The sequence below is a fragment of the Engraulis encrasicolus genome, chromosome 23 (assembly GCF_034702125.1).
Source record: "Engraulis encrasicolus isolate BLACKSEA-1 chromosome 23, IST_EnEncr_1.0, whole genome shotgun sequence".
In the NCBI taxonomy this organism is placed as follows: domain Eukaryota; kingdom Metazoa; phylum Chordata; class Actinopteri; order Clupeiformes; family Engraulidae; genus Engraulis; species Engraulis encrasicolus.
This window is the reverse complement of record NC_085879.1, coordinates 22,037,966-22,162,965: the sequence shown is the minus strand read 5'-3', so window position 1 is coordinate 22,162,965 and position 125,000 is coordinate 22,037,966. Positions and strand designations below refer to the sequence as shown.

Sequence of the window (125,000 nt, the reverse complement as noted above, 5' to 3'; positions counted from 1 at the left end):
TTTGCGCGTGCACATGCACGTGCGTGCACATGCACGTGCGTGCACATGCACATGCGTGCACATGCGCGTGCGTGCACATGTGTGTGCTGCATATGTGTGTGCGTGCACAAGTGTGTGCTGCATATGTGTGTGTGTATTTTTCTCTGTGTGTGTGTGTGTGTGTGTGTGTGTGTGTGTGTGTGTGTGTGTGTACGTGAGTGCGTTAGTCTGTCTGTGTATCTGGAAAGATGTACAGTAAATGCTGATGGTGAGGCCTGGAAGTGTGTGTGTGTGTGTGTGCGTGTGTGTGTGTGTGTGTGTGTGTGTGTGTGTGTGTGTGTGTGTGTGTGTGTGTGTGTGTGTGTGTGTGTGTGTGTGTGTGTGTGTGTGTGTGTGTGTGTGTGTGTGTGTGTGTGTGTGTGTGTGTGTGTGTGTGTGTGTGTGTGTGTGTGTGTATGCATGTTTGTGTGTCTGTGTTGGCGTGTATGCACCTGCGTGTGTTCTTCTGACGTTGCAACCATTAATCTTAAAGTACTCCTCTCCCCGACTCCCAAAGTCAAACAGACTGTATTTACAGTGTAGGTCGAGCCAGACTAGTGACCCCTGCACAAGATCGATGAGCGGTTCCATTGTTTGAAAGAGATGGAAACCTCATGGCTTAACGATTTCATTGTTTCTAACCGGACCGGTGTGCCTTTTGCGTTTTTTGTTTGTGCCCCAAATACTCCTTACGAAGCACTGAGTCCCCTCAAGTTATTTATGTATTTAATCATTTCATTCATTTATTTGTTTGTGTGCTTGGTTGCTTCTGTGCTGGTTTGTTTATGCGTGGCAGATTGGTGGCCGGGGCTCACCAGTCGATTCTTCATTGACCTGTGCCATCACGGCTCAGCGGCTGTCTAATTTAGGGGATAGGCGCTCGCTCGCCCCGATTGGCTTAGGCTAGTGCCACTGCACTGCACTGCAGCTGCCACTGCACTCTTTCACTCAGGCACTTTTGTGGACCGCTACTCCATTTTTTTTCTATTCCGTGTTCTTGTTTCATTATCCTCGTTTCCTCCAGTCGAACTCTCTTCTTCACCCCTTCACCCTACCTGCTTACTTTCAATTTCTATTCCGTCTCCCTTCTCTACTGTATGCGACTCTTTGAACCTGTATGTTTATTTATATGCATATTTTTTTTAGTGTAGAGCACTTTGAACATTCCAAGCACTTTGAACTGCCTTGGTATAAAATGTGCTATGCAAATACGGTTTGTAAATGTGCCTTCCCTTGCCTTACCTTGTGTTCTACTCTCAGTATGAAGAATTCCGTTTTGTTTAAAAATCTTGTTGCTGTTTAGCTGTACATCCTAGGCCATGGTTGTCGGTCCATGGTTGTATTGTGTTGTGTTGTTTCCTTCATTCACCACATACTTTGCCATATACATGTAGACTACAAGTTGAACATGTTTGTCCACAACCGAGGGCAGTGTTAAGTCGTCATTGATGATCCCACCACTGACTCTTCAAAAAGTACTATTAAGTACATACCGGTATATGTAATAAGAATTGGTACAACATTTTGAGTTATCATTAGATTTTTAATGCAAATCTTTAAGGGGGCTCTAATAATAATAATAATAATACATTTTATTTTTTGAGCGCCTTTCAAGATACCCAAGGACACTTTACAATCAAAACAAATACATAACAGTAGGGAAAGTAAAACAAAGCTTCAGTGAATTAACAATAGGAGAGTAATTAAAATGCAAAAATAAAATAGAAATAAAAGTACAATAAAGATAAATGTTTTCAAGTAAGAAAAAGAAGTAGAATGCATTTGAAAATAAAATAAAATGAGGGAAAAAAATAATAATAATATGTAAAATTAAAAATAAACTGATGATTAAAATAAAGTGGAAGTGCCTGTCACTGAAGTGGAAAAGCAGAAATGAAAAGGTGTGTCTTCAGCTTGGATTTAAAAGTAGATAGTGTGGAACACTGACGAAGAGACAGTGGGAGTGAATTCCAAAGTTTGGGGCCAACAACAAATGTTTGAGTAAAATTCTAGATGGCCTGCCAATAATCCTTACTATTCAAATGGCTAATTACCATTCTCTTCCTCCGAAGTTTGCAATGGACTATTCAAATCGTAGAGTCCCTATGTACAGCCAGTGTACAGATGCTGGTGATGTGCAGGCATAGTAATCAAAAAACAGTGTAAATCATTCTCTTTCAGCCCTGGCTGTGGCTCAAACCGTTGGGGCATTGACTGTAATGCCGGGGATCCAGGTTCGATTCTGGCCCGTGGTCATTTCCCGATCCTCCCCCATCTTTCTCTTCCACATGCTTCCTGTCACCATCTCACACTATCCTGTCAAATAAAAGCATAACAAATATATTTTTTGAAACATTCTCTTGCTCTTCCTTGTCCTCCTCTCCCTCCTCCTCCTCTTCCTGCCCAGGACAAAGACTTTGGGAAACAGACGCTGCACAAGGGTCATGCCAACCCGCTGGCAGAGGTCACGACCAGCCTGAAGACCTATCAGCACTTCACCCTGGAGAAGGCCTACCTGGGGGAGGACTTCTTCTGGGCCTTCACCCCAGTGGCCGGAGACTTCATACGGATACGCTTCTTCACACCCGTCCGCATCGAGAGGTGACACCTTGTTTAAATATGCATATACACACACACACACACACACACACACACACACACACACACACACGCACGCACATGCTCATTCTCTCTCTTACACACACTCACACATACACACTCAAGAGCATGCACACATGCACACACCAAACCCAGGGCCACCAAACATCCAAGGATTCTAAAATAAAATTGCTGCCCCATATTTCCAGGCAATTCACTGAGTCAGCTAATCCTAATAGCCTTTAGCCAGGTGATGCAGCTTGTGCATGGACCACAACCAAAAGATGTGGCGTTTCAACAGCTGTGATCAAAGTCAGTGATGTTTCAGCGGTAGCATACATCAGGCAGTGTCAGTATTGTAGGATTTTTTTTGTTTGTTTTAACAACAATCTCTCTAAGTAGCATTATGCATTGCAGGATATCAATCGCCAGTTATTGATTAATGGGATGCCGTTACGCCACCTGACACCTGAGTCATGTACTATGATAGGACTTTCATACTCAAGGCAGTTTTCTGCTTGAACATTCATATTTATGGATAGTAACACACATCCCTACATGACTACACACATCCATACATGACTACTACACATTGCCCTACAAAGCAAAAAGGCAGTAACTGCGCCGAGCTCAAAACTGAGTCAGTTGACTTTAAAATGATACTGCAATCCAGTATAAGTGTTTTTTGGGAGATTATTGTCATGTGACAGCTTTGTTACTTTATATTACCACCTATTTTGCAGATGAAACATTTTATTTAACTTTAGACTTTGATATATATGGCATTTAAGTCATAGTGGCTCATTTTAAACAGCAATGCAGTTACTGCCTTTTTGCTTTGTAGGGCACAGTACTCCCTCTTCACCTTCGCCAGATGTAGATGGAACCTCAGATTTGTTGAATCATCTCTGGTTTTTATTCATCTCTCTTTTCCTCCTCTGCCCTTCTTCTCTCCTCCTCCTCCTCTCCTCCCCTGTTCCCCTGTCTTCTATCCTGCTGTTCGCGTGGCAGATATTTCTTCCGCAGCGGGAACATCGAGCACCCGGGAGACAAGCTCTTTAACACCACCGTGGAGGTGCAGCCTTTTGACGTACGTACTGTATAGCACATCCCCTTTGCTCCTGTTTCACACACAGCTGCACACAGGTGAACATGCATACACACACACACACACACACAGATGGATAGTAATACACTCACTCTTATACTTGTGCAATCACTCTCTCTCTCACACACACACACACACACACACACACACACACACACACACACACACACACACACACACACACACACACACACACACACACACACACACACACACACACACACACACACACACACACACACACACACATTGATAGTTACACACTCACTCACTCATGCGTACAAGCACACGGAAATAGATGCGCACGCAGCACGCACATAATCTCTCTCTCTCTCTCTCTCTCTCTCTCTCTCTCTCTCACACACACACACACACACACACACACACACACACACACACACACACACACACACACACACACACACACACACACACACACACACACACACACACACACAGATGGATAGTAATACACTCGCTTTTATACTTGCGCAATCACTCACACGCACGCGCACACACACACACACACACACACACACACACACACACACACACACACACACACACACACACACACACACACACACACACACACACACACACACACACACACACACACACACACACACACACACACACACACACACACAGAACCAGAAACCCCGACAGCAGATGGATGCACCTGGCTGCTTTATCTTTATGCCTTCTCTAACAGTGCATCGGGGACTAAACCGCCTCTACACTTTATTCCACCTTTATGCTGATATACACATTTTACAACGGCTTACTTCTATTCCAGACACAGGCTTTCCAGACAGATAGAGGAACGCGGCTGAGACTAGAATTTTAAACAGAAACCAAAAAGTCCTTCAGGACAAGTGTGGAAGTGCATTGGATATCTATGCTTTTTTTGGGCAACGTTTTTTATGGATTAACAACACCTCAGCTGTAACTTGAATTCAATAAGGATTTTCTGTGTTTAGATGGAGTAGAAAAGACCACTCTCTTGCTTATTCCTTGCACACTCCACGCCAGTACCCGCTTTTCGAGCTGTGCCGTGTCGCACTTGCCTAATGAAAACGCAATAAACGGCGGCTGAGTCGTGCTGTGTCAAGTTGTACAAGGTAAAAAACTGGCAGTGGAAAAAGGCCCAATGACGACAGCTTTGTGAAACGTGTCTGTGTAATCTGGACATGACTGTTTAGTAAAGAGAATAAGCAAGACAGTGCAGTCTTTTCTCTTCTATCTGATGACTTTTATTGCACGTGCACCCAAAGACAGCGACAACTATCCCTGAGTTTGAGCTCGCCTACGATTGAAATGATGAAAGTTTTTAGTTTCATGCAAAGACTCTATATGCCTCTATATTTGCCTTTGGGAGCGTTGCTAATCACGCGATGAAGACTCTGTTAACCTTGTTCATGTCTCATGAGTACAAGATGTATGGAATGTGAAATAACCATGACAACTGCATTGAATTGTTTTTCTGGAAACGTCACAGGTTATTTTGAACTGCACACCCACACACGTTATGCCTCATGACATAGCAAGTTCTGCCCAGCACGCTGCAGCACCACCCTGCTGATTCAAAAGCCGTTAGAACAGCAAGGCAGATAATTGGCTTCTGGCAGTGGCAAATGGGGGAATTTGAGAGCCACCATCTTGGCAATACAGTGTGTCCTAATGCATTTCCCATGGATGCTTATTTAAGTGCTGTGTCTCCTTCAATTAAAGTAGCTCAGGTTTAACATGCTGCGTGCTTGCCAGCTCAAGCCATCATATCCTTTATGTTACCAGACTCTCCAGTGTTTAGTTTCTCTTGCTTACTCGTCTCTCTCTCTCTCTCTCTTTCTCTCTCTCTCTCTCTCTCTCTCTCTCTCTCTCTCTTTCTTTCTTTCTGTCTCTCTGTCTGTTTCTCTGTCTGTCTGCCTCTCTGTCTGTCTCTCTCTTTCTGTCTCTCTCTCTCTCTTTCTGTCTCTCTGTCTGTTTCTCTGTCTGTCTGTCTGTCTGTCTGTCTGTCTGTCTGTCTGTCTGTCTGTCTCTCTCTCTCTCTCTCTCTCTCTCTCTCTCTCTCTCTCTCTCTCTCTCATTGGCCTACTTCACTGTATTCATGTTGTAATGAGGGGGGTTATGGGGGTTATGTTTGGAATTGTGAAGGAGAGGGTTACTCCCTTCTTATGTTGAATGGAAAGATCAACATACTGTACATGTTAATGTAAAGTACACTTTTAATCGGCGGTGATGGTTCGCAATAAAGGACTGTTAAACCTCTCTCTCTCTCTCTCTCTCTCTCTCTCTCTCTCTCTCTCTCTCTCTCTCTCTCTCTCTCTCTCTCTCTCTCTCTCTCTCTCTCTCTCTCTCTCTCTCTCCCCTCTCTTTCTCTCTCTTTCTCTCTCCCTCTCCTCTCTCTCTCTCTCTTCTTGATGATAACCATCCCTAATTGAAAACACACAGCAGCCCCATAGACTTCCCATTGCTTCGCTCCCCGCTCCCCCCCTTAGCTCACTTCCAGTCATCAGCCACAGCCAACAGTAGCGTCGGCAGTGCCGTGCCCCCAGGCCAGAACAAACGCAGCCAGACTGACTGATTGACTGCCTGGGTAACTGATTGACAGGCTAACTGGCCTACTCAGCTCTGTGTGCCTCTCTCCTCCCTTCCTTCCTCCCTTCCTCACACTCCCTCCTCCTCTAACTCTAACCATCCTCTCTATCCACCCCGGGACACAACCACACCCAGGAAGAGGGGGATGAGGACGGAAACAGGATGGAACGTGTTAGAGAGAGAGATGGGGAGAGAAAGAGAGGTGGATGGATGGATGGATGGATGGATAGATAGATAGATAGATAGGAGATAGGAGAGAGAGGATGGAGAGAGAGATAAAGAGAATAAGGAGGATATTAGATGGAGAGAGAGAGAGAGAGAGAGAGAGAGAGGCCTAGAATGAGAGAGTGATGGAGAGAGGGATGTAATAAAAAAGGAGGTCTGAATATATGCTGCTGTCTCTGTGGTGCGGCGGTAATCAGATCAGACTGGCCATTGGCGCGAGTCCACAGCCTCACTCCCAGGAGATATTTCATCCCACGGGCATGGTGTGTGCGTGCGTGCGCGTGTGCGTGTGCGTGTGCGTGTGCGTGTGAGTGTGCGTGCATACGTGCATGTTACAGACAGACATAGAGAGAGAGTGAGGGAGAACCTGTGTGTGTGTGTGTGTGTGTGTGTGTGTGTGTGTGTGTGTGTGTGTGTGTGTGTGTGTGTGTGTGTGTGTGTGTGTGTGTGTGTGTGTGTGTGTGTGTGTGTGTGTGTGTGAGAGAGAGAGAGACAGAGAGAGAGAGAAAGAGACTGGACTGACTGAGTGTGTGTGTGTGTGTGTGTGTGTGTGTGTGTGTGTGTGTGTGTGTGTGTGTGTGTGTGTGTGTGTGTGTGTGTGTGTGTGAGTGTGAGAGAGAGAGAGAGAGAGAGAAAGAGACTGGACGGACTGTGTGTGTGTGTGTGTGTGTGTGTGTGTGTGTGTGCGTGTGTGTGTGTGCGTGTGCGTGTGTGTGAGCAGGAGAGAGGTGAGAGCTGCAGGAGGGAGGTGGTGTGTCGGCGGCACGCTGTGATTTAAGATTAGGGCAGGAAACGCGCGCTAGCCACAAGATTAATGGGCCACTCTTTCTGAGCCTGAGCACAGATTTCACCTCTCTATCGCCCTTGCTCCCCCTCTCTATCTCTCTCTTTTTTTATTCATCCTTCGTTCTCCATCTCTCTCTCTCTCTCTCTCTCTCTGATCCTCCATACTCTCATCTCTGTCTTTCTCCCATTTTTTTCTGTTTTCATTTTAATTCTCATTTACGTATCCCTCTTCCTTTCTCTCTCTCCTATACCTCTTTCTATTCCTCTTTCAGTCTCCATCTCTCTCTCTCTCTCTTTCTCTGGTCCTTCATTCATTCTCTCTTCTCTTCATTTTAAATCTGTACACCTTCCCCCCACACACACATCTCTACCTCAGTCTCTTTTCCTCTCTCTCTCTCTCTCTCTCTCTGTCTGTTCCTCCATCCATCCATCCCTCTCATTCTCTCTCTCTCTTTCTCTCTCTCATGTTTTCCCTTCTCTCATTAAATTCTCATATCATCTCATCATGTTTTCCCTTTCTCTCATGTTATCTCTCTCACTCCTTTTCTCACTTCATTCTTTTATTCCCATCTCTCATCCTCTCCATCTTGCTCACTCTCTCTTTCCTCCCCTTTTTATTCTGTCTCTCTCTCATATTGCCTCTCTACCATTCTAGCAGTTGTCCACTGTTTATTTCTCTCTTTTCACCTTCTCATTACATCTTTCTGATTTCCTTTCTTTTTGCCTCCTCTCTCATTCTTTTTTTCCACAGAGACACACTTTCTTCAGTTTCCCCTCCCCCTCTCTCTCCCTCTCTTCCTCATGCACCTCTCTGTGTATCTAAATATCTGTACCTCCTTTTCTGCAAATATTGTCTCGTTGTCTCGCCCCTGTTCCCTCATGCGACCCCTCTCTCACTCCTTCCCCATTCCCTTTGTTCCTGCGTTTCTCTCTGTGCTCTCTTTCTATTTCTGCTGCTCTGGTTATTGCTCTCCATTCTGTTAGGCTCTCCATCTTCTCTTTTCCTCTTTTTTACCCCCAATATCTCTATCAGCATCTCTTTTACTTTTTGTTTCTCTCTCCATCTTTCTTTCGATCTTTTCACCCATCCTGTCATCCCTCCTTCTCTTTTTGTTCGTTTCCCCTCGATTTTCTTCCTTTTCATTCTCGTTTACTCTCTCTCTTCCTTTCCTTCTCTCTCTTAGCATCTCTTTTACTTTTTGTTTCTCACTCGCTCACTCACTCACTCACTCACTCACTCACTCACTCACTCACTCACTCACTCACTCACTCACTCACTCACTCACTCACTCACTCACTCACTCTCTTTTTAAATCTTTTTTCTTTGTATCTTCATAGAAATAGTTCTCTTTCTCCCCCTCACTTACTTTCCCAGACGTCCTAATTCCCTCTCTTTCTCCTCCATCCCTCCTCTCCCTGTCCTTTGTGTGCCTATGTTTCTCTCTATCCTTTCTCTCTCTGTAGGCATACATCTCTCCCCTCATCACTCTCCTCCTCAGCCTCTCTAATGCTATTTCCTCTCCATCCCTCCTCTTCCTCATGTGCTTGTGTTTCTCTCTATCATTTCTTTCTTTACAGCTCTCTTCATCACTTTCTTCAGCAGAATCCCTAGTTGTTTCTTGTCCTCTCCCTTCCTCTCCTTCGCTCCTGTGAGCCTCTCCATCACTCTATCGCTCCCCTCTCTCTCTCCTTTCTCACTCTCCCTTGATTTCTTCCTCACACTCCCCAATTCCCTCTCGTACTCCTCTATCGCTGTTCTCCCTCGCTTCTGTGTCCCTGTCTTTCTTTCTATGCCTTCTCTCTCCATATCTCTCTCTCTCTTCATTACTTTCTTTTCCAGACTCCCATGATTCCCTCCTATGCCTCTCTGCTACTGTGTTCCTCTCTCTCACTCCATTCTCTATTTTTCTTTCTTTCCATCTTCTCTCCATCTCTCTTTCTCTTTCTTCCTCACACATGTGCAATTCTCTCTTCCTCCTCCCCCATCCCTCGTCTCCGTTGCTTCTGTGTGTCGATTCCCCCGCTCTCTCTCTCTTACACACACACTAATTCTCTCTCTCTCTCTTCCCCCGTCATTCCCTCCTTCTGTGTCTCTCTCTGTCCCCTCTCAATCTCTCCATCATCTTATTCCTCACGACTTCTAATTCTCTCTCTTCTTCCTCCCTCCCTCCCTCCGTCTCTTCCCTCCATCCCTCCTCTGTTCCCTGGTTTCTGTGTGCCGCTGTGTTTCTCTGTGCGCTCCCCATCTCGTGTCCCTGGGGAGCTATTGAGAGTGTGGAGTGTAAGTTGGGTTGCTGGAGATGGGGGTTACAGGAGTGCAGTACTGCTGCTGCCTGGCGCTCTTGTTTATATTGGTTATTTGTAGGTATTGTGTGTGTGTGTGTGTGTGTGTGTGTGTGTGTGTGTGTGTGTGGTGTGCGCGCACATGTGTTGAGTGTGCACTTTTATGTACATGTATGTATAGTTGTTTTGTGTGTGTGTGTACGTTTGTGTGTGTATGCGTGTGCATAGGCAGGTGTTTAATTATGTGTGCCTGTGTGTGTGCATGTGCAGCTTTGTACTGTAGTGGATGCAGTGTGTGTGTGTGTGTGTGTGTGTGTGTGTTTGTGTGTGTGTGTGTGTGTGTGTGTGTGTGTGTGTGTGTGTGTGTGTGTGTGTGTGTGTGTGTGTGTGTGTGTGTGTTTGTGTACATGTACGTGTATGTGTATATGTGTGTGTGTATTTATATGTGTATGTGTTTGTTTGTGTGTTGTTTGTCACCCGGGCAAGCCAGAGGAGGATTACATGTGGGAGTCATTGGGATTGTGGTTCCCCCCACTGCGCCACTCTGCCCCCTGGGGGGGAGAGACCCTGGGGCTGCCACCCTCTGTCACCCGCGGGACAGCCCCTCTTAGGGGCAGATTATGATTAAAGGGGGTCCCCTCTCCTGGAGCAGAGAAGGGCTTCCAGTGTCTCACATAATTGTCTGTTTGGATGTGTGGATGCGGTGTGTATTGGTTTTCACTGAGTGGTGTGTGTGTGTGTGTGTGTGTGTGTGTGTGTGTGTGTGTGTGTGTGTGTGTGTGTGTGTGTGTGTGTGTGTGTGTGTGTGTGTGTGTGTGTGTGTGTGTGTGTGTGTGTGTGTGTGTGTGTGTGTGTGTGTTGTTGTGTGTGTGTGTGTGTGTGTGTGTGTGTGTGTGTGCGCGTGTGTTGGGTGTGAGCGTACACGCGCGCGCGCGTGTGTGTGTGCCTGCGTGCATGTGTATATCTGTGTGTGTAGTTTGTATGTTGTATGTGTGCGTGTGCGTGCATGCGTTCGTATGTGTGTGTTCACGTGTCCATGGGCTGAGAACAGACAGAATACTATGGCATCCTCCAATTGCAGCAAAATCATCTTCTGTGTTGTAGAGTAATGGGGTAGCGTTTGAAAAGTAGAGAAGGGGGGTCACTAGGGGTCAGGGATTGATTTCCTGTTGTTATCCTGTGGCAGGTCAAACATTTTCTGTCCGTCTGAAAGGTCAGACTGGGATTTTTTCCCCCCTTTTTTTTCATGTTCACATTTTCTGCCTATAAGATGCAGAAGGCAGAGATTCTGCAATCCTGGGAAAGATGGCATGTTGGAAAGACGACGCGTGCTGGGTTTTGTAAAGTGTGTCAGAGTCAAAAGAGGATTTGCCTCATTATCCCTCATAATAATTTTGGATCTGAAAAACAAATGATGAATTGGAACCATGTGAAGTGTGTGTGCATGCGTGTGTACATATTGTGTGTGTGTGTATTGAGAGAGAGAGAGAGAGAGAGAGAGAGAGAGAGAGAGAGAGAGAGAGAGAGAGAGAGAGAGAGAGAGAGAGAGAGAGAGAGAGAGAGAGAACCAGTGTGCTTATTGAGGGAAAGACAAAATGTCTTTTTTTTCACTCCAAGTCTGTGCCTATTAATAATTGACTACATCTGTCTGTCTTCTTTTCTCCTCCATCCTCTCTTTATTTTTCTTTTCCTACTGATCTCTCTCTCTCCCCCTTTCACTCATAGAATATTCAGTCAGAGAAGGAGGCCTTGAAGGAAGGCAGGGAAAAGACACCCAAGTACCACCGCACAGAGGATGGCTTTATCCGGATAGGTGAGTCTGCAACATGCCTCCTTTTGTCTCCCCCTGAGCCAAATTTATTTCCAATCTCTCCTCCCTCCCTCTCACATCCTCCATCATATAGCCTATGTATTCAGCCCTTGGTTTCCCTGCGAGCCAAATTTATTATCCAGTCTCTCTGCGTCTGTGCTGCGTCGCATACCTGTATCCAGCCTGCTCCAGAGAATTCCTAATCCTATTATGTGTAGTGTTTGTGTTGTCACCGTTGTGCAAGATTAAAATTGGTTGGTTAACTAAATGTAGGCTAATGTTTGTGGTAAACTGAAGGCTCCATGTGACGAAAGATTTTTTTTTCATGCAAGATGTGTCAACTCTATTTCTTACATTTTATGGGTATACTATAAAATATACCATGTGTGGGTAATACTGTACATGCATTTATAACTGTGTACTAGGTACATGAATGTGTGTGTATATGTATGAATACACACTGCAATTATGTACAGTTTGTACACTATTGTAATAGACCTAGCCGTGGTATATTTATAGAAGCAGCATAGGCCTCCAGCCCCTCTGGACCGGCTCGGGCCTCACCTTTAATGGACCAGAACTAATGGACTGGTGTGCTCCGGCTGCCTTTCCACTCTGTCATGGCCTTCGGTGTTGTGGTCAGAGGGCATGTTGCGGTGTCCCGGCCAAAGATCTGGGATTGGAGCGGAGGCCTGGTGGGGTGACTGCCTACCTTCACCCTTTGATAAACTGTACTGAAGCCGCTGAAGAGTGTCAGCTTAAAAACATTCACTTGAAGTGATCGCTAAGAAATATACTAAACGGAAACAAGTGTGCAAACATACCACTTTGTTTTTTACATAATGTGTTTTCTGTTACCTGGCAAATATTTTTGGATGTGCGCAGCACACAGCCTCTTTACTGTACCGAGGCTTGATTATCTATGAGGTTTGACAGATGTTTTGAGGCGTATTAATTGGGAAAGCACTTTTGTCTCGTGACGATGTTTGCACAGTTTTACCGCCATGTCGCGAATTTCTATTGCGCTGAAAATTTCTGTTGCTAAATGCAAAAACGAAAAACTGCTCCCTGACCAAAACCATGCCTAACCTAAACCTAACAGTAAAGCAACGTTTCTGCTGCTTACTTTTGCCAAGAACAGCGAAACAGGGAAATGTTGAAATTGTGGTGAAATTGTGCCCTGACCAAAACCATGACTAAACTTAACCTGTCACAGGCATTGTGGAGCACGAGTTAACATGCCAAGGCATGATGCACAAACACGATAAACGGTTCAAATCAGCATGTCATCTTAATGCTCTGGCGTGATGACATCTTGCTTCACAAGATAGAATGTAGGCCTAAGTATTGGGGATTAGTTGAGCGGAAGAAAGGGACAACCAACCAACCTGTTTCAAAAAGAAGATAAAAAAACACCCTCCTGACACATATTTGTTCCAGCGATTTCCCAAAATTGTCTTATCCTATAATGAGCACTAGTCTTTGGGAAACAGATAAGACAATTAGATCACAGCCTGGAGGAAAGAGCCCGTGGCAGAACTGCTGTCTCAAGCCGGTTTGTCCACTAGTGATGACACAACAAAATACAGTTGTGTCATCAGAGTTGAATACTAAACACCGCTAACCTGATATTCATCTGGCTCGAAGGGATTCAAAACAGCTGCTGTTATTCATTCACCCACATCTCCTTGCATTGCTCTCTCTCTCTCTCTCTCTCTCTCTCTCTCTCTCTCTCTCTCTCTCTCTCTCTCTCTCTCTCTCTCTCTCTCTCTCTCTCTCTCTCTCTCTCTCTCTCTCTCACACACACACACACACACACACACACACACACACACACACACACACACACACACACACACACACACACACACTCTCTCTCTCTCTCTCTCTCTCTCTCTCTCTCTCTCTGTCTCTCTCCTTCTCTCTGTCTGTCAGTCTCACTGCAACCCCTCTCTGTCTCTTTCTCTCGCTTCTCTCTCTCTCTCTCTCTCTCTCTCTCTCTGTCTCTCTCTCTGTCTCTCTCTCTCTCTCTCTCTCTCTCTCTCTCTCTCTCTCTCTCTCTCTCTCTCTCTCTCTCTCCCTCCCTCCCTCCACGCACTCTCTGTTCAACACTTGAAAATACTGCCACGTCCAAGACAGGACAGCAAAGTAGGAAACATGGAAATTGGACAGGGCAGCTAGCTTGCTTGGAGAACCCCATGACTTATGCAAAACGAGGACTCATAAATCTACACACACACACACACACACACACACACACACACACACACACACACACACACACACACACACACACACACACACACACACACACACACACCAAAACAAAATGTCTCCAGCCCTTTGAGGGGTGTTTGTGGAGGGCTAGGGGGATAGCTGGTGGGAGTTGGGGTGTGGGTGGTGGAGGTGGGGTGTGGGGGGCAGTGCCCATTTCACCCAAAGTGTGATGTATGAGCCTGTTTATGCACGCCGACACGGATCAGGCCAACTGCAAGGGGAGGGAGTGGGGGTTTGTATCACCTGGACAGGATGCCTTTCTTCTCCTCCTCTCCTCTCCACTCCTCTTTCCCCTCTTTCTTTCTGGTTCACTCTATGGTTCTCTCTCTCTCTCTCTGTTTATTTCCTGTCTAGCCCTCTCGTCTGTTATGCTATGCATCTCTAAACCAAGAGAGGTGGGGATGCTGGGATTAGGACAAGGGGGTATATCACCAGGAGAACACCTCTCTGTTTCCCCACTCTCTCACCCCCCCCCTCTCTCAGCTCCCCATTCTCCCCTACCCAACCTCACACAGCACACAGCTCCACACACACCAAATGCTCTCTCTCTGTCTCTCTCTCTGCTATGCATCTTTAAGCAGAGTGTGCTGGGAATTATGAAGTTGAGTGGGGTAGAGGTAGAGTAGGGTTTGAATCCACCACTGCTTGGCTGCCCATAGGGGCCTGCTCATCTGTGAAGCTGCCTCACCGACAGACACAGACAGATGAGGCAAGGCAACGCAGAGGCAGCAAGCGCCCCAAGGATTAGAAGGCTCCCGCGCATCATAAATTACAATAAGCACTCTCCATCTCGTTCACGCTATTGTCCTAGAGGGAGCGATCGATAAAAAAAGCCTCGCTTGTGGTTTGCCTTTGGGAAGAGATTGAGAAAGACAGTCAGACACAAAAAAATCACCAATTAATATGACTGCTGTGCAGAACTTGAGAGATTTGGGGAGGGGAGGGGACGTGAGGGGAGGTGTCTGTGACCTCATTTAGACATAGGCCTACTCATTTAAATTCAGGGCGGATCGAATTTAGCAACTTATACTTACCACTAATCCCCTTATCGCTTTCTTATTCTTCTCCTCCTTCTCCTCCTCTTCAGGAAAGTTCCAGAATGGGATTGCGGAGGGGGAGGTGGATCCCTCGTTCGGCCCTCTGGAGGCCCTAAGGCTCTCCATACTCACAGACTCCCCAGTCTGGGTCATCCTCAGTGAGGTAGGTCTCCTCTCTAATCCCCTTCACCTTCTCAGAGAGAGGGTCTCCTTGGTTGGTAATGTCACGTGTTCTGACTTACCACCCACCTTCACTCCAATAGAGTAAGTAAGCTTTGATCAGGGTAGGCTACATGTGACATGTATGTCCCCATGATTCAGTCACAACTGTTTACGGCATAAAACAACACAAAGACATATTCCTGCTTTTCTTCTCTAGAAACCTGCTTGCTTTGATCTACAGGTTACTGGGTTGTTTTTTTTCCTACTTTGTGACCTTTGCATATCCAATGCCTGATTATTGTACTCTCACCATGACACATCTATGATCTAACTCTGAACTCTTTCATTGCAGATTTTCATAAAGAAAGCGGAATGAGCGGAACTCTCACAGCAATACCTCACAGATCCATTCAGCCTTTTCGGCAATGGGAGGAGTAGCCCGGTGATCATCCAGCTCCTCTTCCCAGGCTCTGGCGCTGTGGTGATTTCAACATGGTTCAATGCCTCCACCTGGTGGCGACAAGGTGGTACAGCAGGTTCAAGAGTCAGAGACACCACAGTCAGCCGCCATCCATCCCCCTGAGAAAGCAAGGGAGACTTATTTGCCTGGACAAATGACAGCAGCTGTGGCCACAGGAAGGACAGTTGATGCTGTATTTGATTAAAAACAAATGTATTTATGTGTATATATACGCTCATGTTTCAGTAATTGTAATTACACTGGTTATTGTCAATGGGGCTTGCTGGATTGTCTTGCTCCCTTTGACAAGGATTACGACATTTAAAAAAAGTGCTGCTTTCGGAATGGAAGACTTTGCTCTTTGATTTTTGTTTTCTTTCGTACCTAAGTAATCTTTCATTTGCTAAATTAAAACAAAAATGCCTTCTTCTAGATCATTTTTCTTATTAGTTTCCTTTTCCTCAAATTGTTTAAAAAATCTATCTTGCCGATCATCTGATATGTATTAGTTATAATACATTTCCAAGACTATACATATTTGAGAAGTACACACATGCATTTTATCTTTGTAAATGTATGTATGTAGGCTATGTATGTACAGAGATCTAGTGAGTGTCCCAAAGTAAAAAAAATCTGAGCGCAGTTGATGAGTGTGATGCAGAACAAAAAATGTCTTCAGCAAATCTACCGGTAGTTGCTATGTAATTCTTTCAAAAACAGAAGCTTCTCCCCTCTTGGCCCTATGCCCTTTTGTAAACCAACAAAAAAAGAAACTAGATCCTTTGAGAAATAGATCATGGATAGAAGATTACATTACCTTACATTTTACAAGGCCATCTGTGCAATCATGTTTTTTTCTTTCAACTTTACTTTCTTTCTTTCTCTTTCTTTCTCTCTCTCTCTCTCTCTCTCTCTCTCTCTCTCTCTCTCTCTCTCTCTCTCTCTCTGCTTGCAAATTGCCTTAATATGACTTGAAGCGAAGTGCAGTCTAAGGGTCGGCTGGCGTCGAGATGAAGTTACGGGCCAGCAGGAGCGAGGGAATGGAATTAGGAAGTGGGATGCTGGAGTGGATGGATGCAGTAGGCTATGAAATGGAAAAAAGGAGGAAAAAAACAGACAAGCTGGGTGGTTTTGCATAAAAATGAACAAATAATGAAATTGAAAATGTTGATGCAGCCCGTCTGTGTCTGAGTGTCTCCACTGAGACAATCAGAGTAGAGGGTCGAGGATGGATGGACATATCAGTGGGCAAGTATAGGTGCAATGTCCACATGTTAGTATTATACTATGACACAGTCAGTCATCAATCCCAGTCACCTCACTCATTTTTATGATGTAGTGTGAATAGTCTTTCAGATGCATAGGAACTGCAGTGTACAATTTAGGAGTCATCTGATTTTTTTAACAAGCATCAACTGCCCTTTTTCTCATGACTCTTTATTTTAAACTATCAAGACCCAGGGCCACTGAAAGGTTTTGCCGGGCCCGGGACAAAGTAATCTGAAAGGCCCCCCACTCAATAATTATAATGTAGTGGGGATCCAATTCTGCGGCCCCTTGCCCCTGCAGCCCGGGACAACTGACCCCTTTGTTGTTGTCGGTTTCCCTGTCCAAAAAACAAACAACCATTACACATAACACAGAGGTAAAGCCTGTGTCTCAATCTAAATGAGCCTAATGAGGCTAGTTCAATCTAAATGAGCCTAATGAGGCTAGTTTGGATGAGATCTGGTTTCAGCTGGTAAACCTGCCTTTCCTGCGTTACAATTCCTTCAAACAAGCTACACGACTGCCGAGGTGCTGAGGCGGTATATAGGGACTGGGCTATCCACGAGGTACAGGTTCAAATGAAGGAGCTAACACCTCAATGACTGCTGATGTATTTGTTACTTCATTTAGCCATTTCCCTCTAGCACACTGAACATTTCATGGAGAATTTGGATAACACGATCATGTAGCATTGTAAATCCAATAACTATAGGTCCTGCCTTTTTCTTTCTTTCTTCTCTCTGTACATGCCACGAGACATTGACAAGTTGGTGTACTTTGCATATAAAATGAGTCATGAATGGTTAACTGGTTGTCCCCACCTGCACAACATTGGGCTGGAGTGGAGAGCACACCCACAGAACAGATGTACTAAAGCAGGCCTTCTTTTTTTCAATACAGCATTTCCATTGTCATGTTTGGTTCATCTGCAGAGCACAGAGAGAAAATGGTATGAATGGTGGTTTAGGAATGCGTCTGGATTATGTCAGTTGTAGCATATGCCTGTACGCCGGTGAAGCCAAAAGAGATCTTGTGTTGTTTGTCTGATGGACCAACTACATAGATCATAAATGTTGCAGTTTGCATACAGAGGCCTAATGCCAAACTGTCCCAATGTAGCCTAGGCTGTTCTGTAGGCCTACTGTACTGTGTGGTATAGAAGGTCCCTCACTGCAAAGAAAAAAAGGATGTTGAGGCTGGCCAATTAATGTACTCTTAACATCTCTTTCCCTTCCTGGCAGAGACTCTTCTCTTCTCTTTTCTTTTCTTTTTCTTTTTTCCCCCTCCTTGTAAGATTGTAAAATGCACTGGAATGCATTGTGTTGTATTTTGTAACATTTAGATAAACTATATTTAATGATGTTATCTTCTATCCAATCTGTGAATTGTAATAAAGCCAAATTTAATCATTTGACATATAAACCATGCCTGTTGTGTGCATCATTGGTTGAGAGTTGTAGACGCTGGGTGAGTTTTACAGTCTGTGTTGTGTACATGTACGTGAGATAAGAGTAAAGTATAAACTTACTATGCAATGTTATCTTTGACAACAGACACAGTTAAGGCTGATACGTCTCTTGAGAAATGTTGGGTTAGGATTATTTTCACTTTCGCAAGACAAAACAGACAGATTTATCTCAAACCTGACTTCCTCTTCATTCTCCAAGCTGGGAATGAGTAAATGTATCTACCAATAGGGGCTTACTTCCTCTTGCCAACTGGCCAATTATGGCTGTCCACGAGGTGCAGGTTAGAGGCGTAACGCTTGTTCTTTTGACGGACGTGTATCTTAAACAATGGGAGTTTGACATTTATCAGTGGGCGTCAACATTTGTGGAGCAACAGCCTACCACATGAAGGATAGGTGGGACTAAGGTGGCAGGATTCACCCTCCAAAGTCACACGTGATCCCGCAGTAGTTCCAGGCGGTTAGCTACATCAGAGTGCAGGGGTGAGTAGTGAATTGTCACTAAAACTGTATTCATTTTTCTTCTAGCTGTTGTATGATGGGAGATTTTGTAAATATAGATTGTACATGTGAATTAATTAGTGTCAGGACAACATTACGTGTTTTATTTGAGCACGGAGGTATACAATTTGTTCATCTGCGTGGCCTTAGCATGACTAGCTAGCCATAAGGCCATTCTGTTCGCTAATTAGGCTAAGCTAGTTGGTACAGGTGGCATGTCAAAAGTGATCTACTATTGCTGCAACAAAATTACTGCTGCGAAGTTACTTTGTGTTGCCATATCCCTTTTCATAACAGAGGGAATTGTTCTGTCCTGTTTTGATTTTGGACCGTGAAACGTTGCTGAGATGAGTGTTACCTAATGTCGGGGGAGGGCAGCTTTCATTTGCTTCTTCGAAATGTTTTTTCTATAATCCCAACTCGACTCAATGTATGAGTTCATGGGTCTTTTTGAAATGCGTGTAGGCTGATGGCCTTACAGTCAAAACGGACGTTGTGTCCCAATACTGCGAAAGTCAAAATTCGTGGGGAAAATAATTTGTTATTGCGTGGTAAACAGGAGGTAATAGCCTATCTGTCAATGAGTTGTCGAATCGAAAGTGCAGTTGTTTCAAACGGCAAAGGTTTCGTCAACCTAATTCTCAATTGATTAAAATGTGCCACGGTTATGACTGTCATTTGGTTTTGCAGTACAATCTGACCGTTGTGGAAATGGCAATTAAATCACTGCAGAGCAGACCTAAAACGCACTAAACGCGTTGCATTTCAATGTTTCAGACGTGCTGTACCGATCCGAAAATGGGCACACATCCGAATTAAGACAGAACAGGTTCTTATCTTATCTAGTCTGCTTAAATGACAGACCCTTTTTGCCTCTATGTTCACTCCACTGCAGACTAAATACGGTGGAGATTGCTAATGCACGGTGCGTTTCACCAAAAGTATTAGCACAGACTATCCATATGTCACTAACATGAATGTGCATAGAATGTTCTGGAGTGAGTGTGGAGGCGTGCACTTTTCTACCAAGCGCTTGAGGTCTTTTGGAGCTAAAAGCGCGAGACAGTCATTTATGGTGTGCCATTTATTGTTTCGCCCGTAGTTTAAAGTTAACTCTAAGTTAAACAACCACTGGCAATAATTATCAACCCTAGACGTATGGTTAGATATTGAAATGGGGACTTGGAAACACCAGGAAGTGGTGAAGGGTTGGAGTGTGTGAGATATAGACCACTGCTTCCTCCATTTTTAACCAGCAAGTCCCCACAGGTCCTATGGTGATATGGCAGATATGCTCAACAGCTCTTTCTCAGGGGACGCCGAAGACTGATGAAGGGCTACTGTTCTTGATGAAGGCAGCATAAAAACAGTTGGCCATTCAAACTAGGGCAGTAGTTCAGGCAAATAGCATCTTATCTCAGTCCCACTGGCTTGGTGGTGGTGGTGCAATAAACAGTCAACCCTGATGACAGCCTGCCTCCTTGGCTATTGTCTCACTGGGGCTGGCCCTCAAGATGAAGTGCTCTCCAGGCTGTCGACCCGGTGTATCTCTGAGGGGTCGTATGGCGAGATGAGGGCTGCCTGCAGCTGAAGGAGGTATTGTAGGGGGCTGGAGACATGTCACAATCACCTGACTCGTGTGGGTGTCTGTCTCTCTCAAACCACCCATCCCCCGCTCCGTTTATTTATTTTCACTGGATGTGAAATGTCATGTAAACATGATGCAGCTGTTTGGGGAAAGAGCTGTTTGTATATTGTATTTCATTTATCTAAGCTGGGCAGATGACATTTTTGTTTTCATTTCCAGCTTTTTGCGCTAATGTGGGTCATTCACACCTCCAGCATCTAAAACGCTGTCGGGTAGCACAGCGTCCGTTCACTTTGTGACTTTGTGGGTTTTTGGCACAGTGCCAAACATTTTCCTAAGTGAATCAGGACCTATAAAAGACGGTGAGAGGCTAAACCCAAGCTATTGGGAACTGTGTGAAGTGTGGTGAATGCATTTGAGATTGAGCAAGCCAGAGGGAAAGGTGCCCGCCTGTCTGACTGGTTTTGGTCTACTGCTCTGCTACGGTTGATGTGGGCTAGATTAGCCTGATGATGGGTCACACAAGCCTCCCATGCATGCGCGCCCGTTTTTCGGGGTCAGGGGGGGTTGGGGATGGCTTGGCTTGGCTCTGACTGGAAAGACGAGAGCAGTGGGGTGGTATGTGAGGTAGTGTGGGGGGTTGACTGGAATGGTATCGAGAGGTTGTTGTCAGCCCACTTCTGTTTGCATTCATGCCTGGAGGGCCACTGGCGACACCCAGCCCTCCCCTCTCCACCACTGTACACATTCAATCTCTCATCATTGACTCGGTCATTATCTCTCCCCCCTCCCTGCAATGTATACATTGTGTTTTGTGCTCTAAGCCAGAGACTGCTCCCTTGGACAGTCCCCACTAAGCTTATTCTTTATAGCACCAGCTCTTCTCAGCAACGTTCCGAATTAACTTTTTTTTTCACCACCAGCCAAAATGGCTTGTAGATCTTAATCTTTCTAACCAAACACTCACTAATTACATTACACTTTTATCCAAAGCGACTTGCAGGAATTATCATTATTGAGCAATGTGGGGTTAGGTGCCTTGCTCAAGGGCACTTCAGCCTTGGTGGGAGGAAGGGATTGGTAAGGATGGGGATTGAACCTGCAACCCAGTGATCTAAAGCCCATCTCCTTAGCCACTAGCCCTTGGCTGTCCCATCTAATGGCTCAAAGTGGCCAGTGAGTTGTTTTTTCTACCAGCAAAACTGAAATTTCACCAGCATTTCTCCGTTTGGCTGGTTTTAATTCAGAGCCCTCATTCTCAGCCAAAAAACAGTCTTCATATGGTCTTGTCAAGCCCCTTCTCCTCTAGCTCACAGCTGGTTTCGCCAGCCCTGAAACTGCAAGGACCAGGCGACTTGCAATACGGGTACCCACCCACCTCCACCCCCTCCACCATCATCCTCACCCGTCTCCAGCTCGCCAGCTAACTGTCGTTGCTATATAAACAGCCTGTCATTGTGTACGGGCCGGGCTGGACCGGCTGAGGCAGCAGCTGGCGTGGTGTAGATGGACCAGACACGATCAGGCCAGACGACTTTCTCTTTTCTTTTTTTGCCCCCTACACTCTGTTTCTGTTGTCTTTTTTTTTTTCTTTAGCCCAGGGGATGGGCGGCACTGCCACTGCCATCATCACCCACGGGTCTGTGTCGTGCTGTGCCGGACAGCTGGGCTTAATCAAAGATGCCCCAGCTCTCTCTCTCTCTCTCGCGAACATACACCCTTGCCCCCAGCCCTCTTCTCTGATGCTAATGAGGCATGTCTACAAACATGGCTTTTTTCAGTGTCCATTTGTAGCGCGACCTAATTATCTGCTGCCTTGTTTTGATGAAGCACCTTGCAGCATCCTCAGCAGCCTCAGATAGAAAGCAGTCATAATATCCATTTTGAATAGTAATGAACTTTCCCAGTGCCTCTAGAATTTTACTCGAACCTTCTACAGCTCCCATAGAACTCTGTGTTAAAAATCCTGCAGCGTATTTGTGTGACTGTGATGTAAGTTTTTTTTTTGTTGGGACTGGGAGTGGACAAGATGTAGGTTTCTTAAAGAAGTAAGTAACATCATCATATTGGGTGGAGCTGAATAGGATTAGATGACATGGGCCTATGGTTGGTGTCACCATGTGGGTATAAAACATGTAGGCCAAAGAGTTCCTGTTCCTCGCTCTCAACGCCTCCCTTTTCACAAGATGACTATGAATATGGTGGTGGGCAGAGGAAACCACAGCTTTGCTGTTGAACAAAACTGAACGATTCTCTCGGCTATTATACGGTAATACCATTCAGCAGTGACTTCTATTGGGCTTCAAATGAAACAGGCATGCACACACGTACGTCTTCACAGGGGAGCTAATACATTCGCACACGCTCGTATTGTGTTTCTGCAGAGAAATCAAAGTGATGTGATTGAGGTCGATGTCAGCAGTGCTTTGTGCAGCCTGAGACGTGTCAGGTGTCTTGAGTGTCTTCATAGTCAGCACTGATGATGAACAGATGGCTTGCAGGAGAGCATTGACACCCCCTCTCCTCCGCCTCCTCCCACTCAATCACTAATATCCCACTGTGTCACCCCCCTTTATCCACACACACACACACACACACACACACACACGTGCACACATACGCTTGCTGTGCCCTCCAGGGTTCATAAGCCCTCCCCGAACAACCCCCAGCCCCCATGAGAGTATGCTAACTGTACAATGTTCCTTCAGTAATGCACTGTTTTGAGTCCCTGTCAAAAACGGTGCGTATGTTTATGCACAAACATGCTTTGTGGTGTGCGTGTGAATCTTTTTTTTTCCCAGTGATTCAAGTCGGTATAATCTTGATATAATTGGTATAATTGTACCTTATGACTATTTGGCAGTTTATATAGATGTAGAAATGTAAGAGACGTGTTGTGTTTTCGTTTTTAATTAACCCCCTCACCCTTGTTTCCCCCGACACTTTTAAAAAGTTGATGAAATAAGGGGTTGGGTGGCCTCTGGGTTCCTCTAAGGAAGTCCTCGTCTGAAACTCTTTTAAAGCAGCTTTACCCTTCCAAATACCACAGTGGACAATGAGGCTTAAGAACTGAACATGCATGTACGCCACGTGCCGAGGGGAGGGGTTCCGGGGGTTACAACTGGATCATAGGACCTTAATATTCCCAACCCCCATCCCCCCAGGACTGTGGTACTAGTGCCCACAATTCTTCCCACATTTGTTACAACTTCCAGATAAAACTCTCAGCCTCAAGGTCTGATCTTTTCTTTTGTTTAGTAATTCCAGACACCACACACAGCGCTCAACAAGGAAGCGTCCTGTCTCAGTATCCTTGTTTTCCGGCTGTTTGTTGACTTTTCACCCGAGATGACAAGAGTCTTTTTTTTGCTTTGTTTGGGTTAGCTGCCATGGCGACGTGTTGCTGCAGGGTTGCGCCATGGGAATCCCTTTTGGGCTGGTGGCAAACTAAATCCTGTGTGTTTTGAAGCCCATCTGGGGGAAGAGTATGTTTAGGGTTGCACACACAGCAAATAGCATCCCGGGGGGCGAGCTGCATGGTTGTGGTGGTGGTGGTGATGATGGTATGAGTATGAGAGGGAAGCGTCAGGGGGAGGGTAGGTGAAATGAAAGTGTTGCAAAAACAGAAAACAGCATAGCACACAGCCCCAACGCCTGACTCTCATCCAGCCAGCTGGTCCAGTGAAAATATGGTGCCTGGTGCTGCTGTGGAGATCAAACCTAGCCTTTTAGCACAGAGGCAGGCGAGGTGAGCAGAGCAGCATCACGCTGGACCTCAGATAGCCAGCTTGACGACTTTTCCTGCTTGGCTGCCTGTCATGGCTGGTGTGAGTACGAGCTGATTTCCTAGAAGATGGAGGCGGCAGTGCTTAATAAGCTTACCCTTTAGTGCTTTACAGTGTATTCAACACATCCGTCGGCTATAGGACCGTATAGGAAGTCGGACTTGGTCTTAAAAATGTGTGGAAATTACAGGAATGGCTTATGCTTGCGGAAAGACACTGAATGGATTGTTTAACTCCAGTCTCGGTGTTATACGCTTTCTAACTGGTATGAATGTAAGCTTCAAGTCTGAACATCCTGTTCCTTAGGCCTTGGAGCAGGACCAACGGCACATGGATATGTAAGAGTGGGAAAGCATAAAGTAAACAATACAAAGTGCTACCATGAATATTCTAGAATGATGTATTTTGTGTGCCTTGCTCTGAGGCAAGCCTTAAGCACACCCCTAAACAAACAAATTCCTTGTCGGGGAGTCTTGTTGGATGAAGGAACAGCACTGTATTGCCTTTTTTTGCACCACCACTGCCATTTGCAGCATTCATAGCGTAGTCATTTTTGTAGCCCTTGTTTTGAAATATTTCCACCATCAGGGTCAGTATGTAAGTGTATCAGCTGTTTTTTTTTTCTTTTTGCACTGGCGTTGCAGTATTTTTCAGCACAGTGCTGGGTTAGGTGTTCCTATCCTTACAGCTTATTTCGCTGTCGCTAGGATGAATGCCCCTCTAAATCCTACCTTCCCCATTTCCTCCGCCAGAGATGGTAGGAGGTTTTTAAATGAGGGGAGTAATGCTATACCCCAGTGGGGCTTGTTCGCTTCTCCAGACAACGTGATGCCAGCCCATTTAGCTGGAGCCTCAACCCATAAGCTCACCGAGATCTGTCTTTTTAAGCGGCGTAAAATCTCTTCATTTGTGGGTATGCAGAGTTAACCCTGTGTGTGTGTAGCATGTGGACATACTACACACACACACACACACACACACTAGACACACACTGGTTCTGAGTGTGTGTAATCTCTGTGGATTTAATCTCATTAGAGCCAATAGGCTGAGGCTGCAGATCTCTCTCTCTACGTTCATCGCCTCGGAGATGGTAGCCGGGGGGGAAGTCCCGTAGGATGGCAACCTCACCCGACGTTCCCTCCAAGCGCCCACGGCAACCAAGAGCCCTCCCTGGAAATGCTATAGTGGCCTGAACTGCCTCAGGGAGTGCCAGAATGGCCACCCCCACGAGGGCTGTAGGCTCACAAGACCCAACCCAAGCCAAAGGCTTGCTCCTACACAGTGCATTCGCTTGCTTTGGCATGATGGGATGAGGGGAAAAACCTTCCTTTCACTTAATTTAAGTGTTAAAGTTGTGAGTTGTGTGCTTATGCTTTATAAGATGTTGTGTAAGCTTACTTGAACGGGTGCATGCTGTGTAGGCTAACAACTCCTCCACATTGGACTTTGCTAGCTCGCTTCTGAACTATAGGAGCTGAACCCTTTGAACTGCCTTGGTATGTTTCCCAGGAAGTTGTACATTGTGTGTGTTTGCTAGCGAATTGTGTATTCGAAACAGGTTGGTGGTGACGTTCAAAAGAGTAGTAAAGCTGAAAAGGTTGCTGGGTTACAGACTCATTCAGGCATTGTATGCAAACTTAACACATGGTTTGTTAGTTTGTACAATCAAAGTGTTGTGTAGTCGTCGTCGTCATTTCCATACGTCCTTTTGGTTTGGGGACAGACATTTAGGCTACTCCTCTCTCCTCTTCCATGAACACATTCAAAGCCTCTCCATTGTCTCATTGCTGCCAAGCTAACAATGTTTTCCCATGGTATGTTTCTCTCCTTCTCCCCTTTTCTGTCTATCACTTTCCTTTCCTTCATTTTTCTCCCTCCTCCCCCCAATCCCTCTCTCTCTCTCCTACCAGACCATGGATCTGAAGGTGCGGTTGTGCTTGCTGTTGCTGGCGCTGAGCTGGTCGTCCGGCGTGGTGCGGGCCCAGGAGGAGGAGCTGGACGACGAGGTGGACATCATGGACGACGGGGACGTGGAGCTGGGGGACGACCTGCTGGGAGACGAGGGGGACCTCGAGGCAGACGTGGAGGAGAGCGAAGCGCCCGCGCCGCCGCCCGTACCCAAGGTAGGCCTAACTGACCCTAGATTCACGATACGTTGCAACACTAATTGCAAAACATTTATACGAGGGGTACGCAGAGTACCCAAGCGAGGCCTAACTGACCCTAGAACAAGAAGGATGACTGAGGATATATTATAAATTCACAATGTATTGCAATACCTTATGCAAAACATTGATATGAGAGGGAGAGGGTGAGGCAGACTTGAGGCTTGTCTAAGGTTGGGGATGCACATCACGATGCACATCACGATACACGTCACAATACGATACACTTCACAATAAGATACACGTCACAATACGATACCATCAAGATGTCACATTACTTAGGCTATCGTAATACATTAAGATGAGGGAGAGGCCGAGGCTTGTTTGAAAGACAGTGAAGCTCCTGTGCCACCACCCGTACCCACAGTATGCATAACTGACCACAGCATAGGACGATGACTGAGAAAGGGGTGGGTGTTATGTAATAAATTCACAATGTATTGCAATACTTTGATTATTGCGATGCATTGAGATGAGTGAGAGGGCAAGGAGGACATGGAGGAGAGCGAATTAGGGAGATGGAACCGACCCTTGAATCAGGAAAATTAGGTAGGGGTGATGGATATCGGCGAGGGCTGCACAATCAAAATTAATTGTAAATCACGATTTTGGCTGTAGAGATTAAGACCTTGAAATTTGCAATATCATCATGATCGCATAGGAGGCAATATATATAATACATTCTTGGTTATATTTCTTTTTGTGCTTTTAATTAACATTCTGCACAGAATTAATTTCGTGATTGCAATTTTGATCCATATGATCCTGATTGGCATTTTTTCCATAATCGTGCAGCCCTAAATGACACAATACGGTACTACCACAATGTATTGTGATTATTGAATTATTGCGATGCTCAGAGAGACGGGAGCGGCTGGGGCGGATGTGGAAGACAGTGAAGCCCCCACCCGAACGTACCCAAAGGTGGATAGATAGAACTGACAGCATGGCAGTAGAATAGGACGATGGCTGCCTGTGGCGATCTGAAATGGTTGCGGAACTGATCTAAATCCCCCACACAAGACAGACGCACAGGAAATGGCCTGTATGTTTTACCACTGGCTCTAGGCTAAAATATGGTTAGACATACACACACAGACACACGCACAGGAAAAGGCCTATGAATTAAGCTAAAATACAGTTAGACAGGACGGCAGTGATACAGAAAGACACACATACACACACACACACACACACACACAGCGGAAGTAGCCTATAAGTCTGAAACTCTAACACCATGTATGGTGTATGGCCTTTAATGTTGGGTGAATTTATCGCTGATACGCAATAAAGTTAGATAAAGAATCGGGTCAAGTTGTAAATTGAACAGGTAACTCTTGTCTCTGAGCTGCCTGTCTGTATAACCGGGCTCCTGTTGCCATAAATTCAAAGTGCAGTTTTGTTTAAGGAATAGTTATAGGTCGCCATAAAGCTCAAACATACGTAGTTCACAGATGACGGATTCCCACAAGTATAACTGACTAAAGCAAATAGATCTGCACTCTCCATATAAGGCACTATACATGCTCATAGCGGTCATCTTGTTTTCCTACTGACCCGTCTTTGGCTGTGTTGTGAATGCTCACTTATTCACTCAATTATTGTTCACTACATAGGGTGAACGTTGGACTGGTTTGTGTTGTACATTATGTACAGCTTATCAATCGAGGGATTATTTTGGACTTGGCTTTTATGGAAACGTCTGACTTACACTACCTTGGAAAACACTACCTGGGAAATTCTGGTCCGCTTGGAATTGAAACAAATATCAAATCAAATATGTAGTCAACAGCAACACACAAAAATATTGTGTTTTGATTTTTTGGAAATGATTTCAAGGCCCACTTGAAATACCATCAGGCCCCACCAGTGGGCCCTGCCCCACAGTTTGAGAATTACTGGACTAGATCAGGCCACACTAGCTTCTGTCCCACTGAACTATCTGGACCAGGGCAAGTGGTGAAGGGGGTGTGGGGTCAAGGAGCTGCCAGATGCCAATTAACCCAGTGACCGATTAACTGCAACACTCAGCCTTCACAGCCATACGCACGCACGCACGCACGCACGCACACACACACACACACACACACACACACACATGCACATGCACACACACACACACACACACACACACGCACATGCACATGCACACACACACACACACACACACACACACAGCTCAGCGCAGGGGTAACCAGGGGTCATGTTAATCAGTCCCTCTGATCTGGTTCTGCAGAGGGCAGATGAGACCAAAGTCTCTTCCACCCTTGGGGCCATACAGCCATTTGACATGCATGCCTTCTACATTTCTCAGTTTTCTTTACTGCATAACTTGGGGGTGGCACAGTATGGGCTTTCGTATTGAACCATCACACATGTATTCCTGATTTGTCTGTGACGTTGTCCTGCATTGCATTCACAATTCTGTATAGCGTTATAGCGATTGCATGATACGAGGCAGTGGCTTTAGACCTTGTGTGGAAAAAGGTCAGTGAACCTGGGACTGGATGGGAAGCTAACTCTTGTTCCCCTGTTGTCTCCTATAGGTCACATACAAGGCCCCGGAGCCAATGGGAGAACACTATTTCGCTGAGTCATTCGACAAGGGAACACTGGACAGGTATGCATAATGGTCTACTTTTTGTGCTAAGTCAGTTAAATCTGTGCTTACTTTTGCTTGCTCTCGTTTGATATTCCCAAAAAAAAACGTATTTTGTGGTGAATAACGTGTTTGTGTTTTGTCCACTGTAGTTGGGTGGTGTCTAAGGCCAAGAAGGAGGGTATCGATGAGGAGATCGCCAAGTATGATGGTAAGTTGTGAACATGAAAAGGACTCTCAAAAATAATATGAATTCATTCTCCTGATACAACTGCGTTGAGTTTACCCTCGCCATAAGAGTAGCAGGCATAAAGGCTAAAAAAAAGGCATTGTGGGTGTAGAATTTCCAATCAGAGGGTTGGAATCCCACCCTTAACCTCTCCCTACACCTCCATCCATGGGTGAAGTGCCCTTGAGTAATGCACCTTACCTCACACTGTTCCCAGGGATTATAACCAATACCCTTTACCTCCTAGTCATTTGTGTGTGTGTGTGTGTGTTTTTTTTTTATTATTATTATTATTTATTTTTTGTCAGCTAAGTTAATTTCATTTATTTTTAGTTAACGTTTCTTTAACCATAAGTGGTCCCATTGAGTTACAAGAACTCTTCTATATCTAGAATCTTATTTATTTATATACCTGTATCTATATCTTCTATAACTACTCCATTAAGTGTCATGTGATGTAATTGCCAGGTGTGTGGGAGGTTGAGGAGATGAAGGACAGCAAGTTGCCAGGAGACATGGGCCTGGTCCTGAAGTCCCGTGCCAAGCACCACGCCATCTCCGCATACCTGCTCAGACCCTTCACCTTCGACACCAAGTCCCTCATCATCCAGTAAGACTCTCACGCACTCACACACACACACTCTCTCACACTCGTGTTACAGTTTTGCAACAAGATATTTCTATGTTTACGATCTCTGATGTGTGTGGTGTTTATTTTCTCCTCAGGTATGAAGTGAACTTCCAGACTGGAATTGACTGTGGTGGTGCCTACGTCAAGCTGCTCTCTCAGACCCCTGATCTCAACCTGGTAGGAATTGTGTTAAAAGTTAAAACCAACACACAAAAAGCCACTGTGATATGGACTGTGGCCTAATGATTTAAAGTCTGAGAATTTGTAAGCCTGCCTCCAGTACCAGTAAGAAACCTTTTCATTGAGGGAGGGAGGGTGAATAAGCAGCAATTTTCCTGTATACATCCATGACTCACAATTCTTTTTACTAGGGCATTTTACACTATGCGAAAGTTACTCTACATTCATAGTGTTCTCTGTTGACTTTTCTTTGGTCGTGGTGGTGGGCATTTGGCCCGTATGAAAATCCCTCATTGTGTGTATTTTCTTGAAGCAACTTTGGAAATGACGTTCAAAACACACAATCGTTAGCTTGTCAAATTCGAGGGACCTACTCAAGTCGGTAGGTGTTTGTTGTCAAGGTGGCTGTCTTCACAATGAAGTGCTTGGGGAAACCCTACATTAGATATAGGTGAGGGTGAGCCGTCTCTGTGCCTAATCCAGGGGGATTGCCCCCTTCCTTACATCAAGTCTCTGTGGGTAATGGCATCGGATGAATGGTTTATCGCTAGCGTAGACTGTTTGCGTTTGTTGTCAGACTAAAGGCAGCAACTCCTCCAAGGCTAAGTCCCTGCGTGTGCACCTCAGACGGCAGAGTTAGACAGTCCCCGAGCCAAAGCTCATTACTCCCAGCCTCACACATAGACACACACACACACACACACACACACCAGGCGTTTGGCCCTTAATGCCCTCTGAATGGGCCTGCTTGTTATGGACGTTGTGAAAAGTCAAACATTTTATGCAACGGCTCTCTAACAGTGCAGTTTCAGTTACATGTGTTGGTGACAAACTTGAATGAGCTAACTAGTGAAGTAGTTAACCTCCTAGGAATGGTGTTTATAGCTTGATTCTCCAAACACAACTAATGGCCCTTTCCCGTCTGGAGTTCTCTTGCTTAACATGGCCCCATCGCTTTGCTAAATGTCATGTAATGGAGCAAAGCAAGCAACTTGGAGACTTATGGGATTGGGGTTAACTTCATTGTGTTGCATATTGTTGGTGGCAGGATGAGTTTTTGTGATATAAAGAAATGGAATAATCTCTCTCATTAAACCATTAATGACTTCCTTGTTGCTTTCTGTGTGATTCAGTCCTCATTGAAAGTGTTTCATGTGTTGCCTCATTCCTTTGCAGGATGAGTTTGTGGACAAGACCCCGTACACCATCATGTTCGGACCCGACAAGTGCGGCGAGGACTACAAGCTCCACTTTATCTTCAGACACAAGAACCCCAAGACTGGCGAGTACGAGGAGAAGCACGCCAAGAAGCCCGACTCTGATCTGCGCACCTACTACACAGACAAGAAGACCCACCTCTACACCCTGAGTAAGAAACACACACACACACACACACACACACACACACACACACACACACACACACACACACACACACACACACACACACACCGACACACCCTGAGTAAGAAACACACACACACACACACACACACCGACAAGAAGACCCATCTCTACACCCTGAGTAAGAAAGAGAGAAAGACACACACACACACACACACACACACACACACACACACACACACACACACACACGCACCGACACACCGACGAGAAGTCCCACTGCTACACCCTGAGTAAGAAAGACGTGCGCACACGCACACCTTCAACACAGACAAGAAGACCCATCGCTCACACAGAGTAAGACGCAGGTAAACACACACAGGCACACACTACACAGACATGAAGACCCACCTCTACATGCTGAGTAAGAAAGACACACACACACACACCTTCTACACTGAGTAAGAAAGACGCAGACATGCGCGCGCGTGCGCACACACACACACACACACACACACACACACACACACACACACACACACACACACACACCTTCTACATCGAGTAAGAAAGACGCAGACACGTGTGTGCGCACACACACACACACACACACACACACACACACACACACACACACACACCTTCTACACCGAGGAAGAAACACACACATGCATACATGCGCACACACACACACACACACACACACACACACACACGCGCGCGCGCACACACACATACGCGCGCGCACGCACACACACACACACACACACACACCGACCGACAAGAAGACCCACCGCTACACCCTACAACTTGATCTGACTTAAAATAGAAATAGAGATGCACCTCTTTTGTTTTGATGTATCAATCTTTTGTTCTGAAGCCTAATACACATTCTCGCGTTGTGCGCTGTCCCAAGCTAACTCTGTGGTGTTTTGTGTGCATTTTTCTGTGGTCTGCAGTCCTGAACCCTGACAACACCTTCGAGATCCTGATTGACCAGACGGTGGTCAACAGCGGCAGCCTCCTGACGGACGTCACCCCCGCCGTCAACCCCCCGGCCGAGATCGAGGATCCCGACGACCAGAAGCCTGAGGACTGGGACGAGAGGCCCAAGATCCAGGACCCCGACGCAGCCAAGCCCGAGGACTGGTATGTGTGTGTAACTCTGCCTGTCACGGTAGGGACACATAGGAGGCGAAGCAAGCGAAGCGAAGAGAGGCGAAATCTAACCGTCATCAGTTCGTCGCAGCGAATCAAATGGGATGGAACAGTTATGTTGTTGATTTGATTGGACCGCGGCAGGCAAATTCGCTCCTCATTTGCATAACATTTAACTTTTATTAATAATATCGCTTCGCTTCGCTCCTGTTCGCTTGCTTTCGCTTGCCATCGCTTGCCATTGCCTCTCTCATAGGAATGAATGGCAAAGTTCGTAAATTTGCGTGTATGTGTCCCTACCGTTAGCCTTGAAATCTATGGCAGAAAAATGGAATTCACGGCTACAGGAGACGATCCATATGCCTTTTGAAGTTAATAGTTTTGCATTGAGACTGTCCAACAATTCACTGTGAACCACATTCTATATGCCAACCTATTCATTGAGGGCCAATACAGTCTTGTTGGATTCAAAGGGGTTTTTGAAAGGCATCCTTTTAAACCACCCCCAACCTAGGACTAGTTTCTAGACCAACATCCTCATGAGGTGGGCTCTGCGAGGCTCGGCTATGTGTATGTGTGTGAAGTTGAGTTCATCCTGGGCCAGAGCCCTCTCGTGCTGAACACCTTCAACAACACAGCTAGCTGCAGCTCGGCTTTCTTTGAAGTCTTTAGAGCATAGGATATTGACCACTGTGAGTAGAGAGTCTCACTCCCTTTATAAAATGCAATTTTACCAGTGTGTTAGCTGGATGTTAGAGAGGAAATGAAGGTTTAACACAGTTACAGTCTTGCTTGTGTGTGCTGTTGCATGCTGCAGGAAGTTGGATTCTGTCTTTGCTGCTGGCAATGAAACTACCGTACTATATGAGCAGGCCTCATCATATTGCACATGTTTCAGACAGTCAGATCATTGACCAAAATTTGTTGTACTAGCTGGTAATGGTAACTGTTAAAGCCATATCCAAACATGCATTTCCATTTTTGACTTCCAGACTTTTTGATGTGCATTGTTCAAGTCCAAGGAATGGGCAACCTTTGGTCATTGGCATTGACTGTCTACTAACAGCAACAGGTTACAGGTGTCAGAATGGACAGAAAACGTGTTTCTTTGTGATAAGTGAATATGGTCAAAGTTGTGATGTGAACACAGCACCTTCATATCCTTCATCTCTCTCTGCTTCCACAGGGATGAAGATGCCCCTGCCAAGATCGCTGATGAGGACGCAGTGAAGCCTGACGGCTGGCTGGATGACGAGCCCGAGTACATCGGTGACCCTGACGCTGTCAAACCCGAGGACTGGTGCGTGACCTCTATACCCTCTTCCCTCTTTTCAGAATCTCCTACAATGATCTTCATGTGAATTTGTGCAATATGGGCCCTTTCCATGTTTATATAGGGACATCCATGTATCATCGTGCTTTAATGGAAACGGAATAGTTCCAACATTATTTTCTGTCCATTAACAGTGTAATTAGTAACTTGATTAGAAAGAGAACACATCAGCCAGCAGGGTAAATTATGAAATTCTCATATGCGTAAATGACTTAAGAAATAAATTAAAGGACATGCATGGGGAAAAAAAATCATAAGACAACAAGGGACAGTCATGCGATTGTCTAGACTCCTAAAAGGAAAGGGTTAAGAGAATTGCATTTTGTGAATACTTGCTGCATGTGGGGCTTTGTTTGAAATAAAAGCCAGACCAATTAACTAACAAGCTGACCGTGTGGAGTAAACATGTCCAGACAGCCACCCTCCACAGCAGTGAGCATCAGCTGCAGCAGCAGTAGCTACAGCAGTAACAACAGCAGCTATGTGGCTCACCTGAGATCTGGCCTTGATGGGAGATTTATGGAAGCCGCCAGAGGTCGTGACGGATGAGCACTCGGTCTCTTTTCTTCTCCCTCACTCTCACTCCCTCTCACTCTATCGTGCACTTGCTGTCTCTCTCTCTCCCTCTCTCTCTCTTTCCCATCCCTCTCTTGCGCTCGTTCTCCATCCCTCTCTCTCACACACGCTTGCTTGCCCTCTTTTGCATTCTCTATTGAATGCTGTTGCTTTTCCATCTCTTGCTTTGCCATCTCTCGCTTTTTGTTCTTTTGCTCTTTCTCTCTCCTCATCTCATCTGCTCTCTCTCTCTCTCTCTCTCCGTGTGGTAAGAGGCGGCGTGCTCTGCTTGTGGCCCTGGGCAGGCGGTGGCTTTGATGTCCCAGATCCGAGGAGGAATTCAATTAGCGCGGCCGAGCAGCCCTGCCAGCCCAGCCAGGCAGCCACAATAGCACACGCCACAGCAGCACTCGCCAGGGAAAGGAGAGCGGGATGGAGGAGAGAGGGGCAGGGAGGGATGGATACATGGATGGATGAGGGAGGAGAAGAGGACAGGATGAGAAGAAAAGATGAAAGGCCTGATAGGGTGTTGTGATGCTGATGTTCTGGTGCTAAATTAGTAAACAGAAAATCTTGTCCGTGTCTGCACATTATTAAAGTACCCATATTTTTCTTGTCTTTCTCTCTCTTGCTCTGGCTTGCGCTCTCTCGCTCTTTCTCGCGCTCTCTCGCTCTTTCTCTCTCTCTCTCTCTCTCTCTCTCTCTCTCTCTCTCTCTCCCTCTCTCCCTCTCTCCCTCTCTCCCCCTCTCCCTCTCTCTCCCTCTCTCTCTCTCTCTCTCTCTCTCTCTCTCTCTCTCTCTCTCTCTCTCTCTCTCTCTCTCTCTCTCTCGTTCCCTGCATCTGTCTCTTAGGGATGAGGATATGGATGGCGAGTGGGAGGCTCCTCAGATCCCCAACACCGCCTGTGAGTCTGCCCCCGGCTGTGGCAAGTGGGAGAAGCCCATGATTGACAACCCCAACTACAAGGGCAAGTGGAAGGCCCCCATGATCGATAACCCCAATTACCAGGTAAACCAGCAGATTTACAACTCTTGGCTAGGGATGCCATGGTACGCAAAAATAAACGTTCACAGGTACAGCTTAGCCAGAAATTTGATTCAGCTTTAGATAGGGGTAGGGCTGGGCGGTTTTGGAAAAAAATAGCATCACAGTTTTCTTGATGAAAATTGAGATCACGGTTTTCTGCACGGTTTTTTGATATGCGACGATTTCCCCCCAAATCTTAATCTTTCTGAGGAAAAGATCTCAAATTAAATGTTAAAATGAGATAAAATCATGAATTTAAATTAATCTCAATTTATACATATTTTATCACATTTTCATTTCAATATATTTAGTTTATAATTTATAGTTTATATTTCCCTATCCAACAAAGTCTCAAATTAGAGAAAATGCAGCATTTCATAAAATAACCTAAAATCTTGACCAGGGTGTCATAGATTTTTCAAGGAAGAAGGGTTAAATGATTATAAGCAGCTGTTTTGGGCTTTTTTCCAAGACAGCCCAAAACAGCTTATTTTGTTCTACACCTGGCAACACTAATTGCTTATTTGTCGTTCTACACCTGGCAACACATCCGGCGTGTTGCGCTGCCGCTGGACTAGCGAGTAAACAACAGTGTGACAGAAACGAAACAGACTGAAGACAGACACGGAAAACAAACGGATTTACTTGACATTGTGTGCATATTGTCTTTGAATTAAAGTCCAAATCCAACGTAGAAGGTATTTTGTCCGGTAGTTTGTGTCATATTGCGATGTGTTTCGCTCCTATTTTGCCCCCAAATCATTTCAAACAAATATAGCAATGTAGCAATGTAGCAATGTATCTTGTCTGCCCATTGCATTTGAAAGCTATGCTACTTTAGCTTATAAGCAGTCTTAACAGCAGTGCGGCGCACACAGTTGGGATGGTAATTAAATACAGTTAAGAATCAGATAACTGTTGTAGCCTGTTAACATAGCACCACATAGAATTGCCTTTTATTTAACTTTGTGAGATCAAAAGTAGGCTAAATGAATTGAAATGTTTGTCATGATTCATCCATGCCATGTGTGTTCATCATGTTTCACTAGCCTCTAGTGCGTAACCAATTATTTTATTAGTTCAATCAACATCTTACATTGTGGTGACACGTAGAACAGCAACAACAGTGGAGTTGAAATGAAGTGTCAGAGACTTATGAATTAGAAGAATCTTTGGAAGTGTGACACGGAGTATGAAGCTCACGCACATAACATAGTAGGCTATAAACAACAACAACAAAACCGTCTCTCATCAAAAAGAGAACCTTGTGTAGTGTAAACCGAGATCACGGTTTTTTAACCGTACACCGCCCAGCTTTAGTTAGGGGGTTTTACAAGATGGGTAGATCGGCTATTTATGAAGTCGACTGTGTTGGATAGAGAACATGCGTTTTAATGCCGAAACCTGGGATTGACCAGCTTGGCAACGGTGACTATACAATTCTTTTGACCTTCTAGTCTTGTCAAGCTGTTGTCATTTCAGATTTTTCAGAGGTTGGGCTTAACCAGTATACGCTTCAAGTGTGTCTGTACAGCATCTTACTGATTGAAGTCACAATCTTTCCTCTTGACTGACTTAGCAGCAGGTGACCGAGTTGGCATGTCTTCGCCTTGAACTCACACAGCGAAGTGCATATTGTGACTTGAGGTTAATCCGTGGTATGTCTGTGCTTTGTGGTCCTCCAGGGAGTATGGAAGCCCAGGAAGATCCCCAACCCCGACTACTTTGAGGACCTGCACCCCTTCCGCATGACCCCCTTCAGTGCCGTGGGTCTGGAGCTCTGGTCCATGTCCTCCGACATCTTCTTCGATAACTTCTTCATCACCTACGACCGCAACACAGCTGAGCGCTGGGCCAACGATGGCTGGGGCCTGAAGAAGGCCGCCGAGGGAGCCGCTGAGGTGAGACACTCTTTCTTTTACTTTACTTTCTCTCTGTCCGCCTACCCTGTGGACTCTTCAGAGTGATTTTTGGGAGGTGTACGTGTGTGTGTACGTACATGTGTGTGTGCCAGGGGTGGAACTGAAGTTTTTTCCCCAACAGTCACGGTGGCAGGTAGATTTCAAAATCTACCAGTCACTCGCCGTTTTTAACAGTCAAAGTGACTGGTGGGTTGAAAAATGTACAAGTCACCACTGAAATTTACCCGTCATTGGCAGGTGGACGGGTGCTTATTTCCATCCCTGGTGTGTGCGTGTGTGGAAACAACGACTTGGGCCTAAAGAAGGCTGGTGAGAGAGTGATGAAAGATTGGTTGAGCTGAGGGTTTCTTTTCTTCGTTATGGTTTTCTTTCCATTGATTTGGTGTTCTGTGTTTTTGGACTGTTAGTACTAAGAAGGGAAAACTTGTGTATTTATTTTATTATATTATTTCTCCAGCCTTAATATATTATGTGTGCTGCTTCTTTTTGTGGATATTCTCAGAAAGACACTTCACACACTCTTAACTTTTCTTCTTTTCATTTTCAAATGTTTCAATCAAAGCGTTTTTGGAGAGCTGGGGAAAGAAATGCACAAAAACAATTCCAAAAGTACTAGAGCCCACAAAATGTTTCCCTTGCATTTTTAAAAAAATCTGATGCAATCATCTTGTCAATTGTAAGATTTTTTTATCGCCAGCGCTGCCTTTTTTTCTTGTTCTGATTTCTTTTGTGAAGTACACATTGCCACCTACTTCAGAAAGGGAAAAGGCCTTTATAGTCAGCTAGACCTTGATCTTCAAAAAGAACATGCTCCGTCTTGACGCAAGAACCGAAACACAACTCTCACCGCAGTGCCCTTCTGAACCCTGGGGTGTTGAGTAGGAGGAGGGAGTAGGGCAAGTGCCTTGTTGACTCGGCCGGCGCTTAGCACACGCGCTCCTGTTCTGTTTCCGTTTAAGCACCGAGCAGACTGGGGTTAGTTCCCATTCCCACACGGAGCGTCGCTCGGCTAACCGACAGCGTTCCAAGGGAGGGCGTGGGGCACGCTCGTCCCTTCTTTTTCCCCACCGCTCCATCTCTCCCTCTCTCCATCTGTACTTTCTCCTTCTATCTCTCACCCTCTCATGTCTTCCTCCATGCCCATCTCTCATTACCACAGATGCACATCTCTTAAATGCACCTCGCAACCCCCCTCCCCCCCAAATCTCTCTCCTTGTCACCCACCTCCCTCTCGTGGCCAGTCTGACCACAAGCGCAGGGACACAGTCTGTGAAGAAGAGGGGGAAATATATACAGCGTTTCCCAGAGAGTGGTTAGGCGGAGGAGATCCTTTTATCTGAGCAATGGCGATGAAAAGGGGGAGGTAAAGAAGAGCTGGAGCTGAGAGAAGGAGACGAAAAAACAGAGCAAGCGAGAGAGAGATGAGGAGCTTCTGTGTTCGCAAGAAGGGGCATTCTGCCAAAGCCAAGTGTTTGAAGTTAATAGATTCTGCACTGGGCCTTTTGTGGTTTTTAGCATGCAGCAAAACAACATTTTGAAGTTTCCTCATATGTACGTTATCGAGTGAAACTCAAAGCTGGTGGTGTACTGTGTCCTTGTCCTTGACAAAATGCCCCAAACGCACGTCACGGCACATCCCAACTGGACTCGGCCCTCGGAATGCAAAACACATCTCCAATGTTTACGCCACATTCTCTGCTCACAAGGTTGGCCCACACAGAAGGCATAACGGGTGGGAGAGGTACTACCCTCTCTGAGATACTGTGGCTCACTGTTTAAAACTCAAGTCCCATGTAGGAGAACAGAACAGAACAGAGCAGACCAAGAACACCATGAAATGATGCACCAGGCTAAGTTAACCTACAGAGCAGGGGTAAACCTGCTAATACAGTTGAGGACGATATTATTAGCCCCCCTCCTGAAATTAGACATATCTCTTCACTGATAATTGAGAATGATCATTATTAATAAATGTATGTTATTCTGGAAACGAATACAGCATGGAGATAGTATCCAATAAGTTAAATTTGGACTTTTCCATTTTCACAATGAGTTTAAACAAAAAAGTGTAAAAATGGCAAGGACAAAATTATTAGCCCCCTTATCATTAATAGTCAATACAGTGCCATTTATGAACAAAAATTGACACCAGGCACTTTGCTTAGTTGTTAACTATGTTGGCACATGTCCTACCAGGGATTTTGGCCCATTTTTTTCATTGCAAATAGTTAAGCTGGTCCAAATTGCATGGATGTTGAGGATGGACATTCATTTTCAGCACTCTTCAAATATTATCTAAAGGATTGAGGTCGGAACCACTCCATGGCCATGGTTTTAGTATCCTTGAAGAACATTTGAACTATTTTGAATACAAGTTTTGGGTTATTATCTTATTGAAAGGTCCAGTGAAGATCTTAGCTCCCTCTATGAGCATATTCTTGCAAGGTCACTTTCCACATTCTATCATAATTTTCAGTTTTTATGGTGCCGTACACCCAAACAAGGTTTCCTGTGGCTGAGGCTGCCACAGAATGATGAATCCACCACCATGTTTAATTGTGGAAACCATCTTATAACGATCCCTTTCTTCACCTGACACAAGCAGAATTCATGCATCAAAGCAGGTGCAATTGAATATCATCAGATGAAAGCAGAGACGTTCAAAACTCATTTTTGACTTTCAAATGTTCACAGGCAAAGCTCAATAACACTCTGATATGCACTGCCTTTAGTAAAGGGGTTGTTCTGTGATGATGGCCCCAAAGCCCAATATGATGACAAGTCCTAACAACTGTCTTTCTTGGGGGGGGGGGAAACCTCCAGGTGAGGCCAGGTCAATAACAATCATCTAGGCAGGTGTCCAATGCTTCTTTGGTCTAATGAGGCTAAGCAGTTTCCACAGTTACACATAGTGGAAGGGCATCAAGTTTAGTCTGTTATTCAGCCTCAGACACAGGGACTCTGGGTCTGAATCTGGATTGCTGGGTCTTCCAACAACATTGTAACCTAAAGCATACATTTATATTAGTTCAGAGGTTCTTCAAGGACACTAAAACCATGATATTGGAATCACCCACTCATAGTCCAGTCCTCAATCCCACTGAGAGTCTGTGGTTAATGTCTATGCTCAGCATCCATGTGATTTGAACCAGCTAGAACACTTTACAGTGAAAAAATGGGCCAAAATCCCTAGTGGGGCATGTGCCAACCTAGGTAGCAACTTATCAGAGCCTGTTGTCAGTTTTGGTTCATAAATGGCGCCATATTGACTATTAATGATCAGGGGGCTAATAATTGTGTCCTTGTCATTTTTGCCCTTTTTTGTTTAAACTCATCGTAACAATAGAAAAATCCAAATTCAACTCATTAAACATTATCTCCATCAGTGTATTTGTTTCCAGAATAACAGAAACGGTTAATAATGGTCATTCTTACTGAGAAATCAAGAGGAATGTCTAATTTCAGGAGGGGGGCTAATAATATCGTCCTCAACTGTAGATGATGCACAGGTGTCTTTTAGGTAAGAAAACGGAGGACTCCAGGCTCTTCTAATAGATGATTTACCACTCCCTCAAGGTTAACTAAACCAGGTTTACTACTGAGCCAGGTTCTTGTGCAAACAGAATTGTTGTCACAACACTTGTGTTGTCCTGAGTAGAGAGGTTTGAAGCATGTTACAGTTTTAGACTTCAACCGTTTTTTAAGATCCACAAAATTGCAATTGTACACACATTCTCCTTCCTACATACTTCCTTCATCAAATTGCACAGAATCCATAGGAAGGCTACCATGATGGGAAGCACGGCTCTGATCAGCCACAGCCCTGACATTAGTGATGTGCTGCTTGCAGCCTCCACACGCTTCACCCTGGCCCCAGGCAAGAGGGCTGTCCTCCCTCTATCATCAGCCTTGTGGCCTATGGATATAGATACATCCTGCCCTAGTGTGGCTTGCAGTGTACAGGCAAATGCACACTTGAACAACTGTTACACTCTCCCTACTCTGTTTTCTAGTGTTTAACTATGGCTTGATAAGTGTTCTCTTTTGTACGTCTGTTTGAGTAGAAGTCTCCACTAAGTGTGATTAGTGTAGTGTAGTGAAGGTTAGTATAGGAGTGGATGTGGAGGGTTGAACATGGGTTAAACTTGTTTTTTCCTTCTTTGTGTGTTGGCTGCCTTTCATTATAAACAAATCCTGCTGTGTGTCTGCCAGTCTTTTCTCCCCCCGACGGTGAATTCCTGAAATGTTTGGCATGTTGGGCTTATTGGCTAATTCTACACACCAACACCACGCACGCACGCACGCACGCACACACACGCACGCACGCACACACACACACACACGCACGCACGCACACACACCACCCCCAGCATTGCAGTGAATAGTTTGCATTCCCTCCAACACGTGATTCCACCCACGGCCCTGCAGGTCGCAGTCACGCATTTTCTGTCTTTTTAGTCAGGCTGGATTGTGAGGGGTGGGGGGGATTTGTTGTAGTAGTGGAGTAGGAGTTGCCACTTGATAAAACAATGAGCTAGTGTGTCTTGGAGAATGCTTTAGGGTTGGGAAACAGGTACAAGTCACACGCTTATCCAGTATTGTAGTGATCACATGTCTCCGATAGGTTCCTATGGTTATCAAATGTCTCCAGAATGGCTTCACGCCTTCAGATAAATCATGGTGTGTGTGCGTGCGCGTGTAATAACGGGTCACTGTCTGAGTTGGATATATTGAAGGCAGAATAGATTGTGCTCTGTGTTCACTTTTTTTGTTTAAAGACATTTATTGGTAATTTAGACTTTGTTAGTGAAGAGACCGTTTGAGAGAGAGCGAGACAGGAAACATTTGGGTGAGAGGCGGGAAGGGTCTGCAAAGGGGCCGGAATCGAACGAATCGCAGGGCCATGCTCAATTTTTTTTAAACGGCCTTTGTGTCTTCATTAGGACATTCGAGAATATGACAGGAAGAGAGTGGGAGAGAGAGATGGGGCAGGGCTGGCAAAGGACCCAGGCCAGACTCGTCTCGAACCCGAATCACCATGAGCATGCAGGCCCACATGTGGGGGTCTTAAGGTCAGATTAGACTTCTGCAACTGCGCTCGTCGAAAGTCGCGTGGGAGTGGCCACGAACCAACTTTGTATTCATGCGTCTGCGAGGTCCGAGGTCTCGTCGCGAGCCACACTTGAAATTTGCGCGATTACCTTCACTACATTGTAAGCTCTGCGGTCATTTTTAAGCAGTGTTGCTTTCTAGCCTGGTTAGCTAGGTATTTTCACACAGATTGCAAAGGCAATGTACTGGTATCATTATTTGACATACCCAGTCTGTTTTCACGAGCAGAAAATGCAAGCATGTAAACAGTTGATTCTGCCGACATGTGTTTAACACTGTGTGTGTGTGTAAAACCGCTGGCATTGTGCCACGAGTGTTCAACTGATGCATTGTTTGTTACTTGGCTTGTAGATTCGTGTATTTACACACATTTACACACAAGGCATTAATATAGTTTGAACAGAATACAGCTAGGGGGTGCATCCCAATATGTGACCTTGCCTCCTCCACTTGCCTCCTCCACTTGCTTCTCGTCATGATGACATCACTGACAACAGCATTATATTTCAATATCTTGCAAAAGCTCAATTGTAAAATGTTTTCCTCATTTGCAATTGGGATGGTGAATGAAAAACAGTCCCTCAAAAGTTGTTGTGGTGAGGCTGACAGCTGGGAAACTTTATCGTTTTCTCCACGGAGGAGGGGCCAGGAGGAGGGACGAGGAGACAAGCACAAGTGGAGGAGGCAAGGACACATATTGGGATGCACCCCTGCTCTCGCAACCTACTGGCATTGCGCTGCCACAAGAACAAGGAAGTAGCGAGACGACCAATCATAGCGCCTTTTTGTCTACGTCCTCCGCGTCTGTCCGACGGATAGTTTGAATTTTTTGGAGGCGCTCGACAACGGGCGCAGAGCGTCTGCGCGGGGGGCGTGGACTCGCACAGACCAAAGACGGACGGACGCAGAGGCTATGCATCCGAAGCATAAATCTAGCTTTAGTGTGATGCACCACAGTGCCCCCTTGGGCTCAAATTTTTGAAGGTCTTACTAAGCATGAGTGTGTCTATGTATACAGTGCCTTCAAAAAGTCTACACACCCCTCCTCAAATGTCAGGTTTTTGTGATGTAAAAAAATGACAGAAAGACAAATAAATTCACAGCTTTTTCCACCTTCAATGTTAACTATTAACCTGTACAATGCAATTGAGAAACAAGCATAAAGCTTTAAATGGAAACAATAGAAAATAAAAAACTTCAATTAACATGGTTGCATAAATATACACACCCTTAAATTAATACTTAGTTGCAGCACCTTTGGGCTTCTCTGGGCTATTCCAAAACCTCAATCTTATTCTAGTGAAGCCATGCTTTTGTAGACTTAGGCGTGTGCTTAGAGAAATTGTTGTTCTGAAAGATTAGTTCCTTTGTATATTCACCTTTCTACCAGGGGGCCGGAGGTTTTGTGGCACTACCACGGCCCCTGTGGAAATGTTCATAATTCCCTCCTCCCTAATGAGGGCCCCAGTTACAGCTGAAGAAAAACAGCACAAAAGAACAATGCTGCCACCACCATACTTCATGCTAGGTATGGTGTTATTGCGGTGATGTTTTGCGCCAAACATACCCTTTTGAATTATGACCAAAAAGTTAAATCTTGGTGAGGTAAATTTTGCAAAAAATACTTCTGTAATCTCCCAAATGCATGTGGGAAGATGTGTTATGGTCAGGTGAAACCGAGGTTGAACATTTTGGACATTTTGGACATAATTCCAAAAGGTATTTTTGGCACAAAACATCACCACAATAACACCATACCTAACGTAAAGTATGGTGGTGGCAGCATTGTTCTTTTGTGCTGTTTTTCTTTAGCTGAAACTGGAGCCTTCATTAGGGAGGATTGAATTATGAACATTTCCACAGGGGCCGTGGTAGTGGCACAAAATCTTCGGGCCCCCTGGTAGAAAGGTGAATATGCAGAGGAACTAATCTTTCAGAACGACAATTTCTCTAAGCACACGCCTTAATCTACAAAAGAATGGCTTCACCAGAATAATATTGAGGTTTTGGAATGGCCCAGACAAGCCAAAGGTGCTGCAACTAAGTATTAATTTAAGGGGGTGTATATTTATGCAACCATGTTAATTGAAGTTTTTTATTTTCTATTGTTTCCATTTAAAGCTTTATGCTTGTTTCTCAATTGCATTGTACAGGTTAATAGTTTAGATTGAAGGTGGAAAAAGCTGTGAATTTATTTGTCTTTCTGTCATTTTTTTACATCACAAAAACCTGACATTTGAGAAGGGGTGTGTAGACTTTTTGAAGGCACTGTACGTGTGTAACAACATTTTCAATAGTATGTGTTCAGTCAGTTGAAGGCAGGTAGAGTAGATGTCACGAAGACTCTGGGCTCTATTAGTCAGGGCTCACTAAGCATAGGGAGTGCGAGTGTGTGCACATGCGGGAGTGTGTGTGTGTGTGTGTGTGTGTGAGAGTGTGGCTTTTAAGTTGGGTGGTCTATCTAATTAGTGTGTGTGACTCAACGAAGCCTGAGAGTGTGTAAGAGTCCCCAGCTGCTGAACCTGTAAAAAACACACACACACACACACACACACACACACACACACACACACACACACACACACACACAGTAATGGCAAGTCAGGCCTGTATGTGAAATCTGGCATGCCTTCTGAAACCCACTTTTTTTAACAGACTTTCATTCCCTGGTTTTTATGAGAAGGCAGAGAGACTCTCTCCTCATCTCAATTTTACACACACACACACGCGCACAGGAAGTGTGAAGTAACATGGTGCAATACCGGTCAAGAAGCCATTCGAGATGTTTTAGCGTTTTATCTGTCTTAATCCTCTGAAGTTAATATACCACAGAAGGCACACTTTGCGGAAAATCCCTGCAAAAACCGAACAAGACCTGTATGGGTGGGGAGCGTGTGCGTCTGTTGGGAGCTGTGCAAATTTGTTAGGACTCCAAATCTGTTAGACAAGTAACTTTTTATCCTCCTGCTTATGATCACATTTTCCCTGTTTTTTTCCTCCCCCTCCTCATTGATTTCCCATATCTCATTCCAGTTTCATTACATGGGTCAATGCTTTTTCTAAATGTGCCAAATGTCAAGTCGGTCTTCTTTCCCAACCCCAAGTCAATGTTTCCCCAACGCAAGTCAGTGTTTCCCAGTCCCAACGGGTGGTCTTTTTAAAGTTCCTTTAGATGAGCGACGGTTACATGTAATGTAATTTCATGGACACGTGTTTGTGTTTGTTTATGCAGTGAACAGTTATTTTTGTTCTTTCATGCGAAATGTCAATTCTGTGTGCATGTCATAAGTGTGTATCTGTGTGTGTCTAGTCAGAGTGCATTTCATAACTGTGTGCGCGTGTGTGTGTCTCTGTTTCTGTATATAAGTCAGTGCCTTTCCTAACTGTGTGTGATGTTGTGTTTTGGTGTGTGTGTTTCTGTATACAAGTCTGAGCGCATTTCCTAACTGTGTGCTCCCATGTTGTGTTCTGGTGTGTATTTCCTAACTGTGTGCTCCTATGTTGTGTTTTGGTGTGTATTTCCTAACTGTGTGATAATGTGTTTTGGTGTTTCGGTTTCTGTATACAAGTCAGAGTGCATTTCCTAACTGTTTTGCTGTTGTCTTGGTGTGTATTTCCTAACTGTGTTGCTGTTGTCTTGGTGTGTATTTCAGCCTGGTCTGGTGAAGCAGCTGATGGGCGCTGCTGAGGAGCGCCCCTGGCTCTGGGTAGTCTACGTCCTCACCGTGGCCGTCCCTCTCGTCCTCATCATCGTCTTCTGCTGCACCGGAAAGGTATTGCGTGCGTGCGTGTGAGTGTGAGTGTGAGTAACTGTAATTTGGGCATAAAAATAAATATCCAAGACAACACATTTTTTTTCTGGAAGCTTTTTGTTCATGACAAAGTGCAAAAAAATAAATATTAAAAAAATACTACCAGATCAGGGTTAGGAGTAGGCTTGGTTGGACTGGGCACAGTTAAGCAATTTTTGACTTTTAGTTTGTAAGGGGAGTCAATGTGAAGGCACCACCAGTATTGGAATGTATGGAGGAATGCAAAAGCGTGCTCTAAATATACCAGTATATCAGTGTCTAACCATGCATGTGTAGTGTGGCGTGTACTTGCCAAAATACTTGTCATGAACCGTATGCCGACACTGATTTGGGCTTGCTCTTTCCCTGGCTGTTTTTGAGCAGAAGAAGCCAGCAGCAGCAGACGCAGCTGACTACAAGAAGACAGACGAGCCCCAGCCGGACGTGAAGGAAGAGGAGGAGGAAGAGGAGGCCGAGAAGGAAGAAGAGGAAGAGGAAGAGGAGGCCCCAGAGCTGGAAGGAGACGAAGAGAAGGAGGAGGAGCCAGCAGGTCTGTAAGCAATCCATTGCATTGTGTGTACAGTCTGTTATCCTAAGTCGCGTCAGAGATTCTTTAAGTACAGTATATAGAGATATGCCATCGTAATAGGTTGCTATGGGCACCTAACGTGACCAGGTTCCGGTCTGCCTAAAGGGACGTGTCATAATACTCCTAGCATTGAATAGAACAGTCCTTAGGTCTGCCTAAAGGGGGATTTCACCCACCTCCCCCTTGCAATAATAGAACCCGGAAACAATGGGCCAATGGAACCTCTCTCTCTCTGCTCGCGTCTTCGACCTGTTCTTGTGGCCTTGCGCTTCGCTGACGCCCCACCTCCGTGGAAAAAAACAATAAAGTTTCTTCGCTGTCAGCCACAACGACTTTTGGGGAATTTTTCGCCATACAAACATCCCGATTGCAAATGAGAAAATAACCTTTGAATTGCACTTTTGCTCGATGGTTAATTAAACTTCTGTCGTCAATGACTTCTTGCGACGTCACGACGAAGCCACAAGCACAAGGGATTACGGGGAATGAACGCTATTTATCCGTCCTTACGTCCTTGATTTTTCCTTTCCTCGGTTTTCACCCCTCCTCAATCAAAGGAGGATGTGAGGAATCAAGCCCCACTTGCATCCTCTCTTCGCTGCCATCTGCCTCCCTCACCTTACTCAGTAAACTAGACTAACCCTACCGACAGAATATGTTTTGCCTGGCGGGTTGTTCTAGCCTCGCACCATAGGGTGAATCATAGCTGGGCCATGAATCTCGTCTGGGTCTGTCCTCTAATTACAACGCTCTGTGTAGTTTTGAATCTGTCTAGCAAGTAATTGGGATGGGGATTAGCAAAGAGACAGCACAGTTTCAATGCCAGGTGTTGGTTCCCATGCTTTGTATATGGTTCAAGCAGGGCCCTAAATTATTACTTTTCCATCACCAGCCAAAATGACTTGTAGATGTAATCTTACTAGCCAAACATACACTCACTAATGGGTCAAAGTGGCTTGTTACGTTAGTCTTTTCTACCAGCCAAAATGAAATTTCACCATCGTTTGGCTGGTTGGCAGGTGTTAATTTAGTGATTTGGTGCAAGCCCAGACTAAACATTTCATATTGTCCCACAGCCATCCTCATTTTTACCTTTCTTATATTGTTGACTTGACATATCCTCAATGACATCAATCCCCAAGGCACATGAATAGAGGAAGCAACAGGAGGATGGATATTGAGATGCAAAGTGCATTCCAATACGTGTCCTCCACTTGTGCTTGTGGCCTCGTACCAGGAAGTAATACGTTGTGATGACATCACTGACAACAGCATTATATTTCAATATCTCACAAAAAATAAATTGTGAAGTGCTTTTCTCATTTGCAAACTGGATGGTGAATGAAGAGTAGTTCCCCAAAAAATATTGTGGCTAGGCTGACAGCGGAGAAACTTGATCGTTTTCTCCACGGAGGCAGGGCATCAGCATCCCGTGAGGCCCCAAGCACAAGTGGAGAACGCAAGGTCACATATTGGAATGCACCCGTAGTCAAAGGCACATGAAGGTTGCGCGGCTCTCTCTCAAGGTCGAGGCTAGACAGGGACGCTTGGGGTAATCGCAGACAAGGTCCACATGCTGAGCTGTAGTCAAATCAAGCTGACTCTTGTCAGAAGAGGTCTAATCGGAGCAAATATCAAGTATTATGTTACAATATAAAATATTATTTGTTTTTAGTTTGGCACTGAGCAGATACAGTTTTTAAAACCTTTCAGATGGAGTTGAAATTGACTTGTTGAAAACGGGTTATGACTGTTCAATTATATAAATTATACCATTATTTTAGAAACGCAGAACACTTTTGTGGCTTACTTAAACATAAGTGACAATTTGGCAAGGCACTTGACCTTTGTACATGGAAATTATTGTCAACCAAGCATTGAAACAGTCGTTCACTATGTCAAGGTACTTTGCACAATGATTGTAGTGTTAGCAGTTTTTGCTGGTGTTGCGTGTTGATGTTAATGCCGAATTGTCCTCTCCAGTGGTGGCGGACAAGAAGAGTGACTTAGAAGACAGTCCAGCCGAGGAGGCGGCGAACGGAGAGGAGGACGCTGGGGACAGCGAGGAGAAGGAGGACGAGGCAGATAAATCTGATGAGGTGATGTAAACTTTTAGCAGATGCCGCACAGTTTTCACACCGCACAGCTAGAGAAACCCACATCACTCGTGTATTTTACGTTCCTATTCACTTCTACTTCACTGACCACATACACATGCATCTTCCTTTGTATTTATAGTCTATGAAATTGTTCACTAGTCCCCCTTCTTCATATACACACTTTTTTACACAGGACGGTTTCTTTTTTCACTACATTTTACCAAAGTGTGCCTATGTATGTGGACAATTGCTGTGATCCTTCAGCTCACTGCTTTCAATGTAGCGACAAGGTGATAGCAGCATAGGGAGAAACAGCAATTTAAAAAAATGACTGGCCTATGCTTTTTCTCTTGCTGAATACGTTTTCATTTTACAAATTTTGTTACAAGCACACCATTGTATGACTACTTATACAACATATCTAATTGCTGTGACATATTTATTCACCAGATACTATTTACTTACACCAGATAGCTGTTACCATAACCCTATGGTACAGTGTATACATGCCACTTTACTTTCATTGTAGTATTAAGTGAAGTAATGTTGACACACTGTGACAAGGTTGGTAGAATAATGTGTAGCCAGTCTTTAAGTTGTTTTTGAACCAAGCCCTAAGTGAAGAGAAGCGTGCTCTCTGCTCTCGTCTCGTCTCTGCTCTGCTGTGCATGGTCGTGTTGTTGTGACTGAGCTCATCTCTGTCCGCTTCACTGCCATTCATCAGGGCTGCGGTCACAGGCACGGCGCTCCAAACATAAACATGGAGCCCTGAGCACCGTGAGTTAGTGTGCTGTTTGGGGCACAGATAACATTCGGGAACGACAAGGTGTTCCCAAACAGTTTGGTTAACTCCTCTCCAATACCTCAGGGACTTTTAGGTGGAAACTACTACTTTGTTCACTGACATGACGCTCAAAACAAACATTCAACTTTGAGCACTGTCCGGTAGGAGTTAACTGAATTGTTTGGGGACATGGTGTCGATTCAGAATGTTTGCCGTTTCCCAATGCCGCCTACTCTGTACCTCTGATAAAGATATCCACCAATACCTTAATTTCAGCGTGCAGTTGTATTGCTCATGGTACGCTTGACTTGTCAGAACCCGCCAACGCAGCATTTTTGTTTGTTCAGCCCTTTCTGAGATCCTGCCCATTCTAATAGGAGCATCGTTTGTTTACATAAAAAATGTAAACAAACCCATGGCCCCATTGAAGTGTCAAGGATCTCAGAAAGGCTTGAACAAAGTAGCGCCGCATTGCCGGGCATTGATGAGTCAAAGCGGGTAGCATGAAGAGTAAAACTGCATCTCGAAATTGGCAGGAATTCTTCTTTAAGTCCTCAGAAGGATGGTTGGGTGGAAATTGCCTTGATTTACTCAGTCTGTGTTCGTATGGGGGTTATTCACTCAAGATAATGAAAAAAGGAGGCGCACACAAGGCTTGTGTGAAAAAGTATATTGTAGCCGAAATTTTACAACAGAAGTCAGACGTTAACTGGAGCAACAGATGTTTCAGACCTAGTCCATTCTCAATACAAAGGCGCCTCCTTCTTTCATTATCTCGAGTGATTACTACTTTTTGGGAGTGTGCACACACCAAGCAATACACGGGCCTAAAGTGCAGACACCGACCTTTGTTGGTTTTTGTCATTTACATCTTATGGGGGGTATTACAGGCGGTATTTGGTTACATTCTACATATGTATGACTACATGTCCCCTCATCTTGTCAGTCCTGGCGTTAATGTGTTTCTCTCTGCTCTTTTGCACAGCAGCAAGAGGAGGACATTCTGAGAAGGTCTCCGCGAAACAGAAAAGTGCGGAAGGAATGATGAGCCCCCGTCATCGTATCTCATCCTAGTCTCCGGTCCAAGCCGCCAACCCTCTCCCCTCCCCTGAACCCAGCCCTTTTTACCCCAATTCCATCCCAAACGGCACCTTGACTCTTACCCAGTCCCCTACCTCCTCTTTGCCCTCTACCCCATTTTAAAGCGCCCTTGAAACCCCCAGCTCCCCACCCCTCCAGCCTGTCTTCCTCAGACTCACCTCGACGTTACCCCCACCCCCCTCCCGCTCCTCCTTCCCCTCCACCTGTCCAGAATTCCAGCTCTCCTGCTCCATCTTCCCAGAAGAGATGACTGGACTGAAACAAAAGAAAAGGGTATCGTGGTAAAAAAAAATAAAGAAGACATAAATGAATAAACAACGGATACAGAAAGACAGAAGGCGATGTTGACAAAACAACAAAAAGGTGGAACGACGGGAGCAAAGTAGATCGAGGATTTTCGAGGATCATGTCGAAAGAAGTTGACAAGAGATTGACTTTTGTCGTAGAATAGATACTGTGCTTTACTAAAAATGAAAAATGACGAGAATCTTTCCATACTGTTCCACATACTGCGGCTGCAGACACTAACCCTGCCCCCCTCGTCCATAACTTCCTGGTGTCCCCGTAGACCCCTCCCTCTTTATTGCTCTCTGGCGTCATTCCTCCCCCATAGGCAGCCCCCACATCATCGCTCCAGAACAGTATTTATCATTCACCAATCAGGGGAACGCTACAGAGTACACTACCCGCCCCGTTCACCACCCTTCCCAGTCTCAGCTGTTGGTCTGTGGGCATCTCTGATCCCATGTGGCTACCACCACCAGGGCTGGGAGGTGTTTGGTGTTTCTAAGCACCAGGAGTGGACCATTAGTGACGTCATTCGGAGGTTTTCTCTCTTTTTTTGTAGTACCTGGAAAATAAATATAATAGATGTATATGTGTTTGTCAGCTTTGCATTGCCACCTACCTGGCTGCACGTGAGAACCTCTCATTTTGTTTGTTTCAGTGGAAAACGAAATGTTCATTTGGCTATTTTCCTGTCTCCACCTTGAAGTTTGACCATTTCATTCCATAGGTTGCTCTGTTTTTTTTGGTTATTTTTGGCGATGGCTATTTGTACGACTTTTTTTTAATTATTTAGGGTTTTTGTTAAATTTTGACTGTCCCCCTGCTTTTTTTCTATTTGGTCAGGAAAGCCCATAGAATAATCTAGAATGCTCCTCAGTGCATCAAGAATGACAAGTCTGGCCCCTTCTCCAACTGCATGTTATCCAATGTGGGGGTTGTCCAGGGAGAAACTTTTTGTCTGTCTTCTTTAGAATATGCTGCCTTACTTGTAGAACGCAAGGGTTTTTTTTGCTTTTTTTCGTGAATGTACTGTGACTTATTTTTTAAAGTGTATACAATTTTTTGTTAAGATTTTGTTTTCTAAAACATTTTGAGTCCACAAATCTTCCCTCCCCCCTTCTTTCTCTGTCCTGGTCTTGGTCTAATGTAGAAGTCGGTAGTACTGTAACATATTCCAGCATGTGAAAAAAGGAAAAGAGAAATTGATGTCTGTGTGCCGAGCTGGATAGAGAGAGAGTGAGAGACAAAGGGTGGTAGTGGAGAAGACGTGCACTGATGGACACCGTGACATGTTAGGGTTGCCGAGTTTGTGTCCTTGCACGGAGATGACTCATCATAAAATTCCAGTGTCGACCGCGTTGCTTTTCCATTGGCGGGGTGAGCTCAGTCGCCTACACAGCCATTGGTGAGTCAGGCCCCAGTGCAGTTCCTGTGACATCATTTCCTTTTCCAAGTCATGAGCAGTAGCAGCATGGTGTCATGTCTGCACCATTCCATGAAAGGTTTTAAAACACAATCATGTAGTGACACCGTTTTTTTATTATTATTCTCACGTGGTGTGTTAGACTTGCAAAGATATTTAATCATGTTTTGTCATTAGTGTCACTCAGACGCAGAGGCACGGGAGACAGGCTCCCTGAGTGTAAAACTATACAAAAAAAATGTGACCATCCCTGGTTTTAGCCCGTACCGTTAACTTGCCCAACATTCCCACCGGTGTAATCCTCGCCCTTCTTTGTAATGTTTGACTCCAAAAAGACAAATGGAAATGGCACTAAAGTATGGGGTGGGGATGATGCAGAAGGCGAACCCTGATTCGCCATGGCAAAATGCTATGTAGTTGTTTTTACTCATGAGCGTGATGTGGAAACGCCATTAGGTCCTCTAAACCGAATGGAGGGTTTTTGCATCACGCATTGAGCTTTTTACCCCAATGCGTAAGAGTTGGCACTTTTTTGAAACGACGCACCCATTCCCTGCACCAATCTTCACTTCACCTGAAATAATTATGAATATATACTGACACCTGCTGCTCTATGAATGAATTTGGTGCGCGAGACAACTCCAGTCTAGTCTCAGTGCATTGTCTTGCTCTCTCCCTCCCTCTCTCTCTCTCTCTCTCTCGGATGCTTAGAGCCTTGCATCTGCATTTAATTCCTTTTTTAATAATCCATGCTTTTCCCTCATACTGTTTTTTTATTGTGTTTTTTGTTTAATGTTTTGGAAATGCTGATTGGAATGGATGGCTGGAACTTTGAGAATGGACACAAATCAACAAATAAAGAGATTCTCTACTAATGACCGATCTGTCTGTAGGTCTGTCAGGGTCCACAGGGGGGCGTGGTTTTGGTCATTTTCTTTCGCCCTTCTATAAGAGCTTTTGATTGGTTGAAAACTGTGAGGAGGATGGGGGGGGGGGGGGGGGGGTCGAAGCAATGAGCATTGAGAGCCAAACTTGTCATCATGTTACCAATAAACTGAATTAAACCAGTTTGACAAATGAAGACATAGGGGCAGTGGGCAGTCGTCTTGTATCTGTTCTTTCTCAGGACAGGGGATTTACCCAGCAAACTGAGATGGAATGTACAGCTGATTCTGGCAGAGTAGAAGAATTAGGTGGCACAATGTCCATTTATAATGCTTCCTTGTTTTCCTTTCCTTACTTTTTTTGAGGTTGTACACACTATACGGTTACATATGATTGAATGATTTTCCTTAACACCATTTGTTTTTTTCCTGTATTTTTTATTTTGTTTTTTATATATTTTAATGTGATTCACCCTGGTTGGAGTTTTTGTCCTCCTGAAGCCGGGGGACTGAGGTCTTGGTTTGGAGCTGAAGCGAAGTTAGTACACAGGGGAAATGGTGTTCCCTTCTAGTAACTTAACATAGTTATTTGCTGTTTTGCTACACTTGAGATATTTCGGATCAAAGCTTCCGATGAAGTAAAAAAAAAAAAAAGCTGGGATGAAAGTACACTTGTAGCTCCAGCCCCTTGACCATTTCTATTCTTTTTCTTTTTCGTTGTGATTTTTTAATCAAGAGCATCCTCGTTGTTAAAAATGAAATTTGATTATTTTTATCTTCAATTCTTTATTTTGTCCATTACCTTCTCTTTGTTTTACCTCTGGTTATTCCTTCCTGCACTGAAAGGTTTTCTCATTCTCACCTTGCATGGTGTGTAACGAGTCATCAATGGGAGCACCAACAAAGACTAATAACTTATAACTAATTTTATTCCGCTTCTTCAAAAACAAACCTCACCTCAGCAATGTTTTTTTAAAGGTAAAATGTCTGTTATTGTAGAACATTACAAGTCAATGTTTCAATGTAGTAACACAGCGACTTCTGGGGCTGTGTCTTTTGACCCCACGTGTGTATCGGAAGTGGTCATCCATGAAAGAGAGATGATAATTTGTTTGGTTGAATAAAAAACTAATAATGTGTGTGACGTGTCTTTAGTAGTATTCCTCAAATGACCTTGAGTTGGCTCCTCCTCAACTTCTATCACAATAGTTATTGCTCCATCACAACAGAGCTATTCTGGCTTGAACTTGTCTCAGTGGTCAGCAATGCATCTGTTCTTCATGCGCATGTGTGTGCAGGGGGCAAAGGGGTCATTCACTCCGGGCCCAGGGAAAGCGGGTCCTAGGATTGAGTCCTCATTACATTGTATGAATTGGGCCAGGCTTTCATAAGGGCCCAGCCCAGCCAAGGATGTCATCAGCCCTGTGTCTGTGTTTGTTTATGTACTTATAATGCTTTTTTTGAGGATCAAATGTCTGATAGCAGAACTAGAAAAAATAACTAGTACTAAGAACAACCATGATCCTCAAAACTTTTTTCCAGTCATTTTGTTGTCATTGACACGCTTATAAAGTGGTCAGGGCACAATTAGATTCACTATGCATGGAGTCAATGGAAGGTTCATACAAGCATGAATGTGTGTATGGGCTGAAAGAGTTACAGAGTCAAGTTTTGCTTTCATAGCTGTCCTTAGAGAAGCGCCTGCTAAATATAGGGCTTTGAGTGAAGGAGAAGCATCTTGTGGTACTGCAAAAGTCCATGTGTGCATAGATCATCTTCTCCGAATGAAATCCATGTCATCAAAAGCAGTGAGCCAGAGCGAATGCCCCTGACTGACTTGCCCCTCAAATCCCTCAATGTGCAGTCTGCCAGTGTTCATTACGTCAAGACGTCTGTTGAGCCAGAGGAACTCTCGCAAGCACGCAGAGCTCTCGTGCCCCTGTTTTTTTTCTTTCTTTCTTCTTTTTTTGGCTTTCTTTTTTTTTCAACAAAGTGCTCAAAAATAGCTCACAGAGTAACAAACAGTTGTGCCGTTATACTGGGAGACTCGTAAGGCAGGCTATTTTTAGGTACATTGAGACGTGCATATTTCACTTACATAATTGTAATTTACATAATCTAGGTCAGATGCGTACTTGGCTGTGGCTGTGGTATTTATGTGGTAAACTGATGTGTGTTAGTGCTATGCAAGAAGAAAAGTGCAAAAAAATGTATACATGTTTTGTTGTTTATTCCTCAAATCAAGTTCATTGCTCAGTGCCAGTTGTGATGCATTTCCAGCCAACAAATGAACGGCTGGCAAGGGCAGATGGTTATGTGCTTTCATCAATCACTCAAAACAGCTGTCTGAAAAATATTAATCAGAAACGCGATGACTTTAACTTTACTACCGGTCAGGAAGGCCGACAGGGGGACGGTTGTCCCGGACCCAGGGACAGAGGGGGCCCAAAATTGGGTCATCATTACATTGTATGTATTGGGATGGGGGGCCCTTTCAGATGACTTTGGCCTAGGCCCAGCAAAAGCTGTCAGCGGCCCTGCTACCGGTAACCAATAAATTGCCCAATAAAGGCCTACTATTGTCATGTCTGTCTTGGTCCCTATGGGGTGGGGGGGGGGGGGGGGGCATTCCAAGAACATGTTTAAGTGATAAACCTGATTAAGTTAACCTACAGGAAGTGGTAAACCTCAATAGCCCCCATTGCCCGCAATAGTCATTTAGGTAAAATGGTACTAGATGATTTACCACAACCTCAAAATTAACTTAACCTGGATTACTACAGCTTCTTGGACTATGCCCCTGGTTGTATAGCTGCTCCTCATCATTTACAAAAATAAGCAGATGCCCAGTGGACCATGATAGGCCTACATTCAGGCTCACATTGTTCCATGTCTGAGGACTGCTACTTTGTCAGTGTCACTGGCAATCTGATTTGGTTATTCTGACCCTCTCTGAGGAAAATGCAAGAAATATCTGACATTAAATTGTGTGGTCACATAATGGCCTCTCTGTGGTTGTTCAAAGAATGTGTTCTGTGTCCTCTCTGTTCCATAGGACCACTCCCTAGAGCTAGCATCACCCAGGATAAAAAGCTAGATAAACAGGAGCACGTCTCACTGTGCATTTTCATGGAATTGATAAACATAGACCTATTGTTTCATTTAAAAATGACACACATAATTATACATGCATTTAATATTCCAACGTGTATGCATTATTTTTGTAACAATGGTGCAAAATTAAGTGCAGGATATCATAAAGTGCGATGACTGTCAGCTTTGAATTGTAATTTACATACACGTTGACACATTGTAACCTTCATTAATTTACACTGTATCAGGTTTTTCAATAAACTCGAGACTGTTGATTGCATGTGTGCTCTGTCGATCACTACGAAAGGGAGGGGTTTTGCGGTGACGTTACTCTGTGATGCAAAGGTTAGAAAAGGGAGAGGAAAAAAAGGGAAAAAAAAACTTATTTCAAGATGGCGACGAAGAACTGCCTGTACACTGGAAAACAATAGAAATAGCACAGTAGGGCAGAGTTTGATTGTTTGTTGTCGTGTTTCCTTTTTCATCTGCCGTCTCATCGAGAACAAGGATCGGTCAGTGTTTTCTACTGGACATACTACCTTTAAGTGAACATTTGAGCAAAAGTGAATGTATTATGCTTTGTTACCAAGCTAGTTAGCTAGCTAGCAGGCTAGCTACATCCGTAGCTTGTGAAGAACTGCTATCTAACTAGCGTTTCGTTCAGTGTAGGCTACAGAATCAGCTGTTAGCCAAAGAGCTACTTTTAAGTTTCAAAAGTTAGCTGGTAGAAGTTCTTATGTTTGAAGAATGACTGCGTTGTTTTGTTGCTGGAGGTACTTGTTTTGATATCGGAGGGCACAGCGATTTTTTTTAGTTTTCAGAACTGAATGCACACGCATCCAACGAGTCTTTAGGAAAACTTGTTAATTTTGGTGGGTTAAACTTCTGAGCTAGAAACTCTAAAGAGTTTTGTGTTGGCAGTTAGCAGCTTGCTAACCAACCAAGCTCCTGTTGTTGTCTGTTCAACTTTTTGGATAATGCACAGGTGTTTTCTACACTTGCGTATTCACATGGTATCATGTTTTTGTAAGTTCTTTAGTCGCGTGTGTTCTTGAACAGTTTCGTCAGCAAATTCGGTGGGTGAAAGTTGGAACTGAGCTTCTGAGAGCTCTTGGAGTAGGATTGCGCACAGCTTTATGTTTAGGAGACCTGTGTGGTTATTTTATTTTACCTTGTGCCATTAATTTGCGTCAAGGTCTAAAACGGAACGTTTGCAACTATTGGGAGAAATTGTGTCATATCTGCCGTCTATGTTCGCTATGTACTGTGACGGACACCCCCGTCTTCGGCTGTGCTTTCTGTGTTGATTGGGGGTGAAGTGCCATCATAGCTGAGATTGTAAGTAGGAATCAACTACTTCCAAAAGGCTGAGGTTGATAGTGGCAGTTTTTGTTCCGTTTGAAATGTAAGTATCAAGCCCTTTGGAAGAGCAACGGTTGATTTTTTTCGGAGAATACAGCGAACAGTATTTTCATCTAGTTATCGTTAATTGTACAACAATAGTGTGTGTACGGTAGCTTAAAAATCGGAACATGTAAACCAACTGTTATGAGGAAAAGGCACTCTGTCGGGGTGCAGTTTATTTTAAAGCCTGGTTGTTTTATATCGGGCAAAAGACTCGCAGTCAAAACGACAAAAATGGTGGCAGTCGTGCGTGTTTTGTGAAAGGCAGCGGGGTAGAGACACCCACTCACTGAAGAAGCACATTCAGCATTAAAAGTTGCTTGTATCCGGAGCACTGAAACCAAGCCCCGGAGATTTACACACGGGATCATTGATGATGGCGGATTTTGTCATGCCGCGACATAGCGCGGTGATGGAGCGGCTACGCCGTCGAATCGAACTCTTCAGACGGCACCACACCAGCTGCGAGAACCGCTACGACAACACGGGCATGGAGCGGCTGGAGATGGAACGACAGCAGACGCTCGCGCTGCATCAACGCTGCTTGCAGACCAAGGCCAAACGGTCGAGTAAGCACAGGCAAACGCAGCCGACATCCGATCAAACGACGCCAAGGGGTTCGGGAACCGGGGGAGGCAACGCAGAGCTCGCCGACAGCGGGACGCCTGGAGAGCCGAGCAGAAACAGTACTTTAATTGCGGTAAGTGACCAGGCTTCACTCGTAGCGGTTGTATCTGAATTGATGCGAGGCACGAATGAATGAATGACTGCCGTTGTTTGCACCAAATAGACCGGGGTACTGTTTATTTTCTGCATTTGCAGTAGGTGAATATCTTAGTATTAAGTGAAAATAGTGTGTCTTAAGCTGAAGTACAGTGGACGTTTGTTGACAATTTTCTGTGGTCTGCCAGAATGCTCGTAGTTTGTGTCAATGCCAGTGATGCTGTCATGAGCCTTTCACGTGTACTGTTCTGGATGCCTGGGTGCGTACTACGTGCCTTTGGTCACATGACCATGTTGGCATTTGACAACATAGGGGGATGGCGGCATCTATTCACGTTTAATAACAAGCGGGGTCAGCCATTTTTCCCCGTGTTGATTCAACCATTACTAATACATTGTAACAGAAATTATGATGAGTGTATATCTGCTTATGTGGTGTATCTGCATAGGTGTTTACAACATTTCTATGGTGTTGTAGCCTGCATAACATGTTATTACAATGTAGAACGCACTGTTTGATATTATCCAGCACGTCTGAAACAATCAGGAGGCCTATGGTCATAATTTGACGCTGATTAACAATTTGTCAAACATGAGAATAGTTTTGATCGATCAACCAGTGTTTCTGGGTTGATATAAGACAGCTAGGCTAACGGTTGGTGCTGATGCTGTCTGTCTTGTATGACAAGATGTCAAACAGACAGTTTAGGAGGCGTGTCGTGCTGTCAGTCAACTGTATGGGCCGATGTTAGGCAGCAGACACACATAATGCCTCTGCTCTTGACAGAGTCGTCTTCAATTATATCCCTGAAAAGCTGGATTTGACTTGGCGCTCATCAAAAGGGATCACCCGGGGCACTCCCATACATAACCTAAGTATGCAATGCATGTTCGTTTCCGTTCCTGCTGGATAAGCGTAGCGAGCGAAACTTCACACCTGGCATACCAGGTATGTCTCAAATCGGACAGACTGGAAACTGTTAGCTTTTCAGTTTCGGTGCAAGCTTTGTACGCGTGGAGCCAGGGATATGTACACCATTAGTTGGGGATATTTGAATTTCAAGTCAAGTCAAGTTGGTTTTATTGTCAATTTCTTTACATGCACTGGTCATACAAAGAATTTGAAATTACGTTTCTTGCTTTCCCATGCAGACATAGACTAATCTAGGTAAGGACATAGACAGTATAGACATAGACAGTACTCATACATGGACATAAGACAGTTTGGACATAGACAGTGCTCATACAGACATTTAAAGTGCAAGACAATTAAAGTGCAATTTCAGGTGAAATGTTAGAACATAGCAAAAGCCTTGCACAAATCCTCAACCTTATTCAAGCACAGACACACAGTAACCTAACACTTAATTAACTTGCAATTAATTCACCCCCTCGTATGTTTTACCGGAAGCTATATTCCCTATTACATTTTGTAAACTCTGTATATATACTGTGTTTGTGTGTATGTGGTACCACACGCAGTGTACATGGTGGTTTTTCCAGTTCAGCGACCACCACAAATCACTGATGGTTTTTGTGCTGTTGTTTTTATCAAAGCCACTTCACTCGTCAGCACGCAGCCGTGGTGGTGCTGCTGCTCAGGGTTGCTTAAATGCAAATTATGCGAGGAAGAGGTGTTCACCAGAGAGGATTAGTTTGTGTTTTTCTACTGTGTGTGTGTGTGGGGGGGGGGTGTTGCTGCTGCTGCTTCCAGACACACTGCTCAAGTTTGTGCCGAGTGTGTGTACATGCTGAACTTTCACATTGTCTTCTCAGGCCTACTGGAACACACAAACACACTTTCTCTCCCACACACATGCGCACGTCAGTGCACACACACACACTTGTGCACACAGACACCCACACACACTCTGACATTTCATATGTACACACACACACACACACACACACACACACACACACACACACACACACACACACACACACACACACACACACACAGTCTCAGACATAGACACACACACAGTCACACTCGTACATTCATGCATTCACACACCACACACACACACACTCACTCATGGACACAGTGTGAGACTCTAGTACAGAATGTGCAAGATGACTCAGGAACGCTGAAAAGCCCCTGCCCTTCCCCCACCCTCTACGCACCCCCACCTCCACACCCCCAGCGAGCTCGCACACAGGCCTGACTCATCAAATAGTCCTCCTCCCTCCCAATAACCATCCACCCCCTCCATCCCCATCCCCGGCCAGCACTGAACATCTAGGCTTCACTCCTTCCAATAATGCTGTGTGTGAGAGTGCGTGCTTGTTGTGTGAGTGAAACAGAAACGGGGAATGTGTGCGAGTTTGAAAAGGAGGGCCATAGATGTTTTGTGAACAGATTGTTGTGTTGTAGTTAAAGGCTGCACGCGTCTCTCTCTCTATCCTACACCCGCAGTGTGTGTGCGTGTGCGAGCGTGTGTGTGCGCGTGCGTGCAAAAGAGGGAGAGAGGGTAATGTGTTGAAGGGGGAGTGTGCACACTGCACAGCAGATTTTGTGACCAGTGTGTATTTGAGTTATAACCCCCTTCACCATCCAGGGCAGACCTGCTGTTGCTGTTGCCCATCTGCACTCCCCAGAGCACAGTGTGTGCAAGCGAGATGAACACTGTACGTCAGACAGACAGACAGACAGACAGACAGACAGACAGACAGACAGACAGACAGACAGACAGACAGACAGACAGACAGACAGGCAGACAGGTAGATCTGCACAGATGAGAGTGGCAAGAGGAGGCGGTCAATATTGATGTTATTAGTGTGGAAAAGGGATATAGTGTTTTTTTGGCAATATCTGCATGTCTGTGTATTAAAGAGGTAGGTGGAGCGAAGTTCAGAGCGAGAGACAGTTTTTTTCAGGCTGACCAGAATGGTGCCGGTGCCCGTTCTTGCACCAGCTACCTTCGGAACTGAAGAGCTTACCTGTAAACCACTCGCATTCATACCGGGCTCTGAACTTTTCCGCATGTAACTTTGTGTTACCCGGATGAACCTGCTGATGTCCACTAGGGATGCACCGATACGATACTGGTTATTATACTCGTACTCGTACTCGTCAAGCACTTACCGATACCAGCTACGAGTACTACTATTACTCAAAACAATGCAAAATCTTGTCATGTTCTGTGGACTTGAAATCAGCATGGAAAAAAGTGCCACCTCATACATTTACTAACATTTAAATCTACATGGAAATGGACAATAAAAATATCACAGGTGGAAAAAAACAAGGCCGTGCATTTATTTTCATTGTATTTTGGTGGTAAAAGGCATCGGTATCGGTACTCGGTATCGGCAAGTACACACATTAATGTACTCGTACTTGTATCGGTTTTCAAAAAAGTGGTATCGGTGCATCCCTAATGTCCACATTGACGTCACGGTTTCGTGGAGAAAAAAATACAAGGGTTTTTTTTTTCGGTTTGCATCTCAAACCAACTTTCAGGTTCTCAAGCGCTCAGACTTGCGATGTGAAGTTCGAGATTAGGTGCAGGAAAGGGCACTGGCACAGTTTTCAGTCGGCCTGAACGCACCTTATGGCCAGTGTGGAAAGGTGTGTGTGTGTGTGTGTGTGTGTGTGTGTGTGTGTGTGTGTGTGTGTGTGTGTGTGTGTGTGTGTGTGTGTGTGTGTGTGTGTGTGTGTGTGTGTGTGTGTGTGTGTGTGTGTGTGTGTGTTTGTGTTTGTCACTGCTTCCTCTGAGGCCACCGGCTGCTGCACTCCTCCCTGTCGTCCCTTTATGACCCCTGGGTGGGTTCGGCCATCGGTGGGGGTCCCAGGACTCGCCGCCCCCGCCAACACCATGCCAGAGAGGCAGGCCAGGGAGGAGAGAGAGGGAAGAGTGTCCTCCTCCGGGCTATGCTGTGGGTGACTCATAAAGGAACCACCCGCATGCTCTTGGACCTAGAACCTGTGTGTGTGTTTGTTTGAGTCATTCAGTACCCCTCCCTACCCCCACTCACCTCTCTCTTTCTCTCTTTCTCTCTCTCACTCGCTCCCTCTCGCTCTGTCTCTTGTACCCTCTCCTACTCTTCACCCTCTTCTCACTCTTCTCACACACACATTTTCAGTGGGGGTCGTGGGCTCATTGCCCCACCGCACACCAGAAGAGGAGAGAGACTGTCTTGCTCCAGGCAATGCTGAGTTACTGTTTGGGACTCAGAAAAGACCTACCTCATGCTCTTGGACTTAGAACCTGTGTGTGAGTGTGTGTTTCAGATGGTTCAGTATCCCCCTCTCTCTCTCTCTCTTTCTCTTTCTCTTTCTCTTTCTCTCTCTCTCTCTCTCTCTCTCTCTCTCTCTCTCTCATTCCTTCTCGCTCTGTCTCTTGTACCTTCTCCAACTCCTCACCCTCTTGCACACTCCTCTGTCGGCCCCTCTCTCTCTCTCTTCTTCCCCTTCTCCCTCCCCCTCTTATCTTCCGTTTCCTCTCTCTCCTCTTGCTTGTTCTTGTTCTCCTCAGTATCCTTTGCTTTCACTTTGCACTCCTTAACCTCAAAATTTATTTCATTACGCATTGCACTCTGTGCCCTCTAGTTTTGCTCCTTCATTCTCCCTCCCTCCCTCACTCGCTCTCTCTCTTTCTTCATAATCTCTCATCCACTTTCTGTGGGTCTCTCATAGACTCACAGACACACCACAAATAAGCACTGCTGCAGGTCACTGACTTACTCCCTCCATACTCGCATAATATTTCAGATAGAACTTGAGTGACTTTCAAAATTGCATGCTTCACACATACTGTGCCTTTCTGGCATTTTCTCCCACCACCAGACACCCCCTTTCTCCCTCCCTCTCTCCCTGTCAATCTGCACCCTGTTTCTCAAAAGCCTAATTGCTACCCGCGTAGCAACTCAGTATGTTGCCAATGAGAAATTGCATTGCAACCAACTAAGTTGCTGGTGTAGTTAGTAACAACGTCATTGAGAAATGCACCCATCTCTCTAACCTCTTTCTCTCCATATCTATCTATCTAGCTTGATATCTAAGCCTATCTATCTATCTATCTATCTATCTATCTATCTATCTATCTATCTATCTATCTATCTATCTATCTATCTATCTATCTATCTATCTATCTATCTATCTATCTATCTATCTATCTATCTATCTATCTCTTGCAAACTCTCATGACAACTTTTCCTCACCTTTTGACTCTTGTCTAGTCAACTTTTGTCTAGTGTCTGCCTCTTCATATCGTCCCTGCTCTTCCCTTCCTCACCCCCCTCTGGCTGTGGTGGTGTGGCCCACTCCTCTCCTGTCCTCGGGGCCGTGGAGCATCCTGGGGCGGCCCATTGTGGCAGGCCCCCGGGGGCTTCAAAGAGAGGGCAGGCAGGAGCAGGCTGGCTGGTTGGATGGCTGGCTGCACTCGGCCCCAGGAATTCGCCACGCTCCCTGCACCCCGCTCCTCGGCAAAGCCCACCCCACCGCCCCCTCACATACACTCTTTTTCACTCACTCACACTCTCTCTCTCTCTCTCTCTCTCTCTCTCTCTCTCTCTCTCTCTCTCTCTCTCTCTCTCTCTCAAATTCACACACACTCACTCGGTCTCCCCCCTCATGCACACACAGATTCTCTCCCTCACATACACACGCACGCACACACACACACACACACACACACACACACACACACACACACACACACACACACACAAACTCTCTCCCTCACGCACACACACACACACACACACCGCTAGCTAGCTGGGTCGGCCCCTGCGCACCGCCGCTGCTGCTGCCGCCACTGCTGGCCTCTTTTGTTGTGGCCTCCCCTGTCTATACACATGCTAATTAGTTTCATGTGGTTCAGGGGGTAACCGTGGCCATAGCAGCGCTGGTTGTGGTGCTGGTGAAGTGCTGAAGACTAATGGTAGACTGAGGAAGGCACACGCTATTCACCAAACACACACACGCATGCATACACAAACACACACACACAGAATTTCAAAGGGGGAGGTAATGTGTGTCACACAAACAGGAGCAGCGCGAAAAAAAAGCTTTCTTTTTGTGGGGGAGAAATGGTGAAGGTGGGAGAGAAGGCTACACAAAAAGTGTGTGTGTATTTTGAAGCTGGGGGTTAAAAAGCAACCAAAACTGTGAAGAGAAGGGAAAGAGAGAAAGATTGGTAGTAAGGGGAATTTGGTAATGAAAAGGGGAAGAGAGGGGGGAAAAACAACATTAGCATGGAAGGAAAAGCAAACGGCTTTCTCATTGAAATTGAGGAGAGGAGTGAATGTTTTGTTATGCCAAAGGAGGGTAAAACATCATTACAGGCAAAAGAGCAATTGATATGGGAGGCGGGGAGAGAGAGACGTTTTTGAACCATTCAAACTTTTTTAACTTTAATGTAGCATTACATACAGAGAGACAGAGACAGAGACAGATCTGTAGGCATATGGCCTGTCTCAATTCTCTCTCTCTCTCTCTCTCTCTCTCTCTCTCTCTCTCTCTCTCTCTCTCTCTCTCTCTCCAGAGAGAAAGAGGAGACACACTGGGACCAGTTTTTCAGGTTCAGAAAGCCCTGCAGTGACTAACAAACACACACACACCACATACACACACACTACACACGCTCCCTCCCTCTCCATGGGGACGTTGGTTAGATCAGAGAGGCCGCTTTTGCACACGCCCCCCCTCCAGCTTTTTAAACCCAGATCAAGGAGCCGCTCTGGCTTCCACTGGAGTGTGAGAAAGACCAGATCAAGCGATCAGCGAGATCGCTCCTGTGTGTGTGAGAGTGAGTGAGTGTGTGTGTGAGAGAGAGGGGATGAACCAGAGAGTGTGTAAGCGTGTGTCTTGTGCGCATGCACATACTTGTCTGTTTATTTCTGAATGCGCCCAGCCTTGCAGCCAGCCGGCATTCCAGGCATGACCAAGTGATCCCCGCACAGGGGCCATCCACTGGGTCCATACCATTATCCTAACACTAGGGACACATAGCAGGCGAAACGAGCGACGTGAAGAGAGGCGAAATTCAGTGTTCCATTCTGACAGCTCAACTGTCATCAGGTCGCCGTGGCCAATCAAATGGAATGGAACGGTTATGTTGTTAATTTGATTTGATTTGCTCCTGTTCGCTTGCTTTCACTTCCCTCATAGAGTTCGCAAGTCACCCAGAAGCATGTAGTAGATTGTAGTCTTTCTTGTTAGCATTTAACGACTTCCCGGTTCCCACTAGCTGTCGAAAATGAATGGGGACCAGTAGGGCTGGGCGATTCACCCAAAAAAAAAAATCTAGATTTTTTCATTAAAAAACTCGATTCACGATTCACGATTCGATTCAAGTCTAGTCTCCTCATTAAAGTCCAGTCCGAGTGGGGCTTTGGAGAGAGGGGGAGAGAGAGAGCGCGCGAGAGACCGAGTGCTCCGTGTGCTTGGTGTGTGTGTGTGTGTGTGTGTGTGTGTGTGTGTGTGTGTGTGTGTGTGTGTGTGTGTGTGTGTGTGTGTGTGTGAGAGAGCGAGAGAGATTCCTTTCAACTCGCATATGTTGGTTAAGATACAGGCGAGGAAGCAGCGCATCCAAAACTTTAAGCATATGTTGAAAACCTCTCTTCTCCGCCGAATAAATTGGAAGCATGTCCGTAGTAGGTAGTTCTAAGCTAATTGCATCGGTGATTGCTTTCCACCTTACTCGTGGTAGGGGTAGAGTTGTTTGCCATTTTCTCCGCGAGATGTTTCCGTTTCAAATATTGAAACAAGATTGTAGTCCGGCTGCTACAGCTTACGTTACGACAACACTGTCATGTCATTCAACATTTACAAAGTGGTAGGCCTACTGTTTGGTATTCATCATTGGCAAAACGATAGGAGGTAGTGTCACCTTTTTTGAACAGGAGCCCGTATTCCTCACCGGTTTCATTTCACCCGTTATATTTTGGTGTAGGCTAACAATTTCACTCACCACGGTTAGTTTGTTTGTGCATGTAATGGGGGAGGAGACACAGAGAATGCACTAGGTAGGCCTACGTCTCCGGAGGTCTTGGCGAACGTAATGCGTGCGCTGTGCGCTTGGATACATAAACTGCATAGGGACAGAGGATTTTTTTTTAAATCGTATTAACGCGATTTCTCAAAAAACAAATCGATTTGACGTTCAAACTCGATTTTAAAATCACATCGATTTTTTGCCCAGGCCTAGGGACCAGTCTCAAATAAGGTGTGAGTGCAAACACACGATTAGCGATTTCACTCCTGACAACACTCTTTTGATAAAACTTAAACTTTGGTTTAGTAGTATACTTTCAAAACTTACCATCAAGCAGAAGTTTGCTCATGCAACTAGGCTTCACAGAAGGAAGTCCTTATAGCTCTCGTGAGAATGTGAGATGTAGTTCTAAAAAATTCACGAGTAGCCAAGGGATAGCAACATTACTTTATTTTCTAGAGGTGCTCCGATTGCTCGGCAGCCGATCATGACCGGCCGATAATGGCCAAAAATAGCCTGATCGGTGATCGGAAAAACATGCCGATCAAAAAACCGATCCAGAGATATTAAATTCCTCACGCAACCATTTTGCCTTTACACCTGGCGCTGCCTGCATGTAGCCTAGGTGCTGGCTCTGCACAGCTGCTGCACCAAAATAAGGCATCTTTACCTGTCTTTAACTTTTTGGAATTCCTTCCTTCATTTTCACCATTTATAATCATATAATCTGCATCAACAATGATCTGATTTTCCGATCCATGCGCCGTTTACATGACTTGTAATTTGAGAATGACGTGTCAGTCTCGCCATGTTCGCTATTTTGAGTTACAGCCTGTCAGCACGCAACAACTAAACGTTTCCAAAACAATCATCAACGGTATTGTTTTTAAAGTTGTAGCCTAATGGACAGTCAGGTCATTTGTTTGTAGTCGCTGCAACACCGAACAGAGGGAGAGTGGACGGTGTGAAACTCAATGAGTCTGTGCAGGGAATTCTACAATCTATGACAGTGTTACAGAGAAAGAGCTTTCCTCGCAGACACGCTGTGTTGTGCGTGTTGCCTGTTCTTTCAAGGGAAGTTTTTTTCTTGTTTTGTGTAGGCCTATGTAGAATCTCAAGTTTTTCAGTCACAATGTAATTTGCGATAGACTACTTCTCGCCAGTTAGCCATTTTGCGTTATAACCTGTGTAGTTGCCTCGGCCAGCACGCGACAAGTTCACGTTGTCCGCACAAGCATGGCAACGTTATTGTTTTCAACGTTGTAATTGACAGTCAGTCGATTAGTTTGATAGTCTCCGAAACGCCAAACGGCGACAGGTGAGGGGAGAGGGAGAGAGCTCAGACTCAGAACGGTCGCGGAGCACTGCAGCTGTGGACAGTGAGTGACAGAGAGGGGAGGGGCTCTCCTCACGAGGCTGCTCATTTAAAGCGACAGGGTTTTTTCTCGTATGCAGAAGACGAGAGACTGAGATCCAGGTGTCTGAGCTTCAATTCAATCTTAAATAGTTTAGTAATTATATGCAATGACTTATATATTGATGTAATGTTTCAGTTTCAATTCAATCTTAAATAGTTTAGTAATTATATGCAATAACTTATAAATTGATTAATACTGTAGACTTACTTGTAGGCTATATTACCAACACTAGTCTGAAAGAGCTGAAAGATAATAATAATAATAATAATAATAATAGCCTAATAATAATAATAATAATAATAATAATAGCGTAATAATAGGCCTACATTGTGAAAGCAACATGTGCAAATTAAGATTGATTGGTTTATGGGCAGAAATGGTATTCAATAAGGTTAATTAATAGGCTATTAAAAAAATAGGAAATCATTTCTGTGATCGGCAATGATCGGTGATCGGCAGATAAAGATTTTTGGTGATCGGTATCGGTGATCGGGCCAAAAAATGGTGATCGGAGCACCTCTATTATTTTCATGTTTTGTTTGATAAACACACACGTGTGGTTGTGCTGTACTATTTTGTTACTAAGGAAAGAATGCGGGGATAGGCGAATGACTGCTGTTAACGTCTGTCTTGTATTTTTGTCAACCCTATGTTCCTATCCCTATTCCTGGAAACCGGATGCAGTTGAAATGCTAATCCGCGCATACAACTTGATGTCACCCACTTAGTAGCTCTATGGTAATGAATGGCAAAGTTCGCTTCGCTTGGCCAAATTCGCGTCTATGTGTCCCTACCGTAACTCCAGTGCTTCTGGCCTCGTGATGACATTGCAAGACGTCATTGAGGACAGAACTTCAATTCAGAAGCACAATTCAAAGGCCATTTTTTGACTGACTTAGAAACTTCATTTCCTTCTCCATGAAGCCAGGATGTCGGCAAAGCACAAGGCCACAAGCGTGAGTCAAGGACAGGAGTTTAGATAATGGAATGCACCCAGTGACTGAGGAGGACGGGAGGTGATAGCCTATCAAAAAGTGTTTTCCTGACCTAACAGGCGCTGCACTGTGCACTGAATGTGGGCTTTTGCCAATAGAAATGCTTGCCTATTCAAATGAGTGTTGTCTTGTTCCCGTCGTTTGAAGTGATCATCTCGAAAGCAAAGCAAGCAAGCGTGAGTGTGTGCACTCACTGTGTGCAGTTCATCTCGCTGAGCCACATGCCTGTGTGTACACACACACTCTCTCCCTCACCCACTCACTCACTCACTGCACACTCGCACAGCGTGTGGAAAGGGGCCCATGTGATGGGGCACACTTGCTTTTGGTCATTGAGCAATCGGCAGCACTGTCAAGACAAACATTTCGAGAGAGGGAGAGAAAAAGAGACAGAGAGAACAGATGGAGAGACATAGGGAGGCAGGCAGAGAGAGAGAGATAGAGAGAGGGCAGAGAGGACCGACCTGGGTCTTGGGGCAGGTCTGACTGCCATGGCTGCCGCTCACAATCATCAGCACTGTCAAGACAAACATTTTTAGAGAGGCAGGAGGGAGGGGGGGGGGTGAGAGAGAGAGGGAGAGAGGTAGAGAGGCAGAGAGAGAGAGAGAGCGAGAGGCAAGCTGAGCGAGACATACAGAGGGAGGGAGAGAAAGATGGATGGCGCTGCACAGAAAGAAGAGAGAGGCAGGCGCAGGGAGAGCGAGACAGTTGAGAGGGGCCAGCCTGGGGTCTTGGGGCAGGTCTGAGGCCCATGGCGGCAGCTCGCACCCTGGTGCTAGTGGAGCGCCTGGAGCCTGGCGAGCCGGCGCTAATCTGCCATTAGAGCTCCAGCGTCGTCCCCCTGCCCTGCCCCAACCATCAATTTGAGTTAGGGTTTGTCAACGGGGGTGTTATAGAGACCTTGGGGGGCGTTGAGAAGGAGACAGCGGAGAGGGGGGCGCACTCAGTGGCAGTTTTTTTTTTAAAAATCTGTTTTATTTTTTAATACTAACATGGGCGTTAACAGGCTTATGATGAGGTCATGGGGGCGTTGGCAGGCTTATAATTAGGTCAAGGGGGTGTTGGTTCAGAAAAAAAGGTTGAGAACTACAGTACTGAACTAGAGGTTCACTTGCATCACAGTACTAAGGGTTATGGGTCGGGCTGATGTATGGTTCAATCAATGAAATTTCCATTAAAACCAAAAGGTCTGTCTCATTTGTAGGTAATGTTTTGCTTGTCGGTTGTTGGTACTCTGAACTGTATGTGCTTGGTCCAGCTGGGGAAATACTTGAGTTCAACCAAGGGAAACACTGATGTAATACTGATTACCCAGCGATGATGGCAATATTCAAGTGCTCAATCAAATGCTCAAAGGAATCTGTTTAATGTGTTCTCACATGGTTTGTAGTTTAACACCTCGCTTTCGTTTGTTATAAGGGGTGGGCGATATGGCAAAAATGTCATATCCCGATTTTTAAATATTAAAATCTCGATTACGATCTTTTTTATCACAATCTCTCATTGAAAAAATAAAAACAACAATTCAACGACAACAACAACAATACTTAAAATTTGTAATGAGCAATTCATTCAATGTAAACACACTGACGCTCATAAAGTGCACAATTGGAATACAATAAGTCTTAATGTAAAGAATAAAAGAAGACAACACTAACTAAGTAGACATTAACTAAGTAGACAGTAAGTAGTACAATTTCTGCACTTTGGCAGATTCAAGACGATCTTGTACTTGATTTCACAATTTAATATCGTCATATCACCCACCCCCATTTGTAATGCATCTTCCAACTACTAATAAGCAGTTATGAACTTGCATTGTACATTCCTTACCCATTCCTAAACCTTAGGTACAGTAATATGCATACTTTGTTGCACTGTACTTAATTGATGTAACTGAAACAGTAAACTAAATTTTAGCCATTCAAGTGTTCATATCCAATAAAGGGACATCTGTGATTTGATGTAATGTGATGTGACAAATGGTTGCCTATGGCACAGCTATAGAAAAATCCAATGGAGGCCCACTAAATAGAGCGATCGTGTAACTCAGCTGATTGTTTGCTTCCCCGGTCATGTCCGTTAGCCTTTTTAGGACACACGCAGTCAGAAGGGCTGTGTGTACACAGCTTAAGTAGTGCATTACTGACTGAGTAATGGGAATTGATTGTGTGTGTGTGTGCTTGTGTCTGTGTGTGCTTGTGTGTGTGTGTGTGTGTGTTTTTGTGTGTGGCAATGCAGGATTTTATGCAATATGAGTTTGCAACATGATCCCTGGCCGAGGTCAAGTACTCTGGTTGTGTGATCTATTGATTCTCACTTTTTTGTTTTTTTTGTGCTTTGAGCGCTGAACACTACACAAATAGGCTCTTTAGTCTTGAACCGTTCTCTCTGACAGAACGCAATGTAGTCATACCAGCATAGGCTTGTCCTGTAAACTGTAACACACACACACCGACATGGATGGTTCGACCAGTGCAAAGTCTGTTACGGTTATGGGGACAGATCTCAGAAATCTACATATGTTCAATGAACAAATGCATGACCTGGGCCAGCATTGAAATGCATGATGTTAACAGCGAATGCTATGTTTCTCTGCACAGTATTGAATTACCTCTGGATGAGAGTTAGGCTGTGTAGATGTTTCATCAAGGGCCATCATAAAGTTGGCCACTTCCCACAGACCTCATCAAGATGGACACTTGGTAGCTCAATTTTGCTCACCAAGTAGCGTTTTGAGATCTAAACAAACGCTGCATATGTTTTGCTCTGTGTATATATTGGGCGAAAAAGACATGTTTACAAACTCTGTTTATGCCTAAAACAACACCGTGGAGGTCATCTAACTCTTGCTGAGGCGCGTTTGTGAGCGTGTGTTCCTGAGGGTAGCCTATTCATTACCCGTCTCCGACTGACTGAGCATCTTTCCAGCGGTGCCTCTTTGCTGTCTTGGCCTGGCCTTGCACAGTGCCCCATACTGTTGGAGGCCCCATGCTAACTCTGGAAAAAACCCACTGGCTTGTTGTGATAAATCTGCGGAGAGAGGAAGAGGGTCAGCAGGTGTCATGGACATTGTACCTACCTGCCTGCCAAAGTGTCCTTGAATTAAAATTAAAACTGTCTCTCCTGTCTCCTGTCTCATTCCCATGTTGTAGACCCCAAGCCAGCATAGGAGACCTAGTGTTGAGTGTGCATTACTGTCTTCCTCAGTAGCATCTTGTGTTCCTTGCTTCTTGTATGCAGGAATGACTGTTTGCTTACATTACAGAGAGAGGCTTTGTTTTGGGGTGTATTTTTTAGAAGTAGTTATTTTTTTTAGACTCATAGTTGTGTAAAGTATTTACTACGCATCCTGTATGTACGCATACATGTTTAATATAGCCCATAGCGTTCTTAAAAAAAAAAAAGCCAGCAAGTCCTCCTTCTTGTGCATGTGTGATGTTCTAAAGGAATCACTGGCTGCAGGCAGAGCTCACGTCTGCATGTACGGTGTATGCCTCTCCAGTCTCCAGCCACGAGTACAACATGACTAAGCTTAACTACATGACTGTCTGATTACAGTCTAGTGAGTCGTGCCTACCATGGCCCACGTGGGGCTGTGTAATGTTTTTTTTTTACAACAGTCACCCAAAGCGCTTTTGCACACCTCAGTATTGAAATGAGTCCGATGGCTATAATAACCAGGGTTATAAATACACTTTTTTTCATCGCTAGTCAATTTGGCTTAGCTGTAAACTCTTACCAGCCAAACATATACTCACTGTTAGTCAGAGTGACTAGTAAGTTTTCTTTTCTACCAGCCAAACTAATTTTTCATCAGCATTTGGCTGGTTGGCTTTAGAGCCTTGAATGTAACCAAAGTTATCGTTCAAAGCGGTTGTCAAAATCCTACCCACCATCCATTACACAGCATATTTATTACTCACACTGTGTCAGGTCATTAAGACGTACTCCAGTTGAGTTTCCTGAATGACTTGAGCTTTGAGAGCCATGTGTAATGGACAGTGTGTGGGACTGCTGTGACTATTGCTGTTTTAGCTTAATGGTTTCAAAGTCTCCCAGCCAGGCTTTGTTCACACCTACCATTAACATGTGGATTCTGTGGTCAGCTGACGAGGTGACAACGCTAAGTACAGGTCGGAAACTCATTTGGGTTGGTCATGTGCGTGCATTTGTGTGTGTGTGTCCGTGCATGTGTTCTTCCTTAAGTGTGTCCTTCTGTGTGTGTGTGCGTGTGTGTGTGCGCATGTGTGCGTGCATGCGTGTCTGTGTGTGCGCACACGTGTGCACATCTGGGAGTCCAGTCAGTCGCTCAACTCTCAAGCCACATTTCAGGGACGGCTGAAGGGCCTTTGAGCGCTACTACTTTGAATTGTTTGAATAGAGGTGACAACGCTAAGTACAGGTTGGAAACGCATTGGGGTTGGTCGTGTGTTTGTGTGTGCTCTTTCTTAAGAGTGTTCCTCCGTGTGTGTCTGTCTGTCTGTCGGTGTCTGTGTGCGTGCACTGCGCGCACACGTGCACATCTGGGAGTCCAGTCAGTCGCTCAACTCTCAAGCCACATTTCAGGGAGGGCTGAAGGGCCTGTGAGCTGCTACTGCTTTGAATTGTTTGAATAGTGCGAGTGTAAGCTGAGCAGCCACAATGAGTAAGCACTTCCGTATCTTGTGTGGGTGTAAGGGCCTACTGGTTCGCAGCCAAGGGAGCACGGTGTACACACGGCTGTAGCGCTGGACAGTGTCGCCAAAACAGTTATTTGTACACACTTGCACTTCCTCTTACAGAGAAGGGTTTGGACACGATTTGCAAACTGTGCTTGAGTCCGTTATTGGATGATGATTAGATTCTTGTTTTCCTGTTAATTGTTCTTGTTGGGGTAAAGAACGTCATTTCATCATCCAATATTTTAAATATCTTCTTCACTCTCTGGAGAATACAGAATTGTGAACGCTGTTTCGCAGCACAACTGCTTTTCATGGGTGCATGAATGAATTGGTGTACTACTGGCTGGCGTTTCTCTGTGCATTCTTTTTTTTTTTACGATGTGCAGTGTGCCTGAATGAATGTATCAGATTGAATGAAGATGAGATGCTAATTAAGTTCATCAGTTAAATTATTTTAGATCATTAATTGGTCTGCACGAAATACTAATTGGTGTGTACACTGTTGGCTAAAACAAAAGCAGTTTCATGTGCAATAATGATGAAACTGATGCTTTTCATGACATTAAAATACATGTATACTTACTGGCGTCTCTCTCTTTTTTTCTCTCTCTCTCTCTCTCTCTCTTTCCCTTCTTCCAGCTGCAGGAGACGGTGAAGAGGAAGCTCGAGAGCGCCAGTTCGCCGCTGGGCCGCGACCAGATCAACGGTTTCGGAGATGGCGGCGGCTACCCGCCCTCTAAAAAGGCGTGTCTGGAGGGCGGCCTCAACGGCGGCTCCAACGGCGGCATGCCCCCGCACTCGCCCCTGGACACCAAGCACGGCCTGGGGCCCGACTCGCTCCTGCACAACGGCACGCACGGAAGCGTGGAGCAGAACGGCGGCACGGGATTGGACGGCCGTGGTGGGGGCTCGTCGTCACGGGAGCAGGACATGCATCTGCTGAAGGAGCTGAAGCAGGAGCCCATGGACGACATCCTGCCCACGCAGGGCGGCACGGGCGGCAACAGCATCTTCACCGAGCTCAACCTGAACGAGCAGGAGTGGTCGGAGCTGATGGAGGAGTTCAACAGCTCGGTGGACTACGAGGACATCCAGGACATCTTCAACGACACGCTGGACAGCAACGGCAAGGAGCCCGACATGCCGCCCGCCGCCGTGGGACCGCCGCAGGTGACGACGACGCCAGGAGCGCGGCCCATGTCGCAGCAGCTGCCGCCGGACCTGGCCAGCATCAAGACGGAGTTCCCGGGCTCGACGTTCGACCCGGAGCCGCGGACGTCGTCGCCCCACATGCGGTCGGGTCTCTCGGGGCCGGCCATGCACACCAGCTCCCCCAACACCAGCGCCGCCGGAGCCTCGGCGTCCTCCTCCCCGGCCCTGCCGGTTCCCCCGCAGCAGCAGCAGCCTCCCGGTCCCCAGTCCCAGGTGCAGCAGCCTCCTCAGGGCCAGCCCCAGTCGCGGCAGCTGCAGCAGAACCACTTGATGGGAGGACCCCCCAAGGACCTGTCTCCGGCCCAGCAGCTGAAGCAGCTGGCGGCGCAGCAGCAGGCGGCCCAGCAGCAGCGGGCCCAGATGATGCAGAGCCAGCAGCAGGTTCAGAAGCAGCAGCAGCAACAGCAGCATCAGAGAAAACAACAACAACAGCAGCAGCAACAGCAGCAGTCGCAGCAAGCCGCCAAGTTCCCTGGCCACCCCAACCACCCCTCGTCGTGGTCCCAGGCGGCACCGCCTACGCAAAGCCCGCTCGGAGGCTCTGTGTACGGCCTGGACAAGCCCACCAGCCCGTCCCTCTACCAGCAGGACTTCCCCAACCCCAAGGCCATGCTCATGCCCGGCCAGCCGCCCAACAAGGGCTCCCCGAAAGCGGGCACCGCCGGGGGCTACATGGGGGCGCCCGGCGCCCACCCTGGCATGCTGGGTCACCCGGGCCAGGGGGGCATGGGGCACCCCCAGGGCCCCGGAGGGCCTCAGTCGTCCATGCCGGACTACAGCAACACCAAGCCCCTGACGCACTTCGAGACGGCAGGGGGCCCGATGGGGGGGCCACAGGGCCCGGGCTCCGCCTCAGCAGCGGCCAATCAGAAGGCAGCGTTGTTACACATGATGCGGCAGCAGCAGCAACAGCAGCACATGAAGCAGAAGGCCGCCGGGCTGCCGTTCCGCGCGCCGCCACACATGCAGCATCCACAGGTCAGTTACAGGTTATGGTTATTATACGTGCAGGGGTGCGTTTCTCACCAATGTCATTGCTAACTAAGTTGCAACTTATTTGGTTGTAATGCAATTTCCCACTGGCAACTTACTAAGTTGCTAACTGGCTGGCAACAGAATTGTCGAGAAATGGGGTCCAGAGCTCTTTTCCGAATTCTAGATATACTGTATATCTAGAATTCGGAAAAGAGCTCTGGAGTGGACCCCATGTATATATATGTATAATACAGGTATCCACTTCAAAAACATTAGTTTAAAGCCCTAAAATTAGCTTAAAGTTGTAGGCTCATTGTTAAAGTTAGTGGTTTGCTAAGGGAAAATCCGATAACATGAACCCAGTTCCAGTTGTGCCAATGATGCAGTGAAATTAAACTATGTAAGATTTATGAAAAATGCTTTTGATTGGCTTTTATAGCATTTAAAAAAAGTTCTTCCATTCAGTTGGTGTGAAGTGCAAGCTGTGTTTGCTTTGCTGTGGAAACAGGACATGGAACACACTCTGTGCATTCCAATATGCGACCTTGCGTGCTCCACTTGTGCTTGTGGCTTGTGTGGAGAAAACAATGAAGTTTCCCAGCTGTCAGCCAAGCCAAAACAGTTTTTTGGGGACTATTCTTCATTCACCATCCCAATTGCAAATGAGAAAATGACATTACAATTGAGCTTTTGCGAGATATTGAAATATAATGCTGTTGTCAGTGATGTCATCATGACATATTACTTCCTGGTACAAAGCCACAAGCACAAGTGGAGGACGCAAGGTCGCATATTGGAACGCGCTCACTCTTCCGTGATTGGCAATTGAGCCATGACAGCCATGTCACAAAGCATGGAACTTGGCACTATGAGGAGGAAAACTGTAGTTATTATTAGATGTCAGCAGTGCATAATTATTGGTAGTGGTATTGGCCAACTTGCACTCCGGTTGACAAGTGCCATTTATTTAACAAGAGAAAACTTTGCAAGTTTAGGCTAAGTAATCAGTTCGCAATTGTTTCAGTTGTTCAGTTATGCACTGGTGCTGCCAAAAAAATTGAAGTGAAGTGTTCTGTGATGCAACATTTTCACCTGAACTAATATTTCAGCAGATCTGAACTTGAGGTTGGCTGATATTTCACATAACTGCTCTTTAAAAAGTACAGCAGTCACTACCATGCACGACCATCTCTCCTCAGTCATCGTGATCCTTTGAACAGAGTTTATTAAAAGCGAAAGTTGAAATCAGTACACACGCTTTGCTTGGACTGGATATTTTTACATTTTTGACGCAGTCATTCAGGCTGTAAGGGCTGGGCCTGTGTTGGTTGGTTGGTTGAGCAGCGGCAGATGAACGATAAAAACTCAGTGAGCCATTGACGAAACCTCTCTGATGCTCTCTCTTCAAGGGCCTCCAGGAAAGATTTTAGATTTTGGAGAGCAACCTGGCATCGTCTCTCTCAGATGGGTTTATTTTTAGATTTCAGCATACAGTAATTGTCCACCGTCTTGTCAACACGGCCTCTCTCTCTCTCTCTCTCTCTCTCTCTCTCTCTCTCTCTCTCTCTCTCTCTCTCTCTCTCTCTCTCTTTATTTCTCTCTGTCTTTGTGTGTCTTTCTCTCTTTCTCTTTCTGACTTTCTCTCTCGCACACACTTTCGATCTCGGTTAGGCGGCAGTCTGGCGCTGAACAGAGCTCTTTCCCTTCTAATTGATCCTCACCGTTCTGACTCTGCAGCTGCAAAACGCTCTGCCTCAGTTGACCTCATTCATTCATCCTTACACACACACACACACAAACAGATACTGCACTTCCTCACTCGCACGCACATCCACCTTTGTAGAAGCGCGGCTGCTTTGTGTGTGGCAGGCAGGCAGGCAGGCTGCGCCCACTGTAATACGAGCACAGGAAGCAAAGTGTCAGAAAGTTGTCAGGCAGTGCCACAAGAACACTCTTAACACAAACCACAAGCATACCTCACACCACCTCTTCCATATTAAAACTTTCTCTCAGATCAGCTAGTCGCATATTACATACCAAACAAGAGCTGGGTCTTGACTTCCTACATCGGAGAAATGGAGAGCTTTGTTTCAAAATGACATATCCATTTTGCTAAACTTTGAGAAATTGATATTATTGTATTAGACCTTAACATTCAAGTTCATTCACAGATTTTTTTTCTTAACAGACTATTAATTGCTAATTGAAGGTGTTTTTAAAATCTAGGATATATTTTTTTATTAAGAGCTGGGTCTTGACTTCCCAGGTTACAACAAGGTAGGCTAGTTAGAAATAAAGAGCTCCTCAAATGTTTTCCTTAAAACAGATTTGATTCCACCCCATTCCAATTTTGATGTCATTTTATAGGAATGTAATATGTGGTTGTAAACGCCACGCACAGCCACTGAGGAGGTCTCTATAAATGTCACTCAAAAGCGCTGTGTCCAGCCAAGGACCAGAAAAATCTAAAACTATCTTCTGAGTTGACATTACCATCCTTCAGGGGATTATGAAAAGTTGTTGTGAAGTGCAGTAGCAGAGGTTATTGGGGTTTTAATGAAAACGCTGCGTTGTGATTCTTAACCTGTCTCAAAAGTTGTTTTTAATAATCCAAAGGATGGCCCTTTAGACATATTTTATGTGATCTTTGAATGGAAAAATAATTAAGTGAAATATAATTATTATAATTATTCTGTTGAATGAACTGAATCTTAGCATCATCCAACATCTCCATGCTAATGGTTTAGCAGAGAGAGGATGTCCCACTCAGAAAAATAAAGGACTTTTGACTTTACTTCATAGTGCCTTGGACCCTCTCTCTGCTCTAAACCCATGCTAACAGTTGTCACTGTGGTTCAGCAGCCGACTCTGGGTAGTACAGAAGTGCAGAAAGGTATTTTTAAAGGACATTAACCTGCCACAGACAAACCACAAACACTCACAACCATGTACCACACGCCACTGTAATCCAAACCAACCACAGGCACCTGACGGCACTAGGCGTTCTGTTACGAATCGCCATTCATAACCAGTTCAGTTAGCAAGTAGCAGAAGGGCTAGGCACGCTCACATTCTAGGATGAAAGGCAACTCTGGGTGCGAGTAAACAAATCAACTACAGTTTGAAAAAACACCCTCTAAATTCCTACACTTGTCTATCAAACATTCGCCCCTTTTTGTTTTCATTCATCCAAGTGAGATTTACCAATTCAAGGTGTTTCTCGAGTTTGCCAACTATGTTAGCTACTTTGTTTGCAATGCAATTTCCCATTGCCAATTACCCAAGTTGCCAACTGGCTAACAACTACACTTTCGAGAAATGCACCTCAGTGCAGATATGAACTGCTTTTACCTCCAATATTCGTTTGGATGCTTATGGATGGATGTTTGTTGGGAGTTTATGGGTGTTAAAATATGTAAGTTGACCATGTAAGTTAGCCTTGTTTTACAAACATGCCCGTCTCTGCCACTTGTGAAACTGAAGCCAAGGGACCCGGAAGCTCAAGCATGTTAGTAAACCTGTGTACTACAGACACGAAACGCACCAGATAACATGGTGCACTCAAGCTGTAACCTTCATGGCGGATGCTAATTCGGATATGAATCATCGTTCAGAGTGGGTAGATGGGGCACAGAACAGTGTGTGTTCACGGACTGTGGTCTGTGTTCCTACACTTTCTCTCTCTCTCTCTCTCTCTCTCTCTCTCTCTCTCTCTCTCTCTCTCTCTCTCTCTCTCTCTCTCTCTCTCTCTCTCTCTCTCTCTCTCTCTCTGTAGTAGTAGCTGCTGTCTGTTTCCCCTCTGACAGCAGACTGGGTCTTGTAGTGTGTTTTTGTCCCTGCTTGTCTGGCTTGAGGCCCTGGCGCTAGTGAGACGGACACTGTGTGTGTGTGACCGTGTGCATGTGTTTGTGGATGTGTGAGAGAGAGTGTGTGTTTGTGTGTGTCTGGGTCAGGCAGATGGTTGCTAAGAAGCAGGCATTCACACACACACACACACACACACACACACACACACACACACACACACAAACACTCTCTCCCTCATTCGCTCCCCGAGTGAGAGTGGGTGGGGGCAGGGCTAGGCCGTGCAAGCATTAGATACAAGCCCCGTGTGAGAGTTATGGAGAGCGAGAGAGAGAGAGAGCAAGAGGGAGGGAGGAAGGGAGGAGGGACGGACGACAAAGCACTCTTTCATGGAGCGCTTCACCCCCTCCTCTGGCAGAAGTCCTCGGAAGTATATTTTAGGCTCAGCCCCCCTCTGCTCCCCTTCCCACTGCTCGCTTCCCCTCCCCTCTCCATTTAAATATAGCTGCTTTCTGGCTCGCTTGGGTTTTTTCCTTTCTCGCGAGAGAAGACAAGAGATACTTACTTTCTCTATATCTCTCTCTCTCTCTCTCTCTCTCGCTCTCTCTCGCTCTCTCTCTCTTTCTGCTTTCCCTGCTCATTTTTCTGCTTCATTGCTCTTGTGTATCTGTGCTTATGTCACTTGTTTTTTACCCACTGCCCTCTTTTTTTCCACTAGAGATGTCCCTGCTATGGCTTTCTTTAGTTTCCACTGAAAATCCTGAAAATGAGTTGAGAATCAAAATGTTGAATTATCTGAGAGAAAGACAACTGTTATTGCATCTTATTTAGCTCTTAAAATAGCTAGACATGGCAAGGCAATGGATTTTTTAAAGATGGACGCAGTTTGTAGTGTAGTGTTAAAAGTGAAATTTGTTTTGGTTGTGTTGTGGTGTTTGTAAAGAGTGTGGTGATGGTGACACAGATTCAGCTCATTGGAAGTGAAGCCGGTGAGCTGAGCGGTGTCAAGGGATGGTGCAAGACGGCAGTGCTGATCTTTGACCAGATTGTCCTGCCACACTTTCTCCTCCTCTGTACAAGGGGGCAGGAGTGCATGCAGTAGCTGAAACACCAAGGGGAAAGGCTCTGGTCGTGTTGACGATTGGCTTTCATTCCAGAAAAACACAAAATGGCTGGTAGCTCAAACAAGTCGCAGTATCTTCTTAAAGTATTTGTTGGGTGCTCTTGGATGAAGGGGATCAGTTCAATTCAAAAAGGAAAAAATCCAGGCAACTCCAGGTGGAAAAAGAGGAAGTCCGTTAAAAAGCCTTTATTGTAATAGGGCTAACACATGATTAAAAAAGCCAACATGTTTCGACCGCACTGGTCTTCATCAGGGCTTTGTCATCAGGACAAGGAGCCAGGCCTCACCTATAAGGTGACACAAGGGTCATGTGACCCCAAAGTAAACACCCACCACCCTTCCCAATGCATACTTGAACACCTACTACATACTAGACCATCACAACTATGATATTAAAAAGAAACATAAGCAATAGAAAAAAATGTGCAGTAGAAAAAATATATAGAGTAGGAAGCACATCACGAGTCCATTACTTATACATTATATAAAGTATATTATAAAAAACAAGTGAAGTCAATATCCTCGTTTAACCCAGGATGTTCCATGGCCTCTAGGTGATGGATCCAGAAATTTTCTCTCTGATTTAGTTTTTTTAATCTGTCACCACCCCTCACGAGCGGTTTCACATGTTCCACGCCTTGTATCCTGAGAATGTGTCATTACTGTTATGACATTCGCTGAAATGTCTGGCCATCGGGTAGTCGCTGTTCCCAATTCTAATGGCGTATTTGTGCTCAGCCAAACGGTCCCTCAACCGCCGTTTCGTGCGCCCAATGTAAAAAAAGCCTTCAGCACATGGGCAGGTTAGTCTATAAATAACAAAGGTAGTGTTGCAATTAATGAAGTCCCTTTGTTTATATGACTTGTTAGTTTTTACGTCAACGAATTCCTTTGCTTGGGTGACATTAGCGCAGTGTGGGCAGTGCATGCACTTATAGGTACCTATGGGTCTCGTTAACCAAGTCTGGCTCTTCTGCGCTTTGAGGTGTGACTGCATGAGTTTATCCCTAAGGGATGGTGCACGCTTAAAATGACAGCACTGGGGGTTCAGGGAACACACCTCGTAGTTTGGGCATCGCTTTGAATTATAGACCAATTTTTTGTGATAACGCGTCTGATGCGTGGCGATAGAGTGCTGTAAGGTCGTGACGAAAGTACGGACGTGATTGTTCTCGGCGACGCTGCCTATTCTTGATAAGTAAGGTATTGCGTGGGATGGAGCGCGCCTTGGTATATGCTTGCTCAACGACGTCAGAGGGGTACGCCCTCTCCTTGAATCTCCGTGTCATCGAATCAGCCTGGGACACAAAATCACTGTCATTGTCACAGATGCGCCTCAAGCGCTGAAATTGACCGTACGGGATATTATTTATGAGATGTGGGGGATGGAAAGAGTCAGCTCTGAGGATGGTGTTACGAGAAGTAGTTTTTCTAAACAGAGTCGTATGGAGTTTACCCTCTGAGTCCTTGTAGATGGTTACATCCAAGAAGTTAATGCTGGTGAGGGAATACTCTAGAGTCAAGCGTATATTGGGATTGATAGAATTCACATATCTATGAAAGTCGAGTAGTTGAGCTTCAGAGCCATTAAAGACCATACACGCGTCATCAATGTAACGCCCGTACCACGTGATACACTCATAAAACGGATTACATGCGTTCAATATATACTGACTCTCCCACAGACCCAAAAACAAGCATGCATAGTTTGGTGAAAAACAGGACCCCATAGGAACCCCTATCTTCTGTAGATACAGTTCGTCCATGAATAAAAACACATTATGGTGAATAACCCAGTCCGTTAACTGTAGCAAAAATTCAGATGGCACAGTGTCCCCAGCGCCAGAGAGGTAATGGGATAGTGCGCTGAGGCCCTCCTGGTGGTCAATGTTCGTATATAGACTTTCCACGTCCATCGTGACTAGAAACTGAGACTGGACATTGGGGATAGTGGCAACCTTGTTCAACACATCCGTGGTGTCCTCTAGAAAGGATGGTAAGTCTCTCACTAGCGGTTTGATTTTGATGGCTTTCATTCCATTTTAACGTGACTTTAGCAGTCACAGCTGAATATGAAGAGTTATCTGAATCTTGATTTCTGTTGTTTTTGTGGACCAGAGGCAAATAAAACAGTGGAAATCGCATCCATTCCTGTTGTTTAGTTATTTGCCTTGTAAGATGTGACTTTTTTTATTTGAGTTGATGCTGAAAGTGACATCATAGATTCAGCAATAGTTCATCCCTTTTTTGGCACATATTATGGAAATTATGAATTGACAGTGTGCACAACAGGACCTGTGATTGTTGTTGGCTTACCGCTAGTGCATTTTGATTGTGGAGATTTGCTAATGAGGCTTTTGAGAGCTCTGTTGGTCACTTGGGGTCAAATGTGTTATTTGTGATTGAGCAATTACTAGTCTAGATCTTGTACCCAAGTTTGTAGTTAGTGCGGCCTTCTGAGCTTTCTACAGTACCAAACTGAGAAGGACTGATTTAAAATTCTGGCCTCAACACCTCCTACGGATGATGACGTCAAACCATCCTTATGGCCATTCTTTTGCTCCCTGTTCTTCCCCTGTGTCTAGTGGTGGAATCTAAAGCATTATTAGTGTAAGACATACACCCCCTAGTGGTTGTACTGTGCAACCACCCACATCTCACCATTACGCTGCCCTATGACCCATATCCTTCATTGTTGTAAAAACTGCTATACTGCCCTACCAAGTAAAAAGGCAGTAACTGCATTGTTGTTGAAAATGATTTACGGGAGGGTGCTGTGGCGCAGTGCGCTAAGCCCCCCACATTTGGGCTTGCATGCCCATGGGGACCCCGGTTCGAGTCCGGACGGGGTCATTTCCCAACCCTACCCCATCTCTCTCCACATTCACTTCCTGTCACTCTCCACTGTCCTATCAGAAATAAAGGCAAAAAGCCCATAAAAATATCTTTAAAAAAAGAAAATCATTTACTATTATTATTTTTAATGATATCAAAATATAAAGTTAAAGGTGCACTGTGTAATATTTCTAGCAGTTTCTTTCCAGAATCCATGCTGCCCATTCACAAATGTTAACTTACCTTTTTAACAAATTAATTTAGCACTACAATCAAACTCTTAATATTCATTGTGACTGGGAAAATTGCACCTTTCATACATGAAAATGTGGATCTTCTCCATGTCCGCCATTTTGAAATTCCAGAAATAGACTTTTTTAAGCTCCAAAACAATACTGTACTTTGGTCATACTGGTTAGTTTATTATTCAGTAAATATTCATGTAAAGAAGATTAAATTTGGCATCAGGCAGTGCGGTATTAATGAGCAGCATAGTTGCAATACCTACTCTGGCCACCATCGTACACAGTGCACCTTTTAAATAAAATTATCAATATCCAAAGAATGTGGTAATATTGAGTAACAAAACGGTCATGTCAATAATCTACCTAAAGCTGCTTAGAGTGGACAACAGAGTCATTTTTAAGTAATTTTACTCAGCTCAGAGCTATGCTCAGTTACTGCCTCTTTGCTCTGTAGGGCACTATATTTTATTCTGTGAATTGTCTGCATCATCTCTTGGTATTGTTCCATAGCTTGATTCTTTATTGCGCACCTTAGCCTAGCCTGAACTTGTATCTAATATCTGCGCACTTCCCAGTGTTTTCCATAGATCAAGGAGCATTGTGTGAGTGCTACACTGCTACAATGACTAAATGTGTGACGATTGTTAACTTGTGTCCTCTTTTACCTTCCTCTCTCCTCTCCATCTATCTCCTCCACTCCATTCTCCAACCCCCAGGACCAGGGCAGCTACCCGTCGGCACCCCACGTCCCCGGCCCCGGCGGCGCCATGCCGGGCCAGCAGGCGGGCAACCCCATGGCGGCTAACCATGCCAACGCGGCGTACCTGAGCGGGCAGGCCCAGGCCCAGGCGCAGGCCCAGGCGGCGCAGGCACAGGCCCAAGCCCAAGCACAGGCTCTCAAGCAGCAGCAGCAACAGCAGCAGATGCACCTGATGGAGCAGCAGCAGCAGTTCCTCATGGTGCAGAAGCAGAGGCAGCAGCAGCTCCTCGCCGGGGAGCAGGTCAGTACGAGTACACCACCACAAGTAGCAGCATATTCACCTTATAATCCTCGCTTACAAGAGCGGCACCAAAGAAGGTGGATCTAACCAAGAAGCCTCATTTTGTTTCTTTTCCGGTATCCACTTTATGTCGGGTGAACGCCCCTTTAGGAGACCTTCGGTTAGGAGACCTTCGGAGTCCTGAGGTTGAGAATCAATGAAGTCCCCCTAGCGCTGTAGATGGCGGTAGCGCAAGTCTTGCGCAAAAAAGAGAAGAAAAAGTAGAGGACAACGCCCCCTTAGGAGACCAAACTTGAGCACACGCTTTTCCATTGAGTGGGCGTGTTTTGCGATATCTTGGTTTGATTCAGTATTTTTGGCGGCACCAAAGAGGATAGATACTTCAAGAGGAAGATACTTCAGGTTCTGACTTTTCCAGGATCCATGTGATGTCAGGCAAACATTTTTTAGGAGACCAAGGGGGTACAAGGCCCCCTTAGGAGACCAAACTTGAGCACTATCTTTTGCATTGGTGACGGAGTGGGCGGAGTTTGAATCCTCTTTCTTTAATCTACCCTCTTTGGCGGCGCCATTACTATTATGGTAGCTTTTCATTCAGAAAGGGCTATGGGCAGCTTAACAGGAACTAGCAGACTGGAAATGATGTGGGAGCACGACAAACTTGCAAATAAGGTGGAAGTGAGTCCTGTGTTCATAGAGGCGAGTTCGTTCCACATTAAAATCCAACCAACTCTGAGTCAGCTGATTGTAATTGATTGAATTGTGGGGTCAAGATGGGTAGGTCAATTGTGGAAACAGTTCCGTAAATTTAATCTGACAATTTAAAGTGGTAGTTCGCTATTTTAGACATTAAGCCCTGTTTGTGTGACTTCTGGGGTGAAGTAGAGATGTTCTCATCACAATTTTGACATTTGGTGCTGAACGGAGCATTTGGGTATCCAAGACCGCAGCCCCCCCACCTTTACATTGACTCCAATAGAGCACTCAAGCAATCGATTATAAAATGGCATTAAACTTTTGTTTGAGAAGACATGGAACTCACCGTGTGGTCAGTGGTAGACAGCGATAAATTGACCCGAAAATTGCAGCGAAATATGCCTTCTAACTGTTGTGTAGCATTTGGCGGACCTATTTTTCCCCAGACGCCGTTGAATAGCAGTAGACATCCAGCCAGTAGGTAGCGATAGTGTGTTGTTTATGTAGACATCAAGGAGCGAGGTAGAACGGCTATCTTTGAGCGGGACTGGCTACAAAAACTACAGCTTGCATACAAACCATAGATGGTAACGTAAACAAACGCACCCCCATTTCCGGTCGCGCGGAGTAATACTAGTCAAACCAATACAATCAATGAAGACGGACAATAATGGATATATCTTCTCTGGAAGCGTATTTCGCGGTGATTTTCGAGCCAACGTATCGCTGCCCACCTCTGACCACTCGGTGAGTTTCATGTCTCTGCAAACGAAAGTTTAATGCCATTTTATGATCGATTGCTTGAGTGCTTCATTGGAGTCAATGTAAAGGTGGGGGGGCTGCAGTCTTGAATACCCAAATGCTCCGTTCAGCACCTAATGTCAAAATTGTGATGAGAACATCTCTACTTCACCCCAGAAGTCACACAAACAGGGCTTAATGTCTAAAATAGCGAATTTACCACTTTAAGCAATACGAGTAGATAAATTCCCACAAGATGGATAGATAGTTTTCTCAATGAATCACCACCCAGGGCCATACAGTACAAACCACCTGCTACAATTGTTATGTCCAAACAGCTCTGATTCAGCGGGTTGTATCCAGACAGATAAGCTATTTGGTGAAGTTCCCTGTGTTAGAGGAAAAGGATTTCATTTTTACTTCCTGATTCCTGGATTGTCACCTCTAACTGTGAGCCACTGCTGCCATGTGAAACATTATTTCCACACCTGGGAGTTTTCACTTTTGGTGTAATACTCTGTCGAGGTGACTCAAGGTGAACTTAAGTAATCCTCTACAAACAAAGGGAATTTATCTTAAGATCCTTTGTTTACTCAAAGGAAAATAAGATATCCAGCGGCACACCAGGCCTGGATGTACAAAATAAAATGCTGCGGAATCATTAATATTTAGTCTTGAGTTGACTCGGATTCATGGTCGTCTCCAGCATCATTCATAATTCAGTATTTTAATTTGTAAGATCCTACTTTATATGAGTTTGCTCCATAGTTAAGCCCTTTAAGATTGGCCAAAAGGCCAAGGAAATGTTTTATTTCATTCAATTAAGGCTGGAAATTGGTTTTATGTAGCATGTGTCTGTCTTTTGATCCAGTCTGTTGCTTAGTGCATTTAGAGTACCACAGCTTCCCTTATACGTGGTCACTTACAGATGTAACATGTTGGACAGTGCTGCGAAGGGCATTTTTCTGTTTCTGTTTTCTGTGTTGATGTGATGAAAGACTCCCATTTTGCTTATTGTGAGCATAATGGATTGTTGAATGGATGAGGTTGAATGAGAGAGCCCTGCATTTCTCATAATTAATTCCTAGGTCAAATTCCTTTTTTGTTGAGTTGCCTTTGACAGTAGGAAATGAGCTGTCATTTAGTGTGCACTAAGCGTACCTGATGAGAACTGCCACACTGGTTTTTCCAGTAATTCCTCAGTTTGGCCAGTTGGTGGAGCCTCTGCAGCATAAATGACTGTTTTGGCACTGTGTGAGCGTGTATCTCTGTTTGTGCGTGTGTGTGTGTGTGTATACCTCCCTAAATGGGCTATTAGATCAGTATAACTTCAGCGTTTATGTATAAGACAACATTATTCTTTAAATTTGAATATTGGAGGTGCTGCATTGTTTCTAAATAATTATTTGTCCTCCCAAGTAAGTTCATGAATGCGCGTGTTAGCATGCTTGTGTGTGCGTGCATGCAAATTGTTTATATATTTTGTGTGTGTGTGTGTGTGTGTGTGTGTGTGTGTGTGTGTGTGTGTGTGTTTGTGTTCAGGAGAAGCAGCGGCAGCAGCAGGAGCAGCAGCAGCTCCAGAGGCACCTGACGCGGCCGCCGCCCCAGTACCAGGAGCAGCAGAACCAGCCGGCCAACCAGAACCCATTCCAGACACAGGCGCAGGTTGCACAGTTCCCAGGTACGTTAGCCACGCCTCTCCTCCCCAGATTTGCCCAGGTTCACTCTTGCACAGGTTCACTATTGCACAGGTTCACTATTGCACATGTTCACTATTGTACAGTTTCACTATTGCACAGACGCAGGTCGCGACACACAGTTCCCAGGTACGTTAGCCACGCCTCTGCCCCCCCAGCTCTGCCCAGTTTCACTATCTCGCATACAATTAGCTATACAGGATATGTGCACTATTTAGCCCATTTAGCCCCCTTTCTGAGTGATCTGCAACACAATGGAGTGGTCCTCACTGTTTCTTATGCTTTCTCCGGCCTCTGTTATTAATTTGGATTCGCCTCTGCCTGCTTCAGAATGGCTTAAGGCTAAACAGTGTCTCCCAGTTCCCAGGTACATTAGCAATAGGTCTGCAACTCTTCTCTTCTCTTCTCTTCTCTTCTCTTCTCTTCTCTTCTCTTCTCTTCTCTTCTCTTCTCTTCTCTTCTCTTCTCTTCTCTTCCCAGTCCCCACCACCCCCCACCCCCCTTTCCGGATTTGCATCCAGCTCTTCTGTATGACTCCTTTTTTCCCCTCCAGTTTCATTTTGACATACAATTAGGGTTTTGTTAAGAGTTAACGACAGGTCTGGCCTCCCACCTTCTCTGGGGTGCATTTCTCGAAACCATAGTTGCTAACTACGTTAGCTACTTTGTTGCTTGCAATGCAATTTCCCATTGACAGCTACCCAAGGTGCTAACTTGCTAGCAACTACGCTTTCAAGAAACGCGCCCCTTGCCAGCTTTCCTAACTGCTGTTAAATTAATGAAGGTCTAGGTCATGTTTATGTTATGCCACCGTTTTATTGCAATAGCCTGCGGTATTACAGCCTGCAGTACAATAAAATATCTGAAATCTTACCAGAAATCCTGGACAATATTCTGCTGAAGTCCCTTGCAGTCAGAGGATGTGAATGAGGAACCAGCAAACTGGCAGATGATAGTAGGGGTGTGTGGTATATTGCTGCTCACTGGAGGAACTCCTGTACTGTACTGTACAGTTTGTGTATGAAACACGTGCACACATACACACGTGTTTTACATTGTGCTGCGCCACCATGTTATTGCGACAACCTGTTATCAGTAGGCCTACTTGGACATTTCGAAAGAAATCTGATATGAGGATGTATCCATAATGTTCTCTGGTATTGTGGCAGTAAGCACAGACATGACGCATCATTTAGAAATGTTGTCCCTTCACTGCATGTGCAGATGTGATGGGTGTAATAAGTGAAGCTTTTCATGCAGAACATTAGATTTTCTTGGTCAAGGTGGGTGAGGGCAGAGGCATCTACAGGAAGAGTTACATCTTCGCCACCGGTTATCGGTTATCGGAGTCATTTGTGACCATCATAATGGGAAAGGATATGTTGTACCATGTCGCATAAATTGTGATATGAAACCTTTGTGTTTGTAGTACCAGGCCTGTCAAACACTGATGTTGCTCTGGTTAATTTTAGTTTAGTTTATTTAGTTTAGTTCAACAGGGACCATGCACAATACACATTGATTACAGAAGTAAAAAGATGGCTTGTGCCAGATTATAGCTACGGTATATAGCTAATTTCCATCTGCAGTCCCTGGACAGGTAAAACAAATATTAAAATACAATAACATAAACAAGATATAAACAAGTAAGCACATCCATAGGCCATGGGTCAAACACACACACACACACACACACACACACACACACACACACACACACACACACACACACACACACACACACACACACACACACACACACACACACACACACACACATTAAAATGGCATACAGTGTGGCTTATCTATGAAACAAAGCACACATTTGTCACTTATGTCACAGGAAATGCATGCCGTACATTTATCATGAGCATGCAATACATTCAAGTTGAATACTTAACCACCCACAGTAGAAAATAATTAATCCACAGGGCAGATATAAAGGCATAGACGTAATAAATCAAGCGAATGTATAAAATGGGTGGAAGGCTGCTTGTTTCTTTGCTTAAAACTGGTCTCTCTCTCTCACACGCACACACACACACACACACACACACACACACACACACACACACACACACACACACACACACACACACTGGTTGTTTTGTCAACATCAACAGGTAACCATGAAACAGGCAAGATGCAAAGTGTGTTGCTGTAAAGGATATTTGACTGCCAAAGTTGGAGGTCTAGCATGACGGCATGAATCAACCAAGTCATCATTGTGATGACATAAAAAAAACCCACTATCTTTCCACAGCCTAGAAAGAGACCCACATCAAAAGTAATGAGAGGATGCATATTCTGTGTGTTGCCCATATTTACTTCAAAAATAAAATCTAAATAAAATGAAATCTTTTAAAGTAAACAATAAAAAGTGATATCAGATCAGGCATTCTTGTGAAGGTCAGTGTGCCACAATACCTAACTTTAATAGAATCTGACTGGCATTGGGCAACAACATTCTTTTCCTGATAGATGCATGTCAGTGTTGTACCATTTTGTACCATAGTGTTTTTCATATGGAGTGATATCATCGACTTTCAAATCTCTTCGAGACTTGGTCTGACCAAGAGCATAACAATTAACATTTCCCAAACGGCCTCCCTTGGTTTGCTAATGATTGTTTGCTTCCCAACAAAGTGGGACGAGTTCCCGATTTTGCGGGAACTCAGAAAGTATTTGCATTGCCCTTGACCTGACTGGTAGCAACGCTGTCGCTGAAGCTGTTGCGTCACTAGGAGGGCACGGCCTGGAGTGCACCCTTCATTCATTTTTTTCAAAGTATCCTGATGTTAGATATGTTGATACAACACTAACAACATCCCCCATCTTTTCTCCTAACCCCACAGGTTCAGCTCAGCCAATGAACCCCATGGGAGGTCCCGCCCCCGGCGCCCAGCGCATGTTCACCCAGGCCCAGAGCATGATGGGAATGGGCGTGGGGCAAGGCGGCGGTCCCGTCCCTGGAGCTCCCCCCACGGCGGCCGGCCAGGCGGACATGAGCGGGCTGGCGGCGTGTGGCGGTGGCGGCGGCGGCTTGGACGTGCAACAAGTGATCTACAACAACATGGGCGCCATGCACCCCTCGCAGCACCCGGTCCAGCAGCGGCCCGGGCCCGGCGTCGGCCCGGGGGGACCCGGAGGGATGCCACCGGGCTCCTTCCACCCCAGTGTCCTGGCGCAGCAACAGCAGCACCTGAAGAACCAACCCAACGCCGCCCTGCTCAAACAGCAGCAGATGGCACGACTACCCAGCAACATGGCCAACCCAATGGGCACGGGCATGGGAGCGGGTATGCCAGGCGGAATGCAGGCGGGTATTCCTACACAGGCGCAGCAGGCCTGGCAGCAGCAGCAGCAGCAACAACAGCAGCAGCAGCAGGCGGGCATGCAGGCGGGCATGGGTGCCCAGCTGGCATCCAGCAACGGCGGCATGCCCACGGGCTTCGGCGGGCAAGGCTTCCACATGCAGCCGCGCATGGCCAAGATGCCAGGCGCGGGGCCGTTTGGGCAGCCGGGCCTGGGCGGCCGGGGGCCCATGGGGGGCATGAACCCGAGCCAGATGATGGCCGGCATGCCCCAGCAAAGGACCAACAACCCCGGCATGGGGCAGCAACCGGGCGGGCCCCAACCTCCGCAACAGCAGCAGCAACCAGGCCAGCCCGGCCAGCCTCCTCCCCAGGCACACCTGGCTGCCTTTGGTCAGCCTCAGCCCGGAGCCGGCGGGGTGCCCAACCGGCCCGGCGGCGGCATGACCTGTGGTCAGGGCTACCAGGTCAACAGGACGTCTAACCAGCAGCTGCCCTTTGGCTACAACGCCCCGACGGGCGGCGGGCTGCCCAGCTTCCCCGGGGAGAGCGACCTGGTGGACTTGGTGGACTCGTTAAAGGGCCAGGCTACGCAGGAGTGGATGGACGACCTAGACGAACTGCTGGCCAGTCACCCGTAAGGGAGAGGCGTGTGGGAGCGGGTGAAATGACTGTTCGCAGCGAATAGGACATCAGTGCTGCCAGATTGACAGCCTATGACTGCCCTGCGTGACCCCTAACCCCACTGCGATCTCATGCGTAATCTTTCCTCCTTGGAAATTGTTATGTAAATGCTTCTGGCATCATGGACACTTTTGATTTTGCCTGAGAAACACCCTCGATGGGGACTGCCTTAAGCAAAACAAAAAAAAGCTTTTTTTTTTTGCGAGTATGTTTCTTGCGTGTGTATATATACCAGGTGTATATAACAGAGTTGTGAAGGGATTATAGGGCCGAAGGTCTGAGAAAAACGATAAGTATTCCCGAGCCAGGGAACAAAAAGAAAAAGAGAGAATTTAAAAAAATGAAAAGTAAAAAAAAATAACTTTTTTAAAATGGAGAGAAAAAAAAATCAAACACTACTACTGAACCTGTGGCTCAGTACTTTAAACCACTGAATCCCAACACGACACAGCAGGAGGGTTGATCATCGACTTTTTTTTTCCCTTTCTTTCTTTCAAGAAGCCCAATGTGTATTGTACTGGAATAACCCATATAATGATGCCTCCGCTTCAGCTGGTGAACGGTTAAACCTGTCTGAGTGACGTCTTTTGTTGCCTTTCTGTGTCCTCTTCTCAGTTTGGTCGCGCAGATAAGGGACTGTGTTTGGCTTTGTCCAGATGGCCTGCACTGCCTTGTTGTTTTAGTTTTTATTGCTAAAGGTGCTAAAGTATTTTGAACACCACATCTCTGCAGTCATAGCTCTTTTGTTTGGCTTTTTGATTTTCTTTTCTTTCTTCCTTTTCCAATGGTGCTTTTTTTAAAAACTACATATAAAAGAGGCTCATCACCAGAACTGCATCTCACTTTTTTCCCCCTTCACCTTTGCTCGTGCCTGTGTTGGGTTTTTTTCCTCCATCTCTGTCTTTTTTTAAGACAAGAGAGTCCTTCTGTTACTTGTTCTCACCTTGTTGGGGTTTTTAATGTGGACTTGTTGTTGTTCGGTCCATAGTTCTCTATTCCCCCTCTCCCCTCTTGTTCTCCACACGGCAGCTGCCTTGTAGATCCGGGCCTGTCGATCTTGGACTCTGTTCTGTTCTGTCCTGGAATGTTCTGCTGTCCAACGTTCTCACTGATTACCAAGGAGATGATCTCTCTTTTATTTTTTCTCCCGATAATTTTTCAGAGTCCCCTTTAATTGTTCATATCATTTGCATCTCAGTGCTGTTCCATGCACTCTGTCGTTCATGGTGGTTTGTCATTGCTGTTCGTAGAAGGCAGGTTTCATGTTCAATTGAAAATAAGAAACACTAAACACTCTGAACTTGGGTTTGGGTGAGTTACACCCACATACGTTCATTTCCATCACGGGGTTGTGTTGGACACAGGTTACACACACTAAAAGTCAGGTTTGGTCTGTCTCTCAGAATTTGACTGATTTTTTTTTTTTTTGTCATAATGTGACTAATTCCCAAACTGTAGGAGTGTTTTTTTTTCCCCGTCTTTGACACACAGAATTATTTTACAGAGAAAAAAAAGGATACAATTGAGATCTTCCAGAGTCAAGGCCTTTTAGTGCTGTAATAGTTGGAGATACCCTGAAGATATCCTGTGTCGGGATGCTCTTGTATATTTATATATATAAAATATTTTTTTGTATGTATGAATTTTATTTGTCAGGAGATGGATCTTATTTTTTTATGTACATTCATGCCAATTTTGTAAGTGTTTTATACTTTTATTATGGTTCTCTGTAAAAGAGTATTATGTAAATATAGTTCACTAGAAAAGAACTCGTGCAGTGGTTTTGGTTCTTTCCCGATTCAGAGAATTTCAACATCACAGGAGTGGAGTGAATTTAAGTGTATTTTAGCGCAAAAAGCCAAAGTCCATTCTCATACACTGTCGCAGTATGTGCATGCAAAGTATTTAGACTAAATAAGTAAATCCTAGACACAGGAGAGGCATTGTTTATTTTAGTTGGAACATGTTTGTCAAACATGCATGATGACTACCTATGAAGGATGCAAATAACCTTGCAAATACCATCAGTGAAATGGAAGATACTATAGCAGTATACCCAAACCACTACGGATGTCAAGCCTAGCCTGCCATAGTCATAGCTTACGTAGTATTTGCCGACAAGATAAATGAAAAACACACACGCCTTCAGATTATGTGGAATCATTACAATCGCAAAACGTAATATTAAAAAAAATTGAAACTACACAGTTCTAGGGGTGCTGATAAGGTTTTAAGAGTAGTCGAGATCATAACACATCCTGTACGCACACACAGGCGCGCGCATGCATGTGCACGCACGCATGCATACGCGCGCACACATGCATACACACACACACACATACACACACACACACACACACATACACATACACACACACACATACACACACACATACAGTCTTCCACATAGTCGAGGTGCATTTTTACTGGCTATCAGATCAGATGGGTCTTTTTAAGAGAAATCTCTGTCTGGCTGCCACATTTCTATTTGATCTTTCAAGGGGTCTCAGCAACGTGTGTGTGTGTGTGCGCGTGTGCGTGCGTGCGTGTGTGTGTGTGTGTGTGTGTGTGTGTGTGTGTGTGTGTGTGTGTGTGTGTGTGTGTGTGTGTGTGTGTGTGTGGTGTGTGTGCGCGTGTGCGTGCGTGCGTGTGTGTGTTTATACGTGTGTGCATGTGTGTGTGTGTGGTATGTTTTTCAGGAAGTGTGTTATGACCTACAGGGACACTATGGAGGTCTCTGAGTAATTACCTATTCTTCTGAAAATAGCTGACAATCACACCTCCCATCACCGCCACAGCTATTGGCCCTGTGTGTGGACTGCATGGCGCCTAGGAGAGACCATAAAGGAAATACTTTTATAATGCAAGATAACGTTTTTAAAGGTAGAGTGTATAATATTTGAATAGTTAAATTGTAGAATGTACGTTAACCATTCACAAATATAGTCTTTTTATGAATGTTTACTACTACGATCACCATCAATTTGTTTTACTACTGTCACCATGAATTTGTATGTTTTCATTACGGCTTTGAGAATTTGCATAGAGTGTAGTGGAAGGCGCACACATCCAACAGGAAAGCATCAGCATGTGCCAAATCAAAAACTGTCATATGTAGAAACGGGGAAGGATCTGCACACTGCTCGCAAACGACTTAATTAATTGGGAGCAACGTTTCGATCATTCAATCGCCTGAAGAAGATTGAATGATCGAAACGTTGCTCCCAATAAATTAAGTCTTTTGCAAGCAGTGTGCAGATCCTTTCCCTCTTCTACATTTGAGAATTTGCATCTCTCATGAATGAATAGGTGCACCTTCTTTATATAGAGCTGCCATTTTGAATTGCTAGTCATTTGACATCATAGATGTCATTGTCTGCAAAACCTACTCCAGTCACACCAGACCAGTATTCATGATGAAAAAGATTAAATTTGTGTATGGGCAGCCTACATTTTAGAGGGGAAATAAACTAGGCTTGCATACTAGAATTACACATTGGGTATCTATGGCCAGTGGACAGTGTCTTTATTCTAATACTATTAAGACGGCGCATACTAGAGTTCACGGTACCTGACTCATTGTGGAACTGTCACTTTACTTGATTTACTGTACATATCATTGGTTGATAAAGGCGACAAATAATAGCTGGACATCCTGTCACATCCTCCTGAGATGGGCTACGACGTCAGCAGGCTTCTATTCCATCACACTATGTGCTTCTCCACCCACAATTAAAAAAAATATCAGTCTGTATTCTAGTAGACATTTGCTATTAAAAGAAGACTGTAGGCCTAGTTAGAATGTAGTTAGTTGCTGTGATGTTTAATATAGGCAGTCATTTTAAACTTTCCCTATGTTGCCAGTGTCCTAATCATCTTTAAGGAGTAGCCTATTTTGGCATTTCTAGCATTTAGGCTTAGGCCTATGCTGCCCATTCACAAATATGTTTCACAATGGGTAGGCTAAGTGGGAAATTACTCCTTGAAGTTATTAAAGTGTATATTTGAGAAGTTTTAAAAAATGTTTTGTGTCGGGTCAGACGAAGTTCAGTAGTGTAGCCTAAATTATTCAGGTGTTCCAGTGATGGAGATGGTGGAAAGAGATGTCCGACCTGCCTATTATTGGAAATTCGTCCATAGCTCCGCCCAACTTCAACGCCTAGTGTACAAGCTAGAGAAAAAGTGAAAGCATCTGATGGGAAGTTTGCATTGTGTGACAGAGTCGCTTGACAGGAAACATCGCACTGGGTTGCTCAGCCAAAAGACAACCATGCATGACCAAGTCGTCTGCGTGGCTGGGGTAACTGTATTGGGACTACTAGAGCAAGGTAAGGAATAGGTAGGCTATGCAAATGTGATGCACTGTTGAACTGCGTATTGGCTTAAAAGAATCGCATATCTGCGTGTACCCTCGCTCCAACGTTTGCCGGGGTTTTTTATTGCCATCGTCGACATTTGTAAACATGTTATCTGTCATGAAGAAAGCTTTCGCCTGCTGTTCTTTCTTTCCAGCTTATTTCTCGCTGCAGGTGATCTACGCTCGACGCAAGTACTCCGTCTCCCCTCCTTTGACATCTGGACCGCCGGAATTTGAAAGGATATTCAGAGCACAGTAGGGCGCAATATCAGGCTTCTAAACCTTGACACATTCCATTTGCTATTTTGGTTCCATTTGCTATTTTGGTATTTTGTTTTTATGGAGATAAACTCATTGAAGAAATGCCTATAATAAGAAGAAACGGGTGGTGTTTTTAGAATACTAAAGAGTTGTAGGCCTATGTGAGGGGGAGCCATAGTATTTCCGTTGGATATCAATGTTAACTTTTGCATCTAGATTGATGGGTTCTGTGGTTACTGGCCTTTGAGGAAAAAGGATGCCACCATTTCCCCTTTCAGTTGTTGCCTTATTTCTCTGAGGTTTGATATGCTGCAATGGACGTCATAAATATGGCATGTAAATAGCCTATTTAAAGTGTGACTGAGTCACCAGGGCCCTTGCCTTGGAGGGCATAGGAGCCAATTGTGCATAGGGCCCCATATTTGCTGCTACGCCCCTGCGTGTAGGCCCTATTACAGTTGTTTTTAAAAAAAATATTTGGCCTATAAATTATATTGTTTTCATGTTAAAACGTTTCCCTCCTAAACATTTGAACCTCCTAATTTATGGGGTGTTAAATCAACACTATAAGATGCAACATATAGCATTTATTGTAAAACAACAATAGCACTGTGACAGGCTACATTGGGTACAGCCATAACCCTGTGGCCAGAGATTCTAGGAGTTATCCAGTCTCTCTGCTATGGCTATGCGTAGGCTATTGTTCCTCTAGTGGTTCACTTACTAAAAATAATTTTTGCCCAAATATTAAAACAATCGTTTTACATTCATCATTATTTGACACACAGATTTCATGCAAACTGGATTAATGATTTAAAACTACATAGATTTTAGTAACGCTTAACAAAGAGTTATGAAATGACTTGTAGTATGTTATTTATTAGCCCAGCATAAAGTGCTTGTGCATTGCTTCAGTAGGGGCAATTGTGGTGGTGAACATTTGGCTAATGGCTTCCTGTAGACATAGCGAGAGGCATGCAGCTTATTCTCAGACATCTGTTGGTATCTTTCGCTGGAGCTCACTGACATCTGAGAGCCATTTCAGAGGAAAATACTTCAGTGCTTTTCTCTGGATTTTCCCCTTCTACGATATTCTACTGTCTCAGTATACTTCAAAAACCAGTCAACACGCTCAGGCAAAGGTTTAGTTTGTCCTAAAGACAAGACTCAGAGGGAAAATGTGGCTCAGGCTGTATAATGCAGTGAAGAATACTAAGATCGGTATACAGCACTTTATTAGGAGGAGACAAAATGATGTATGCAGTCTCTTGTGTCCTCGACTCTTCTGCATTACTTTGCGACCCCCTGGGGTTGCAGGTTAACCATCTTAAGAATATGTACTATTATGACATCACGTTGGGGGCAACCCAGGCTCTATGAGTCTATGTAGAACCTTAGAATCCTGGGGGAGTTCCCCCAACGTCATGTCATTCTTGCAACCCCACCCAGGCTCGTGACCCCTAGTTTAATAATGACTTGACTACATGATGAACACGGCAATCTCATGTGGATGTTAAATGTGGCCAGAATAACATCCTGTGCAAAGAAAGCAGTCAATTTAAGTTTTCTGGGGACTTTTTTTGCAGTATTGTAACACTACTGTATTCTCTTAAAGGTTATTTATTGCGATGTGAAGCCGTTTTATATTTAACTTTATTGTTATGTCGACACATTTGTGGGAAATGACCACAGCAACTTAAGATAGCGCTTATAATCAATGTATACAAATCAGTTATATAGGCTCCCTTCTATTGTGTCAGAAAAATGTAAACCATGTCATGAATAACTGTCTGCCTTCCTTGTGCTATCAATTTTCCAGAGCCAACTGTTCGGAGTATTTCCCCCTTTTCATAGCTTCCTTATGGGTCGCTGGACTGTTCTTCAGTCAAGGTGAGCAATCTTAAAAAGAGAAGTCAACCCGGCGCTCAGGTCTATCACGACGAGCTGTCAAAAAATTGTGCTTTCAGGGTAGGAAAATCCACAATCAGAGAAACAACAGGTCCCAGGCACTCCGTAGTGTATCACCAGGAAGAAGGGAGTACGTATATTAAAAAGCCTTTATTGAAAGTGGCTACTCATAATTGAAATTCAAATGTGTTAATATTAAATCTTATTATGAAATCCAACTGTAGAAAAAGTAAATTGTAGGCCTATATCTGCCCTATAGGTATGCCTGGTGACAAAGTCGTGAAAGCAACCTTTGAGTTTGCCTTGACCATCCTTCTGTCTCACTATCTTTCTTTTGTGTCCATTCCGGACCCTGCCAGTAAGATAAGAAATGTCCTATTTTCCTTATCCTGAAGTTCTGCCTGCACATCTCCCACCATTCTGTCAATGATCCAATCATCCCACAAGCAAATGCTGCTCATGCAAAGTTGAAAAATATAGAGAAATAGCTGCCCCAAGGCATCGCCTAGATCAGTGGTTTTCAAAGTGGGGGCGCCATGGTAAAGTTTGAAAAGCCCTGGCCTAGATGACTGCCAAGTGGAGGGATTTATACAGACAGACTTTGCCCTCTCTCTGTCGATTTACAGTTATGCTCTTCTTGTTTTGTATAAATATTTAGGGGCTTTTATGCCTTTATTTGACAGGACAGTCGAAGATGGTGACAGGAAGCAAATGGGACAAAGAGACAGGGAAGGATCGGGAAATGACCCCGGCCGGACTCGAACCGGGGTCCCCGTGGGTGGGCATGCAAGCCCAAATGTGGGGGGGCTTAGCGCGCTGCACCACAGCGCCCCCTACAGTGATGCTCTTCATGAGCTCCCTACTAATGTCTCTAAAATCCTCCTCTACATTCTTCCCTGTTGCAGGTGCGACAGCTCTGCTTGGCCTTCTCTACCTAATCGGACGCTACTATTACTTCTGGGGCTACGCTGAGTCTGCCCTCGGCAGGTGGGACATTTGATTCTTACATTTACACTGTGTTGGGTACGGCTCAAAATGTTGTGTCCCTGTAAAACAGGGATGGGGAACCTTTTTCATTCGAGGGGCCACTTCAAATTCTTCCAAGTGCCGTCAAAGTTCTCAGAGGGCCGCACTATGAACACAAACCAGGATTTCCCCCTCCACTTTAGGCCTATATTGAAGGCAATATATTGTATTGTAAATTAATTGTATTGTAAATGTGATTTCTAAAATTCCTTTACAAAATATGTTATATTTCATGTGAAGCAGTATAACATTGAAATTATGTTGGGGGTCGGATAAAACGGCCTCATATATACATAGGTTCTCCACCCCTGCTGTAAAATCAACCAATTGTGGCAACTTCACAAAGGTGTCTCTTGAGAGTCCTGCATGACCCTCCGAATTGTTCTGTGATATCCAGCCGAACTCTTCCAAACCTGGGGCGCCTCTGTGGTCAATTTTGTTCAGAATATTCCATTACCACTCTTTGGTCAGGGTGTGCCAGTGTAGCGAATGCAACGAAAATATTGGGTGTTTCAAAATATGCGACACATTTCCAATGCTTATACCTTCGATATCTAGTGTATAAAGATGTGGTAGAGTAATAAACATTTGTTGCAAAGTTAACAATAAGGAGTTTTTGACACAATTCCTCTGTAGGCCTACATCAAACTGGAATCAAAATAAAGCCAAAAATCGATGGCCACAGAAATTGACCCATTAGCAATCAAACCGCCAAAATGTCCAATTTTTTTTGTAACTCGTAGCCCCATAATGTACGCCTTACCATCTGAGGCACGCTGTAATAGTCATTGAAAGGTTAATTACCATAGTACTACAATACTATGACATAATACAGGGCCTTCAATAATGCACTATGACTCCGTCATTGCCATTCTGGAAGGCCTAGCAACAAATTTATAACGCTGTGCTTTAGCGGGTTAAAGCCTTACAATGTGTCTAGTATTTGTCCCACACTGTATGTGATGATCTAATGAGTGACGTATTCTCTTGTCGATCAGGTCATGTTGTTGCATTAAGCTATTTGAATAGTACAGTACACCGATCCTGAAAGTAAAGACTTCACTAGTCATTGGACTATAATAACAGACTATACATATTAAAATGCAATAGCCAACTTATCAGCATATTACATATCATAATTTGATGGTGAACTCCGACTGCAAACATGTAGGCTACCCTACCGGCTACCAGCTAGCTATCCTCTGCACCGTAGGGCAGCGGCCATTGTGAATGAGCCAAGTACAGTCCTCTGCAGTAACGAGGTGGCGTGACAACAGTGATTCCCATGCATAGTCAGGATGTAGGTGAACACACCTATTTTCCCCCAGCACTTCCTCTTGAGGAGTAACAAAGAAACAGAAGTAATTAGCGCTGCATTGTGAGGCGTACAATACAAATTGGTTTTGTGTTTTTTTTTCACCGACAGTGTATTACAACTGTCAATGGTTTGTTAAAGAGATGAATGGGAAATCGTTTTGTTTTGCTTTCACAATTTTAGATTGCACACAGACACACACACACACACACTATCTCTCTCTCTCTCTCTCTCTCTCTCTCTCTCTCTCTCTCTCTCTCTCTCTCTCTCTCTCTCTCTCTCTCTCTCTCTCTCTCTCTCTCACACACACACACAGCCCATCCCACCCTAACGGCCTCTCCTCCTCTCGCCTCCTCAGGCTGAAGCCTCTGTACTTCGCTGCCAAGGTGCAGTGGCTGCTGATTATCCTGGGTGCTGTGGGCGTGCTGTGCTCCATGAGCAGGCTCTACCTGGGCCTGGACCTTGTCAGACTCCTCACCTGGGGCCTGATGTGATGTGAGACAAGGGTAGTTATGGTGGGCAGCCTGGATTCAGCATCTACTATGATCCAGTTCCACATATTCCAAATGACCTGGTTGTACCTGTCCAGGAATGCCTTCACTGCCGTTGCTAACAAAGTGAGAACTTTGTTGGTTATAACTTACTTGGTTGCTATGCAATTTCCTATGGGCAACATACCAAGTTGCTGACTGGTTAGCAACGATGCTTTTGCGAAACTGGGTCTAGTTAGGTCCAAGTGGACAGGTGAAACCAGGTCATCCAGAATATCTGGAATTGGATTGTAGCATCTGAATCCAGTTTGCCCGTCACTGGACAAGAGGGACACCTACTGTCTAAGGTGTCAAGAATCTGCTTCAGAAGTAAAAACTCTTCCACAGTTTCCTGACTACTCAGTTGACTTCACAGAGTAACTGGCCCTCCTGTCTCAAGTACTCATTACATTGTGATCAGTTGATTCTGAGTGGGTTGGATCAAATTTGCGGCAGGGATTTCACTTTCTGGGATTGCCACCTCGACCTACTGAAGCTCAGAGAAGGGGGAACGTTGTTCAGTCCAGTCTCCAGTCCAGTCACCAAATGAACATGAGAACTTGAGGACAGATAAGATAAGACTGAGAGAAGAGCTGCATCCTGTCCTGATGGTTTTCCTCCCTATTTATTTATACTCTTGATTAAGATATGTATAAAAGAGGGGCTTTTTTTTAAATCAATGTTTATTGCAAATCCATTTTGTAACAAATAAATAAATACCTTCATATTGAACATGCATTTTACTGTCTTCAGGTTAGGTTGAATGGACAAGTTGCCTTCCGCATATGTGTACCTACTTAACCCTCTGGTTGTGTTAGAAACATGGTTACGTTCATGATGTCAAAATTGATGGTCAAAATTGACCGCCTACACAAAAAAGGTGATAATACATTGATTAAAAATCTGATTAGCATATTTTGTGATTAATACCTTTTAGACATCCTTTTGAAACATTTCCAATGTGATTTAAATGTTATTCTGCTTTGTTTTAGTGATTTGTAGGCTTTTTTCTTATCTTGCACCAATTCGTTTTATTAACCCTCTGGAGTCTAGGGCCTCTCAGAGGCTTTCAGGCCGTTTGGAACACCTTTACTTTTTTCAAGTATTTCAACTAACTGTAAACATCTATACTAATGTGGCACATATGGTTGTATTCTGAAAAGCCTAACAAAAAAGAATATGAGAGTAAAGTGAATGTAATATAACTGTATATAACTTTGGGAGATGTCAATTAATGGTCCGGTCATTTTTGAAACACCATGATAGACAGGTCATCAGCTGGGAAAATTAGGCCTTTCGTCCTACCGCACTTTTCTCTGTGGATTACTGACCAGAAGACCTACTGGAAGAAATTAAAACATGGGGCCACGTCAATTTTTGCTCAGAATTCAAATAAGACAGGAAATAGGACAGAATAGTGCTGAAAGTAGTTCAATCGTTCATGAATATCACCTTATAGTACAATGTAATAATGCATGAAAACCAGTCATTTTGGAAAATGGCGGCCATATTGAATTCTGAGCAAAAATTGACGTGGCCCCATGTTTTAATTTCTTCCAATAGGGCTTCTGGTCAGTAATCCACAGAGAAAAGTGCGGTAGGACTAATTTTCCCAGCTGATGACCTGTCTATGAATGTAACAAGTTGGTGTATCTTCAACAATTCTTTAGGAATTTCATTATATTTCATTTTGACCATTTGAATAGGTTAGCTGGAGGATATCATGAAGTGTCATTTGTGTATGATGAAAAATAGAGAAGTTATTTAAGATTGAAATTTCAAAACGGTCATTTTTGACCGTAACACAACCAGAGGGCTAAGCTTTATCTGGGCGTGTCTTTTTATTTGAAAAGTTTGGCACTGATGATGGTCTGAAGGACTGAAAACGTTTTGCACTTCACTGGGTAGCAAGTTCTTTATTTTTCTTATGCATTCAAATTATTTATGCATCGGCATCAGTGGTGTGCAAGTTCATCCTTGCTGCTTCATTGGATTACTTTGTGGAACCAATGCACCCTCCCAGCAACAAACATAAACACCCCTTAGGAGTAAATACTCCTTGTGAAACCAAAAATTACAGTTTGACACATAGAGGTTGGGGGAAAAAAAACAGTCAAGTGGACAGTATTAACCCATTGGTGCCTAAAGCAAAATGCCTGCTGAATGCCTAAGCGCTTGTTGGGAGAGTTGCCCTCAGCCTATAAAAACCTAAATATCTTAGCCTCTGATGCACATAAAAACATGAAATAAGTTGCATTTAAACCCTAAGACCCTCATCTTGCATTAGAATGTGTTCATTCAGCTGTAACATACCCACATTTGTATCAAAAAAAGCTAAAATCTTAAGAGCCTGAATGCAGCGTATATGTATCTCCAGGCACCAAAGTTCAGACAACATACTACGAGTCATCAGGCTAAAATGGGTCAAGCAGTGGGCCTGTTCTCCATTGATTTATATTGACTGATTAGTGAAGAGAGACCAAAAAGGTTGGCGTCTGCGCCTTAACTTGGAACCGTGTGTTGCTTGGTGTGACTGCTCACCAAAAGTACTGATACTGAGACAGTCAAAAAAGATGAGGCGCACACACAAGGCTTTCAAGTTCAAAATGTGTATTGTAGCCGAAAAACTACAAAATAATCATCGGGGGAAAAGCTGGAGCTGCAGTTTCGGACTTAGTCCATTATCAATGTCTCCAGTATTGACTGATTAGCACAGGTGTCTCCCTACAAAACGTGGTGATGGGTTCAGGCGATTTCCGGTGCTGTCAGCCAACACAGTGTCCACTACAGGTATAGTGGGGTGGGGGTGGGGGGGGGGGGGGGATGCCTCTATGGTTTGACAAAATACATGAACTTAAGTCCCCAGTGTCACAGATAATCTTGGAGAAGGGTTAACTTGGAAACAGGTTGTCACACGTTTGTTTTTTTTGCAGAAAGATGGCTTTTGATAAACATTAATGAACATATCTATTCTGAGAAAGTGAAATGAAAAAGGACTTTGATACCATCATTATTTTGGGGAGATGTGAGTGCTAATAGGTCATCATAGGCCATCTCAACCACCATCAGTGTGTGACCTCACTAATGCGCTTTTGGAAGAAGAGTCAAGCTACACATCTTCTATTGTAAAGCTTAGGTTTTGATATGTTTTGAATATTGTTATTCTAATTATTTAATGTTTTATCTTGATGTTTTAATTTTCTCTGATTCTTATTCTTTTCTTATTTTTTCTATGTGACGGCCATTGAATTGCACCTGTGTATGAAATGTGCTACAAATATACAAACTCAACTTGCCTTGCCTTGTGTATTATTTCTTTATTTTGGTTGCCTTGTTTAACTGTGACAAAATTAAGCAAAGACAGATGATTTAGAGAAGTTAGTACCACATTGAGCAAGATCCCAAAATGTTCTTCTGTGTTCTTCTGTGATAAGCCCTGTTTGTTATCATATTGACCCCTTAGCTTTTCTTAGTAATTCAGACAAACTACTGTTACAGAGAAGTATTTTTTTCTTTGAGGCCATACATGCATGTGCGGCATATACATCATTATAAATAAAGAAAACAGATGTTCCGGCCTTGTGGATTTTATTCATTCTCAGTAAAGTTGAGATATTTTGTGACACAGCATGTGACGATCAAGGGGCAACTTTTGGGAAAGATTTTAACCTACAAGTAGGCCCACACAAAGCCTCTACTGCCCTACAAAGGCAAAGTGCAGTAACTACAAGTACATATTTTGTCAAAATTGAGTTTGGACTGGGATACTGTATTGTCCACAGAGGAAGGTAGGCTTCACAGGTGGGTGTGAACAAGTAACAATCTCAGACTGTAGAGGGCGCCAACGCACTGCAGTACTTCGCCATTTGAAAAACTGCATTGGATAGCTGACCTTTTTACGCATGATTGGGCCATACAAACGTCTCCACACGCGTCCACACAGAGCAACAGGAAACATTTTACTTGTGATTCTAAGGATATTAATACAAATAAGAAAATAACCTATTTTATGCACAAGAATTATTCGCATTAATATGAACAAAGTTTGCTACTGTGCGGTAAAGCTTCCTGTGCACATGTGCGCGCGTATGGAGAGAATTTTTCGTTTGGTCAATCAGTCATGAGGAATGAATTAACTCCGTTTCGAGTGACGGAGATCAATTCCACTGTAAACATCTGGCATCTTTTTTTTTTTTTCAAAGGGCTAATTTAAGTGGAATGAATATTTCCACATGATACAAAAGCGCTCCCAGGTAGCCTACCAGTACCTTCTCTCAGAGCTGCGTCTTTCTGTGGCACTGCGTCTGGCTATGGCGCTGTGGCGCGCGTGCCGTTCCAATGTCGTGTTTGTAGAATGTTCTACCTTTTGTTCTGTCACACTTGATGACGCTCAATCCCACCGCAGTGCAAAATCGGATGAGGAATAGCAGATGCGGCGTGAGTCTCATCTAAGACATCAAGTAGGCCTAGTAAGTAGGGCTGCCTGTTATATTCTGTGTTGTGCCATATGTTTGTTATCACAGTAGCCTAGATATACAGAATGACCCAAGACCAAGGCAGGCAACTGTAGCTGCCACAATCAAGTCCCAGCCATTGACTTGAATGGCGGTCTCAGCAGTAATAGACCTAGGCTCAATTCCACCCATTTGATCCCAAATGTAGTGATTGGACCGAGTTAAAACTTGCATTTTGCATGCCTAAGAAATATCATATCTTAAATGTTGTGTTTCGCGTTTTCTCCCTCAGGTAGGCCTATTATGGCTACAGCGTAAACACACACATAGCCTAAGCGTCATGCACAGCATAGCATGAGCTCTATCAAAACTTCAATTTCAACGCAGTCAATAAAAAGCGCAGAACATGAGACGACTCATTGACTGGTTCAAGAACCCCTCATACCCCGACGTTTGGAACCCCAGAAGAAGCGCTCCCCGCCAGCGCCTCTTCCAGCGTTCTGTCTTCAGCCACGAGGCTCACAGCATCACGCCTACGCTCACGGTAGATGACCAGACCTTCACATTCGAAGATGGATGCTGGGTTGGCGAAACAAGTGTTCACTCCAGGGGGAGCTCTAAGAAAAGACAAGACGTGAACGAGCCGAGGCTTGAGACGGGCGCCGACCCGAGGGTCCGCAGCTTGAAGAAAGAGGTTCGCCACCTGAGGGAGGAGAACAATGCCCTGAGACTGCAAAACGAGCTGCTCTTTGACATGCTTACTGAGAGCACCGCAGAGTCGTGTGTCATGGAGCAGCTGCTGCAAGATTCAGAGAAAGCCCTGAAAAAGGAAGTCAAGAGAAGGCATACAATCTGCCAATAATAAATAAACTGAACTTGGAATTGGTACTCTTTTAATTTGTGTGAAGGATACTTTTGATGGTATTCCTGGCAATATTCTCTGTATGTTAAGACATCTAAGGCAGAATGAAATGGGAAAGGTAATGACCTTCCACCAGAAACCGATTAAAACTTTGGGGGAGTGTGCAAAAATAAACTCCTCATTGCTATATCATTCATTCATTCATTCATTCATTCATTCATTCATTCATTCATTCATTCAGCTAAGTGATGTAGTTTACAGTAAACATGCATTAATTCAACACCAAATACACTCTAGAAGATGTTGAATCAAGTGTTGAATTAACAATGCATTCATTTATTTATTTATGTTTACTGCGTAGGCCTCTTCAACTTTATTTATTCATTTGAATGACATGTTAAACATCTGGAAGCGTTTGTCTAAAGCAGACCTCAGTCAGAGGGACACGATAGGGAGATCATGTTTGTCTCCTCCTGGCACATTTATTATATCCCCGAAACGCGGAGCGTCGGGGATGTAATGGTTTTGCGTGCACCGCCGCCGCCGCGTCCGCCGCCGCCGCCGCCGCGTCCGCCGCGTAAGGTCTTTCGTGTTAACGCGATAACTTTTGAACGGATGTTTGGATTTGTCCCAGATTTGGTGTGTGAATGCTCTAGGGCAGGTTCATGAACTGATTCGACTTTGGAGGTCAACAATTTCAAGATGGCCGAATTCAAGATGGCCGAATTTTTGTTTGGTCCATAACTTCTGACCGGGTGGATGGATTTGTCCCAAATTTGGTGTGTGAATGTTCTAGGGTAGGTTCATGAACTGATTCGAGTTTGGAGGTCAACAATTTCAAGATGGCCGAATTCAAGATGGCCGAATTTTTGTTTGGCCCATTACTTCTGACCGGGTGGATGGATTTGTCCCAGATTTGGTGTGTGAATGCTCTAGGGTGGGTTCATGAACTGATTAGAGTTTGGAGGTTAACACTTTCAAGATGGCCGAATTCAAGATGGCCAAATTTTTGTTTGGTCCATAACTTCTGACCGGGTGGATGGATTTGTCCCAGATTTGGTGTGTGAATGTTCTAGGGTAGGTTCATGAACTGATTCGAGTTTGGAGGTCAACAATTTCAAGATGGCCGAATTCAAGATGGCCGAATTTTTGTTTGGCCCATTACATCTGACCGGGTGGATGGATTTGTCTCAGATTTGGTGTGTGAATGCTCTAGAGTGGGTTCATGAACTGATTAGAGTTTGGAGGTTAACACTTTCAAGATGGCCGAATTTTTGTTTGGTCCATAACTTCAGTGAATCTACCATATCAGGTAGGCCTACAGTGTAATAACCAGTGTAACAATATTCAATACCATGTAATACTAGTGTAATACCAGTGTAAAAATAGGCAATACCAGGTACAGTGTAATAACCAGTGTAACAATATGTAATACCATGTAATACTAGTGTAATACCAGTGTACAAATATGCAATACCATGTAATACCACTTACACACAAATAGCCTACATGATATAAGTACAAAATTGGTACATGGTGTCACACTGGTATGACGTGGTATTAAATATTGTTACACTGGTTATTACACTGTACCTAATGTGGTATATCCACTGTAATAGTGAACCATTAAAACAGTGTTACCATTTGCCCCATTTTTTCCTTCATTTTCACAATAGTCATTTGGTTTTAAGCCTCTGCACGTCATTGATCTATGTGTAGATATTAAATATATTTATTTTATATTTTGTATTTATCATAAATGTTCATGAAAAGGTGGACGGGAGTGGTAGGAATGATTGGGGACTGGAAGCGTCGCGTTTCAGGGATATACCTTAAGCAGTCGAAGGCGACTGCACAGGCAGTCTAGTTTGAAGATGCGTTCCTTTCCCCCAGCTGATATCTGGTAGCCTATGGGCAAACAACTCTCGAATCAACAGTAGGTTACAACCTATGATGGAAGCAGCTTTGGGTGTGGCTTAGGGGGACTTCACTGAACCACAAAGTGACCTTGAGCTAATTTAATAAGGACAGTTTTTCCCAGACAGACATTCTTTGGACAGAGCAACTTGTAATATAGCCCCTACTTCCGCTGGGTAAATCTGAGGAGAGGAGTAAATACTGATTTTGTTAACATAGTAAAGTCAGTGTCCTGCACGGAGAGCCTTGAGAATGTGGGGGAATTCCTCTGCCAAGATGTGCACCAGGATAGGAGGTCAAAAGATGCAAAGGATTACTTTGACTTAACGCTTCAATGTGTTTCCCATTCTCTTCTTCAAATTTGCCGAGGGCCAAGACGTTCCAGCTCTTGTGTGTTTATCGTGCCTTAGGAAGCTAAACATTTCAAATCTGAATCATATGGAAGTTGGACACGCTTTATGTTTATACAAATTTAAACTCAATAAGAATACGTGAAATTGATGGTCAGTGACAAATATTCATTCCGTTTCTGAATAGGCAACACAGATTTTGGTAATAGACCCCTTGTATTGAAGGACTTTGGGTTTGGGATTTTTTGGGTAATTTATTTAGGCCTCTTTAGTTTGTAGAATGTAAAAGCAGCCACTAAGCGCCCCCTTTGGTAAGTAGTAGGTATTGCAGGTTAGATTTGCCCAGTCATGTTCCTTGTTAATTTCCATCATTCTCAATAAGGCAGTTCAGTGGAAGGATGCGTGAAGACACCATCCAATTGATATCTTCGGTTTAGTTCGCCATCCACTGGTTTTTGTGTTCTGTGTGCGTCCAAGGATATGTAAGTAATTTACTAATGTCATTATTTGTAGTTTGATGCTTATATTTTTGTGTATTTTGATGATATTTGGTAATCTTAATTGCGATGATCAGCCGACCACATGGTAATGCTAATTTATGTATATTTTCTACTTTCTCTGTTTGTAGAACCACACACACACACACACAAATAGAAACTTATGATGATACAACTGTTCCAGTATGCAAGTATTGTACAGATCTTCTTTGATGGCGAATAAATATTCAAGACTTTGAGATCAAGCATTTTGACTGATGCTTCACAGCGGTCACCATTCCCACAACCAGTTTAATCTAATTTGAATATTAGAACCCCTCATTACAATTTGGTGCCGAAACCCGGGAGAGTGATCACTGTGCACTTTAAAAATGTTTCCATATGAGAGGAGAGATATGTCCACACATGCTGATGTTCGCCCCCGACGTCAGATACGTCCCCCAGCATGGATGGATGATTACGAAGTGCAGCTGCCACCCATGGATAGACATCCCTTCGCTGCAGCAGCCCCAAGCCAGCATGATCTCCTAACCCAGCAGCCATACTACAGTCAGCAGAGGCGCGGAGACATCTCTGCTCCACCTGTGCTCTCTAGCCCGTGGAACCAGTCGTACGATACCCGACCAAAGTATCCCAGAGAGTCAGTGTACTCGGGACCCCAGTATCATAGCACCCCTGATCCACGGTTTATCGGAGCACCCCTAGACCCCTCACCTGCTATGCAAGAGGAGCTGCGCCAGGTTAGAGAAGAGAATCGCAGGCTTCAGGCCACTGTAATGGAGATACAAAGGCAGCTCAATGCAAGTAAACAGCCAGACATATCCCTGCCTCCTCCTCCCCCCTCTCTATTGCCAGACCCTGTCACACAGTTACCAGCACGCATACCGCCAGCGCCACCTGTGGATGCCGTGGCTCGCAGCCTCTCACAGCCAGCTCCACAGGCCACTCCGTTGCCCACACCCCTATGCGAGTAGCTGTGAAGGACGAAATTGACGATGGAGATTGGCCTCTTCCTCCCCCACCTGTAGCAGAGGACGACACACCATATCGCCCAGCAGCAGTTCCTCTGCCAGTGCCTCTCGTGGAAGAGCTAACAGCCTGTCTTAGGAGGATGGGGATCGCCCCAGAGCACCCACCAAGGGTGCCAACACCTGAGTACTGTGAGCCATATTCTGAGGGATCCGTGTTGCAAGGGCCCACTCACAGGCCAGAGCGACTGTCTATTCAAGCTGGTCCCATGCATGCACGCTCTCAACACCAAGCCCCATTCAGTGACCCAAGCCATGAGGATGCCTATGCCCACCGCCAGAGAGAAAGTGTCTATAGGGGGCCTAAAGCTACCATCCCAGACTTCACTAAAGGGGACCCCCGTGAGTTTAACAGGATGAAAGACTCCCTTGAGAACCTCCTCCCTGCAGATGCTACAGAAAGGTTTAAATACCAAATACTTCTGGACCATCTGAAGTTTGAAGATGCACTTCTCATAGCAGACTCCTATATGAATTCTCCCCAACCATATACGGACACCATGGCCTCACTGACAGTGCATTACGGGCAACCTCATCAGTTAGCGCTACGGCGTATTGCAGAGTTAATGGAGGCGCCTAACATCCGAAGCCACGATGCGGCCACCTTCAAGAGGTTTGCCCTCAGAGTGAGAGCTTTGGTTGGTATGCTCGACAAGCTGGGAGAAGAGGGTCATATAGAGTTAAAGTGCGGGTCGCATGTTACCAGGCTGATGTCCAAGCTCCCTCAAGAACGCTGTGCTGACTTCATGAAGTATGTGCATCCACTCAACGTCCAAGTACCTAACCTGTTCGACTTCTCCGACTGGCTAGAGTTCGAGCTAAAGGTCCAAGAGTATGGACAGTGCTTGCTAAGAGAGGTAAAAGAGCCCACTGAGGGAAAGAAGGAGCGAAGGAAGGATTCAAAGTGAGCTAAGCCCACTACTGTACTCCACTGTACCGAGAAGCCCTCAGGCGGTGCATCGGCTACGGCTAGCCCCGCAAGCAAGGTCCCGCCTTCATGCCCATACTGCACCGATGCCCAGCACTACTTGAACCAGTGTACTACTTTCAGTCAGCTCACAACTGAGCAGCGCAGTGCCTGGATCAAGAGCAACAGACGGTGCTGGCGTTGTGCTCGTTCCCATCAAGCCGCCGAATGCAGATTGAAAGCTAGGTGTAAGTCCTGTGGAGGGAGACATCTGGATGCCCTTCATGACCTCAACGCAAGGCCAGCCACCGAGGAGAAATCCTTCCTAGTGAGTACTCCATCCAACGAAGTGCTCTATCTAGACCGCAAGGCAGGCTCCAGCCAAGTGCTCTTAAAGGTGTTGAAGGTGGTGCTACGTCATGGGGAGAAGGCTATGGAGACTTATGCAATACTTGACGATGGCTCAGAGCGAACAATGCTCCTTCAAGCTGCTGCTAAGGTCTTACATCTGAAAGGTGAGCCGGAGCAGATTGCCCTTAGAACAGTGCACCAAGACCTTAAAGTGCTGCAGGGCATGTCTGTCTCATTCACCATCTCACCTGCCGGTCAACCGCATATAGTAGGGACTCTAAGCCGAGAAATCGTTACGCGCTGGATAGAAGCATATCATTCGGTACACGTAATCCTTGACTGATTTGAAGACATCCTAGAAGGGGTGCCCCTTGAAAAAAAATGTCTACCATGTCATATACAATATGTCATGTTGGTAACGCATTACATTGTTATTACATGACATTATACTTAGCTGACAATGTTAATATAGTCCTCAGAAGAGATGAAGCAAGGGTAGCCTGCTAGACCAGATTGATAAAACTACAAAATGTACATAGTGTGAAAGTATGGGTGAGTCTGTGCTTACGTGCTTGACAGCATGTAACATTGTGAACGATTTGAGAAGATTCTTGGTCTGAATTAAAATGAGCATTGCCAACACTAAAACTATGGTGAGAATAGACTGCTGCTAATGCTCGATTTGAATGGGATAGTGTCAGTGCAAGATGCCCTAGGTAGCAGGTTCCTCATCCTCTAATTTCCATAACAGATATACGTATTTTATTTGTATGAGAGAGGGTAAAGGACAGGACCTTTCCATATGTATGAAGAACCCCATAAGATCACCTAATTCTATATTTTTACAAGTGCATATTGTGAGAGCATTTCAGTCATCTTTAGAATGGCATTACAGATTACTCAATATAGGCCTACATGTAGGCCACAGTATGGCTTCAGTTCAAATTAAATGGGAATGATTTCTTAGTGTATGTTGAGTAAGAAGACAGAGATTAAAAAAAAAAATATTTGCAGACAAGTCCTCACCTAGTACTTGTGTCAAAAGTTGTATTAGTTAGCTCAGTAATCATTGAGTACTTAAACTGCTATCAAAACTGACAGCTGATGGACAACATGTACTGTAGGTCTTTTGCCACCCTTACCCATAGGAGAAATATCTATATAGAGCAACACTTCTCATATGGTATATACTATGAAAGTAAATCATTACCTGGACTCATTTTCTTGATATGCAAGGCACATAAATAGTCTGGGCGGAAGAATAGTCGATCATACCCCGCCCCCCCAAACAAAATGCCACAAGACTTTTTTTAACCTTCAAGATTTTGAGTGGTAACAGTAACATAACTCATTCCCACTACACCTTTTGTGTGAAGTACCCCCTGAGAAAATATTGAGCTCTCCGAGTACCACCTTGACAACCAACATTAGAATATCGCAGTAAAGGCCTTCCATATTCACTTTTGCCAGTCAGTACAGGAGAGGTTCATAATGGCATTCCAAGTACCACCAGAGATGTCTCAAGTACCACCAGTGGTACGCGTACCACAGTTTGAGCACCACCGCTCTACATGTTTCAGTTCTATAGTTGTACTGTACAGTACAGTGCAGTGCAGTGGAGTGCAGTACAGTACAGTAGCATACAGAATGGTGCAGTATAATAAAGTACAGTAGAGTATAGTACAGTACAGTAGCATACAGTACGGTGCAGTACATACAGTACAGTAGCATACAGTACGGTGCAGTACAGTACAGTAGCATACAGTATGGTGCAGTACAGTACAGTAGCATACAGTATGGTGCAGTACAGTAAAGTAAAGTACAGTACAGTACAGTAGCATAAAGTACGGTGGAGTCTAGTTAAGTACAGTACAGTAGCATACAGTACGGTGCAGTCTAGTACAGTACAGTACAGTACAGTACAGTACAGTAGCATACTGCACGGTGCAGTAGAGTACAGTACGGTATATCACATTTCAGTACAATACAGTACAGTACAGTATAGTAGTGTACAGTACAGTGCAATACAGTAGAGTACAGTATAGTCTTATAGACGTTAGCCCTCCAAAGCCAATAGGATTTCCACATGCTGTTGTTTTACGTTTTTGAAAGACTATTTTAGTAGCCTATGTGAGAGAGGGAAGGCAGGCAGACATGTTTTAAACAAAGGACCACACCCACAAATAAAAAATAACGAGCAAACAATAAATTAAGTGGTTAGGTAGCCAACATGTCATCTAGATTAAAGCCAAAAGTATATGGAAAAACAGACATGTTACCATTTTGCTCTTTTAAAACAAAGTATCTGTCAATATACTGTATGGATGGTGTATTGCATATTGATTATTCATAATTTCCTAAGCATAAATGCCCTTATCACTCCATTGTACACTTAGGACTGCGATATACATATCTGAACATTAATCAGCATACATTTGTCATTTGACAGCTGTCACTGACACTTGATATGTAGGCTACATGTATTATTGACTTGATTGATATGAATATATTTCAGTTGGACTCCTAGGGTTAAATCATTGAGGGGGTCCTAAGGAAGTAGTAGTAGTTTGTGTGTGTGCGCGCATGTGTAAGTGGGATTAAAATTATTGTTTGCCATCTTTATCTGAAGAGCAGACTGAGTGTCTGAACCTGCTAATGATAGCATGCTAACATTGGGACAGTTATGTGTGGCCCAGTTCAAGGGTTTATCTCTTCTCCCCTAAATTTTCTAACCACAATTTTCTTTTTGGATGTTATAGATATGACCCACTGCAAATTTTTAAAACTCTTAATGAATGTTGGTTCAATAGCTAAATGCCCAGAAATGAGCTCTCAATTGTAGAGTGATCTCATTCTGACCATGGTTTTTATGATTTTCCTGTTTTTGAATCTAAATAAGACATATATAACATTGTTTTTATGGTAAGTTTTGCACATATTTTCAAAGTTCAGTTTGTATACATCACACACAAATAGGTGGATTGGCCCATAACACCATTATGTCCAGGCAGTACAGCATTTTACTACTATTGGCTGGTTTTGGGCAGCCATCTTGGATTTACCCCATAAAAATGACCTTAATGACATTGAAATGTGGGGCACCCCTTCTGAAATGATGGAGAACACCCTAAGGAAGGTCTACACCGATGTTGGTGCTTCTATCCAGCGCGTAACGATTAGGCCCTTTTTGGACGCTAAGAGACCCAGCTAATAGGACCTTCCAGATCCAGAGAGCCTTTACTGCAGACCCCCTGGGATTAGCAGAGCACTCTCAGCCTGTTAAGATGCTCCAGCGCCGGTACAGACACCTGCAAGGCCTGCCGCTCCAAACACTGGATAGAGTTCAGCCAATGGTCCTCATTGGATCTGATCAGCCTCACCTGATTACCCCAACAGAGCCAGTCCGATTGGGGCCACCAGGAGGACCAGCGGCTGTGAAGACCAGACTTGGCTGGGCCATCCAAGGTCCTACCAGTGTTGTTCGGCAACAGCTCCACCCTGAACTCTGTCTGAACATTGGCATACTTTCACCCTCAGAGCAGCTCCAACACCATGTGGAGAAGCTATGGCAGATGGACGTGGTGCCATACAAGAGTGAAAGGGTGGTGACACGTTCGAAGCAGGACCAGGAGGCGGTGCACACGCTTGACACGAAGACAGTGAGGGTGGAGGTTGATGGAGTCTTGCGCTACGCCACTCCACTGTTACGTGTAAAGGACATGCCCTGCCTCCGCACTCCCAAAGAAGCTGTCCTGGCCAATCTGCGGAGCACTGAAAGACGCCTGCTTAAAGACCCAGAGAGAGCAGCAGCCTATGAGGCCGAGATCTCAAAACTCAAACAGGCTGGCTATGTGGTCAAGATTGAAGATGCGGAGGTAAACACATCTCCTGAGGCCTGGTTTATCCCACACCACATGGTGACGCATAACGGGAAAAATAGGATTGTGTTCAACTGCTCCTTCACCTACAAAGGCCAGAACCTGAACGAGTTACTGCTACCTGGTCCGACCCTTACCTCCAGCCTTCTTGGTGTCCTGCTGAGATTCCGAGAACATGCCATTGCCCTCAGCAGTGACATCAAGGGCATGTTCCACCAGGTCCGGTTGTTACCAGAGGACAGGCCACTACTGCGATTCGTGTGGAGGGATCTGAAAAGAGATGGCCCAGCAAGCGTCTATGAATGGCAAGTCCTCCCCTTTGGGTCCACATGCAGCCCCTGCTGTGCAACGTATGCACAGCAGAAGCATGTGGCCGACCACTGTCAGCCAGGGGATGATGTTCGTGTTGCCATTGAGCGGTGCTTCTACGTAGACAACCACTTGCAAAGCCTCCCCTCCACTGAAGAAGCACAGCAGCTGGTAGACAAACTCAAGGCTCAGCTTGCCACTGGTGGCTTTGATCTGCGCCAATGGGCCAGCAACGCCCCGGAAGTCATCAGCCACCTGCCGAAGGAGTCAAGATCGGAGAGCAGTGAGCTATGGCTCGCAGAGTCCCATGAAGATCCCCAAGAGCTCACCCTTGGACTCCGTTGGCTGTGTGCGCCAGACACGCTAGGCTACAAGTATCGCCTTGGAGACAGCCCCACTCCTACTATGAGGAACATCTACAGCATGCCACTCAGCTTTCTCATACCCTTCACCACGCGAGCCAAGATCATTGTGCAGTACCTGTGGAAGAAGGAAAGAGAATGGGACGATCCCTCCTTGCCAGAGGATGCTCTCAAGGCGTGGCTGAATTGGGAAGCCGAGCTGCAACACCTTCCAAAGATTGTCCTGCCTCGTTGCTATACTAGCCCCTCTTTGGACAACCCTGATGCTCTGCGAAGCCTGCAGATCTTCTGCGACGCGTCTGAGAAAGCCTATGACTCAGTAGCGTACTTGCGTACAGAGATACCAGGCCAGAAGGTGGAAGTGGCTTTCCTGACAGCGCGATCAAGAGTGGCCCCCAAGCGCCAACAGACAATGCCCAGGCTGGAACTGTGTGCAGCCTTGACAGGCGCCCAGCTGGCCAAGCTCTTACAGCATGAGCTAACCCTGAGACTTGATGAGGTGACTCTCTGAACGGACTCAACCACCGTACTGACTTGGATCCAGTCAGACTCCTGCAGATTCAAGGTGTTCGTGGGTGCCAGAGTCGCTGAAATCCAGGAGCTGACCGAGGCTCAATCCTGGAGGTACGTGGACACTGCGAACAATCCCGCAGACGACATAACCCGTGGGAAGAGCCTAAGAGACCTTGCAGGGAAAAGCAGCCGTTGGAGCCACGACCTAGCGTTCCTGCATCAGTCCCCTGAGCACTGGCCAACCAAACCCACAGCGGAGTCCCTGGAGGGTGAAGAGTTGCGCAAGACCGCGTTCTGTGGTTCCATAACCACTGCCCCACTCCCCTGCTTACCTGACCCGAGTCAGTTCACCAGTTTCAAAGAGTTAGTGGAAGCAGTGGTGCAGGAGCGTCACGGGGCGGCAAGCGACCAGTCTGCCCCAACAGCCGAGGACTATCAGAATGCTGAGAGGGACCTGCTGAGGCAAGTGGAGGTGGAATGCTTCTCAGAGGACATCAAGCACCTGTCAGAAAGCAAATCAGTCCCCTCCACCAGTCGTCTGATCTCCCTAGCCCCTGAGTATGACAAACAGCTCAAGTTGATTCGGGTTGGAGGCAGACTGCGGCGCAGCGACGTGCTTGAGGCTGAGAGCATTCACCCTATCGTCCTGGATCCAGCCCATCCAGTTACCAAGCTCATAATCCAGAGTGTCGACTGTGACCTTCGCCACCCAGGATCTGAGCGCGTCTACGCTGAATTACGACGAAAGTACTGGATCCTCCGCGGAAGAGAGGCAGTAAAGCGGCATCAGCATTCATGTACAGAGTGCCAGAAATGGAGGGCTAAACCAGCTGTACCACAGATGGCAGACTTACCACCTGCACGTCTGCGGTTGCTGAAGCCACCCTTCTTTTCCACCGGCATGGACTGCTTTGGTCCTCTTACTGTCAAGGTTGGACGACGACAGGAGAAGCGCTGGGGTATACTATTCAAGTGCCTCACCACCCGCGCCGTCCACATAGACCTCTTGAGTAGTCTGGATCAGGATTCCTTTCTGATGGCACTCCGCCGATTCATTTCCCGCAGAGGGAAACCTGCCGAGTTACTCTCAGACCAGGGCACGAATTTCAGAGGAGGGCAGAGGGAGCTCCACGACTCCTTAAAGGCTCTGCACGCTACCCTACAGTTCGAGCTGGCTAAGCACCAGGTGAAGTTCCAGTTTAATCCACCAAGTGCTCCCCACTTTGGTGGGGCCTGGGAGAGAGAAATCAGGTCTATCAAGACGGCCCTGTATGCCACTATCCAGTCTCAGACTGTAACGGAAGAGGTCCTTCGTACAGTCATCATTGAAATCGAGGGCATACTCAATTCAAAGGCATTGGGTTACGTATCCAGCGACATCGCAGACCCAGATCCAGTGACACCCAACATGCTCTTGATGGGGCGGCACGACCCCTCTTTGCCTCAAGTTGTGTATACAGAATCTGAGCTGCTGAGTCGACGTCGATGGAGACACACCCAGGTCTTGGCTGACCAGTTCTGGAGAAAGTTTATAAGACACCACCTGCCATTCCTCCAGACACGGTCAAAGTGGCAGAGGGACACCACCCCGCTGCAGCTAGGCGCTGTCGCCATGATAGTGGACCCCCAACTTCCCAGAGCCTCGTGGCCTGTAGGCCGCATCACGAAAGTCACCCCAAGTGCCGATGGGAGGATCAGGACAGCGGACATCCAGGTCAACAACCGGAGCTACACCAGGCCAGTTGCCCGTCTAGTCCCGCTGCCGGGACTTCCAGAGACTGCTCCTGATGGCAGTCCTTCTCCAGGATAACAAATATGACTTTGCATATTTGGGGGCGGCTGTATTGAAGGACTTTGGGTTTGGGATTTTTTGGGTAATTTATTTAGGCCTCTTTAGTTTGTAGAATGTAAAAGCAGCCACTAAGCGCCCCCTTTGGTAAGTAGTAGGTATTGCAGGTTAGATTTGCCCAGTCATGTTCCTTGTTAATTTCCATCATTCTCAATAAGGCAGTTCAGTGGAAGGATGCGTGAAGACACCATCCAATTGATATCTTCGGTTTAGTTCGCCATCCATTGGTTTTTGTGTTCTGTGTGCGTCCAAGGATATGTAAGTAATTTACTAATGTCATTATTTGTAGTTTGATGCATATATTTTTGTGTATTTTGATGATATTTGGTAATCTTAATTGCGATGATCAGCCGACCACATGGTAATGCTAATTTATGTATATTTTCTACTTTCTCTGTTTGTAGAACCACACACACACACACACAAATAGAAACTTATGATGATACAACTGCTCCAGTATGCAAGTATTGTACAGATCTTCTTTGATGGCGAATAAACATTCAAGACTTTGAGATCAAGCATTTTGACTGATGCTTCACAGCGGTCACCATTCCCACAACCAGTTTAATCTAATTTGAATATTAGAACCCCTCATTACACCCCTGAACATGTCACACACTGAACCCAAAAGCTCTACAACAATTTTCATTTCAATAACCTGAACGAACAGATTAACTATAGCAGAGAGTTCATGCTGGACCTTTATTGTAAACCTCAGAACAGGCCAGACAATTTTCCCCGGTGTGTCACGACCAGGAGTTCAGGGTGTAATGTAGTCCCTCCCAGCTTTTGAAGATTAATGTGGTCTCAGCGGTGGTGGCATCACTCTCTGCCTGTCCATCACCGCCCAACTGCTCTGTCACCGTGGCAGCCAAGTCACACAACAACACTGCACTCAGTGTTCGTCTGTAACACCAATTGAGAGAGCAGACGTGCCTCTTCATCAATCTCTGTCCTCCCCCGTAAGGGAGAAGAGGGGAAACAGACATGCACAGGGTTAATTACGCTTTCCGCACATTGTGCACTCTTCACGTAGGCTATCCTCTATAGCTCATTAGCTTAGTCAGGGGTTCCCAAACTTTACCATGTCAAAGCCCTCCCATACACCAGTAGATTCCAGCCAAGGGCCCCCTGACAGGGGTGTCGTACAGGGTGGGTAACGTGTGACTGAGTCACCAGGGCGAGTTTTTTCTTGGAGCAGGCGTCACTCTTAATGATTTAAGTCTCTGAGGGTGCTGGCCCAAATTTCAAATTCAATGTTTCAAGAAGGAGGCCACACCTTGCATAGTAGTGTGTGCAATAAAAAACACTACTGCGCAAGGTGCGGCCTCCTTCTTGAAACATTGAGTCACCAGGGCCCCATGTACCTGTATATTGGGGGCCCATACAGTGTCTGACGTATATAGATGTACTATGATTGGGGGGCGTCCACTGGAGCTGATTGTGCATAGGGCCCACAGTTTGCTGCTACGCCCCTGCCTCCTGACATGGATTGTGTCACAGTATTTTTTTTCTGTGCAGGCCTATCCCCTTTCATAAGTCGATAAGTACAACCCTAAATCCATACAACTACAACTGGGAATGTAGAGAATAAAGCTGTGTTCACTATGTCACGAATGAGGCCATCTTGTTTCGCAATACTTTTCTATTCAACCTGCCACAGCCTCCCTCCTGGGGTCCCCGGCCCCCACTTTGTAAACTGCTGAGCTGAGTGGTGTTATCTGCATCACACACTCTGGGTGTGTGGAGAATCACTTTTAGCTGACTTTGATGCCATTTGCCTATATCCTAAATCAGTCCAGCTGCTGTTCCCATCCACACGCCTTCTGTTGACAATGGCAACGTAGTTTGTTGTGGGTGCTTTGTTTAGTGGTCATTTAGGGATTGCAGGCCAAGTCCATGCATGCAGCCTTATCCCTAGATTGCAACAAAATTTTATTCTCATGAGTTGCAGTGCATTTCATCTACACTGCCCTCACTTACAAAATCATGTTGATTTGTTTTTGTTAGTCATAGCATTTAGGCTAGAGAGAATACAGGGAATGCAAAATATTTTTTTCTTCAGCACTGTTTTGGAATAACATTGGTGAGGGTCCTTGCTTTCTGGCCTTGTGTAGAGCATTGTTTCTGCAGTGATTCTAACATTTTGGGGGCCCTAGATGAAGTATAGACACATGGGTCCTTTTCGAATGACTTTTGCTGATAGGGCAGGGCAGGTTTGGTGGGGCCAAGGAGGCCAACACCGGGGGGGGGGATGTGGAGCCCATTGGGTCCTCATTACATGGAATGTATTGACTGGGGGGCCCTTTCAGATGATTTTGTCCTGGGCCCGCAGCCAAAGCTGTCAGCGGCCCTGGCTGGGGCCCTAGGCAATTGCCTAGGCAAAGCAAGGCAAGGCAATTTTATTTGTATAGCACATTTCATACATGAATGCAATTCAATGTGCTGTACAGTAAAGTAAGATAAAAAAAAATGATGTAAAATAAAAAAACATGATATAGCCTATAATAAAAATAAAAGCATAAGGCCTGGCATTTGAAAATAGAATAAAAAGTAAAGATAAAAGCAAGAAATAGGCCGCGTCTGCCTATTGGTAAAAGTGTCTCTGCGTTGTTTACACAGCTATTTTTGACCCCTAGAATGTGATGATGTTGGAAGAAGAGGTGGCGTCCACTCCAGAGGCCTGCTATTGTTTCCAATGTAGGTCAGGAGAATGGAGTGGCGGATGTCAAACCTGGACGGAGACTGGAGACTCTTCACGTCTGTCACGTTTGCTCCATTTGGGGGGCTAAAGTGGTCCACCACCCCACTGTGCGTGCACATGCGCGCGTGTGTGTGTGTGCGTGCCTGCGTGCGTGCGTGCGTGCGTGCCCAGGGCAAAGTCTTCTGGAAGGGCCCCCCATCCAATACATTCAATATAATGAAAACCCAATTCTGGACCCCTTCTTTCCCTGGGCACGGGACAACTGACCCCTTTGTCCCCCCTTGTCAGCTTCCCTGCGTGTGTGTGTGTACATGTGTGTACATGTATGCATGTACTGTACGTCTGTGGTGCATGTACGTGTGTATGTGTGTGCACGTACATGTGTGTGTGTGTGTGTGTGTGTGTTTGCTTGTTTGCTTGTTTGCTTGTTTGTTTACATCTCAGAGAGAGATAGGGTGTGTGTGTGTGTGTGTGTGTGTGTGTGTGTGTGTTTACATGTGTGCATGTGTGTGGTGTGCACGTGTGTGTGTTTGTTTGTTTTTTTTGTGTGTTTACATCTCAGAGATAAATTAGGCTGTGTGTGTGTGTGTGTGTGTGCGTGCGTGTGTGTGTGTGTGAGAGAGAGAGAGAGAGAGAGAGAGAGAGAGAGAGAGAGAGAGAGAGAGAGAGAGAGAGAGAGAGAGAGAGAGAGAGAGAGAGAGAGAGTGTGTGTGTGTATTTGAGTGTATGTGTGTACGAGAGAGAGAGCAAGTGCAAGTGCAGCCCCTTGTTTACTACTTCTTGTGGCTCAAGGAAAAACAAACGCATGTTTACTTCCCTACAGACTGATAGCTCCTCAAGTGTTTGTCGTGCCTCTCAGTGGTGTGCACAGGGCACAGGAAAAGGCCTCTGGAAACAGCTGCCAGAGTCTACATTCACTATATCCAGTCACGGAGGACCACTGAGGAGTCCATGAATGGAAGACCGACATTTTGTTTTCAAAAAGATGTTTAAAGGGACACTGTGTGAGATTTTTAGTTGTTTATTTCCAGAATTCATGCTGCCCATTCACTAATGTTACCTTTTTCATGAATACTTACCACCACCATCAAATTCTAAGTATTCATTATGACTGGAAAAAATGCACTTTTCTTTCATGAAAAGGGGGATCTTCTCCATGATCCGCCATCTTGAATTTCCCAAAATAGCCATTTTTAGCAGCAAAAATGACTCTACTTGGACCATGCTAGAACATATTTGTTTATTACTTGGTAAACTTTCATGTAAAGATCAAATTTGGCAATAGGCAGCCCAGTTTCAATGAGCAGCATAGTTGCAGTACCTTTTTTGACCATTTCCTGCACAGTGTACCTTTAAACTCTTAAAAGCTTTTTAACTGCTGTATTGACAATGACACATGGCTACGTTGTTTGACTTGTGGCTTTAAAATACAACTGTACAGTTTTTCAGTTCAGTTATGCAGTTGTTCTTTCAGTCATTCAGCTACCCATTAATTGGAATAGTATATACTAGCGCAGTTTAGTTGTAATTCATTCAACCATATTATCGACTTAAACTGAAAGGCCCACTTGAAATAGGTGCTTGTGACAAGATTCCGCATCTCCAGCCACAGAGGACCACTGAAGGGCCTATGAATGGAAGACCGACATTTTGTTTACAAAAAGGTTTTTTTTGTAACATCTGCCGTAGTCACAATGACACACGTGACACTTTGTTTACCAAGTGGCTGTAGAAAAGCCAGTGTACTTTATCAGTTTTCTAATTACTACTCCAGGTATTCTATGATCGAGTGATTTCAGTGTTATTGCTGCTGTTTAGTTTGAAATCATTCAGCCATAAGACCATAAATTGATTGGGTCTACTGAAAACAGTTGGCGTAATTAATTCAGCATCCCCTGCCATAAAGGATCCTATGAATGTAAGACTGTTTTTTTTCATGCAAGAACAATTAATGTGATTATTTTAGAAGTGGCTTTAAAATGACAGAATTCAACTTGGTTTTACCAGCTAGCAGTTATCCAGTTACTAATCTGATTTTCCATTGGTCTCATCAAGTTAAAAGAGTTGATATTGCCTTCATGGTCAACTCACTTAGCCATAATATCAGGTTGAAAAAGATTCAACAATGAAAACATTATACTTTCATTGTCAGCGAATTGACAGTGTCAACAAAGGCACAAGGCTGTGTGAACTGTACATGGCAAAATCCTTGTTATTATTAACTTGTGACATTTATTTATTTATGTGCTGACGCGGGGTGTTCATGTTCAAAAGGCAGCTGTCCAGCTCGTTTGGTGTGGTCGAGTGTAGTGTGTGCGTGTGCGTGTGCGTGTGCGTGTGCGTGTGCGTGTGCGTGTGCGTGTGTGTGTGTGTGTGTGTGTGTGCGTGCGTGCGTGCGTGCGTGCGTGCGTGCGTGCGTGCGTGCGTGCGTGCGTGCGTGCGCGTGTCTGTGTGTGTGTGTGTGTGTGTGTGTGTGTGTGTGTGTGTGTGTGTGTGTGGGGGTGTGTGTGTGTGTGTGTGTGTGTGCGTGTGTGTGTGTGTGTGTGTGTGTGTGTGTGTGTGTGAGCCCGTGTCCGTGTCCATGTCCTCCCCGCTGAGGGGATGTGGTCTGTGGCCTGATCCCTGTTTCTCTTGGATGACCTTCACAATTCACACACAGGATGCCGTTAAAAAAGGTGTGTGTGTGTGTGTGTGTGTGTGTGTGTGTGTGTGTGTGTGTGTGTGTGTGTGTGTGTGTGTGTGTGTGTGTGTGTATGTGTACGTTTGCGTGTGTCTGTGTTCATGTGTTCATGTGTTCATGTGTTCATGTGTGCGTGTGTGGATGTGTGTGTGTTGTATGCGACTGCACACGAACATGCATGCATGTGTTTTATGTGTAGGCCTACTGTATGAGAGAGAGTGCATGTAAACATTTCTAGAGAATGACAGGATGTGTTCATGCGTGAGTGTGTACATGCATGGCTATGCACATACAGTATGTGGGTTTATGTTCACGCTTGTATGTGTGAATAGTGTGTGCATGCAGTGACTTTGTGCATTTACTTCATTTGGCCTGACTTTGTGGACTGTGTGAGTGTCGTGACACCTCCAAGAACACTGCCGAGATGACTGATATTTATCTGTGTGTGTGTGTCTTTGTCTGTGTGTGTGTGTGTGTGTATGTGTGTGTGTGTGTGTGTGTGTGTGTGTGTGTGTGTGTGTGTGTGTGTGTGCGTGTGTGTGTGCGCGCGCAAGCAACTGTGTGTGCGCGCGAGCAACTGTGTGTATCCACAGGCCACCATTATCTTCCAGTTGTGTCTGTGACATTGATACTGTGGTTCCAGAGCCATCTAATATCAGAGTTACGCCACTCCCATAGACCTCTATGGACCAATCTTTCCACAGCAATGGCGGCTCTCATGGAGCCTCACAGAGAGTTAACATGGAAATCCCCATTGACTTTAGTTCTATTAGAAGTTACTTAGTTCCAGGAGGTGGCGGTATAACACAGAAAATGTGGTAAAGGTCATGTAATTTGTTTGTACTTAGTCTTTGTTTGGTATGTGATGGTTCTGTGTTAGTTTCCAACGAACAGAAGTTTACTGTTAAGAAACATTTTAATCTACGCGAATCACATCACCAACCGACTTCCTGGTCCCCGGTTTGCGCAACTCTGTTATTAGATGGCTCTGTGTGGTTCTGGCTTACCTCTCCCACACTGCAACACGCCTGCCAGTTCAACACGCTGCACTGGACCCACTGAAGTCTGGAAGAGGTTCTCACTACACAGCTCTGCACCATTCATAGTAAGGTGAACACATTAGATGAATGACATACTGTACCTTCAACAGACTTTCCAGACATAGATTTTCCTGCACATATGCTT

The 125,000-nt window shown here is 45.0% G+C and overlaps 5 protein-coding genes across 6 annotated transcripts in view; all 5 read left to right on the top strand.

Annotated features, from left to right (window-relative positions):
* Positions 1–18,056, top strand: part of mgat4b (alpha-1,3-mannosyl-glycoprotein 4-beta-N-acetylglucosaminyltransferase B) — a 254,242-nt gene extending 236,186 nt beyond the window's left edge. The window contains exons 11-15 of the mRNA XM_063189685.1: positions 2,426–2,619; positions 3,628–3,706; positions 11,345–11,432; positions 14,794–14,906; positions 15,258–18,056. Coding sequence (XP_063045755.1) covers positions 2,426–2,619; positions 3,628–3,706; positions 11,345–11,432; positions 14,794–14,906; positions 15,258–15,281 — 498 coding nt within the window. The 3' untranslated portion in view covers positions 15,282–18,056. The remainder of the gene's footprint in view (positions 1–2,425; positions 2,620–3,627; positions 3,707–11,344; positions 11,433–14,793; positions 14,907–15,257) is intronic.
* A 475-nt stretch (positions 18,057–18,531) lies between these two features.
* Positions 18,532–53,184, top strand: canx (calnexin). Its single transcript, XM_063189684.1, has 15 exons — positions 18,532–18,585; positions 25,887–26,099; positions 28,688–28,761; positions 28,893–28,951; positions 29,438–29,579; positions 29,696–29,777; positions 30,957–31,149; positions 32,084–32,273; positions 33,469–33,582; positions 35,023–35,179; positions 36,883–37,098; positions 45,885–46,004; positions 46,407–46,572; positions 48,595–48,710; positions 50,480–53,184. The coding sequence occupies exons 2-15, from the start codon at positions 25,890–25,892 to the stop codon at positions 50,537–50,539; spliced, it is 1,899 nt and encodes a 632-aa protein (XP_063045754.1). The 5' UTR covers positions 18,532–18,585; positions 25,887–25,889; the 3' UTR covers positions 50,540–53,184.
* Positions 53,185–56,685: 3,501 nt separating this feature from the next.
* maml1 (mastermind-like transcriptional coactivator 1) lies at positions 56,686–93,986 on the top strand. 2 transcript variants are annotated; one of them, XM_063189679.1, is made up of 5 exons: positions 56,686–58,387; positions 74,076–75,620; positions 84,341–84,625; positions 87,605–87,743; positions 90,615–93,986. In XM_063189679.1, exons 1-5 carry the CDS (start codon positions 58,061–58,063, stop codon positions 91,712–91,714), a joined length of 3,396 nt encoding a protein of 1,131 aa, XP_063045749.1. In that variant the 5' UTR covers positions 56,686–58,060; the 3' UTR covers positions 91,715–93,986. The 2 variants fall into 2 exon arrangements, with proteins under 2 accessions (XP_063045749.1, XP_063045748.1); XM_063189678.1 differs by having other exon boundaries at positions 74,070–75,620.
* Positions 93,987–95,568: 1,582 nt separating this feature from the next.
* On the top strand, positions 95,569–103,088 carry ltc4s (leukotriene C4 synthase). The gene is made up of 5 exons (XM_063189682.1): positions 95,569–96,085; positions 96,270–96,369; positions 98,195–98,265; positions 99,189–99,270; positions 100,983–103,088. The coding sequence occupies exons 1-5, from the start codon at positions 95,953–95,955 to the stop codon at positions 101,116–101,118; spliced, it is 522 nt and encodes a 173-aa protein (XP_063045752.1). The 5' UTR covers positions 95,569–95,952; the 3' UTR covers positions 101,119–103,088.
* Positions 103,089–105,573: 2,485 nt separating this feature from the next.
* LOC134439773 (protein chibby homolog 1-like) lies at positions 105,574–106,490 on the top strand. The gene is made up of 2 exons (XM_063189683.1): positions 105,574–105,623; positions 105,901–106,490. Exon 2 carries the CDS (start codon positions 106,015–106,017, stop codon positions 106,468–106,470), a length of 456 nt encoding a protein of 151 aa, XP_063045753.1. The 5' UTR covers positions 105,574–105,623; positions 105,901–106,014; the 3' UTR covers positions 106,471–106,490.
* The last annotated feature ends 18,510 nt before the right edge of the window (positions 106,491–125,000 follow it).

Coding starts and splice junctions, on each gene's coding strand:
- canx (XM_063189684.1), top strand. CDS start 25,890: ATGGATCTGAAGGTGCGGTTGTGCTTGCTGTTGCTGGCGCTGAGCTGG. Junction 29,580..29,695: donor ACCAAGTCCCTCATCATCCA/GTAAGACTCTCA, acceptor TTTTCTCCTCAG/GTATGAAGTGAACTTCCAGA. Junction 33,583..35,022: donor GCTGTCAAACCCGAGGACTG/GTGCGTGACCTC, acceptor TCTGTCTCTTAG/GGATGAGGATATGGATGGCG.
- maml1 (XM_063189678.1), top strand. CDS start 58,061: ATGATGGCGGATTTTGTCATGCCGCGACATAGCGCGGTGATGGAGCGG. Junction 58,388..74,069: donor GAAACAGTACTTTAATTGCG/GTAAGTGACCAG, acceptor CCCTTCTTCCAG/CTGCAGGAGACGGTGAAGAG. Junction 84,626..87,604: donor AGCTCCTCGCCGGGGAGCAG/GTCAGTACGAGT, acceptor GTTTGTGTTCAG/GAGAAGCAGCGGCAGCAGCA.
- ltc4s (XM_063189682.1), top strand. CDS start 95,953: ATGGGAAGTTTGCATTGTGTGACAGAGTCGCTTGACAGGAAACATCGC. Junction 96,370..98,194: donor GAAAGGATATTCAGAGCACA/GTAGGGCGCAAT, acceptor TCAATTTTCCAG/AGCCAACTGTTCGGAGTATT. Junction 98,266..99,188: donor TGGACTGTTCTTCAGTCAAG/GTGAGCAATCTT, acceptor TCCCTGTTGCAG/GTGCGACAGCTCTGCTTGGC.
- LOC134439773 (XM_063189683.1), top strand. CDS start 106,015: ATGAGACGACTCATTGACTGGTTCAAGAACCCCTCATACCCCGACGTT.